Genomic DNA, 133,893 nt, shown 5'->3' on the forward strand with positions numbered 1-133,893 from the left:
GCCGCTGCTGCTGCTGCTGCTGCTGCCACGGATGCCGCCGCTACTGCAATTGAATGATAATTGGGTATTGTTATTTTATTGTGGCTTTAGCTGTCGCGGCCACAATGGTTAATTATGATAAATTAAGCGTTAATTGTGTTGACCGAACCGAAATGACTGATGGGTCCTACGAATATATTAGCGTTTCTATTACCCCAGCAAATGTCTAAGCTGATCGAATGGCCAAAATGGTGGCGACACGCAATCGAATCTTCCAGGCACGAGCAGATTTATCAAGCTAATTGATACGACAATGATCTCTTAGTACAAAAGGCGAAAATTAAAATATGTACTCAGCTGGATACGAAAAGAAAGCAAAAAACAAGTAGAAAAACAACTGTGTATTACGTTAATTCGACAGAATATTATATTTGCCTTCGCTTAAAAAACCTACATATATCATTCGGCTTGGGCAACTCGTCGCTCAAATTGTCAATTAGCGTTTTAAATGCGCGTTTCACTTTTGTTGTTTGTCAAGTAAATATTTTTAAAAAAATACGCGCACCTCCAGTCGTGCCTAACTGAATATACATATATGTAAGTATATGGGCCCATAATCAATTGTGCCGCCCATCAAATGAGAACCAGTTTTGTTTATTTCGGTCTATTTAAAGGTGAAAAGCAAGGAAATGGGACTGTCAAATGAGCCACGCAATTGGTAATGTGACATGCGTAACGATTTGTGTTTGTTTTAACTGAAGATTTAAGTTGGAATAACATAAAACATTTGTTATGAACATACTAAGTACGAACATGACAAATTTTAATCGCTTTCTTATAAATGGCCCACATTGTTTAAACTAGAAATATTATAAAGGATCACACTTATTTTATCTTCTGTTTAAGAAAATAAAAAGGCACTCAAAGTTAGTTTTACATAGACCTTTGTATGATCAATTTGATAATTTACATAATTTATCTACCATATACCATTTAAATAAAAAATTGTTTGTTTTACAGCGAAAAGTTAACACCAACTATATTCAAACTAAATGGATCTGGTTAAGAATTACACATAAACACATTTGACCCAGTTTGATACTTTATTTAATACTTTAACCGAAACACCGTTTTAACACACTAATTTAAACGATGCTTAGTTATTAGTTATACATAATTTCAATAATAGATTTTAGGTTTTATCGCGAAAGAACTAATTTGTTTAAATTAAAATTCGAACATTCCGGATTTGCTATCGAATGACATATTACACCTTTGACCCAGTTTCGGATTTATTTTTTGAAGATTTGTGTATATTTTCTTAAAATCCCCAAGCCTGGCTTTGCCGTCGGCAAGACTTCACATGGGCACTTTGGGGCACTTACCACTGGAAGCGTGAGGGGCCAGCGATGTGATGCGTTGGGGATGGGGCTCCATTTTCCAGTGCGCGGCCGAGAGGCCAGAATTAGCGACAGTAAGCGAGCCAAGGTCACGGTTTAAAGTCGGCTCAATCAACATGTCTAAGAATCGCTCTTTCCAATTCTCTTTATTATTTATTGTTATTTTATATTTGTTTATTTTATTAATTTTATTTGGGTATAACACAATCACAGTCACAAGTGTCGCACATCCAAGGCAGAGGTATCGATTATAGCGAATGCAACCGGAAACGGAAATGGAAACGCAATGCGGTCAATTGGATTCATAGCGTGCTGCTCACTCACACACTCGCATACACACGCACACAGATACACACACAGTGACAAATGCACGACAGTCGATCCCGACAGAAACAGTTAGAAAACGCTCCTGCGTATCTCTTGCTCTTATTTTTATTATAGAATTTGTTTTTATCGAATTTCTTGCGAACACTGCGCTCCGTTGAAACGTTGTTCACGCGAAAGCTGCTCTCAGCACAATGAGCGCTTGAATTTCACCTGGTCACCCGGGTCACTCCGCTCCACTCGAACAGTTTCACTCCGCTTTTGAGTGCTTTTCGAAACGCCAACCGGTTTACGAGTACCGTACTTTCATAATGGCGCCCGTTGAGGCAAACTCTTGCTCTCTCGCTCTTCTGCGCGAGAGCGGGACAACCACATGCACACTATGCGCGCACACAAATCAAACAATTATAAACTCGTTGTTGGTAAAGTGCTGAGTATAAACAGTGGCAAGAAGAAGAAGAAGAAGCAGACGAATGAAGAGCAGTGAGTGTGAGAGAGAGCGAACGCTTTGGGGAAGTGACAAGAAGAAGAACCAGAATAAGAAGAGAAAGAGGAGTTGGGGAACCCTTTAATTTTAACTACAAATGTAGTTGGGATACCATAGCACGTTTGAAGTCAACCTTTAGGTGCATTTCTCGCCTAATGTAATATTCTAATTGATTGAATTAACCGTACAGCTTAAATTGTACCATTTAGGAACATTTAGTTCGTAATCTTTACTGTTGAGTAATGCATTCAATTTATCGTTACTTTAAGCCAGAGACCATGGCCCCAATAAGTAGGCACTTTCAAATACCAACTCTTGATTATCATATCGATCTGTGTACAAATGAGCTACATTTACAAAAGTTCATGCATATGTATAATCTCTAACAATTAAGGCTAAAGACTGAAAAGAAGTTTGGCTTTTTGCTTACACTTCTAAAATAAATAATAATAATAAAATATTTTATTTCGAAATTATTAAAATAGCTGTAATATTGTATCAATAAAATGGCAGTATGGTATGTTTGTTTTACTTTTTATTTGATTCTACTCAGGAGAAAGACAAAAAAATATATATAAATAATTGGTAAATAATACCTCAGCAAAATATAAACATTAGCATTATAATAAAACAGAAAAGCATTAAATTGCTTCCTTTTTGTGGACTTCATAACTACTATTCCGCTTTTAAACTGACCAATTGCAATTAAAACTCGATTTTTAAACATAAACTTATTAAAAGAAGATTTAAGCCTGAAAGTCCTTTTTAAACAAACTAAATCGTTTATTGCATTGAAAGATAACATAAAATGATCGCTAAATAACAATAACTAAAATGCCTGCAATTTAAAAGAGCTTAGTAGCATATAGCCATTTGAAAGGAATTTTAATCCGGTCAAATGTGCAGTGAAGTGGCCAAATTGCATCCATTGCGATCCAGAGTGAACCTTGGACACGTATAAATCGCATGCGTGGCATGGGCCGTTTGCCATTCAGGTTTGCACTGCCCGTTTTGGGTCGTTGTCTCCCGGCCTTTGGTGCGTGATGGATGATTGATGTGCTGCCTGGGCAAGGCAATCCGATGTGAATCGAAACTGCAACTAAACTACACATGGCGTGATCGGGGAGCCACACAGATCACAGCTCGCAGCTCGCAACTCTCAGAACAGAACGGGGCAGAAACGGGCTACACCAAGTGGCAGAGTGGCCTGCACAGAAGCCAAATTGCATCAAAGCCCACGGATTGAGTGGCTCCCGGCGATGCAGGATTCGAATTGGAAGCTGAAAGATGAAAGCTGAAAGCTGAGAGTCGAGTTAAAAAGCAATTACCTGAAATGATTCCCCAATGGAATGAGATGGGATGAGATCAGTTGGGATGGGATGGGATCGGGTGGAAAGAGGAGCGAGTGCAGAAATCTGGATGCGAAACGATATGGTTCAGCAGAATCACCTGGCGATAATGAGATGTCTCACTAAGCTGATCAGAACTGCCTTTGTATTTATTTGTCTGTTCGAATGCAAAGTGCACAATGCACCGAACACTCGTGCATATATGTTTCTTCGATTTGTGAAAGGCGAATCATGAATGAAACGCTGCTGACGATGACGTTCGAGTGCCCTCATGCCAGAGATCCAGAGCAAACGCAAACAATCGAACAGGAATAATTTACTAAGTAAATAATATCTGGATACCGATCGCTGCACGGTAAGAAATTGCGTAAACCGGTGACCCATATTGCTCAGCAACCAAAGAAACCTTTCAGCACTGAGATATTTTTCATTCCATTGTTTTCTGGGATAATTTAAAGTAACAGAATTATCTTCTTACAACATTTTTTTGTCTTAACTTGACAGTAAGAGTTCTTAATTAAAGTCTGAAATTTTTAAAAATATTTTTTACGATTTTTTTTTACTAGTTTACTCAAGATCTATAGCAATATTTAAAGAGTTGAATCAATGGTCTCTATGGAATAGTGTTATATATGGTATATACATATTTCGTAACCATTTGATCCCAATTTTGGCCAGTGTAATCCCCGCGAGTAGCGTGCGCCCTCGCCCCATCAAGTGGCACTTCAACAATCAAGCATTCACACAAGCAGATGGTCCGCAGCCGTTGGCGACCACCTAAATGAAATTTCATTTAGTTTTTTTTCGCCCGTCATCGCCGCCGCAATCGCAACCCGCTCCTCGAGATCTCCCCATCCATCGCAGTCCATCCAATCCATCCGTCCAGCGCAGAGTTCCAGCCCCAATCCCAATCCCAATTCCAATCCCAATACGGTCTCCTATTTGCTTATGCACACATTATCAACGTACGCCCGCCTTATGGAGTGTTTGTTTACCTAATTCGATTACCGATCGCGTCCGTTCGCGCCATAGTCCACCGGCCACTTGACCATTTGGGTGGCACGGATCCGTACTCATGGGGTCCGCTCTTCGGCCAGACGTCGTGCGTAATCGCCCCACGGCAGCTGATGCAGTGCAGCGGAATTGGGAGATGGAGATGGAGATTATGTTGCTGCTGGAGCCGGGGGCCTTAATTGAAGAACCTGCCACGGGGGTACATACATACATACTTTCATCGCTTTGCAGTCGCGGAGGTAAATTAAGTCTTAATATCCTAAGTCGAGTGTCTAAAGATTAGGAAAATAAACACTCAAGGACTTTATCGATTCGTAAAGAAAAATCAAAAGTAAACTGCAATTACATTTCAATAATAAACAACCCTATATCAAAGAGTCTTCTTTAAATTACTGCTTGTCAATTTCTTAAAATTAATAAATAAATCTATTCAATCATGTTCTAATTGATAAAAGTAAAGTGTGCCTATTCTCATAAAATTTGTATAAACATTCAGGGAGTTATTTAAATAAGGTATATTTACGTATTTATACGTATACAGTTATTGAATGTTATTTTTTTTTTTAAATGCCTCGCCAGGAGCTGTTAAACATATATATTATATTATCTAGATGTTGCACATGGTATTTGAAACACTTTTTAAATAAATCTTGGACAAACATGTAAAATTTAGTAGTTATTCTTAGTAAAAAAAAAGGGTAATGTTGTTTTATTAATTACACTTTTTAAAATTTCGAATATATTTTTAAATTTAACAGTTTTCTAGAGATGGCAAGCTTTTTTAAATAAACTTCGTTAAATATCGATAAGAATTTACCTCATAATCCATACTTTTAAAATATAACCTTCGGTCACACCAATTCATAGAGCTGGTGCGTATCGATAGTCGGCACATTCAAAATAAATAAATTCCCAAACACCATTTAATTAAGGTCAATGGACTTGATTGTGGCGTTATTTTTAAAATCCGAAAATAAATAGCAATTGAATTCAAATTTGAATAGCTTAGCACTATCGCTCACTATCGAAATTTAGCCTCGATAGCAAGTATTCGATTACAGCTACTATCGTGGGGGGTGTACCCAGCTCTAAAAATTTGTCATTTCGGAACGAATATAGTTAACATTAAATTTACGAAGTAAACAGAAACCCCAGAGCCACGATGCGCACAGTGCTGTTGAGCAAACACGACGAGCTGTACCTGGAGAAATGCGCACAGGAGAACCAGTTCTCGTACGGGATAATCGTGGGCCATGTAAGTGCCATCCGCCACGTAGATTTTGTTTGGTTCCCCCGCTCAACTGAATCTCCACTTTCTCCTGGTTTCATCCGCTTCGGTTGAAATAGCAAGCGGATCTCACCAAGAGCGTGGTGGTCCACCTGGCCAGGAACAACGAGGAGGATGCGGATCTGGAGGACCTGTCGGAGGTCCGGCTCACCATCTCGGACATCAACTCACAGGCATTGGCCTCCCAGTGGCTGAGCGCCAGCAAAATGTGTCCCGGATCTTTTGACGTCATCGGTGGGTTTGCGTGCTGCCCCTGCAGTTTTATCTGCCCTACCCAGAAATAATCATAGTCATAATGCTAAGGCATATTATTTATGGGGACCTTGTATTCCTCCCGTGGATTCGAAATTTAGCCAAACCCTTTTTTTTTGTATGTTTTGTATATGGGCTAACCCACCCAATTTGACTGTTTAATCTGTCAATTCGAAACTTTTGATCTTTCGTCATAGATAAATCTTTAAGCTATCAGTAATGGGTAGTGAAACCAGTAATGTAAACTTAGGTACTTAACTAAGATGAAAGTAAGCGAAGCTTTAGGACTTACCATCTAGAATTAATTATTAATGAATTATTTATCTTTGCAGGAATCTTTGTGTCTTCAGTAAGATCCGATGTAGTAAACGAACAGAGCGCCGAATTTAAGAATGCCAAAAAGCTGTTTTCAGATATTTACGAGTAAGTCACTAACTATATGAGTATGATATGAGTCTCCATTTGAAATGACCTCTTTTCTTACTTTTCCAGTTTGCTCCTGAAAAGCAACAGCTCGTTTGGCGTCTACACCACCGACATTGCACAGACTGATTTCGTATTCCTCTCGTATTCGCTGGCCGACAAGAAAGTGCTCTGCAAGAACTACAGCTATGGCAAGTGAGTATCGGAAACGTAATCCCTGATCACAGATACGGGTCTCAATGTGTATTCTTTCTTTCACCAAACGAATCGCTTACAATTTATAACTAGACATTGCAAAAAAACGTATTTTACGGCAAACATAAAATGCATCATATGGTAACTAAAAAGTTGAGAACTATGTACTTTCATAACTTATGTTCTATGTTCAATAATCACTTTCTTTGCTATCCTTGTCCTTGTGTTTCTTATTTCTTGGAATGCATTTTATGTGTTAGTTAACCATTAGGATTGTTCATGTTTATATGGTAGTTTGATTACATTCAGACTTTTCCTAGCCTAAATATAATATGAGTATTTCTTTTGATAGCGGCGGCACTTTCACCAATATGGAGTTCCGGTTTGTGGACAAACCCTTCGAGTGGATTCAGCTGGAGTGCAGCTACGATTTCGATGATGTGCTGCCCATACTGGACTCCTCGCGTCGCGTCAACATCGAAGACCAGTTCCAGAGTATGATAGTGTCGGTGCGCAAGAACCTGCTCGCCAGTGAAGTATTCCTCCAAAACGAAGTTGTCGAGGACACCATCGATCTGCAGGCCTATATCAAAAAGAAAAAGACGAAAGTGGACAAGCTGCAACCGACATCGACAACAGGTGGCACGGCCACTGCCTCGAGCAACACCACTGACTCCCTGCCGCGGCTTGCGTCCGAAGGAATCATCGGAGGCACTGAAACCATCCGGGCGAGCATCGTGCTCCCCATGAAATGCCAGCTGAGCAAACCGACGGACATCAAGGTGCGCGAATTTAGTGGCACGCTGCACATGAGCGGCATTATTACCTCAAAGGTATTCTGCAATCCTCGAAACAGTATAGCAGATGTTAAGCGTTTCCTACGCGACGATGTGCTCCGTTCGCTGATAACGCGTATACAAGTGTACTGCGATGGACTCACCGATCCATATGTGACCAATGAAGCTCTGTACATTAGTGAGCCGCCGAGACGTGTGTTCTTCAGCCTGCCTTCAGAGGGTCCCAGTGCGTCGGTCGGAGCAGTAGTTCAGTTTTCCGAGTACTTATTCCGTGGCGAGGCACCAACTGTTGTGGTGGCCCAGGCTAAACAGATTCTGGACGTGGATCTAGATCCAGAGACCATATCCGTGGAGGCAGAGGGACTCCCGGATGATACGCACTTCAACAATTGCAAGATGGACGCTGATTGCATAGACGATTCTGGGATTATGACCAGTTCGATGCCAAAGCCGGAACTTTCGCGCAGCCTTTACATGGTGGGAATCGCAGTGGCCCTGCTGGTCCTCCTGTCCTCCGTGGCACTTCACTTTGTCCTAGCCGAGCGGTAGGCAGCTGGGATGCTGGGATGACCGAACCAATAAACCAATTTATATGAAATGTTTTTATACAGATACATTAATTGCATGTGTGCCCACGCACTCACCTCTCTATTGTGATCGTTTGTTTTTATAATTCATTGTGTACTCGTAGTAGTAAAAAAAAAAAGAATGTGTATAGGGATCACGTTAAATAGTTTTATTGTGGAAGCAAAACTGTGCAGCATTTAACACCAATATAATAAACTAATAAGTAATATACATATCTGCGATTCTTTGGTACGCCTATAGGGGAATTTCTCCTTATCTATTTCCATTTAAGAGGATCTAAGTGTTAATTGTAGTGTATTTTAGTGGTCAAGCTACAGCAATTTAACTTTTTACAGTTCATATGGCTTTTTATTTATAATTTATTAATTATTTTACAACCTTAAATCTCAGATTCCTGTTTTAACTTATGCCTACCGTAATTATATTAACCTTAAAGAAGAAATTAATAATTTCATTAGTAATTGTTTAGCATAAAACATTAAGAGTTCAGTTATGTACATTAGGCAAGTTAGAATTGTAACTATATTAAGTGGTAAGTAATAGTACTTTCAATTAGTACGTGCCTTTAGACTTTAATTACACAATTATTTGGTTGTCTAAATTAGAATCGAATTTGTTCCTTTGCAACTTCTAGTTCAAAATGAGCACATAATAATTGTGTTGTGGTGATCATGCGAAGATTTCTCGCACGATTCGAACACTTAAAGTGTAAATTAGTTTTTCACAGCCTCTGCAACTTAGCGGACCCAAGTCCATGTCTACGAAGTAACCACCGAGATGCCACAGATGCTAGTGCATCTTGCAGTTGCCATCGCAGTTGACAACCGACCACACCCAGTCCACGTAGTTGGGCACCTTGGCATAGATGCCAAACTTATTGCGCTGGGCGCATCCATCGCCGAACGAGGTGATGCCAAATATGGTCCACGGATGGTTGGGCTTCGTGGTGTCCCGACACAGGAGTGGACCTCCTGAATCCCCAGCACACGTGTCTATGTGACCCTTCTGATGCCCGGCACAAAACATGTTCTAAAATATATAACCATAAGTTATTCCATAACTTAATCTTTAGCCACAAGTTAGTACCTTGGTGATTGTGTAATCGTAGTAAACCTTGCGGCAATTCTGCATCGGTATGATGGGCACGGTGGCCTTGTGGAGCACACTGGTGCCCGTGGCATCCCGATTGCGACGCTTGCCCCAGCCAATTATAGTGCAATCCACGTTTTTGGGCAGCGCCTGGAAGGGCTGCGGCAAACAGGAGTAACCAATCCAAGTGGTGGCATTGACCGCCTTGGGTAACCTGTAAAATAAGGTCACTTTTAATGGGATATTTAACTAAGATGTAGTTACAAACCCACCTTAACAATGCCACATCGCTATCCACGGTGCGCTTATCAAAGTTGGGATGTGTATAGCTCTTCATCACTCTCAGCTGAATCTCCGTGCCATCCTCGTAGTTGAGATTGTGTTCCCCTAAAGAAGTACAAATGATATAGCTTTCGAAATCCAATAGCCCATGGCATGGTAACCCACCTATTCGAACAAACAGCACCTTGCGCACACAATGAGCGGCGGTCAGCACCCAGCGAGGAGCGATTAGTGTGCCCCCGCAGAAGGCTTCCTTGAAGCGATTCAGGATAGCCACCTGCCATGGCCACTCGCCCTTGCGCGCCGCCCGTCCTCCGATGATCTTCAGCATATTGGACATGCTCCTCCGTCCAGTTCCACTGCGAACAATGCCGCAGCTTAGCTTTAGAGGAGTGTACTCCGGTCCGCGGTAACCCTTTCCCGTCATTATGTAGTTGAGGTCATTCATGGACACTTCCGGCTGCTCCGATTGCATCCTTCGCATCGCATTGGCCGGTGATCCCGATCCCGGTCTTGTCTCAAAGGCTGGTGTCTTCTGGAACTGCGTCTGCAGCCACTGCTGGCAGAAGCTGCCCTCCGTGTAGCAGTAGGCGATCTCCCGGAGAACCTCACGGCCACACTGATCCATGATGCGGCATTTCCTGAAGATGTACAACATTTCTTTATTGGCCTTGTTGTGTAAAAAACGATTGTAAATTTTAATTGTTTAATGGGATTTTTAAAGGCATCTCTTTGATCTATATATCTTTTTGTTTTCAATGAAAATGTATCTATATATTCGAAATATCATCTGAATTCTGAAGAATTCAAAATAACTGACTGGGAATGGGTGAAGAAAATTAACATAAATATCCTGCTTACTTGTATCTCCTCGTCGTACATTTTGGCGAACATTTGGTCCATCTACTCCACTTGGAGTAGACCTTGCGTCGCCTGAGAGCTATTCCATCCTTTGCTGGCTGCATCCAGGTGATATTACGAAATTCCCCCTCGGATTCCTGAGAATCCGCGTACATAGTGTCGGGTAAATCGAAGTCCTCGTACTGAAAAACATCACCCTCCACGCTGCTATCCTCACCCAAATGTCTGTGTCTCAGTGACTTCCGTTCGCCAAAGTCCACAAAGTCAGAGTCGTCATAGTCTTCCTCCTTGGGAGGTTTCCTGTGGGAGGGTCTTCTATGATTTTGCCTTCGCCTGTGGCGATGATGTTTGAGCACAAAAAAGTCACCCTGCTCATCGGAACTTATTAAATCCTCATCTGGTTCGGGTTCAAGTTCATCTTCCACATCCTCTTCGCTGAATATATCTTTGCCCGGATATTTTGGCAGGTGGCGCACCACTTCATCAGGATTTGTTGGAGGTGTCGGTGGTGGAGTTGGTGGATGAGTTGGCGGCGGATAAGTTGGTGGTTGGGTTGGAGGATGAGCGGCGGGGTAAGTGGGGGTATAAATAGGTGGATGTGTTGATGGATAAAGTGAAGCATAGTTTGGTGGCGGCTTGTATTCGGTGTAGCGATAATCCACAGTGGGACCACTTGACGCCGCAGCTGCCGCATTTATAATAATCGACGGAGGCGGAGGAGGTGGTGGTTGTGGTTGGGGTTGCGGAAGCGGTTGGATTCTCTCGCGGATGTGGCTATCATCCAGAATTAACGGTGGCTGCCACTTTATTGCAGGTGCAGGATGACAACTGTGTAGTATAAAAAGATACTCAAGATCTGAGGGTATTTCACACATAATTTGTTCTCAAGTATGAAAAGTAATAGGATACGCTGCTCAAATTAGAAATTTTTGGGTATAAACAAACTAAAAAATGTGGCCTAAAAAATATTCTTAATATTTTTGTGTGAACCAATGCTATAAATAGTCATACTCGTAATGCACATGTACTCTAGACTTGCTAGACTTTGTGCTAAATGGGTTTAAAAATAAGTCAATATGCTTATGAACTTTTAATTTGCACCAGACAAACTTGAAAGCACTTAAAGAAATGTAATCAAAATTCTAGAAAGCCTTAAATAAAACATGTTTTATATGATTCATACTTTTAGGTTATTAAGTATTATTATAGGTATAAAATAATGCAAAAAGAACTACTTTACTTTAATATATTAAGTATATAAAATTCGAACTTAATATTCAAACTTCTCTGGTTAAATCTCCACAATCTCCAACAACTTGCATAATGTTAAATTATAAACACTATTAGTATTTATTTTATTTTAAGGATACTCACTGGCTGCACTTGCTCTGCTCCACGTGCTTGGTGTGTCCGCACTTGCGCTTCACCTTGCAGAACCGCTCCCGCCGGCGGACGCACTCCTCGTCGCATGGTGACCACTGGGACCAGCGACTGAAGGGCTGGTGTTGATTGAGCGATCGCCGCCGCCCACTCCAGCGCTGTGGGTGTGGCATCCGGAGACGGTGCACCCGCCGCCCATCTATCCAATGCGATGATCCGTGGTGATAGTGCTGATGGTGTCGATGGCGATGGTGAGCCATCGCATCCCAAATTTCCCTCTTCGCTTCCTGCACATAGCCACTCTGATGGATGGAAACAATAGGAATTTGTGTGTGTGTAATAAAGATTGGGTTTTGGATTTCCCACTTTACTGCGGGGTCGAGTGTGAAATGCGATCTGCGCCCTACGACTTCTTTTGCTGGCCTCAAGGAGCCCACATTCGCTGCCCAGCTTCCCTGTTCTCCTGCCTCCTCATCCTCTTTCACATCCACATCCAACCACTATAAATCAGACATGTCGCCGCTTTTTATTTGAAGTGTCATTGCTCTCGACAGTCTCGTGTCTGCCAGCGCAGTGTGATCCCCGAGGAAAGTGTATGTATGGTGCGATATACCATGGTACACCACAGTCCCAGCTCCAGTTCCAAATGGGACGCCAGGCGGCGACGCGACGCCGCTCTATAAATAACACACGCTTTTCGCCGACCGATCCGGCGGATCCCTGCATCCGTCCCAGTCGAAAATAGGCTTCGACGTCTGTCGAGGACCGACATAACCGATTGCCATAACCTCTTCACCAACGCCCTGCAGTCGCCACATCCCCGGGGAACGGGACACATTCTGGTGCCTCATTGTGCTGCTGAGTACTGATCGTGTAAATGGGCCAAGTTTTACAACAGATAAGTATATTCACTTGAAGGCGATCATGATCCATTTTGAGTCACAATCAAGTTGTGAATAATATTCATAACTATACTTCTGATTTGAATGAGCTAAGACATGAACGAGTATAATAAAGTTGATGTTTTCAAGTAAAAATAATAATCTGTAATTTTTCACTCTATAAAAATTGTTACTTTTATTCGAAATTAAGCTAGTTTGAGTATGTTAGACATAATTTAATGGCGTCAGTTTTAAGATTGTCTGACCTCAAAGGGAGATTCGAAATTAATGAAGGCTTCAAAAAGTTTTATTAGTTCTATGACTGGTTCTAAAAATTCTCGGGAAAATAAGCATAACCGGTACACTCAAATGACAATATCCAGCAACAAAAGTAGTTCATTTATTCCAACCAGCTAACAAATTCTTTCACCTAATCATCTGCCTTTTTTTTTGCAAAAACAGGAAGCCATTATCGTTCCAGCGAGCAGAAGCGGGGTAATCAAGAGATTTTAGTCAATGAATTGAATAGCTAAATTATTTTAATGACCATGTTTACAGCTGAAATTAGTCGAATCAAATAAACCAGCACACACTATGTTCGCATAATGAGGTGCCAATAAATCAGACTCACTCGAAAAACGACGTAGGTCAGGGTCAAATTGGAAAACTCGAAAACTCAGAAATGGAAAACGCAAACATTCCCATCAAATCATGCGGAAATGCGAACCGCTCTGTGCACACCTCAAGCTCAAGGAGAATCAACTATATGTATATATCGTTCCGCAACCGATTCCGCCGATATAACAATATACAAAATAATTCAAAAAAAAAATAAAAAAATCGAGAGTGCGACTAATTTGGCTGCGGTAATTGACCTTGCATTCGTGAATAAATAGTTCGCAGTTCCCAAACGAATTGCTTCGGGTTGACGTAATTTACGATACTGGATTTTGATTCGAATTTCGACAAGTGGGTGGTTTGATCGACTTATACACACTCACCTGAGTTTCGATTAGCAGCTGAACCACCGTGAGGAATTCCAAAACCCAGCACACCACTTTCATGCTCAATTGCTTCTGGTCTCGTTGTCTCGAAAATCGAAAATCGATCGGTAGTTTTCAATACCGTCGTAACGAATCCGTGAATCCAAGAACCTTGACAAATGCACTGCGAATAGAAATGAAATGTGGGTAAGTGGATTGTTTCGATTGATGTGTGTATGTTATTTGGGTGTTCGTTCCAGAAGCTCAACGAATTTAAAGCCGTTTTGAACTTAACCTTGAACTCTTTGAAATACAATTGAATAGTAAGTATTATGCCCTCTCATAATCTATAAAATTAATTTGAATTTTAGACTAATAACTTGCTGATATAAAAGTTCTATATTCATTCATTTGTGATTCATTCATATTCATTCATTTGAATAATGAAGTTGTAGTGACTAATTCAGATCAAATTGATTAAGTTAATCATCCTTCAGAAGCTTTTAAATTACTTCTAAGTTAGAGATTTCTAGTTCAATCTTTTTCATTCTATTAGCATATGTAAATAGGTATTCTTTGGTATAGGAAAAATCTTAAATAGCTATGGTTTTATACAATATACATATCCTCATTTCCCTGGAATGCTCTCATTGGAAAGTTATCTCCCTACAATTATGCTGACCCCATGGGATTACTCAACATAGCAGCCATCAAAATTCCTCTTCACTGTGGGATAGCCCAATTAAATTATATAATACTATACTACAGCATAGGCGTACTTGAACCTGTACTTGTTTTATGCTTTTAAGTGCCTAATTTACCCAGACTAAGCGACTCATTTGCGTCAAAGTAGACTCATCCAAAAACATAAAGAGTGCCCCCCACGCACTGCACAATTAAACGATGCCAATGCCGCTGTTGGATCAAGTGAATATATATTGTGAATCTGGTGAATCTGTTCGTTTAACCGACTCCCTATCTCACCATTCGCCTTTTGGCCAGAAACTACAAAGCAAATATTTGAACTTGTCTGGGACCTTAGCACAAAGTGATCAAAAGAGTGGGTAAAATTATAAAAAAAAAAAATCGAGAAAAAAGTGAAATTAATTAGCTACATACCCCGTACATGTAATTACAAACAGAGAACGAAGGAAAAAATTGAAAACATATATAGCTGTGCGCCGAGTGCTTTTGATGCTATGCTCCTCTGCATAAGTGGGTTTTTCAATATGAAAGGTCTGGTCTAATACTTTTCATTTTCCAACTGCAACGCGGAATTTTAAGTAGACCCAGAAGAAACCGAACAAGTACATCGTACTTCGAACTTGCGTCAACACTGGATCTTGGCCACATCCGCAAAACTGAGATATTTAGATACTCGGATGCTCAGATACTCAGATAGTCAGATACTCAGATACTTGGATAGTCAGATAGTTGGATAATCAGATACTCGGATGCTCAGATACTCAGCTACTCAGATACTCAGATACTTGGATGCCCAAGTATCGCCCCAACTACTGGCGATCATATAAGGTCAGATGCACTGGGGCAACCTACCAGTTGAATGCATCGCACGATCCTCTCTCCCACATTCGGCATTCTGGTTATTCCAAATGACCAAATTCGATACTGCCATCCCGACCAAGTTTGCTGCAAATTGGCCATTTATATGCCGCGCTAAATTCCAATAAAAATCGGTGCAATAAAACAGCGAAATCCCAGACACTGAACCCAATTCTTCGGGTGTACGAATAACTCGATGTGATTTATTTACAATGTGAAATACATATGTACATCCAGCGCCCACTGAACAAACTGTGGATATATTGTACATACATATATTCAATTTTATAAGCATCCAATATTGAGTAACTCGCGATCCGTGAAGAATCTTTTCGCGGGATTTGATGGATACACAGATTCACAACAAACAAACCACTAGATACTATTTTAACACACCTGACGACACATGATTTATATATCGCGACGGACATTTCCCCACCAAATCTATGTGACGTCATCTGCGAGTAAACAAAATGATTTATAAACTATTTCGAAAAGCGATGTTTGGCGGGAGTTAAGTTCTTTGGGAGATCAAACCAGGAAATACTTTAGTAGCATTTGTGTAACTTACTATCAGTTGCATTTGGTTTCAAACGAAGAAAGTGAAAGTAAGGTGGTTTCTATATACGATGTGTTATAAAAAATTAAAGTCTCTATAAAAAAAAAATAGAACCCCCTTAGTATACGCTCTAAATTTAGATAGTTTTTCTTATATTAATATAAATATCTAAAGAATTATTCGATTTCATATGTTTAGCCAGTTTAATTCTAAACATATTTATTTTAAACACTCTTCTTTGTTTTTAGCTTTTTTGCACTTTGCTTGCTTTTTAATTGATTTTGTCTGGCTGTTTATTTTTTGGTCCGTCAAAAGTTTCACATTTCCCCAAACTTTGCACGTTCTGGTCGTATCTCAAGGATACTTTAACGCCAAAACGCATATTAAAACGAAAGATATTATAAGCTTGTTAGTTTTTTGCTGATTTGGCTGAAATGCTCCGTTTTGAAAACCACTAAAATGTCCACCCCAGCGTTCAAACAAACAAATTATTTATGTACATTTGTGTGTACTTCGAGCGACGCTGCTTCTTAATTTAGATCGCGATGCGTTCGCATAGCAAACAGAGCAGCAACATCCTCCACCTCCACCATCTCCGTCTCCGTCTCCGTCAACGGATTCGTACCGCTTCCATACCGCTCCCGTGTACCGCTCTTGTTTCAATACGTTCGGTGTAAACAAACCGCAGTAGTTGGCCCGCCCCCCGCAACTGCCTTTCCATGATAAAGTGCGATTAAAAGGCAAATATGACGGGGTCGAGTACGCATCTCATAAATATCATAATATTTCCCAGATGCCGTTCACTGCCGTATCCAGTGACCAGTTTATCGAATTCCTACAGGTGAGTAAGCGGTGAGTATTATGATTTGTTTACCAGTTCCGCAAACAAGGTGAATCGCCCACAAATTCGATCACCTCCCACCACCCACCGCCCACTTTGCACCACCCACTGCCTACGCCCGCTCGGCATGCGGTCCAAATAGTTTTCACTTTTTTTATTCACTCTTAAATTGCTGTGGAGTCGACTACAACGATTTTTTATGAATGAAAATGTACTAATTTGGATCTGGCCAGCCGCTTATCGAGTCTAGAGTTTTCTGCACTGGCAAAAATAGAGTATACTTTATTTAAAAGCCACTTTACATATCTAGCTCTGTTAATTTGGCTTACATGTAAACGAATCAAAGTTGTACCATTGAAGTTGTTTACTTAATTAAAAACGTGTTAAAGTGAGCATTCCCTTGAAATCATATCTATCGTTGTTTTGATAACTATGCAAAGGTTGCTTTATCTAAAAAAAAATTATTACTTTAATAAATGGAAGGTCAGGTGGTTTATGCCAACAAGAGATAGAAAGTGAATATTTTTTAATTTATTTTCATTTTTGTTTTTTCACTTTGTTTAGATCTTTTTCGCAGTGCAGCTGGCTGATTTATTTTTTGTGGCTCTTTGGCCGGCTAGCCACAATGTCTGGTATGGCCAATCAAGTGTCGTTGTGTGTGTGCAACTGCGTGTGTGTGTGTGTGTCTATGTTGCATGACCGCGGGCCCGTTTAACCAAATGCAATTTTAATGACGTGACCAGCTACTAAAAAAAAAGCCCAATCGCTGCGAGCTGGCTGTCGCTGGCTTTTGTTTTTCCTATTTATCTGCCGCCGACTAAGTGGGCAGTTCGTGGGCAGCATGGGCCATTTGAGCATTTGAGCATTTGGGCATTTGGGCATTTGGTATTGTCCACAGATTTTGGCCAGCTTTATTTGTTAGTCAGCCTTTTGTAATCGGCGGGGCATTAAGTCTGCTGTGCGACATCGGCCACATGAGTTGTATTAGCGGAAGTGTTGGAAATAAATCATGCTTCGCATCCACGCACACAAAGCGGCGCACACACAAATGCACAATTTTCATCGACATCGATGGGGCATCGCAAAGACGCCGACGAACTGCCTCCGCCCAGCACCCCACAAGCCGGCGATCCCTAGGCACCCAGCATCCGAACATCCGGGCGAGCGAATCCACATCCACGCATCCATGGATCCCCTGCCCGCCGCACCGCACCACCAGAACACCCAATTTTCCACAGATGAATTAAATGCATTTTAAACACACATGCAACAACAGATGGGGTCAAATTAATAGCAGTGTACGCCGCATATGTATCTTCAAGATTGATAAACAAACGCACTGTGTACTTTTTCGTAGATCAATCATTCGATTCATGATGTAACTGTCTTATAATTACAAAACTCTTTCTATATTCCAGTGAATACAAAACTATCTAATACATTTTAAATGCATCTTGGCTGTATTTTAAATATAACTCCAAAGTTTGTAGACAAGCTTCAAAATTATTTTAAACATTTGTTTTAGATATTCGCACCTCTGTTTTTTTTTTCAAGTTCCATAAACATTTCCGTTCCAAATTCTCATTAACATAATTTATTTTCAAGACAACCGAATGTTTCAACCACAAAAATGTCTTTTTGGTAACTAAATGTCGCAAAGATATAAATTTTGACCAAAAAACATAATTAATTAGGGGATTTTTCTATAGGCGCTACGAAACAGAAGTATTTTTTTTTTTTTTTTTGAGAATCTTGCATGATTCATGGGAAATATGCAACATAAAATCGTTCACACTATATTTTAGTTTTTGTGCGTTTTTTTAATTGCTATTATTTTGACTGCATGTGTAGAATAGCATGCGTGCAGATCCAAATACATCTGCGTTCTCATGGGTATTTGTGGCTATGCGAACGCGGATTGTTTTCATGAATGAAACATTTTTTATTCCATTTATCACTTGGCACCATGTCTCCTTCAGCTGCACTTCGATTAGCGACTTGGCAGCATTTTTGTTTCGGTTTAAGAACTATAAACCGACGCACTTTGCATATAAACACGGCTAACTGGCCCATACATTATTTGGCTTTTATGACTCGAATATTGAACTGTCAACCGTTTAGCGTTAATTTTACCCAACGATTACCTAGTTGACACCACTGGATCGCTCGAGTTTCCTTCTTTTTTTTTCGAAAATGTTTCAAAATCCGTTTTGCGCACACATATTGAAGCAGTTTTTATTTTTACATTGGAGAACCACGTCGGATGTCGGATGTCGCCTCGCAAACTCCGCGTAAACAACCCGATCCCGTCCAGGCCCAATCGTTCCGTATCCCGTATTCCGTTCCGTTTCGTTCAGATCCAATCCGATCCGATCCGATCCAACCGACGTCTTCTCGAGAACTGAGACTGAGCGAAGCAAAACGCCAACGCTCCGCGGCGAGCTGAAAAACGTCGCGTTTGCCGTTGACTTTTCCACACACATGTTGGCCGTGCACAGTGGTCTGGAACCGAGTGAAAAATGTGCGGATCGCTTTGAAAATCCCAGGGGGACGCACAAATGCTTCCACGATTTCTGCGAATTGCGAATGCAGGCAAAGGTGCTAGTACACCGAGAAAAACTCAAACGAAGTCTGTTCTACTCTAGTACAGAAAAAATATTTTTTAATTTTACATTAATCATTGATCTTCAAAATGCTAAAAATAATGTTTTAGTTTAGTTACTCGACTATCTGCTTGGATGAACTTGTTAATCCCGATCAAGGATCAAAAACAGCTTCTTTTACGTCTTTCGTTGGAATCGATTTCTCGTGCAAAAGATAAAACATAACTGATAAAAATTCAGTATGGAAATAAGTAAACATGTTCATGTAATTTGAAAATAATTACAATTTAAACAAAGCAAAAAAATAAAAGTATTTAGATATGAACATATGTATAATTACATTGTTAACTGGCGAAATTGCTAAATCGATTAGTATTTTGATAATGTCATCAAATACAATTAACATAAATAACAATAAGTTTTTAGTACCATGTTGTCAAAGCTAGTTACAAGTATTCTCTGCGTCGCAGTTGGCATTCTCGTCATTGATTTAAATGTAAAAACAAAAGAGTTGTTAAGTAGTATAAAATAGTTACATAATGTAACCTTCACAGGATGCCGTCGTCTTCAAGTTTACGAACTTCGCCTGTCTAAGTCGCAATCAATCCTGGTTTGTGTTCCACAATTGTCGTCTGAAGGCGGTCAGTCGTGAGAAGGTCTTACTCAACTTTAATGGAACGGTTCTACATCCGGCCAATAACATAATAGTTCACGTCAAGCTGTTTAAAAAGGCCAACGGTTTTAAGCCTTGGTTATTAGACGTAAAACTCGATGCTTGTCGCTTTGTGCGGACCAACTTCCATCCGTTTGTACGCATTATATTCGATCTCTTCAAAGATTTCTCCACCATAAACCACACGTGCCCATATGTGGTAAGTATTTTAAAATTAATAACTCAACATTTAATTTGGTATCACAACATTGCATTACCACAGGGCCTGCAAGTCGTAAAGGATTTCTATCTCAGGCCCGAGAAATTGAAGCTGCCATTTCCATCTGGAGACTATTTGCTATCTTTAATATGGATATTCGACAAAAGGCCACAGTTCGATACGAATGTTTCTTTTGTTTATGCAGAGGATCTCATAAACGCATAATCATCGAAACTAGAGATCGACTAACAGATACCCATTACTGAGCTTGTGAAATTTGAAATGAATAAAATCAAAATATTTGCGGGCCCGGTTAATTTGAGAAACTTTTTTTGAAATATTTTCGATGGACAATTATTGAAACTAATCCCTTTAAAAAAAAAATACCCTTCCATGCTGATTATTTGCAAAAAAACCAAATAAGGCACAATTATTTTCACTGCACAGCTATTGTACTTCCAATGGCAGTAAACCGAATGTTACACTCCATGGACGTTCAAATGAGCCAAACTTTCCCAAAGAAGCACTTCACAATTCGCAATTAAATTTAATATTTTTAACGATCGCAAAGTAAATGCATACAGCAGAAATACATATATATGCACAAGGGAATTTCTATATCATTAAACTTAGGATTTTTGCTATGTACATTCAGTTTGGCGTGTTGATTTGAGTACGGCTTAGTGGTAACAGTGCCAGGCGGCCACCCGCTGACCTGGCGGGGATTCCCGGATGAGTCGCATCTGCTCGGAGCCCGTATCCCCCGCCTGATCTCCGCCGACTATGACGGTGCCGAGCACCAGTTTCTTGCCCATCTTCTTGGTGGCCAATGTGATGCGCAGCACGATGTCCTCCAACTGATCGAGTCTCTGGAGCGGTATATCTATCGTACCCTCACCGGATCCATCGTCCCACTTGGTGGACAGCGAGGGAAAGAAAATGGGGGACTTCCAGGCGTCTATGTAGATGCCGTGCTCGAAGGCCGTGGTCTTCACATACACACCGGAGCTCGCCGTGGCCTCCAGCTCATCCTTGACCTTATTGGAGCAACGCATCCGTGTGGTGGTCACCCGGAGCAGGTATCTGCCGGAGTCGCTGTTGCCGGCATTGCTAATGCCCATTTTCCGCTTCACTTCGGCGGTCATCCGTTGCCAATTGTTGGTCGCATGGGTGGCAAGTGGAGATGGAGGATCTGGTGTAGTGGGCGTGTTCGTGGGCGTGGCAGGGGGCAGTGAAATATCCACAGGTGTCTCACATTCCAGGAGATCTCGCACCTCGAGAGCCAGTTCGACCACACCCTTGGTGGAGTTAACCAACTGAAAGATAATAATACTAATTTACTAGATATTCCCCAAGTTGAAAAGTATCTTAGAATAAACTGCACTCTTCCTATATCTCATAATTGATGCATTTATGACAAGATACTTAATCAATAATTGAATTTCATAAGCAAACTGCTGACGATATACCAACCAACTGGGCGTAAAAAGCTCGGCATTTATAGAGTTTGTCAACAAATTGAAATCGCATTGCCATGATAAGATAAAACTCGAATTGACCCACACTGAAAATTGGTTCAAAACATATAGGTTCTTCAGATATATCGCCACATTAGGTGAGGGGAAAAAAACGCAATGGGTTGGCTTTTTAATTCATTTTTTCCGGCGTAATATTGACTCAGCCTGCACATTAGTGTTTCTGTTGCAATTAAAAAATTTGCTTTCATTTAAATTTTATAGTGGCTGTGTTGTTGTGGTTTTCCCGACCAACCGGGAAGCTTTCACTTTGCACAATTAAGGCGCACACATCTCCATTACATTTGAAAAAAAAAAAAACACCCGTCGTCCGCATGTCGCATTTTGTTTTGTAACACCAATTTCGGGTGAACTTGTTTAGCAATGCTCTGGGTCAGGTACTATATACTCTATACACATGTTGTTTTCCTACTCACATTGTTGTTGCTGGGTGACGACTTGGCCACCGTCGTGGTGATATCTTTGATAGGCAGCCACAGCTCTTCCGTGGAATAGCACCCCGTGCGGCTGTTGCGCTGGAAGAGCTTCGATTCCAGGTAACAGGTGACGGAACCTGAAGCAGAAAAAGATGCAGATCGAACAGAAAGTTATAGACAAAAATATAGGACAACATTTACAGATTAATGACTATCTATCCGAATTTGAATTTTTATTTGTCTATATAAGTAAAGGGTATAATATTATGTAAAGCAATAGTATATCTACTGCATTTTTAATTAAATATATGTATTATATAGTTTATAATAAGGAAAATATACCCCTCATTTTCACAAACCAATAAAACCAATAAAATTATTGAGAAATTTAAAATTTGTCCAAAAGTATGCAGTAGAATTGGAGCTTAGTTTGCACAATTTAAGATACTTCTATAGATCTGGGTTACATTACCTATATTTCTGCGCGATTCACTGATGGTCAGCGGTGGCATCGCATCCCGAGCGGAGCTCTCCGACGACTTCTTCCTGCCCTTTCCCTGGTCACTTGGCTTTCCGCCGGCCTCAGTCTTTGCCTCACTTGGAGCACTCGCAGTTGGATCCACGAAACGCTGCACAAAGCTGGTGCTTCTATCTTTTAGCGAGCGGTATGTCTTGTTAAAGCGATTGAAGTTCTGGTAAGAAGGGTATTTAATCCACGTTAGTTAGCTTGTCATGGCCAACTTACCGTTGCCGGAAGTTCCAGTAGCGCGTAGACCGTAAAGACCAAAAATTGCCCGGAAAAGAGTTGTTCCGGCTCCTGATCCGAGCTGCTTACCTGTCCATTTGCGGGACGTCGAGCCACATGTTTCATAGAGGATCTTTACAATTTTTATAATAATATTGCTAATTTTTTTTTATATCCCACTTACTTGATATCCGGCACCAGGGGAAACTTGAAATTTTCATTGAACTTTGGCCATGTATTCGTCTGAATGCTGCTGTCCAAGCGTTTCGAACCGGGAAAAAGCTTCACCTGTGATCAAGAAGTTGAGAAATTTAAAATATTAGATATAAAAATAAATAAATTGTGGGACGTGCTGAGGGTCTTTGAAGTGAGATGAGAAAATAATACAAAACTATTGTGTACAAATGGGTATTAATTCATTTGATCTGGATTGATTGTTTATTTGGCAGCAATCTTGAATCTTGAAATCATAACAAAACTTATTTATTCAAGTGCTGACCACAACAAGTTTACGTTTAATACAATAATTTTTAAATTGTATTATTATTACGATAAGAACATTGTTAAGATTAAGGTTAATTATTCATCCGTTATCAGAAGAGCAAAAAAAATAAAATCTATACTCTGTTGAATTCACATCCTTAGGAAAAACAAGTAAATATTTACTTCCTGTCAAATGAAGTGCTTTTATCTCACAGTTTAAGTATTTATAACTTTTGTTAATATATGTCATCGTAATTCAAGGATAAAATTATCAAAAACTGTTTAAAAATCAGTATATATTGACACTATATTACTTATCAAATTGGTGGAGAATCAAAGAAATTCTCCTTTTCTGTCATTTTGAGTGTGCCTTTATCTCAGACCATTTTCGTGGCATGTCTCATATCGTGACTAATTAGCACTAATTTACCTTTATAAGATACCCCTGGACGATCTTGAAGCCGAAAAGAGAGGGCAAATGTCGCGCGGCGATGAGATGGACATTCAGTTCGGGCACCGCCGTGGAACCCTTGCTCTGATCGTTGTTTTTTGGATTGTCAATGGTGATCTGGAATCCGATCTCCGGCTCCAGAGTTACGGAGTGCCGGGATGCTCCATTGGAGCCAGAATGTTGGCCGGGCAGCAGGGCCCGTAGTTTGTTCATGATGTCCGGGTGATCCGGCTGCTACTTCAACCGGGTATGGGAATGGAATGCAATCCGCTTTTCCATTCGATTGCGCAAAGGCGAAGAAGCGATAAATTGTGTAAGTGACTTAACACCCGCCGCCGACTTTTTCTTATCTCTATGAATCGTACTTCAAACTGATAAAACCTGCCCCACTCGCTCTCGCGCTCGCTCGCATTCTCTCTTTCTCTCTCAGCAAAGTGCAGTGCTCTCAGCTTGGAGAAGGGAAAATAAACCACAAAGCTCCAGAAACAGCTGTTGATTGAAAACTTTTGCACCGCAAAGCTCACTCTCCACCACTCCCAATCCCAATAGGTAATCGTGACCGTTGGAATTAGATACGCGCGCGGGGCAATCTTATGGATGTGTGAAAAAGTATCTTAAAAGTAGTTACTGCCCAAAGATGCACTTCACGAATCCATCGCACAGATGAAGGGATCATAAAATCCGAACTAAATCACAAGAACCAACGGATTACACGGAATTGCCCAACTCGCCATTGTTGAGATGTCCACAAGTGTTTGGGGTCAGCACACAAAGCGGAGCACTTGTCGCGACAATTAGCGACTTAAATCGCGAATGAGAACGAGTATCTGTATCTGTGTCTCAGTTTGAATCGGATTCGGATGGCGATCCGATCTGGACGCTCGCGTTCTTCAGCTGTTCCAGCGCTCAACTGAAAAGTTAACTTGGAAATTACTTCGTATGCGGCCATAATAATAAGCGTACAATCATAATGCCGACACACATTCGCGCGCTCACACGTACAGCAGCGGGCAAAAATCTAGCATCTCAGAGTAAAGTTAAGATGTGACAAAAGCAAGCGGATGTTACTATCTTAAGTAGAAGTGAGGAAGTATAAGTATATATTTCTTTCTTATACCACAAACTATATGTGTAATTAGTTATTATTTAACTAGTAAATTGTATTTCGTTGACTTCACTTGTGAGCACGAGTGTCGGGCACAAACAAACGCTCACACCTAAATCCAAAGAACTTTTGTTCTCTTATTGTGCTTGTAGAATGCACTCAGATTCTCTCAACGCCATTTGTGTCATAGTTACCGCTAAAGAAAAGAACAGCAGCCATAGACAACCTATAACAAACCTCTTGGGAAAACGAAGATCGGCGGAACGACTTTTTTCGTTCGCTTAGCTGCTCACCGCGGAATTAACCACTTAGCGACTGCACTGTAATTTCAAGATTCTCGTTACGAAACAACCTCCCATTCTTACCGTTTCTACGGTAGATACATTGTTGCACATTCAGTGGGTAATAATAATAATAGGTCATCTTTTTTTTAAAAGGCAGAAATTAGTTAAATAAATAAAACGTTCCATATTAGGAATGTGTTTCACCAAATGCCTTAGCCAATACACCAACCAATGCCCTATCGAATATTTTAAAAAACACACCAACCAAACATTTTACACAACCTAATATCAATCATAAACTATAGGTGTTTCTACCAAGTATGTATCTTTGATGATATTGCCCAGTAGCGTCCTATATACGGAATAAGTAGTTCATAGTTGCGCCATAGGAACATTATTCTACGTACTGGCTTTTAGTAAATCTTAGTTACAGCCTAGGTACTTCATAGGTACCGCCTAGGTACAGATTTTGAACTGCCGAAGTACGTTCTAAGAACTAGCCATACATTTGTTGGTTGTATTATTTTTGCGATTTGGTTATGGGATTCGAAATGAAGCCTATCCTCACTGGATATACACATGTGCTCACTCTTGGTGGACATTCTAAAATATATTATTACATGCACTTAACTCGCAGCTTGAAAAGATCCCAATAAACCATAAAGTGAAGCCAGGAATTAAAATTCTCAAGAATAAGTATATACATATATTTAAATAGACATTCATTTAAGATAACGTAACGCATGGATGGAATATACAACTGTGGAAACTCAGCCACAGGCCCAGCAACTATGGGATTCTGAGGATTGGAGGACCACGACCCACTGGAGGGAGTCACAGTTCCCGCGAGACCGTAGTTATACAACTTAGTGGTGATGCTTTTAAATAGGTACGAAGTGTGCATGCCCGCGCGTCTTGTCGATTGTCTCAATGGTATCCAGACCTAGCCTAGCTTAGCCTACGGGATTAAGGGGATTGCTCCACGGCGGGCTCTAGTCCACCTCCAGTTTCCTAAAACTGCCCACGACACCGGCATCGATGTCGCCGATATCATTACCAGCAAAATTGGCCGCATCCTTGGTCACCTCGATCTGCATGTCGTCGAGTGCAAGGATTGCCGCCCGGCGTTGCTGCAACTTCTGTTTGAACTGGGCGATCATATCGGCAATGGGCACGGTGCCACCATATTCCTTGGGCAGGATGGCGGGATCGATCTTTGTCTTCAAAATGTCAACATTCTTGTGCACCTGAAGGGGAAAAAATCAATACAATCAGCACATGTATTACAATGACAATCGAAATGAGCTCACAATGATTCGCTTCTTAAGCTTATCGCTCAGCATGGACACGCCCAGCTCGATGATGCGATTGGCGTAGTGGGGTATGTTGACGAAGTGCGTCTCCTTGTGCCGCATCGGCGTCGAGTTCTGGATGCACTTGACAATGCTGCGCAGGTCGGTCAGAGACCAGAGGCTAACGAAGCCCATGTTCATGCCACTCTCGTCGTTGATGTACACATATCCAGCCACCTGAGAATCCTCATCATCCAGCAGTGCCTCGCAGACCAGACTGTGCACCCGCGCCATTTGCACCGAAGTGAACTGGAATGAACATTGGATAGCTATTAAACGTTTCTATAGATGTAAATTCCAAAAGAGATCCTGACCTTGTACGGATCGAACTTGGCGGCCACGGAGAAGATGACCTGACGTCCGGTGGAATCGCGCTGCGGCAGCGGCACCAGATAACCATTCTCGAAGATCTCATTGATGGCCGGATCGTTGATGTCCAGCTGCTTGAACCACTGCGGGAACAGCTGCCGGATGGTCAGATAGCGCTCGAGCATTTCGCAGGCGGATGGTACGGAGAACTTTTTGGTGCGCAAAAAACGCAGCAGGAAGACGGTATCGGTGCGGCACTTGCGGATATGCGGATGCTTCTCGATCCACTCGCGGAACTGGGCCAGCGCCTGCCGACGTATGTTCTCGTCCTCGTGCAGCTCCTCCTTGGCCACCAGCTTCATTGCCGGACTCAGTCCGCAGACATACGGATAGTCATAGTCGCCGCCGCTACTGGCAGCCGGTCCACTCAGCTTCGGTTGTTGCAGCACCTCGGTCTCAAGCACTGAAATCGGGCCAAAACATATACATATATGTTTTAGTTGCAAAATTCTATTGCACAGGTTGCAAGTGTATGTCTACATTCAATACCATATTACACAATTTATGTGCTCAAAATCAAGAAATCAAGTGAGCAGAACGCATAAAGTCACGGATTTCAGTGGTTTAAGTAAGCCATGTCCAATTAACACTTTCACTTTTCAGTTTAGGCCACAGCTGCCAAATATTTACTCGATTTCCCTAAAAGTTTACGATCTACCTGCTGAATTTCCCTTTGATTACACTGCTCCAAATGAAATCGGGTATTAAAATTCGAGATGCATGGATACGTGCTTAAAAACAAAGATTTTAATGTTATTTCAAACCTTGTAATTAAAAAGTTGAACTTTAAGTTTAATTTATTTAACAGCACGTTATTAAGATTGTTACTTAAAGAAAAAAAAACCCAAATATACATTTATTCTGAATATCCAGTTCTATGTTTTGAACTCAATTATTAAGGTAACTATTTGCAATAATTGCCTTTTTAAAATATTTGTTAAAAAGCTAGGGCTTACTTCCCTGTTATTTATTATACATAATTACAATTATTATAAGTATACCTTAGCTGAGTAAGCTGAACATTACAAAGTAAAATTAAGTTATTTCCCTGATTTTAATTACCGATTTAAACTTGAACTCAGTGAACGAATATGAATGTAAATGAAAGTAAAATAAAGTCATAGTTATCTTAAATTGGGATCGCTTGAATGCATTTAAGCTATTTATAGATTCAATATATCTGTTAATCGAACTGCATTTTTTGGCTGTCCGTGAGCGAAATAATGGGCTAAAATGGCCAAGTGGCTAAGTGATCGCTGCCAGTTAGCCAGATTTCTTCACGGCTGACACCAGCGACTCTAATTGGCCGGTTGCCCTTGGGGTCGTTGGCGATTGTGCAATCCGAAATGTTAAAATTCATCGAACTCTCAAGGGTCAGCGCAGTTTACTGGACCACCACCTCCGCCATGTCACTCCAACAAACAAACATACATACATACATATGTATGTATATTTATGCATACCAATTAATCCCACTTGACTCTTGGCTGCACAATGTCAGGCAAATGGACTGGGGAACTGGATATAGCGATGGCTACCAGCGACCAGGGTGCAATGCCTTGCGTGGGTTACTTCGCCAGTTGGAAGCAGCTGCCCACAGTCGCATGCCGCGCGATCGATTGGCTAATCCAAATCCCGTCCAGAGATGCTGGCATTTCCGCGTATTTTTTTTTTTTTTCGCCTAACCACACTTTATTGGTCTTACACAGGTCCATTGACCGTGACCCAAAATCCGCCGGCTGACAGACCGACTGTTTTGCATACGAATCGAATGTGTTTGGTGTTGTCATTTCGTAGCCCATTTAAATTTCTAGTCGTTTAAAAACGCAGACGAAGGTCGAGAGAAAGATGCGCAAGGCTGCGGAGTAACCGCCCAGTAATTGCGGATCGGATGACAGCTGGCTGGCCGGATTGGTTGGCCGGATTGGATGGTCCAACTATTTTTTGGTCAACAAACTGTTTATGACCAGTTTGTTCACTTTCATGGCCTTCACACAGTTTCCAACGCAATCGATCCGCTGCGATGGACGCTGATGTAAAATAAATTGAACGTATGGAATTGCCCTGCTTTGAATACGTTCAATATGGGAATGGGTATGGCTATGGGTATGGCTATGGGTATTGTTTATATGGTATGAAAGTTTCGGGCATTGGTAACTCGATCATTTATGGGCCATGCGATGCCATGACGTGCTGAAGATGTCCGCTGTCCACCGTCCACTCCGTCCACTCATCCATTGGGGAGCAGTGAAACATGCGATTTGTAATTTCGTTATCGTTTCTGTTGCGTCCGTTTTCCGCTCCGCCAATTAGCCCGCTGGTTACATCATATCATATCGCAGCATAAAAGCTGGCAAACCGAAGTACCAACGTCTTACCATGTCGCCAACTTTTGGTAAGAGTAAGGAGTGCAGGCGGCGAGAAATGCTCAAAACTGGTTTTACCATCCCACCACTCGAACCGATCCACTCCCATTACACGGTGAGAAATGACTGGCATCCCCACATCCGGTCAATTGAGATATTCAGCAATTGAGTGCTACATTCACTCAAATAACTCAGAATATAATCGATAAGATTTTAATACTATTCCTACACGATGATCTAGTTAACTTACTAACTTATTATAATTAAACTTTATAATCTTAGTTGAATCTCACTATAAAATACATTTTGTTTGGCACAACAGTTAACACTTAATCATCAAATGACTTGTGTTTTTCATTATCTACTACCTAAGTCAGATTCAAGAGCAAGGCTTTTTCGCGCAAGTAACCCCCTAATTTCTCACCGTGCACTTGCCCAATCCCACCCCATGACCGTGCACATTGCCAATATGTGTTTGCTTTGACTCAATTTCGTATTTCGAATGGGCAAACAGTTGAGTTTACGATTTGGCGGCGATTTGCATCTGCCTTTCCGGATTATCATGCAGATTGCATTTTGCCACAATTACGACAATAGTTCGCTAATGTTCCCCGGATGAGTAGCGCTTTATATTCATGTGTGTCAGAATCTAATGGCACTGATTACAGGGCGGAATTCATTAGCCAGGCTAACCACGTTCGCCACCCAAGGCTTTTGTGGCCCATTCCAGTCGGTTGGTCAAGGTAGCGTTATGGAGTTAAAACTCCATTCCACTGCACTTGTAACTGGAAAACTGGCCATCCAACTCACTAGACATATGGCACCCAGAATTACCGACGAGGTCGTGGCTGTTGGTCAAAGGAAACCGTCACGTCGATGGCTTTGTCCCTGGCAATTGCACAATAGCCACTTGCCATGAATATTTATATGCGAACCGCACAAATTGCATTGCATTGAGTACGTTTTCCAACCAAACAACATAACCGACCAACTTGGCTTTTACGGTATTGGCCAACTTCGGCTGTCGGCCGAGAAGACCTTGTGCGCCCGGGCCTCTTGTGGTCTGGCTGGGCAATTAAGCCAGCAAACAGAATTACAAAACTCTCGAAGAGCTGCTAACTATTGGCCTTTAAATAATTGACTAGAGCGAAGCACTTGCAGTGGGTCAATAAAGCACAATTAAAAGGCTCTAAACAAAAAACTATACGATTTTAGTTTGGCTACACCCACGCACCTAGTTTAGAGCAATCAACAAAGGTGTGCAAGTGCTACACTGGGAGAAATTCAAGGAGCTAGCGAAATATAACTAAAAATATTATTATTATTTACATTTTAAATTGAAATATTATTGCGCAAAGATTTTAGAAAACATTTTAATAGCTTACTATGAAAAGAGCCTATGAAAAAATCCTTTAAAAATAGCTCATATATCATATCTATAATTTTATATATTTACCAACTATAGTATCATTCTAAGAATCTATCTTTTCTGGCTCAAAAAGTACAAATGTATCTTATTTGGGAACCTGATTTATTCAAGTCGATAGTGTGGCTGGTTTATCCCCGGCAAACAGTAGCAATCTGCGAATGTATCTGCGCATGCGCAGCAGCTGCAGCCAGCTGTACTTGGGTGAAAGCGAAAGTTTTTCCCCGCCACCTCGCTTTTCTCGGGCCTTTACATAATGCACGATTCGATCCTTTTTGGTTTTGCAACCAAATAGATGGTATATGTGGGGGGGGGGGGGGGGGTTGTAATTCTCAGCTCAACTCACTTTTGGTCTTACGCACTGGCACTGCGTGGATTTCACAAGTTGTTAAACTTATATAACAATATTTGGACGCGTCGCAGGGGAGGGATGTGGCTGAATTCCGGGGCTCTAATTGATCGCCGGAATATATGTGTATATATATCCGTGTATGAGTTCCGCAACTGAACTGGCGACGATGTGAACGTGGGCACGCTTGGAGCGAAACTGCCAATTTTTTGACTGAAAATTTATTTAAACCTCACGCTCTCGGCCGCAATTCACTCACTCAAACGCTTGAGTGGAATTTTGGTTGGAGTGGAGAGGCTAAGAGGCTCAGTGGAGCACTTAGTGAGCATCCGATCCCAGCTAGGAGATACCCATCTGCAGCATGGAAAGTGGTTTTGGTGGGTTATGTTATTCTTGGCCTGGGTCAAGGTGGCGCATGCCACAGATTCTCCTCTAATCGACTCGTGGAGCAGCACGTAAGTCCAAGTCCGGTCCGCTATTTAATTCACTCATCCATGCACTATTTTGGGGCAGCTCAAAGGCTAGACGACCCCAATTTCATTCAGCCCGTGCTCATCTTGGCTGGCTCTGACGTCACCCCACAGGCCGAGGTGCTATTTACAAAGGTCTACGGCGGCGCGATTAACCCAAAATGTACCCAACAATCCAAAGATAATTAGCCTGTCGGGCGTAATAGGTACATCAACTAATAGCCATAATACTTTCATGCTTCATTTCTGCGGTTGGCGCAACTAATAGCTTCCGCGTGATATTTTTTGGCCATACATCAGAATAGAAGATCCATTGATAAGAGAATGTTGGCAAACAAAAAATGCGTCCTTAAAATTGATGTAGCAATTTAGGCTAACAGCTGGCAATCAGCACAAGTTCTTCTAAAAGAACGTTTTTTAAATCACATATCCATCTTAAATCCATATGCTTTTTTACGTCTTATTTACTTACTAAACTTTTTTCTATTTTCTATATCTAAAGTTACTGTAGAAAAGCTTGAAGCACCTTCTAAAAATATCACTAGTTCATTAATCAATGTCTAAGCTGAACAACTATTGAAATGATTGAAATAATGCAGGTATACAGTTTTTTCCACATGTAACTTAAATTTGAATCTCCATTGGTGATCTCCAAGTTTGAGCACTTCGCATTACCATTGGTCGTAAAAGCTTAATACTTAATATTTCGGTCTTATTCAAACATTTTCACCTTTTAGCTTGGATGTCAAACGTGCCGTGCCAAAGATCGATGCTTCCATTTGCTCCTCATTTCTGGGAATAAGTTCCACGGTGGGGTGCGGATCGGATCGTTGGCAACTGGACGGATTTCATGGAGAACATCAAGGCACTAAGAGCTTTGTGTTGGATTTGGGTTTGGAATAAGTATGCAGATACATTCGTGCATTCAATTTGTTGTCATAGAGATTGATGTAATGACAAATTTATTACATTATATTCGTGATACAGCAACAAGGCGCTCATCTGGTTTAAAACTCAATTGAAAAGGGGTAGTACTTGTGGTTGAGGCCCTTAATCAAATTTAATGGCACCACCCGTTCGCCAGTGTGATAACCATCGAGAACGGCCATTTCCTCGGCTGTCAGCTCAAAATCGAAGATATCGAAGTTCTCAGAAATTCGGTTAGTATTCGATGACTTTGGAATGGGAATGACACCCAGACCAACCTGCGAAAAGAGAGATTTTAATTAGATGCTGTCGCTGAGGTCAGGTTGATGCCTCAATTACCAGGTAACGCAGCACAATCTGCGGTGTAGTCTTGCCATATTTTTTGGCAATAACAGCCACCTCCGGCGAATAGATAAAGTCCGGCTTCTGAATATCCGGCTTGGGCTTTCCCAAAGGCGTGTAGCCCGTCAAGGTGACGTCGTTCTTCTTGCAGAAGGCTGTCAAAGCCTTCTGGTTGAGCGCAGGCGAGCACTCCACCTGGTTAGTGACGGGTTTGATCTCGCAGTTGGCCAAAACTCGTGCCAGCTGCTCGCTGTTGAAGTTGGATACTCCGATGCTGCGCACCAGGCCCAGTTTTACCAGCTTTTCCATGGCTTTGTACGTATCCAGATAGTCGACATCGCTCAGTTGGAGCACATCGTCCTCATTTTTGGGCAGCAGGGTGTTGTCATCTACATATTTGTAGCCCACTGGCATATGCATCAGATACAGATCGATATAGTCCAAGCCAAAATTGCTTAACTGCTTGCGGCAAATGCCCTCAACGCGCTCTGGATCGTGGAAAATGTTCCAAAGCTGCGCAAAAATATAATCTTATTGATAGATCTAGAACATATCATCATGGCATTTACCTTAGTGACCAAAAATATATCCTCTCGCTTGACCACACCTTCTGCGATCTTGTCCCGAATCGCCTTGCCCACTTCGGCCTCGTTTTGGTAGAAATAGGCCGTATCTATATGACGATAGCCCACATCAATCGCATGTTTCACAGCGGCTTCGCCTTCGTTGTCCTTCGACTGCAAATAGAGAATATCAAATTCATCATTAACCTTTCTCCTTTCTGACAGAATCAAATATGTGTTTTATAATGCGACTCTTGAGATCAGTATATTGTTATTTTCGACCACAGCAACACGTTCGTTTCGGCCAGGAAATTGTGAGCATATCGGAGAGCCGCGAATTGACAAATCGAAACAATATCCGAAATTATACAACTGATCAACGTCGCAAGGCACACGAAAGATTCGATAAACTTTGATAGAGACATTTAGAGAGATACAAATAATTATTTCCCCAGGTGAGCACTTAAAATGTTAATAGGATCATATCTAGCACAAAATATAGTATATTTATATATGATAACGATTGATATGATGACATTTTATAACATTGTAATATTGTACTAAAAAAAAACTAACGTAAAAACTAAACTATCTAACGAGATTCTATCTTATACATTTACATAGTTACACTTTTTTTCCGAACACTAAATATCTCTTGCTAGTACGGATAGTACTGATGATTCTTCGCTTTATCGAATTTCCAGATTCTGCGCCCTGTATTAAAGGTCTTCATTTGGAGCAACTCCTCCGGCGTTAGGTGGAAATCAAATATATCCAGATTCTCTACGAGATGGGCTCGCTGGGCAGCTTTTGGAATAGGTACCGTGCCAATATCGATCTGTAGATTTTTAGCCAATAAATATCTTTATCACTTTACAATTCTAAGGTCGTTTATACCAAGTATCTTAGGATGATTTGAGCTGGTGTCTTGCCGTATTTCGCTGCCAACGCCAGTAGCTTGGAATCAGTGTAGTAATCGGGCAGCGGATTGCAGGCTTTGGGACGCCCCAGTGGCGAATAGGCAACCACGGTGATATTGTGAAATTTACAGAGCTCAATTAATGGGACTTGCACCAATTCCGGATGACATTCTATTTGTAGGTTTGCCGGCTTGATTTGGCAGTTTTCCAGTAATCTCTTCAGCTGATTGGCATTAAAGTTGGACAATCCCAAGCTGCGCACCAGCCCCAGATGCACCAGTTGCTCCATACTTCTGTAGGTGTCCACATAGTCCACATCGCTATAAGTTCCAAAGATCAGTTTCTTTAAGCTTCTTGAATCTAAACTATGTATGTTTAGTTGTATCCCAAACTCACTTGGTCCTCAGCTGGCCATTCTCGTGGGGCATCAGATCTTCATCAGAGATGTAGTCCACGCCCACCGGCGAATGCATCAGATATAGATCTATATAGTCCACGCCCAGTAGCTTTAATTGCATATCACAGGCGTATTTCACCATCTTGGGTTCGTGGTATATGTCCCACAGCTAATTGGATATTGATTTTCGATCTATTTACATGTGCTGGTAACTATATATAACCCATCTGTACTATATCCTACCTTTGTGACCAGAAACACCTGTTCGCGTTTCAGTTTCTGGTCGCCAATAAGTTTAGCTAAAACCTTGCCTATAATGCCTTCATTCCTGTACAGATATGCGGTGTCTATATGCCGATAGCCCATTTCGAGGGCGTGGCACACGGCAGCCTCACAGCGAGACTTCTTTAACTACAGATAACATAATTAACTTTCAATTTCACAATTGCACTTAATTGGAATTGAATGGTAGAAATTTCCATAAACAATTTCTGCCTGCTGATTTATTAGCATCGCCGATGATAAGGACTTACATTGTAGGTTCCTAGGCCCAGAATTGGCATCTCGTAGCCATTGTTTAGCTTAACAGTCGGAGCGAGCTTCATTTTGCACGTTTAAATCAAGAATAAATAAGGAAATTCAATCGCTTAATAAAAAAAAAGCCGGTGAGCATAGTGTGACCAAAACGGCTTTGCGTAAAAATACCCAATGCCATTCTGCTAAGCTTTATTATTTAAATATTTTTAAGTGTTTAAATAGCTAAAGAAACTTTGATTTATATTAAATAGGAACAAATGTTGTCATAAAACAGTGTTAATTTTATGTTAAAAAGTAAAATGTTCAAATTTAATTACGGCAGTGCTTTTGCATTTTGGCAGCTTGCAGCACTGGTTTATAACTAGTACTTAAACAGCTGTTACGAAAATATCTTTTTTTTTAAGAAATCTAAACAAAAGAACTTTTAAAATAGATGGAAACATGAGATCCATTTGAAAACGTAAATAAAAATAGAAAAAACTAAAACTGCCAGCAAACGCACACAAAGCAGAGTTCAAGTTGTCGCAAAGAAACCTTGAGACCTTGAAAAGCAAGTAAACAAATCAATTTTTGTGTTCTCCCTTATTATAAACAAATAAATTCTAGGCTACAATGAGCCACTTGGGCCTTGCGGATGTGCACCAGTCCGAGGATGCCACTCCTGACCTGGAATCCTTCACTGGCTTCGGCAACTCCGCCGCCGAGGCCTTCATTCAAAGTCTCGCAGGAATGGTGAATCAGGGCGATGTGGAGACCATGATACGGGCTCAAAAGCAAATGTAAGCCATTTCATTTAACCAGAGATTATAATAAACATCCAAAATATATCCCACAGGCTGCAACGCTTTGAGAAAACCAACGAGATGCTGCTCAACTGCAATGCCTTATCGCAGAGTCGTTTGAAAAGTGCCAGCGAGGATTTCAAAAGACACGTGAAATGCCTGAGCGAAATGAAGAAGGATCTGGATTACATATTCCGCAAGATACGGATCATCAAGCAGAAGCTACAGTCGCAGTTTCCCGCCATTTACGCCGAAGTTCAGCCGCAGCGTAGCAGTTTGGCTGAGGAAGCCGAGGATGATACGGAAGCCCAGGCTAAAAAGACTGCAGAAACACCTGCTCCTGCTGCCGCAAAACCTGTCCTATCCACCAAGAAAAGTGCCGCCACCATAGAGTACGTGCAGATGGAGGAGGCAGTGGACAATGGCACTGTGGAGATCGAAAACGAGCTGATCAAGCGAGTTTGTTCCGTGGAAACTGCCAATCCCAATGATTCCTCCGACTGCACATCCGAGGATACAGGTTAAGCCTAATTAGCTTTAGTCCCTCGATATATTTATCTTCATATAATAACTTATTGGTTTAATATTTGTATAACCTGCTACTACATACAAGGACACAATTCGTTTAGTTAGATTTAAATGAAATATGCGTAATAATTTAAGAAACTAATGGCTTAAAATATAATCTGGTACTTGTACTGCTTGGGCACCTTTGAGATTATGACGCGACCATCGTAGCTGAGCGAAGCAAAGATCCACGGATCCACATTGCTCCACTCCGCGCAGTAAACGGAGTCCTCGTGCTGATCGAAGGTCTGCAGCAGACCATCTGGCAAGAGTTTGTGCCTCTCCTCGGCATCGGCACCACTGAAGTTGGACTCATCTAGTCCAGCCTGAACCTGCGTCTCCGAACTAACCGATCCCGCACACGTGAGCAGCACCTTGCAGTCACTGGAGCTGGAGAGGATCAGTTGGTCGTGGAATGTGTTGAAGCGAACGCACCAGACCCAATGCGAATGATCGGAGCGCTCGAAAACGGGAGCCTTGGGCATGCGACAGTCCCAGATCCTCAAGTAGCCATCGTCACCGCCGGTGACCAAATGGCACTGCTTGTTGGGATTGCAGTCCAGGTCACGGACCATTTGACCATGCGCATCGTTGATGCTCCAGGCACAATGCTGTGTATCCCGCACATCGTAGGCACTTAGATTGCCATCCTGGAGGGTGAGAAACTGGTGGCCCTGATGATGATGCGACCACTTGCCGCTGGTGAAATGCTGTGTGTGCTTTGCAGATCCACTGGATGAACCACTGGCCGGCACCTCGGCCACCACGCGAGTAGAGGACTCGGCCCGCTGCATCACAGCCACCTTGTTGTCCACCACACAGGCGAGTGTGTCCTGGTTGGGATGGAATTCGATGGTCTTCACACGTTCGCCCAGTGCTTCGGTATCCAGGACCTCAACCTGCTCCCACGGCAGGTACTCTGACTTCAGCTGCTCCGGATCGGGATTGAGATTCTCGGGCAGCGTAAACAGAGCCGCTTTGGTCAGCACTTGTGCTCCCTTTTGTACATTGTAGACGGAGGCCAGCAGGCGAGGATTACGCGGACAACTATTTAGTTTCCAAACTTCACCCAGGGCGTGCTCAAAGACCTGTTCAAAGTTGTATGTTTAGCTCATACTTTGATCATCCCAGATATTCACCTTTGATTGCACGGATCCCTGCTCCTCCTCGTACTGGATTAAGTGAACCTGATTGGTGGGCTTCAAGGAGTTGGTGGCTATGAAGAAGCACACATCGTTGCTCTCTCCGTACTGAGGTGTTAAAGCCCGCGCCTGCAGTTCGAGTCCGTAGATTAAGCTATTTTCATCCATTTTCCACGATTTACTCAATGTTTTGATTTCGCTGGATATCTAGGTACGCAACTTACGTACACTAAACGGCGTACCTAAAAGTGTTGGTAAGCATTTATCACAAGGTGGCAGCCCTCGATCATATTACAAAACAATATATAATTTATTTTAATAAAATTAAAATATTTACATATATAAAGAGGCTTAAATATATGTGATTTAATATATTAAGCTCAAAATATAAAATAAATAATATTGGTATTCAAAATCCATTGATATAATTTGGTTACACTTAACGTTATGCCTTTTAAACGTGTAATAATTATACATACTTGGAATAGTAAGCTAATTATAGTATTAAGCTTAATACGTTTATAATCTTTACTTACCTTTGAAACATTTTCCGTTATCTCTCGGCCAGTGTGACCGTTCGACCACGCCAAGAGAGCGTATCGACTCCCCCCAAAAATAAATGAAATACAACCCTGTGCCCAAACACAGTTTCTTCTCGTTCTCCTTCCATTTTGTTTTCACACAAAAGTGAAAAAAAAAATATCTGAAAAAGCAACAGACGCGTATTCCGACCGATCAAACTAAATTTCCACTATACAGTACATATAATCACAATTGAGAATCGAAAACCCGACCGCCACGAAGCGCGCTAAATTACACGCACATACTGAAAGCCAAACAGCGGATAGCACTAGCATCCTACATATATAGACGTAGATATATAGTCATGGCGCAGAATATCAGCCCCGAGCAAAGTGGTGGAGCAGGCGGCGGCGGCAGCAAGCACAGCGATGACTCCATGCCCGTGAAAGACAATCACGCCGTGAGCAAAAGGTGAGTAGCACATGGTGCAGCCTAGATAATCCGCCAATATACACACACACTCACACTCACCCACAGACTGCACAAGGAACTGATGAACCTGATGATGGCCAACGAGAGGGGCATCTCAGCGTTTCCGGACGGCGAGAACATCTTCAAGTGGGTGGGCACCATAGCGGGTCCACGGAACACGGTGTATTCGGGGCAAACGTATCGTTTGTCACTGGATTTTCCCAATTCCTATCCGTATGCAGCACCCGTGGTGAAGTTCCTGACGTCCTGCTTCCATCCCAATGTTGATCTGCAGGGCGCCATCTGTTTGGACATACTGAAGGACAAATGGTCGGCCCTGTACGATGTGCGCACCATTCTGCTGTCCATACAATCCCTGCTGGGCGAACCGAACAACGAGAGTCCACTGAATGCGCAGGCCGCGATGATGTGGAATGACCAAAAGGAGTACAAAAAATATCTAGACGCCTTCTACGAGAAGCACAAGGACACCTAGAGTTTGGCAATTCGTTGTCATATATCCTATGCTCATATTGCGGCGTATTTATTTACATATAGTGCAAGCAACTCCACTCATCCGAAGACCTACTGCCAACCAACAAACCAATCATCAATCACCACCGTAACACAGTACCATCAGTTAAGTGGATCACCAGATCAATTTCAACAACGTTCAATGCTGATAGTTCATTTGGCAAAAGACCCCGTGCGTTTCTTATGTAATTGTCGATCGATTGACGGATAATCTGGTTTTTATTCTCATTTCTTTCCTCCTCCCTACAAATTAATGATAAATGAATGTATTGGTAATGTAATTTTAAAACTGTCATCCGTTCTTTAAGCTTAAGGATAAATTTTAGTTAATTGTTTTATATACGCATGATTACTTTTTTGAGAACTACTGCGAGTGCGCGCCATCGCCATCGCCATTTTTTTGTACTGATGATTTTTAAGCGACTATGCTGCTGCGCCGGCCATTATGTGAATGTTAGCTAATTTTAGGGCAGCCTCATCGATTCGTCAACCATTCGCGTCGTCTTAGTATCTCCAATTATGCGGCATTCTCCCACAATACTGGCATAACAAAATTCCAAGTAATTCGAATCATTGTAACAGTTGTGTTAGCTTGATGTTATTGAAACCACAAATAAAACGAATTATTGAACTACATCCATCGCTTTGTGTTTCCTCCCGTGAGCGTTGAGCTCCACGCTGTTCTGGAAAATGCGTCCGCATTTTCTGCATCTGAGCAGCAGATTCTTATTGCCGTGCTTGCGCAGCAGATGATCCACCATGTTCTCCTTGGTGTAGAATCTGCGATCGCAGCATTCGCAGCAGTATCTCCGACCCTCAACGCTACCATGGACCATCTTGTGGCGCGTTAGATGTGCCTTTCGCGCAAAGCACTTGCCACACTCCTCACAAATGTGCCGCGCATCCGGGGACTCTGACTCGTGATACCTTTCGTGCGTCCTTCTCATGTGATATTTGAGACTTCGGTTCGCTGTGTACACCTTGTTGCAGCTCGGACAGGCATAGATGATCCGCGCAGCGTCGGCATTGTTATGCATCTGCCGCAGGTGCGACTCCAGCAGATTGGCCCGGGCATAGCTCTTGGCACAATGGACGCAGGTATACGGTCTCAGACCCTCATGCTGCTGCATATGGGCCTCCAGCAGCGACGGTTTGTAGAAGCCACGGTGGCAAATTCGGCACTCGAGGGTGTGTCGCACTCCTCGTCGTTTTCTGGCACCCAGCAACTTGCTAGAAATGGATAGCTTCTCCTGGCCCAGATCCTGTTTGGCTGACTCGTCCTCTATTACGTAGACTTCCTCCTGGAAAATTTAGGGTATTATATATTTAATTACCATAGCAAACTGAATGGTGGTGGTTTTTTTTTTTTTTTGTGGGAATTCTGTACATATCTATTATGAAGGAATTTTTTATGTAAAAAGGGTCTAAGCATATAAAAACAAACTGCTTTTGGTTGAGTTAAGTAATTTGTAGTAAGGGTAGGAATTACATTATGTTTACTCATTACTTTAAAGTGGAAATTTTTCCTTAATTTGCTATTAAGATTATCTTATCGCTCGACTTAGAAGATGATAAAATGAAAGTAATATTTTGTGAACCGAACTTTTGGCGGTCACTTATCTGTTTAGTTTAGTTTTTTAATGCTAAAAATATTAAAGGCGCTATAAATAATATCTAAAATGAGTGAAAGTTAGGGAACACATTTATCTATTCTAGATAAAACTGGCCTTTAAAATCGACTTTCTTATTTGGAGGAGCCATAAATCGAGGCGTGTTGCCATCTTCCCAATTTTATTAGTGGAAAATTTAAAAATACCCAATAGATTGGGACGTGCCTCCTTTTCGAGTGCTATCACCCACCAAACAAAAATAGTACAACACAAACAAACGCTGTCGAAATGTTTTTGTTTATGGCGGGGAATGGGGAGCAGTATTGTCTTTGCTTGGCTGCTAGGCAACACACCTCGAGCGAAGCACCCAATGTGATTCTAGATAAGATTACGGCCAGAGGCAGGCACACTTGTGGCCAGATAAAACTCACAATCTCCTGCGTCGCTGCGATGCAGGGTGCGTGCGACTGGGCTTCCGGATTAGTGGACTCGTTGCTCTCCGAGGGGGTGTCCAAGTCGTGCCAAGTGTGGTCCTCCAGTTTGTGGCATCCGATGTCGATGTCCTGCAGCAGCTTCTCAAAATTGCGCAAGGACTCTGCGCACATGCGTTGAAAGTCGTGGAACTTTTGCACCAACTGATAGCAGCACTCGCAGATGCTTTTCAGCACCAACTGGGGTGGCAAATCCCTAACGGCATCCTCTCCAGTACAGCCGTAGTACTTGCTGGCCAGATCCTGTTCGCTGTCCAGATTGTGACACGCATCCTGCGGACCCAGTAGCACAAGACAAGCGCGGCATATCATCGTCTTGGCACCATCGCATCCATCCATGCCGGAGGTAGTGGTGGTGGTGGAATCGGCGACAATGCGACCCGCGCACAAACTCAGCTGGGAATCAAACATCGTTGCTGGCATCGTCGGGAGATTCAACGGGCCACTCAAATGGCGTGGAGCCAATTGAAATCAATTAACACAATCTGCGACGGCGGCAGTGCAGCAGTCCGGCGTCCAGCGGCCAAGCCAACGATGGCAGTAATGCCAGCGGAGAGCACGATTCCATTTCCGGGGCTTTCGAATTGCGGGACATTGAAAGCTGCTGCCGAAAAGCTGCGTGGGATCAGCCCCAAAAGCTTGGCGTCGACTCCATGCCCCCAACTATTCTATTCGAAAAGCTATCCTGCATAGTAAAATTGATTTAAAATATTATGCGACTTCTTTAATTAATTAAAAAATATTTCCTTTAATATGCTTCGATATTTTAGTGATCAAAATAAATATATTAATTTAATATGAATTACCTTTTTTATCAAAATCTCAAGTTTTATTTGTGTATACAGCACAAAGTATTTAAAGAGTAAATTAAGTAATTTTTAAAAGATTCTGCCATGTGATTTTAGGCAATCGTTACACATGAAAAAGATTGTGAAAAAACATATGTTCTGACAAGTTAAAATAATAATAATCCAAATGTATAGCATATCCTAACCCTAGATATAACTACAACTACTCAGTTTGTAGTATTTTGCTTTGTCCATTCGTTTAGTTAATATATATCCTTCATCTATATGCTATTTCCGGTGACAGTCGAGCCCAAAGTCACAGAAGTGGCCACTGAAGACAGCGTTTCCATGGAGATATTGAACTTCTGCTTGAATGCCTGCATCGTGTCCAGATGGTAGATCTTCTGTGTTCCATTGCAGGGCCTCTGATCGATGGCCACGGCATAGAGATTGACATCTCCGCTGTTGGCCAGCAGCGTGGACATGTAGTGGGGCAAGTAGACGCGCTGCAGTTCCGGGGATTCCGAATTCTCCGATGCGTTATCCCCGCTGGCCATTTCCTTGCTGAACGACCGATGCAAACGGACTATCTGCACGCTTTGATAGTGCGATATGAATAGGAATGGATCGCGGTAAACAAATCCAGTGGGTGCATAGACCCAGTTCAAATCGTACGGCCTGGATCTGCAGCCAAACTCGTCCACAAAGACGCCATATTCGGCAAAGCAGAGCAGATACTCTTGTCGTGAGATGCGCACCGCAGTTAGGGGCTGGCACTTGGCAGTGCTCTCCATTGACTTATCGGACAGATCCACAAACTCCTCAGCCGCATAGTTGTCCAAATCGATCTCGTAGAACTTATCCGAGCTAACAATGGCCGAGTGACGCGTAAAGAATATGGATGTGACCGGCGTGGCCGTGTCCAAGGCTCGAACTGGCTTAAACATGTGCAGCTTAAGGTCGTACTTCAAGATGACAATCCTAGTGGACGTGGCCGCAATAGCCACCGAATCCAATGCGTTCTCCGCCTCATCGGAGATCAGCACTAGTTTCCATTTCTCCGATGGCGTGCGATTGGCAAATGGCAGCTCAATGGCCGACGTTTCCAGCACAGGCTTGTGACACGAACTGGAGCTCTGACAGCGTGACTCCAGCTGGCGGTAGTCACATTGATATAGCTTCTCGCCAACTGTGCCCACCATTATAGCCTTAGCCAGGCGCTTGCAAATGGACATGCAGCTCACCGATTCGAGACCAGAAATGTGCACCAATCGCTGCGAGTCCAAGTGATACGCATACAGTCCCGTGTTACAGCCCAATAGGAGTATTTGCTGCTCGGCCACTTCAAAGGCGCAGTTCACTTCGATCTCCTTCCGTGCCTGATCTTCTGCACCATCCGAACTGTAGACCAGCGATCCAATGTACTCGCCACCGCTGGTTGTACCACCCGCAACATCTACGCTATCCAAAGTCAAGCTGGAGACAGATTGAATACTGCTAAGATCATCGGCTGACGGTGCAGTCGGCTTGGTGGATCCGCAATGGCTCTGAACATTGGAGCGACACTTGCGATGCGTAACATCTTTGCACTCCTTGCATTTCCAGAACGGCGAACCGGCAACGACGGCCTTTTCGCAAACTACACAGTTGACGGCATCCACCTTGGACTCCTGCAGGGCCAGTTCGAAACGGTGATGAGCCTGGTTCTCAATGGTTACTTTAGTCGGTTTCTCCGCCGTCGTCTTCAGCTCCACCTGGCTGGTGGTGCGCTTCAGGGGCTGCTGCTGCTTCTGTGGAGAACGTGGCAAGGCAGCAATGCTTACGGGTCTCTGTTTGGGTGCATCGGAGTCGCCATTAACAGCTGCAGATTTGCGTGGAGAGCGCAAGGTTGCAGTTCCTAAAGGAAATATACAATTAGATACAAACATCAAGCGAAATCTAAAGAAATCCCACCATTCAACTGAGCCAACTGCTCCTTCAGCAAGCTGTTCATCTTTTGTTCTCGCTTCAGTTCCTCCTTTAGAGCGCGATACAGAATGGAAGATTCCACGTCATTGGGTGACACGTTCTCCTTGTTTGTGTGGCTAGAACCGAAAAGTTTGTCCGCCAATGTCTTTTTCTTCTTGGCGGATAGGTCCTCAACTTTGAGCTAAAATATAAATACAAAAATGTTTTTAATCTCATTAACTATTCTCTTAAAAAGAATATATATAAACTAGCTATACCTGAAGGTAGTCAATCAGCTTTTTGTGCTGCGCAAGTGTGGCATTCGATTTAATGTCCCGCTGCACGTAGAACTGCTCCTTCTCGGCCAAAGTGTCCTGAAGGGAATCGATCTCTGCGTGCAAGTTGGCTTGCGCAGACTCCAAGCCCCTTATCTCCGCCTGAAGATTGCCAACCTCCTCCTTCTTGTGGAACAGCTCGCTGAGAATTCTAGCATTTTCCTCCTTCAAACTAACCATTTCGCGATTCGAATCCGCAGTTTGGGCTTCGTAATTGGCATTTTGCCCATCCAAAAGTTCAGCTCTCTCTTGGGTGGCAAACAGTGCGTTAGTCTGCTCCACCAACTGATCCTGCTGCGCCACCAGCTTCTTCTGCTGCTCCTTGAGATTGAGACGAAGTTCATCGATTTCCGATGCCAACACTTGAGCACGCTGCTCCGCCAGACGCTTTTCCGATTCCACCGTAGTTAGTTGCTTTCGTAGATCAGTTAATTGATCGTTGCGCTCTCTGAGTTTCTCATGAAGGGTATCAAGTTGAGATTTCTGGGATTTATTTCGTTCCTGCTCCGATTTTAGCATGGTCTCCACCTCAGTTAGCTGGCTGTCGGTAATGCTACAAGCGTACTTCAACCTCTGGAAGTTATCGGTGAGTTGTTTCAGCTCCTTCTGTAAGACCAAACAAGAGTCATTCGCTTTCCTGCTCTTTTCTCGCTCCTCCTGCAGTTCTCGAATGGTATTCTTCTGTTCCAAAGTTACACCATCAAATCGCGATTGGATTTGCCTGAGTTTCTGGCGCAATTCCGTCTCCTGTTGTTCTAATCTGTGCACATTGGCCAAGTGCTCGATTATCTCCGACTTGCACTTCATGCGCTCCTGCTCGGCCTTTTCCCATTGGCGGTGCTCCTTGAGGACATCCCTTTTGGCGGCCGCCAGTTCCTGCTTCAGCTCCTCGATGCGAGACTCCCGCTGGCGAGTTTCCTCCTGTGACGTCTTGAGCATTCTCTGCGCTTCATCGCTTGCGTTCTGCACCTTTTTAATCCGATCCTCTGTGAGTTCCATGCGACGCGCCAGTAACTTCTTCTCGGACAAAGCTTCCTCGAGCTGTTTCTCCACCTTCCAGAGCGATAGATTCGCTGTACGCGCTGCCTGACGTTCCACAATCATCTGCTCTCGCACTGCTGCCAATTTATCCTCCAGCTTCTCGTTTTGCCGCTCGAGCATATCACCAACGGTTTCACCTTCTTGCTTACGCGATGAGTGCGATTTCGTGGGTGAAAGACTCTGCTCGTTGAAGCGCTCCAGCATTTGCTCCAGTTTGGTAACCAGCGTCTGCAGTTGATCGGCGCGTCCCTTCTGATGGTTTTCACTCTCTTTGGCGGCTAACAAGTCGGCGCGAAGTTGATCCTCAATGGCATTCAGTTCGGTCAAAGATCCAGGCGCAGTTTCGTAGGGGGAAACCTGGGTGGCTAGTGAGGATTCAGCCAGCTGACAGCGACATTCGGCAAGCTAGTTTAAATTAATTCATAAAGTATATTTACAAATTACATATCTTTAGGTTTCTATATTCATCGATTCAATCGAAAGCTATATGCTTCATTAAAAATCATTAAGACTTTAAGTTTGACACAAAATAAAAACACAAACATTCACAGCCTGCTAAGATTTCTTTTTATATAATTTTTTTTTACTCAATATTGCAGTGATTGAATTAACCAATGCAGATGAATAACCACCTACCTGCAATTCCCTCTCAAGTCGATGACATTCGGCTCTAACTTCTTGAGTTTCATTTTCCTTCAGCTGCAGCTTCGTCTCCAGTTTGACCTTTTCCGCATGAAGCTCATTATTGGAGGCGATCTCCTCGTTCAGACGCCGCAGAATTTCTTCGATATTCCGCTCGGTAGCGTTCTTCGCTTCTTGGGTGGACTTGCTGGAGGATATGGACTCGTCCAGCTCGGTGCGTATTTCCTTTATCTCCATTGTCATGCGGCGGTTTGTATCCTGCGAGTCGCGAACCTTTTTCCGGAGATCTGTTAGCTTTTGCTCATACAATTCGGCCATTTGGCGCCTCTGCTCCTCATGGTTTGTCTCGGACTTGAGATTCTGCTCCTTGATCTGCTGCAGCATATCCTTGTAGTTTTGCAACTTCATGGACAAATGCTTGCACTCTTCGAACTTGGCATTGAACTCCAACTCACGGGCATCTAACTTTTGCAGCGTGGATGCCAGCTCTTGCTTTTTGTCCGCCAATTGTTTCTCATATCGTTGCTCCGAAGCGATCTTGGCTTCTTCGTACTTTTGTCGATTAAGGCGAAGGAGATCGGTGATAGTGGCTTCCTTCTTGGACCACATTTCCTCGTCTATTTTGGCCGAACTTTGGAGTGTCTTAATTTGCGTCTTGCAAGTGGTAAGCTCCATTGTTTTCTCCTTGATAATCTGTTGCAGCTTCTTAATTTCCATTTTAGCATCGGCTACCACCTGAGATTTGTTATCGGTCTTCCTCAGCGATTGCTGAGCCCGCAGAAGATCTTGTTTCAGCATGGAAATCTCGTTCTCTCTAGTCTTCAGTTTCTGCAGCAGTTCCTTTAGCTTCTCCTGAAGCTTTTCATCGGTGGTAGCGGAAATTGCCGACTTTTCCATGTGCACAAAACTGTACCCAATGAATGGCAGATCCTTGCCACTGAAATCATTCGATTTCATGTTAGTCGTAAGGGACTTTTTAGCAACTCCCTGTTCTCTGCGAGTCTTATGACGAATTCCGTCCTCGAAATTGGAGGTATCATCGTCAGACCTAACAGTTGGTATAATCGGTGGAACCTGCGAGCGAATGGAACCCCACGGAATTTCGCTAAAGAAGGGGTGATTCTTAATGCGCTCATAGGACAATCGCTTCGAAGGATTTGTGACCAGTGACTCAATAAGATTTCTATAGTTAACAGACACCTTCAAGTCGGCGGGAAAGCTGATGAGCTCTTTAAGGTGACTCTCCTCGCAATGGGAGAGAATCTTGGAGTATGTCTCGTGTACATTGTCCTCGTGAAAAGGTGTTGTCTCGCATATTAACTCATATCCTATAATGCCCATGGACCAATAATCGCAGCTGACCTACAAAATGAGTTCTTGTTTTAGCTATGAACTTTCCAAACCAAACTCTGCGATCGTACAATTCTACTCACATCGTGCATCGACTTGGACAGCTTGTAGGTGGATATGGTTTGCAGCAGCTCTGGAGCTATGTAATCCGGTGTTCCCACCGGCGACAAACTCAGCACATGGCCATCGCGATCCAAGGCAGCGGCATTACCGAAATCAGCCAGTTTAATATGGCCAAAACGATCAATCAGTATATTTTCAGGCTTTATATCCCGATGCACATAGCCCATCTCGTGCAATGTGTGCAGGGCCACTGTGAGCTCGGCCAGATAGAAACGAGCCAAGTCCTCATCGAAAGGGCCGTGGCGTGACATCAAGCTGAGAAGGTCTCCGCCGGGCATGTACTCCATGACCAGGTACAGATTGTCGTTATCCTAAGTGATAAGTTAATTCAAGTACTGAAATATGCGAAAATGTGGAAATAACAAACCTGAAAGGCATACTGCAGATTGATTAGCCATTCAGAGTTGCGAATGGACATGATATCGCGCTCCTCCTTGACTTGTGACGTCGTCACCACCGACTTTTTGATCTTCTTCATGGCGTATATGTCGTTGGTTTGCCGCTCCACCACCAGGTGAACGTTGCCAAAGTATCCTTGGCCAATAAGCGTCTTGATGAGGAAGTCATCTGCGTTGACCCTGAGTTTGCGGGTCTCCTCTATGATGGGACGAACTGGAGTAGGAAATTAGATAGTAATATAATGGGTAACTAGGCATGAGCTCTATTTTCAAGGAGGGAAACCGGAACATACAGGTAAATCTATAAGAGATTCTACTCCCAATAATTTTGTGGGCTTTAATAATGGAATATGATTAGCAAAAGTAGATTCTCTGACCCGAGGAAGTAAAAATGTGGCTTCTGAGTTCCATTTCTATAGAATGGTAGATACTCCATCCGAAAACCCTGCTGACCAATGCAGTTGACTCACATTTGTTGACAAACTCGGCGATGTTGCGATCGCGCTTCTTCAGCGTATCCTTGTCGCACTCGTTGTACAGCAGACAGAAGGCGTCCAGGAGTCCCTCGCGGCAGATGGCCTCGGCCACGGCGGCGCTAGTGGTGCTCACGGGTACAATGCTTCTCCTGGTGGAGGCGGGAATACCTGATCCGGAGGCGCTTCCAGCGGGCTTCGCACAGACGCCAGCTCCTTTGCCCAGAATCAGGTTGTTCAGACGCGCGGTGCGCACGCTAATCGGCTCCATCTTGGGTGGCATGATGGACTCACTTTTATTTGCAATTTTCTCACATAAATAATACAATTAGAAATCCGTAAAATGCCAGAGCATTTTTCTGCCGTTTCGCTTTGAAAAAAATGCGCCGAGGGAAGCCGAAGAGCCAGGGATGCGTGCTCACTTTCCAGAGTTGTATTTAGGGTTGCAAGTAGGGCTGCCCTGTGAAAGAGGATAAAATTTGAATTTTAATGCAAACAGAGAACGGATAAATAATGAAATAGTCTTATTTACTTTTGGCAACCTTTTGAAGCGTCCCCTTTTATATTTTGCACAGTTTTGCACATAAACAGTTATTATTATTATTTCGCTGCCGCCGCCGCTGCTATACAACCGCGCTTTCCAACACCGTCGAGGCTCTCGCTCGTATGCATCGTTCATTTTCGACGGGTAGGTTTTCGCAGACGGACGGAGCAAAGATTTGTGCATCGAAAATTGCAATTTTCACATTTGGAGCCGTGTGTGCAGCATCACAGACATTGGAAAAGCGCTTGTCGCACTTGTGCAAAAACACAGCTTGATAAAGCAAACGCGGCTAGAAGGCGATTGGCCGCAAATTCGCCCTGGAACTGGAACGCAATTGCGTGTGAAAAAAAGACGGAAAAAAAGTAAAAGAGCAGAGACTGAAACCGTCGAGAAATCGTTGTCGTCGCGCTCGCTATAATTGTTTGCTTTTGACAGAGAAATTCGTGTGCCTGTTGGCAGAAACATTTAATAATAGTTTGTATTTTCGGCGTGAGTGCGCAGTGAAGCATCGAAGTAGTTCAAGATGAGCGGGGGATTACCGGAGTTGGGCTCCAAAATCAGCCTCATTTCCAAGGCGGACATTCGATACGAGGGCCGCCTGTACACGGTGGATCCGCAGGAGTGCACCATTGCGCTCTCGAGTGGTAAGTATTTAATACGAAAATCGCCCACGTCGCCCATATATGTACATATACGGGATATACATATGTGGGTGCCGTAATCTGCGCCAAAAAAAAAGAAAAAAAAAATCGTGTAAAAAAACGGTTCATCGCAAAAGAAAATGGATTCTGTCCATTTCTCTTGTGTTGGTGGCTCTACTCTTTCTTTCCTTTTGGTTCGTTTCTTTTTGTTAGTTTTTACAGTAATTTCATACTCGTGGAGACGGTGAGTGCAATTGCCGCCACCGCTCTCTCCATTACCCATTTCGACAGCCGTCTCTCGCTCTCCCACTTATGCTTTTTGTTTGTCATGTTGGCTTTGGCCTGTTTTTGTCTTTGGTTGTTGTTGTACAGTGTTGCTTTTGCAATTTACTTGGCACACATACACCCGCGCACAAAGTAACGAGCACCAGCAAGGCCCCAATGCAATTTGTTTATTTGCAAATACAATTTCGATTTGGCGCCAGATAACGGGATCCAAGGGCTCCCGTTACGGATGTCAGTGCCCTGGAAGTCGAAAAGGAGGAACGGAGAGCGGAGAAATACCGGCAAAACATGCGTTCCCCAGTTGAGGTTAAATTGGAAGCGCGGCCTAACCTTAATGGGTTTACAAGTTTGCCGCAATCCAAGTAATTCGTCTTTTGAACAATTGCATTATATAATGCGGTGCATTCATTTTAAAACAATTGGAATATAAACTTGAAAGATGTGGGCTCGGAAAGTTCCACTTATTAGATGGAGCACTTTTAAAAACCGACTTAGAATACCGGTTAAGCAAAAAAGGTAGCTTATTTGCAATGGAAAAATTTAAAAATTTAAAAGTTTAGTTTTGTGAAAGATCTTTCTTAAAGCAATGGAATAAAAATGGCGGCTGGGATAAGAAAACTTTACGGAAAAAATGTTCACTATTGTACTCTTTATACGATTTAATATTATAACTCAATTCATTTTAACCCTCTTTTCTTTTTCAGTGCGATCCTTCGGTACAGAAGATCGGGACACCCAGTTCCAGATAGCGCCGCAATCGCAGATCTACGACTACATCCTATTCCGTGGCTCGGACATCAAGGACATTCGCGTTGTCAACAACCACACGCTGCCGCACCACAATGACCCGGCGATCATGCAGGCGCAGCTCCAGAACGGACCGCCCCAGATGCCGCAGCACTTCCCCATGCCCAGCGGGATGAGCGGTCCGCCGCAGCAGCAACAGGTGCCGTCGCAGCAACCGCCCCAAATGCCAAGCGGTGGAGGCAGTGGTGGTGCTGGTGGAGCAGGAGCTCCTGGCGGCGGCGGACCCGGCTACGGCAATGGCAATCCGTTCGGCAACCTCGGCGGTCCCAATCTGGCCAACATGGTGGGCAATGCGGGCGGATCGCTTGCACCCGGTTCCGGTGCTCCGGGCAGCGGACCCTTCATGCACATCGGTGGCAATCAGCAGCAACCGAAGCCCCAGCAGCAGAAACAGCCAAGTGAGTTGGTGTAGACCACACATTACTAAAATTACATTGCACACAAGTAGAACTTCTCATTTGTGATCTTAAATCAAAATTCGTTTCCTGCTAAAAAGCGATTGCTATTTTCAAAAACGCAAATTCCGGGAATAGTTTAAGATATGGTTCATTTTGTGGCTTTATCCGATAAGCGAGCATGTCGATTTAAATGCTTAAAAATTACGCTCTTTTACTCAGCCCTTTAAAATAGTTAATGTCACCTTTTGATACAAAGTATTTGACACAAGTATTTGTTTGGACTAATGTTTTTGGTGCCCACACGCATTACTCTCTCCTTTACTTTCGTCCTCGTTGCGTCCTCTATATGTGTACAGTTTCCGTTCTAGACATGCTGGCCGGTGCCTCGCGATCGACGACGCCCATTAGCCTGATTGTGAGTCCCACGGCGGAGCTGACTCAGCAGCAGCAGCTGCACCAGCAACAGAACGCTGGCCAGGGTGGCAACGGACGCGATGCAGGACATAAGCGCCAGAACCACCAGCAGCAACAGAATCAGCAGCATCAGCAACGTGGCGGACCCAGCCACAACAATATGCAGCAGCAGCAGCAACGAGGCGGCGGCAGTGGAACGGACTTCTATAACCAGCAGCGGGATCGTCGGGACTCCGGACGTCAAATGGACAACAACTATAGCAACAACTACAACAACAATAATAATAATCAGCGCAATCGCGGCGGCGGCAACGGAATGCAACAGCAGCAGCGAGGAGGAAACGGCGGCAGCGGCGGCGGCGGTGGAAACGGAGGTGGAAACAACCCGGCCTGGAACATGCATCGCGGCAACCAGAACTCGAACAACATGATGAACATGCGCAACCGCGGCATGGGATCCCGCGGCCCCATGCGACCCAATCAGGTACACCTGCTGGTGACTCACACTGCTATAGATGGTTTATTAAACCCTGGCTTTCACATTTTGCAGGGCTATCGTCCGCAGTCGGCCAATAATCAGAACAAGCCGCGGAACAAGATCAAGTTCGAGGGCGACTTCGATTTCGAGCAGGCAAACAACAAGTTCGAGGAACTGCGCTCCCAACTGGCCAAGCTCAAGGTGGCCGAGGATGGTGCACCCAAGCCAGCCACCAATGCAACGGCCGCCACTGCAACTGCAACCAATGAGCAGGTGGGTGAGAAGGTTGAAGGCGTTCACACAGTAAGTCCACATACACTTTTTATTTTTATACACTACAAATTAGTTCTAAATGAATAAGAGCAGTTTATTAACAAATAAGGTAAATCTTCTTCTTTATTTATTGCTTGTTTAAGTTCAGTTTAAGTAACATTTTCTATACGATCGTTTTAAGAGTTACTCACTATTTGCATCATCTGCTTGCAGCTGAATGGCGAGACCGACAAGAAGGATGATTCTGGCAACGAGACCGGCGCTGGAGAGCACGAGCCTGAGGAGGATGATGTTGCTGTGTGCTACGACAAGACCAAATCGTTCTTCGACAACATCTCGTGCGAGGCTGCCCAGGATCGCAGCAAGAACAAGAAGAACGATTGGCGCCAGGAGCGCAAGTTGAACACGGAGACCTTCGGAGTGTCCTCCACACGACGTGGCAGGTAAGTCCAATCGAAGCAATCAAGCAAATGCAGTGTGGCTCATCAACTGAATGTATTCCAAGCAGTTACCGCGGACGCAACCAATACTACAACAATAATGGCAACGGCGGCATTAACTCGGGATATGGAGGAGCGCCAGGCTACAACAGGAACAATTATCGCATGGGTGGCGGCGGCGGAAACTTCCGAAACAGGAGCAACAATCGCAACAACGGCGGCGGTCGTGGCGGAAACGGAATGCCAAACATCACCAATGGCAACACGGCTGCTGCGCTGAAGGCGGCCAACAATGCTGCTGGCCACGGATCCAATGCCACGGACTCCAGTGCACCAAATGCCACAACCGCGACGACAAAGTCGACGTCCCTCTTGCCAGAGCAGACGCAACAGGTGGCGGCAGTTTGTGAGTAGCAATTACATCTAAGCACTTCATTTGCAACATGTTTGTTTACATGTGTGTCTGTTTACTTTTGCAGCACAATAGTGCCGCCCGGCCAGTGGAAAGCCACTTTAAATATACACCAACCACAACCAACAAACCACAAATTGATAGATGCGAATTGAGAAGAGCGTAAAGTAAATATCCTATTCATTGCAAAGCTAATTATTCGAAGCAAACCAATCAAGTGACCCGAACGATCGACGACACACAGGCTCTTATTATCAGGAATTTCGAGTTATGGATCCAGCGGCATAATATATTTGTATAATTAAATTAGTGTTACAATTCTCACGACGTCCTGGGGCGCACTCCGCTGCTGCCCGCCCACCACCACCGTGTGCTTGGCGATGATAAGCGCTCTACGATTCGATTAATGATTAGCGACTAGCGCGAATGTGAATGTGAATGTGAACCGAACCGAACCGAACCGAACCGGCCATGTGTTAGGCTTTGTGTAAATGGCTGGTTCCAACGCCTTGCGCTGAGCAAAAAGCACGGCATTGATAAGAAGGAGCAGATAATGGCACGCCAGCATACATACATATATTTAGTAAGAACATAGTTAAGCATAAGTATGAAAAGCTACAAAAAACAAAACAAAACGAAAGCAACCATTTAGCAAGGAGAGGAGCAAGGAGATTTGGCGGAGGAGCCGATAACAACAATAATGAAATTAATGGAGTAAACCAATTAAATCCATGGAATTCCCAAATCTAAAATAAAAGCTAACTTAATACGTTTTTATTTGAATGAAAGAGTAACAAATCGATTGTAATATTGTATTTCTTGTGGGCGTAAAACATCGACAAACGCTCGACCCGTTTTACTAGCATTTAAAACAACTATTATTTAAGAGCATTTTAAACATGAAAAAAAGAAAATAAAATCGGCAGCTACGCGCTTCTATCAAAAGCACAATTGTAAAAAGTCAATCCAGCTCAGCTGCAATGAATGAATGAAGTCTCCCGAATGAAAATGTTAAACGAAAAAACCCCAACAAAAAAAAAAAAAGAAAACAACCAATCATTAGCAAATTTGTCCAAAAAGAAAAGCCCAAATTTTCGGTTTTCGTACAGTTTATTTTCTCTGATCTCGGTTGGGCAAGGGAAATTATACTTACGATTCGAATCGATTTGAAAAGATACGATACCTATGGTGATGATGTTCTCAATGTAAATGTTAAGATTGATTGTGTGATTCACTGGCTGCTGCGCTTGAAATCGAGGCCTTCAAAAGCGAGTAAAGTACGCGTATCTCCAGCTGAATCCCTTTAGATATTTGTTTGTTATCCTTGTATCCAGATATATATTTGTATTCAGCACAAGCCCAGTCCAGTTTGGCCAGTTAACACGCTGGCAGAGAGAAGAGGGATGAGGATGAGGATGAGCTGGCGGAGTCACCACAAACATTTCAATATTATGTAATCATAAATTATGTATCTAATTGTATGTAATATGTATATCTCCATATATGCTCACTCTGATTAGCTCCACATATGTATGTTTGTATATAAATACGCAATTATCGAGTTGAACACTGAAAAGAAAGCACGTTTCGCAAGTAATGGCTAAATTGTAAAGACTACCACGTATGGAAATTAAAAACTAAATATACCATGTAATAAAGGATAATTGAATTCAAGCAGTAAGCAACTACGGTTAACATTTTCATTGTACCATCGGCATATCCACGATATCCTTTGCCATTTCCGGTGCAGCCTTGGAAAGGATGAAACGCAGATGTGGAGCCACGTATTTATGTATGCATGAGCCTTTGTACAATGTCCTAGAGATTCGATTAAACTCCCGCCCCTAAGATATAATTTTATAACTGAAATTATTTACTAAACCAAAATAAAAACAAATGAGAAGAACTCTAACTTTAAAAGCATGCGAAACAATGAATGTAGGAAATCAAAAGTGAAATAAAGAGTTAAGACAAAAACGTAGTGGTTACACATCATTTGACCAGCATTGGTTTTGTCCACTGGATGAAGGGAGAGTGGGTGGATTCGTGGTTAATGAGTAGGCGATAGATCTGATTTATTCTTCCCAAAGACACAACGCGTCTGTGAACAAGACGGACACACTGAGCTTAACCTAAGTATCTATAACGACAAACTAACTATATGGGTTTTTCTTTAGCTGGGGAGAATTCTAAAAATAAATAGAATTAATATAATAATTTAGTTCGATTAAATGTTCGGCCTTATGCAGGGCTCCTCGGAATCACTGCATCATTTGTCCCACAGCCCCAGCTCGCGCATCTTGGTCTGGAAGTAGCGCTCCAGGGAGTTGGCACACCGATAATACTCGGTGTCGGGCGAATTGTAGAACCGACAGTTGGAGAAAATGCGCGCCATGTCCGCCATGAACAGGCGGCGCGTTTGGTAGTAACCCTTCTTCAGGCGCTCGCCCATGGTCTTCAGGTCCATGGGATATTTAATGTGATCGTAGTAGTCCGGAACTTCGGCCGCGGTCACCGGGCGCAGGAAGGGCCAGGCGGTGGTGTGCTGGCGCACGGATTGCAGCACGGATGCAAAGGACGTGGCCAGCTTCTCCGGATCGGTGGATTCCTCGAGGGGTCGCGATGAGCGCGCCGGACGATTTTGCGGCTTCCAACCGATCTCCCGCAGACCAGGAATCGATTCCACGGGAATCACGGGCAGGCCCTCCTTGAAGCAAGTCAAGCCGGGTCTTACTTTCTGCACCTCGTTGTGGCGCTGTGCGATCAGCTCCTTCAGAATCTCGCTCTGACTGCGAATTACTGAAAGGAAGAATTGGAGTGTAAAATGGGACCATGGATTCCTTGTCCATTCTTTGACTAACCAGCTATGAACTGCGTGTTCACAATGCTTGGATGCAGCTCGCAGTGCATGAGAGTAGCACTATCGTACTCCTTGATGTAGCCCGCATAAACTGGTCGCGCCAATTTGATGTCCTTGGAGAAACCCTGCTTCTTGAAGTACCCGATGGCATCGCAATCGGCGAATGTGAGCAGATGCTTGATACCCCTCTGTATGCTGTAGTCCTTCAAGTGGTTCATCAAGTGCGTGCCATAGCCCTTAACTTGTTCCGACATGGTGACCGCGCAGAAAACGATCTCGGTGAAGCCTTGCGACGGAAACGGGCGGAAACAGATGCCGCCGATGGGTTGGTTTTCCTTGATGAGCGCCAGTGTTTTGTGCTTGGTGTCGAAAACCAACTGGCTGATGTACTCGCGCGGCATCTCGGGTAGCTGATAGGCAAATACGAGCTGCAGGCCCAGTAGCCACAAAACAGTCTGCTTGTCCACCGGTTTGGTCAGCGAATTGCCCACCACATGGAACTCAATGGCTCGCTTCTGCTCCTCCGCCTTGACGTTCTCATCCCGCGACACATTAACCGGAAAGAGAATTTCCGCTTTGTTGGTGGTCTTCGACTCGGACACCGATTTCATGGCGCGCATTACTACATCCGCAGGCAGGTCATCCAAATTCTCACTGCGGCAGGACGATTAGTAAATGTATTGAAAGAAGAAAAAACTGATTACCAACCTGCTTGGACGATCGGTGGGCTCCTTTTTGATTCGCTTGTGGAGCGGTTCACCCACACTGGTCCTCTTGTTTCCACCAATGCTTGCTGCACTGGGACCAATGGGTACATTTGCCACCTCCTGGTTACGCTTTCTCTGCTGGATGACAAAGGAATTTGACGGGCGGTAGCTGGTATCCCAGATGGGCGAATCATCCTTGAGCAATTCGGCGCGAAGCGTTTCCAAAAACTTCGGCATCAGCGTGATGATCGAACGCTTGTCCTCGGGAAAGCGATCCCGCTCGGAGATGCACTTCTTTTTCAGCTGCTGCGACATGCACTGGAAAACGGTGCGCAGGAGCGTTCGTCCAAACACTAGGGACGTTTCACATTGGCGCAGGGAGTTACAGAAGGCGGGCACGTGGCAGAACACCAACCACCTGGTGTAGTTGATTTTGTAGTTAGAGGCATCCTCGTGGGTGAGATCTCCTCTCCTGGTCGACGGCGATTCAAAGTTGTAGTGGTTCAGAAAGTTCAAGAACGTCTTGGCCACCTCGGTCATGGTTTGGAGTTCAGGCGTGCTCAGGTGATTGTACTTGTAGAAGACCAACGAGAGCACAGCCTTGGTGATGCACGGCGTCTCGAATGGTGGATCGCCGAGAGGACCCCGGATGACCGCCTGCTGGCGCGTGAGGACGCACTGGCGCAGCAAACGGAAGAGGTACTGGTACACCTTCTTGGTGTCCTCGTCCTCGACGCGCTGCATGGACATGAATAGGTTCTCCATGTCTATAATGGCGCCCAGTAGCTCGTTCATGCTGGAACTGGATATATTGTCCAGATGGGCTATGTGCGATCTCAGCGAATGGCGACAGCTGGTGTTGCGGCACTCCTCGTTGAACTCCGGACAGTAGGAGGACTCGACGTCACGGTGGCGATTTTCCTGCGGTGTCTTCCAGCCGGTGCAACGGCATCCCTCAGACTGGCAGGCGGAATACATCGACAATTTGGCCAGTTTCTGTGGCACGGGCAGATTGAAGACCTTTTGCTTTCGCTGCTGAATGCGCTGTAGGCTGTTCTGGCGCGTTCCCTCTGCCGGCACACTGCCAGCGCCGGACGCAGCTCCTCCGTGTCCTGGATTCTGGGCGCTGCCAGCGGCTCCAGATGCACCAGCGGTTGCTGCGCCATTCGCTGCCTGCTGCTGCTGTTGCGCCGCAGCGTTGCCCGTGTTGTTACCATCGATTGGTTGGCTTTTTATCGTTATGGATGGACCACCAGACATTCCAAGATCGGCAGATATTGCGATTCTCTTCGTTAGTTTTGAACAAAGTGTACTTTTCCTTAAATTTCACAAGCGATACAACGAGTTTGCCCACTTGCTGTGCGCAATGATGGTGCTGCCAACCTGGCGTTTTGTGCAAATGAATTTCTCTCGGTGGTGAAATAATGGTTGAATATATATATTCTATTAACGATTTTACGTTTGTCCATATAGTGTATACTCGTATTATCTGGTGACAATGTTTTTAGACTTTGAATTTAATAAGTAAAAATTAGCAGGGGCGTAGTCAAAACAACTGAAAATTTGTAAGGGGGTTAAAAAGAAAATATTGCGCGGTTCTGCAAATTAATGTGACCCTGGTTTTAACTTATAATACAATTGTGTGAAAATTGCTCACAAAATTAATTTTAATTAATATTATTTGTAAGAAAATACGAAGTCTACGCCCATGCTCACAACTGTTTTTTTTTTTGGCGCTAATGCAAAATGCACTGCAATAAAGAAATCCCCTTTGAAATCGCAGACTAAGCAAATAGAATGGATTTTAATCAGAGTTTCGAGGACATAGAAAGCCAGCTGGATAACTTCGTGATACGCAAGAATCAACAGAGTGAAAAGTCCACGGGCAAATGTGGTCCGGAGGTCCACGACAACGTGCCGCTGACCATATCCCAGATTGAGCGCGCAACTCAGGATCCGGAGAACGAGAATGTGTTCATCACAGACGACGTGCATCCGATTCACTTCTGCACCTGCATCATCTACGCCTTTGTAACTGGCAATGGAACGCACAACGAGTCGTTCATGAAGTTCATGATCGATGATGGCACCGGCTCCCTGGAGGCCAGCATCACCAAAAAACCCTTCAATGGACGCGTGATCAGCAGCCTGTACAGTGAAGCCAGTTCGCTGGCCTCGTCCGAGGCCTACAAGAGCATTGCCGTGAGCATGATGCGGCTGCTGCAGGTCTCCATGGAGTACATTGATCCCACGCGCATCTCGAGGGGCCACAGCCTATTCCTGCGCGGTCGTCCGAATAGGTTCCGCGGCAAGATGGGTCTGGACGCTTTTCAGTTCTTCATAGACAGCGGCCGATCGCGGAATATGGAAATTGGCTTCGTAGACTACCTAACCGACTGGCAACGAAGGCATAAAACAATGCAGAATACAACAAATAAATAGTATCGTTGGTTTTTTGTATTGAAATTTTACTGGTAATAAAAATTCAAAAAGTTTTAAATAAGGAGAATTTAGGTTGTTTTTGCTCGTATGGCGGCACGTTTGCCGGTGACAGCCTGGAAACCTGACTTAATGCTGGCCACCGAGCAGCGGGAGCCACAGGATTCGCACTGCAGGAAGAAGAGACGCGTGTCCTTCTGCAATATCGTTTCCGGGGAGCGGCAGGTGTGACAGGTGACGTACTCCTTGATGTAGCGACGCAGCACATTCTCGATCTGTTTGGGCTGGAAACGGCCCTTGATGATCAGCTGCTGGTTGCCGTCCATGGAGCCACTGGTACCCAACTCGGCCAGCAGGAAATCGAGCAGATGCTTGGGCAGGCGATGCAGCGTTTTCGCAATGTCCATGAAGTTGGCAAAGGAGGTCTTCTTGGTTCCCACGCGCAGCACCTGCGGCGGTCGCATCACGAACTTTGGCTTTCGGCCGGCGGCCATGTCCGGATTCTTGTCGAGAATGATTTCGAAGACCCGCTTCAGCAACTCGTCGTATGTGTAATCGCGGTCGGAGCCAAACCAGGTTGAGCTGTTGTCCTCGTCTGTAAACGGATGAAAACGTTATTTAAAAGGGTATGGTATAAGCTTATTTGCTAAGTGAGAGCTTTGAAATCTGGAGTCTATTTAAAGTTGGAACAGCTACATGCTAACTCACTGGCTAAGCATTTCTAGTTCACTTCATACACTGAGTTTTAATGCTTCGGAAAAGGCGAAAGCCAAGTTATACACTTTAAGAATCGTATAGCTTTGCCTTTGTCAAGTGACAACAAGCTTATATGGCTGCCAATCTTGGTTGGGATGATTCTATAACCCTAAGCTTCCCTGGCTGCTCTGCAATTCGTCACCGTACCGTTCTCTTTGTCTTCGCTCTTGTCGTCGTCCGCTTGGTCCGCAAACAGCTCGTCCAGTTCCTTCTTCTTGCTCTTCTTCTTCTTTTTGGCCATCGAGAAGTCCATGTCCAGATTGATCTCCTCCTCCTCGGGCTCCTCGCTGGCGGCCACATCATCGCCGCCAAAGCTGGGTATGGCCGCTTCGATTTCGTCCATGTTGAAGGGCTTCTTCTTCTTTTTCTTCTTCTTGCCGAAACTCTCCAGATCTAGATTATCCTCCTCGGCGGCGGCACCTCCTTCCGCCGATGCCTCATCCTGGGGATCCTCCTTCTTGGTGTCATCCTCCAGACCCAATGCCGCGTCCAGATCGAACGTGGTCTTCTTCTTCTTCTTCTTTTTCAGCAAAGTGGGATCAAAACCCTGCGAAAATCATTGGAATTTCAATATGGTTTAAATCCGGATCAAGCAAACATAACCTCAATGTTCGCCCAGTTCTCATACACAAATGTGTAAATACACACATACACATACGCAAACAAGGGCGCACATGTACGATAATATGCGAATTTTCCACGCAAGTTTTCCGCGTATGAAACGCACTAGCCGGTGTTCCGGGAACTTACGTCTTCCGCGTCCATTGTGTCTGGGCTGTTTGAATACTAGTTGACTGGAAACTAATTTTGTTTTAACTAAAAAAACTGCAATTGCATCAGCCAAAGTGACAGCACGGCAATCAGACGGTGTGACCGGCTGAGTTTTAGACGAGTAAACCATCCGGCATGCGAAAATATACTTTTAATACCATTTGCATAGATATACCGAGTATTAATAATATTCAAGTAAAACTTTTTTATAAACAATTGCTAAATTAGTTAGCTAAATTAGATAACTTTCGAACTACGAACAGTTAACATTCAATAACTCAACTCGACTTTTGAACGTATGCTTTAATTAACACAAGTATAACAGTTTTGAAGTATTTGCTTACATTGTAACAGTTAACAGTAGTCCTTATCAATTACTGTCCTACATGTCTCCGCTACTGACCGCCAGATGGCGCGTTTCAATTCTGCCAGCTCCATTAACATTTATTAAAATGTTAAGTTTAAAAATAAAAGTTGGCAAAATTTTAATTTATTTGCCGGGACAGTGATTTAAATTTGCCATAAATTGTGCGTACAGCATAGTAAATTCCAAATGAAGTGAAAACTGATTTATATTCGACCTAAAGTAAAAGGATCTTTAGATTGTTTAAAAAATACTTTTATAGAAAATAGCAATACAAACTTGATTAGGTTCATTAATCTCTACTATCAATTCTTTTATAATTTCAATAGTTACCGCTAGCAGCTCAACAAAAAAATCAACGTAGCGGTTGCATTTTCATTAAATTCTTCAATTACAAAATAGCGAAGGACATAAAATTGCAACTTTCACAATGTACATATGTATAAATAAACTTGAAAAGAACTTTATAAATAATGGCAAAAAATATGTCATCTTTAGAACACAAAAGACAGTGAACATTTGCAGAATAAATGCGTTTGAGAGTTAAGTTGTTTTTTTTTTAAGTTATTGAGCACCTTAGAGTAAAGAGATTTATTGCTCCATCCAGGATCTGTGTCAATTGTCGATTCCCGTGAGAGGTTAGTTCGTCATTCCGCTCTACAGGTGGGCACTGCTGTTGGGCTTCGTCAATGGGGGGCCAACTCCGCCGGCCAGTTTCTGGACCAGCAGACCCACTTCGTAGGCAAGATTATCGGTGTCCTGTCGTAAAAAAAAGATAGTAAGTAGAGTGTTTTGATCTAGTGCTAAGAGTTAACTTATAAGCCTTACCTCTTTGGTGGCTGCTTCGGCATAGACGCGCACCACATCCTCGGTGCCCGAGGGGCGAACGAAGGAGCGTCCCCGCTTGTATTTCGCCACCACCTGGTTGATTTCCGTCTGCAGACCTTCGGGCTTTACGCACACGCGTTCCGCATCCGTCGTCTCGATGACATTGCGATCCTGCACCTTCACCTTTAGCTGTCGGTTGGGCAGATCGTTGTACGACGAGATCCAATCCTGGACATCCCAGCCCTTGTGATTTAGGATTGTTTCCACCAGCAGCATGTCGGATATGGCATCGCCCACGGTCTCGTTGATAAGATCGATGAGCAGCAGCAACGTCTTGGCACTCTCCTTAGTTTGGGCCACCTGGGCAATCGTCGCCTTAGCATTGTCACTGAACACAATCGTTCCGTGGCCATTCGCCTCGAAGTAAACACCAATGTCGTACTCCAAGGCCTTGTGGTGCAGGTGCTTCACGCCCGTGGGTACGCACGAAACGGGAAACTTCAGCTGGTCCACTATGTAGTCCGTGGATGCACCATTGGCGTAGGCAGTTTGCACCAGGCCCAGCCGTAGGCTAATCTCGGATTGTGTGACCAGTTCCATGAGATAGCCGGCGATTAGGGTGGCTATGCGATCGCCATCGAGCAGATGGAACTCACCCTTGTCGTCGGTAAAGAAGTACACCACCCGATCGGCATCGCCATCCACGCTGACGCATCTCGTGTACGGCTTCACATCCTCGGGCATGGATTTCGGCGGACTTTGCTGCACCTTCACGTAGTCGGCGCCGCAGTCCTCGTTGATCTTGCCGACACCGATGCCCTGATTAATGACCGTCACGTTGAGGGTGCCCTTCATGCGCTTGATGAACTGCAGCATCTTGCGCGCACCCACACCGTTGGCACCATCGTAGATGATGCTATTGCGATAGTTGCCGTTCTCCAGGCGCCCGTTGCGCAGCAGTTCGAATGCCTTGATCAGCTTGTCGTAGTAACCCTCCTCGGTGGGCTTGCCGTATGCCTCCTTGGTATTCGCCGCCACCACGAAGTAGTGCAGCATGGGTGTGGTCACAATGCCGTACTCCTTGACGTTACCCTTTAGCGCTATCACGCCATCGGCCACCGCTTTCAGCAGCCGCGGACTGTGGTATCTGTTGTCCATGCCCACAAACACCTGGGAACTGGTCGTCACATCGATATTGTTGTCCTTTATGATCTTGGCCACCTGCTGCTCCAGCTCCTGGTCGCTGACGTTGACCAGATCGGTGGCTATCGCCTCCCAGCTGGCCTCCAGCATCTCGCCCTTGGGATCGACCAGCTTCACTCCGTTGTCCGGCTCCGGATTGTGCGATGCCGTGATCATCACACCGATGACGGAGCCTCCGCGATACCGGGAACGCAGGGTGGCCAGAACGCCCATGCGGAACATCACGCTGTCCAGGAACTCAGCCCTAAAAAAAAAATGCGGAGTTATTACATCAGGATTTTGTTTAGATACAAAAGTATCTTTTAGCTTGTATTTTGGAGTTGGAAAATGTTTTGTACCTAATGTTGTTTGTTTATATGTGTGTTATCACTTTAGCTATCTATTTTATCTTCGCTGGATTGATAAGCCTATAGAAGCACTGTGTATTGCTCATTTTAGGCGTTGCAATTGCTTTTATCAGTAGGTGTGTCATGGAAACTTTGTTATCTGGCTGTAAAGTGGTTAGAAAATAAGGGCGCGGAAACCACAAACTATGTAATCAAATACTTAGTTGGTTCATTTTTCACAAATAACAAGTTATTAATCATTGAGATTTGAAAATATTGCAACTTGCACATGTGGCACTAGTTCGCTGCCCGCGACTGTGCGTCAGTATGTATGCACATATGCACATGCACGCACACTTACGCACATACAGGCAGACATAACGGCGAAAGAAGGGCATGTCCATTGATAAAAGGTGAACAATATCTAAAAATAAACGCCAAATTCCAACATCACAGCCCTGCAACCGCCCATTTATCAAAAAAAAAAAAAAACCACCAACAATCGCCGTGTGCTAATCAAATGCGCCAACGTGTGCATCGTGTGGGTGTGTTAGCATAATGATTATGATGATTATTAAGATCGTTAATGGAGGCAACTACTCACTTGCCGCGAAAGCCAGCTGTTCCATATTGGATGGTCTCCTTGGAGGTCTTTGGGTACATCTCGCGGGCGAAGGCGTAGACGGTGCGCAGGTTAATAGACATCTTGCGATACTCGAGGGCGGTGCCACTGGTCCAGAGCGAGGTGAAAGGTTCCGTCCGGTTTTTCCGGACTTTCGAAATTTAACAATTCCACAGATGTGTGCAGGCGGGTGTGACCGTCGTTTCGCGGCACTGTTCCACCCTTGCTTATGCGGCCAAGCGGTCACACTGCGCTGAAACTTGTAACTACGCTATTTTCTTTAATTTCAAACATTTTACTGGCTTTATAAACAATACAGAGTGTTTTAAGGTTAAATGCAATATTTACCAGCGTAAATTTCAATAACATCTATGTTTCAAAGCGATGTTAGCGCACATATTCAATTTGAATTTGGCGGCTACAATTGCGGTCAAGATATTAGGATTCTTCAAATGATACTAATTCAAAATAAGCAAAATAACTCCTTTATCTAGTTATTTTATTTGTATACTTACATAAGCGGTTGTAAAAGATTCGGCTTACATCTCCTAGGTACATTTTTTGGACGGTCTTAGTTGGTATGTACACAAACAAATACTATAATAAGGCACAGGACTTTATAAATTATAAACTATAGCCTTCAACAGATATTTTTCGGCTAGTTAGAGTTTCATTTTCGGACGGAAGGGATTTCACATTTAACTTAATCATATTTGGAATGTAAAAATGTTGATATGTTTTCTCTTTGTGCTAGAGATGCTTGTAGAATTCTGAAATCTAAGTGAGTCTAGTGGCTTAGAGCATTGCAACCAGCGAACCCACGAGGAGCAGGCCCACGGATAATGCCAACTGGGAGGCACCAGCATAGCAGTCGGTGATGCGGCGTGCTCGCATAAAATCGCTGCCCAAATAGGCATCATACCTGCGCTTATTGGGCGGAATTACTTGCAGCTGCCGCGTGGCGTCCTGGAAGATCAGATCATAGTGCCCGATCGGCGAGGAGAACATGCTGAAACTGAAGGCGTCCACTTCCTTGCGACCGTACAGTTGTTGGGCATAGGTCAGCAGATTGATGTAGGCATTCATCTGGGTCTCGTTGTAGTTGACTCCGCCGCGGGTGACCACAGCATTGGCCTTAACCTTGCCCAGATTGCAGCGCTTGTAGTCCTGGATCTCGGCACGAGTACCATCCGTGCAGAGCAGCTCAAAGTCATCGTTTAGGGCATTCCTGGCCCACCATTCCTTGCGTTTGCCGCCCGTGCTTTCCATCACCGTGGTGTGCTTCATGAAGGCCACGTGACCGCCGCCCTCGACGAGGCAACGGAATGCACCCGTGTGCCCGTAGTATTCCTCGGAGGCATCGCGACGACAATAGCGATAGCTAGTTCCATGACACAGATCGCACATGCTGTCGTAGGGCACACCGGTGTTGTACTCATTGCTAATGGCACCCGGCACGCACGACTTGGTGAAGTACTCCGCGGCAGCTCGAACCGAATCGCATCCGTAGGGACGAATCCAGCCGTTCGAGATGAAAAGCGCCATCGGATATGTCCAGCCAGCGGCGGTGTTAATGCCCGTATGGCAGGTATTCTTACCCTTCAGGTAAGTTAGCTCCGTATCGGGATCATCCTCCTTGGCCACGGCAACCACATAATACTCGGGCTCGCCCAGATTGTACACCTCCGACATGAAGGGCACCAGGTCGTAGTTGAGGCCACCAGTGTAGACATCGCCGGCATCGAAAACGGAGATGTCTGCTTTGCCCGCTTCGATGAACTGCATGCAGTTGATGTGGGAGTGCATTTTCTTGCAGATGAGTTCTGGTTTCAGGAGGTGAGCTTTCAAGGCAGTCTAAAAGTGTTTTTGTAAAGGATCATCAACTCATCTTGCTATCCATATATTCACTCTTCAACTCACCCTCATCTTGATGCATTTATCAAGCTCATTCTCCGAAGTCACGCAAAGCGTCATCGCTGGAACTGGACACTCACGGATGCCGTAGATAAAGTTAATGGCAGGGCCTAGGTACTTGGTAAATGACTGATCATCTTCGGGAATCACGGTTAGAGCGCGACTAGAATCCTGTCACAAAACAATTGAATGTTAAGTATGTATTTCGGATCACGGAAAATATGATCCACTTACCTGGAACAGCAAATTTGGCTTGCCATAGCGCTTCGACTCGAAGATGCGGAACTTCTCATAGAGTATGGAAGTGTTCGTGCCGTCCTGCTGGTTTCTTTCCTCTGCAAAACTGCTGTCCAATCGTTCGCTGCGATACTGATCGTATTGATTCTGCGTTCTGTACGGATCATTATTATCGAACTGGCCATAGGCATTCTGATCGTTGATGTTGTTGCGGCTGTTGAAGCTTTGTCCTCCCTGCCTGCTCTGATCATCACGTGTGCCATCGGAGTACAGCTCGGCAATGCGCTTCAAAAACTGCTGATACTGCTTGCGATCGCTGAAGCTGCGAGCCGAAGATGTGACAATGGCATCGGCGGGCACTTGGCCCCAATTACACTGGCGATAATCGTTGATGGAGGCACGACGACCATCACGACACAGCAGCTCAAAAGTGTCGGGTGCTATGTTCTCTAAAAAACGCAGCTTAGATCAGTAATGGGTTTTCAGAAGTTTCCCTTTGGTAACTCACTGAATTCGGTGGTTTGCAGCATTTCATTCACAGTCGAATGGCGCAAGAAGGCAACATCTCCTTTTTCAAGCAGACATTTGAAGGCGCCTTCGTAGCCGAAGTAGGGATCTGCAGATGAGCAGCGTCCTCCGGGTATCTTTCCAGTGCAAAGCGTACAAAGTCTGGTTTGAAAATTGATTTGTTGTTAGTTAATGTGTGTAAAATTGTGGCTTTTATGCGTCATTACTTATCGGAGTTGTCGCCAATTGGATTGTGTTTGTCGGAAAGCGAGTACACAGCACACGAATTATTGAAATAGCTGGCGGCCGTCTTCACCTGGTTGTTGCAGTCCACCACTTCCATGCCGCCCTCCCTTTGGAGCTGCAAAACGATAAAATTTGTTTGTTAGTTGCCTAATGAAACAAATAAACAATCAACTTAAAAGAGGAGTTCTACTCACCGTGTGAATGGGCACAATCCAACCGGCCAAGCTGCCCACCCAGGGGAAGCACACCCTCTTGTTGCGCATGTCGCGCAGATTGTTCAAGTCTGGTAGAGATCCCTTCTTGATCACGGCTACGGATTGATAGTCCGCAAAGCCGCCCTCCAGTTTCTCCTGCATAATGGGTATGAGGGAGTTGTACCGTCCAGCAGTGAAGACATCGCCCGCATCCAGCGTGGTGATGTGTGCCTTCTCGCGATCAATGTGATGGATGCACTCATCCGCACTGTAGGCCATGAAGCAGGTGAGATTGAGGAACACCTCGTCGAATAGTGCCCGATCCCGCTCGATGGCCACCGTAAGGTTCTGGCATTTGTACTGCTCCGCCTGGCTCTTGGTGCACCACACCATCCGTGTGGTCTTGTGCTCATCGTAGTGATGTTGTGCTGCAAAATCGTGGTTTTAACTCATGCCAACGCCCTAGAAATGGGCGACTTTCGTATTCCAGCCGCAACTTACCGTTAGCGAGCGTAAAACATAAGGCGCCGACTAGAGCCACAAAAACGAGGCTGCTAGCCATATTCGGGATATAAGAATATTAATAAGTGTATTAACTAAAAAGATCTATCTGCAAAAACAATTACTCAAACAAAACACCACACCCAAGCCCAGCTCAAGGAAGCCAGTGTAACCAGAGCGGGCAGAAATAGACATGATTTCAAAAAATACCAACAGGTACACACAGTGGAGAATGCTTAAGTGAGATATGAATCAAGAAACATATTTAGCATTCAGGATATTTCTAGTTTAATCTATACCTATATCTATTTTTATTATATATACAGTAATCTTGTTTATTTATATTTTACTTTCTATCAGGTTATCTCTTCTGTAGTATTTACTGCACTTCACCGGTGACCACAGTAGTGTGACCACACACTTGGCGTTTTCTAGCATCTTACGGTCAACCAGGTGTTTTGTGTTTTATAATAACAAACCGAAAAGTCAGCTAAAATATTCCATATTTTAGCTAAATGGCAGTCCTGCGTGGTTGGAGATTCGTTGGATTCGTGTCCTGCATCGTGGGCGCCGTGGGCCTCACCCTATACCCCGTCATTGTGGACCCCATGGTTAACACTGAGAAATACAAAACCCTGCAGGAATACAGCAAAATCAAGAGAGATGAACTGCAGCACATTAAAAGGCAGTAGAACCCCCTGTTATGCTACACTTAAGAACCCAAATATGTGTATTCTAGTTTGCCTGATAAAGAACTGCAATGTACAAATTGCTATTAAAATAGAAACTATTTGTACCCTGACAGCATGAACTCCATGAATTAAACTGTTACCTATACATGCAGGAAAATCCAAATGATTGTGCTTGAATGTTTATACTCTCATTGTTTTAAATAGTAAACCTAACGTAAAAGGCAATTCAAAACATTAATTTTGATTGCACTTGGATTCCGGAACTGGTTCCCCTTGCCGGTGCATCGAAAGCTTTAGGGGATTTCTCACCACTGCGTTGCCGCTTGTAAAATTCTTTATCTCGAATCATACGTGGACATAAATATCTGGATATTAAACACCTGCTGATTTACCACAAAATTTAAATGCAAAATGACCACCGCCGCATTGAAGCGTGATGAAATCCTGCTGCTCTTCGACGTGGACGGCACGTTAACGATGCCCAGATCCGTGGTCACTCCGGAGTTCGAGGAGTTCTTCTACTCGCGGGTTAAGCCGAGGGCGACCATCGGAATCGTCGGAGGCTCGGATCTGGAGAAGATGTTCGAGCAGCTGAATGGCAGGAAGATACTCAACGAGTTCGACTTCATATTCCCGGAAAATGGGCTGGTGCAGATTGAGGGCGGAAAGGAGGTGGGAAAGCAGAATATCATCATGCATTTGGGCGAGGAGACGGTGAAGCGTTTCATCAACTTTGTGCTGCGCTATCTGTCCGAACTGGATGTGCCCATCAAGAGGGGCACCTTTATCGAATTCCGGAATGGCATGATGAACGTTTGTCCCATTGGCAGGCAGTGCACTCGGGAGGAGCGCAACATGTTCGCCGAGTACGACATTGAGCACAAGGTGCGCGAGAAAATGATCAAGGACCTGAAGCAGGAGTTTGCCGATGTGGATCTCACGTACTCGATTGGTGGTCAGATCAGCTTCGATGTCTTCCCGCATGGTTGGGACAAGACCTACTGCCTGCGACACATCGAAGCGCACTACAAGTTCAAGGAAATCCACTTCTTTGGCGATAAAACGGAGCCGGGCGGCAATGACTATGAGATCTATAGCGATCCTCGAACCATCAGCCATAGGGTATATACTCCCAAGGATACGCAACGCATTCTCACCGAGATTCTGGAGCTGTGAGAATTTCGAGCTTACTCAGCAGTTGAAAATATTCCATTTTTATACATGTGTACAATTGTTAACCAAATTTAATATATAGTCACTGGAAATTCTTAATCCGTGTCCATGTCCGAGCTGCTGCTGGAGATATCCTCCTCGCTGCCACTGCACTCCTCGTCGGAGCTGCTGCTGTCGCTATCCTCCCATTCGTGGCCCTTCAAGCTATTGGGGATTAGCACCTTCCATTCCAGTTTGTGCAAGTCCAGGGCGTAGAAATCGTTGTAGGTCAACTGCTTGTCGTCCTCTTCGAAGATGCCACCGAAAATATACAGCGTTCCCTTGCACACGCACATGCCGGGATTCATGCGCGGAGATGGCACATTCGTCGGCTTGGGTTTGGCGAATAGGCTGGGTATTTTGGACACGAATGGCGTGGTACTGGTACTGGGACCGCCAACGGTGACCGTGAAAATGCCATCCGTGGTGGTGGTCACTGGCTTATCAACAGCCGACATCTCCACATCTTTGCTCTCCTCCGAATCCTTTTTCTCAGCGCTGCTGCTTTTAGTTTGGATCTCCTGCAATCTCCATGTTTGGGAGGTCAAATCGAAGGCCAGGAGATCATCGCCGAACTGTCCGTGCACATCTTCGTCGTCCTCATCGACGTCCATAACGCCACCGAAGGTATAGGCCTTGCCATTCGCAGCCACAGTGCAGCCGACGCTGCTACGCGGCTTGGGCTTATATCCACCTGGTTTCACGGGTGCCCACTTGTACTTGTTGTCTGCATCGCCGGCGTTTTCTGAACGGAAACAGGAGATATTAATATAAGTAATATAAATCAGAGATTCTAAATCTTACTATCTTGACTCAAGACAAACATATCCGTGTGTGTTACTCCTCTGTCCGCCTCCTTCTTCATGGCGGCCCTCGAGTAACCGCCCCACACGTAGATCTTTCCCTCCGGAGAAGCTGCAATACAGCAACCGGAACGTGGAGATGGCACAATTGCACCTCCTATCTCCGCTTTAAGCCACTGATAGGATTCCAAAGAGAAGATGTGAACATCATTGAAGTAATGATACGACTGATTGTTGTCGTGAAAGCCACCGAAGATGAACAGGCGTTTCTTGGAGACGGTCATTCGATGTCCGCTCCGAGGACTTGGTCCATTGGGCGCAGCTATCCTCTCCCATTTGCGGGATTTCAGTGCGAACTTCCAGAGATCCTTGTAGTGATGGAACTGCAGCTGTGAGGGACTGGCATGCTCGCCACCAAACATCTGTAGAGTGCATATGGTAATTAACTTTTCACGGAGATCTCTTTAGCTGATAACTTACCCAGAGTTCTCCTCCATTGCTGGCCACAGCCACCATTTGGTGTCCACTTCTGGGCGTGGGTCCCGATGGCGATTTCAGCTGCCTCCACTCGACGGTTTTGGTGTTGTAAAAGAACAAATCGTTATACACTGTGGTTTTTGTGCCAGTGTACAGTTCGCCGCCAAACATGATGAGCTCCTCCTTTTCCGGATGGCAAACTAAGGTGAAATTGGATCGTGGAGTTGGTGGCGGGCAAACGGATTCACTGATGGCTTCAATCTTGCCCTCCTTGGCCTCCAGCAATTGGATGATATCAGCTATATTTGCCTGTGAAGTTTATTATTCGTTTAGTAAACATAATGTTATGGTTATTGCATTTTTTTGTTCGTACTTCTCCCAGTTTTTCCAGCATTTTCTTCTGCCGCGCCGCCTGCTTTTTGTCCGTTTTCATGGCCGTTTTCTCGGCCCCTTTGCCCTTCTTCTTGTTTTTGTCCTTTTTGCCCATGTCAAGTGTTTTATTTCAGCTCAAAAATTTAAATCAACAAACTTTTTTTGCCGCACGTGTAGCGTTTATAAATAAGAGAAGAGGAAGAGCTGTCTTCTAGTTTACCATATTTTCAGTATTTTCGACGGTATTATGAGAAATGTCTTAACGGTTATTTTTGAAAAGTGCGCGCGCAACGAAAAAATTTAAATTCTGAATTTTTTGCTCAAAATATTGAGATTTGGATATTTAAAAATAAATTCGGGTAAATTTGTATTATGAGTAATAACAAATAAAATATCAATACAATTAATTCATAAATGCATTAAAAAGCATACAAGCTTTATTTTCGATTAAAAAATACACATATTAAATGAAACATTATATTGGATGTCCCTAGAAAAGGGCACAAAATAGGAAATAACAAATGTTGGATACTTTTAAGATACAAACTTTTAGATACAAACACAAGAAAATGTAACGTCTAAATAATGGTCAATGCTTAAAGTATATATATTAGTTAATTGAAAAACAAATACTTTCACGATTCCATGGTCAATGTTAAAAGTTGTATGGTGGTATGTAGACTGTGCTAACAACAATATTCAGGTAATTAGGATTGCGAAGGATTGCTGCTCGAGGAACCGCGACAATTGACCGACCAGGTTGAGTCGAATCCGCAGGCGGAGTCCGAGTCGGAGTCCACGGCGAAGGATGCGGCGATCCCCTTGGGAGCACGCAACTGATTCGGGGTCGTAGGCATGCTGCTATAGCCACCATTCAGATTCGAGCTGGAGTTCGAGGAGCAGATGGAATCACGCGGCGAATCGGTGGTATTCGATGCATAGGACGAACGCTTCGAGGACTTATTCCGCTTGCTGATATACTCCACCGCCTTGGGCGGCGGCATTAGGTCCTCCGATCGATGCGGTATATTGTCCGCCGATCCCCACGACTTGTGCACCCCATCGTAGATGTTCCGGCTATTGGGCACACTCGCCCTCGACGGAAGGCCGCCGTTCGTGGCATAGGGTGTGCTCATCGCTGCCCTCTGATTCGGATGGCGACTCCGTGTCGTACCAACGTGGTGATGATGACGCTGATGAGGGGCTCGGTGAGATCGAGGGTGATGGCGATTTGCTGCTACCGCCGACCCGCCATTGCCATAGCCCGTCGGCGCCACCCCACTGCCATTGCCCACTCCCAAGAAGTTGCTGAACGCCTCGGTGGTCTTCTTTACCCGGACATTCAGAGAACCAATCCGTAGGAAGCCCAAATCTTTTTCGACTGCAATGGAAAAATATTATACTTAGTCATAAAATTTCATTTGCATTTAAGAGTGACTTACTTGCATGCTTTTTGCGAGCCTTGATTTCTGCAAAGTGGACAAAACAAAGAAATTTCATTAATATTTATTCATTTTTTTATATTAATCAATATTCAAATGAACGTGCATAAACTGAAAAATATTGCCTTTGGTTAGCGGACTTTTTGGAAACAATTATAAAATAATGCGAGCGATGAGCATAAACATTGAAAATAATACAAAGAAAACTTACCAAATTGGCAACGCAAACGGGAAATGCAACTCAAATGCTAGCAAAATATAACTAAAATACAAGTTTTAAAGCTACCAAAGTACAAAAAGCAAATAATATATATATATATATACAGGCTAAATATATAAAAGCTAATGTGGCTAATTCAACGTAAAGCTAGCAAAATAAATTGAACATCGCACAAAATCAACACTAAGGGTTTTGAAATACTCAAGATCGTTAGATCTCAACCTGCCTCCACGTTCCGTTGAGTCCGCCGCTGAATCGCATCGCTTGTATCTCTACATGCAGCAAAATCGAAAATAGATAGATAGATAGATAGATTGGATCCCATTTACTGACATTAATTACTGAGTCGATTTGGGGTTTGTATGCTCTACATTTCAGTAAGTTTGATGGATGTTTGCAAACGAGGGTAAATTATTATTATCTCCCAAAGCGCATTCTCTTTGTAAACTTAGTTAATTTTTTTTAGGATTATAGTACTTATTTATAAATTAATGCTTTTGTTTTTAAGGGGCCAGTAGTTTATTGTGTTTTTCCTTGCGATACACATGCGATTATTTATAAATATTTATGTACACAAAAGTGTGATTGCTTACATTAAGTTAATACACCTTGGTAAAAAAATATATACTATATTAAGGCCATGCTTTGGTACTTAAAAGCTAGTAAAGTTTAGTGATTATACAAAATTTCATAGATATGTAGATACCGATACCGGATCAGTTACAGTTTAAAAGTATATAGAATGTATAATATAGTACAGCCCCAACCAATTGTTGTAACATTGTTTTGACATACATATAAGTAGTATACATTAGCGCAATGTTTAGGATAGATTTTAGGATAGCAATTAACCGTGCTCCGGTGGGTTAGTAAATACATCTTTGGCCAACGGCCGACGGCTGCCACCTGCGGTGGCTCGAAAGGTCTTGCGCAGGAAGCTCTCCTTGCGACGCGTGCTGGCGCCACGGAATGGCACCGGCTGCCCCTCCATTTCGCATGGCAACAGATCACCGTCCTCGGTGGCGGGCTTAAAGATCCCCGAGATCGGCTGACCCGGCTGCTTCTTGGGCCGCCGACTGACCGTCATCGATTGGGAGCGGGAAACGGCACCACCGACGCCGCCAAGCGAACCACCGCTGATGGTGGCAAACCGATTCTGGGCCCGCTTCTTGCCCCGTGTTAGTGCACTGCCCAGTGTACCGCCGGTGATCTGACTACTCTCAATGAAGCCCAGCGTGCGGAAGCTGTTGCCCACATCCGCACCGAAGAAATACTTTGCATACTCACTGCTGCACGTCGATGCCGAGACGCTCGACCGCTGGCGACTGTAGTCCAGTGGCTTGTTGCCGCTCCAGTCCATGATGTCCCGATTGGCCTCTGCAGGATGGACAACAACAAATAATTCAGTTCATTTTGCAACTCTTAAGTAAATGAAAGCAGTAAAGTTTATAAATAGCACATGAGCAAGTCAATTTAAAAGTTCAAAGTATTTATAAGTTTCAAAGGATTTCGAGCAATATAATAAGCATTTAAAATTATGAATAAATATTTATTAATTTTTATGACCTTTTGCTTGCTTAAATGTGGTATTTTGGTTGTAGTAATAATATTAGTACTCACTGTAGACATTCCAGAGTAATTCAAAGATATTATCCCTACCAAACTGGGTAGCCAAATGGAGAGGAGTGTATCCCTGAATAAAAGTAATAATAATAATAGTAGTAAATCAAAAAATGCAAGTAAATAGTTTATAAAATTCTTAAAAATATTCTAGTAACCTAGACTTTTGTAGGAATCACAAATCAAGCTATTTATAGAGTTAAATCGCTCTAAATTTCAATGTAAATTATAAAATCCCAAACTAAATAGTTCATAAAATACTTTAAAATATTCTAGTAACTATTCATTTTGTAGGAATTAAAATTCAAGCTGCTGAAAGAGTTAAATTCTCTAAATTCCCATGTGAATTATCAAATGCGTGTTTTGCCATTTTGGGATTTGTGTTTTTTTCTTGGGGCAAGAGGCGCATCGAATCCTGCGGATTGTGATTGACAATTCACTTTGTTTTTGAAATGTGGCTGTGACATTTGAATACAATTGAGTGAGTTTAATTTCGCCGGAACAAAGCGACGTTCAATTTAAAATTTTGTAAACTCGAAAGGATTGCGTTGCCCGGGAGGAAGGTGACATGCTGGTGAGGCCCAATTGGATATGCTCGTCATGATTTGTCACAGCCTGCTCTATCCGAAATGCAGAATTCCTGCGGGAAAGGGTTATGTTTCGAGTCGCGATTCGGTGACATATGACGCCGATTCACGCGCGACTGGGACAAGCCAATAAGTTGGCTCTCGTATATATTATTAAAATGGCCAAAATAGATGTACACATCACATGACACACACACATACTCACCCCGTTCTGTAGCGAAGTCAACAGTTGGCGCAGGCGATCACATGGAAATAATGGGGCATTTTAATATCATGAAGTTTACACGTCTGCATCTTAGATAATCGCTTACCGTTCTCGCATTCACATCCGCCTTGTAGGTGCCGGCAATTAGTTTAACCACATCCTCGTTTCCGTGCTTCGCTGCCCAGTGTAGAGCGGTCTGAAAATGGAATTAGTAGGGGATTAGTATGTCTGTCTAGGGGAATTTTTCAAATTTCATGATAATGATGCGCAGGCAGCAGACCAAATTCAAAGCAACCACTAAACTAAATCTAAAACTAAGTAATGTGACATTATTAACATATTTTAGTTATTTAAAGCATATAGAAGTGTATTATTCTATTTTAAATATTTATATATGGATATTCGGCAGTAGAGTATGCATATAATAATGTAAATTACATAATAAATCGTTTGAAATTGAATTACATTGGAATTATAGTGTCCTACTTATTTAACTTATCACATAATATAGAGTATCGCTGACTCAAGGTAGCATTTTGTTTTAAGCCATTTAAATCCATCTTACTTATTGCTAGTTACATTTAGCTGATTGCTAGCTGCCCTTTTTTTTTGAGTTTTCACAGATATTTGTTGAGGGATTAATTGTGAACACGCCATCTGAACGGTAGTCGGCGTCCCAATCGCGACGCAGATGCCCCACTTCTGGAACTATTTGTACCGCCATCAATTGGTCCCTGGACCGCCGAACTCGGCATCGTACCCGCGGACAGGGACACGGACGAGGTTGAGGTTGAGGACTCGACCCAGCTGCCGTATCCGAGATTCAGCGATATAAATAAATTGGCCAGCCACCGCCGAATGCCTGTTGCCTCAATTATTTTCATGTTAACATAATAATTTAGTATGGCAAAACGATTCGCTCGGCAGCGATAAGCCATTTGCTGGCTGACTGGCTGGCTGGCTGGCTGGGACGGAACTGTAGCCGAAGCTGGAGCATCTTGGCCGCGCAGATCTTGGCCAGATCCCGCCAGCACCAGTGCATCTCCATCTCGGCGCGCGGCGGTGCATGTCTGATTTTCTATAGAATTGTTTGCCGCCGCACTGCAGCCCACGTACATGTATGTATACATACATATATCCACCATGTGTTGACAATGAAGACGGTCACTTTCCTGACTTTCTGGACTTACTGGACAAACGCGACAAACGCGAGGATCGAAAGATCGGAAGATCGCAAACGGGAACGGCCCAAGAACAAATAGAGTTTCAGATCTTCAGTCAATTCCCATAGTCTGGCCGATGCTGGCGATCGGTATGTAATTCTTTTCAAGGGAAATTTGTTTCGTGTCTCCCGTTTAAGAAGCTCCACATCCACATCCAGCTCCATCTCCATCTTCCAGCTCCCAGCTCCCGCCGCTGACGTAGTTATTGCTGTCGATGCATCTTAATCTGCCCAGGCTGGCATTTAATCTCGTCCATTGTCTTTCGACCACAACCAATGATCACGGCCAGGAGCTGCAAGCTGGGAATCGCGAACTGGGCATCTGGTAATCTCAGCGAGAAGCTGGCAGATGGGGCAGCGGGAGCAGCGTTGGAATGTGTATATAATTTGGTTACAGTGCTACTCTGCCGACTCTCCTCTCTATTCAATTAGCGCATTTTTTTAGCGCATTAGATAAGGCGAATTAAATTCTCAAACGATGCGACAATGGTGGCAAAAAATGAATTGAGTTTGCTCAGCGAAAACAATAAAGCAATCAGCATTTGCTGCTATCTCGATTGATTTCTATTGGATTAGCCTTGGCATATCTTTCGATTCGATGTGAAAAGGGTTTCTAAGTTATTTTCTAACTCATAAAATGTGATGAAATATTTCATTAATATTTATTACACTTTATACTATTAATTTATGAAAAAAATGCCTTTACTTTCTGGCAACGTAAATGAAATCCTAAATAAATGAAGAATTGACAAGATAGTTTATGATACTATTTACTAGCTAATCGATAGATATTTCCTTTAGATAATTAATTGATGTTGGTATTTGCAGTTGCAGTTGCTATTCCCGCAATTATTAGAAAATAGAATTTATAACCAAGCTGTCTTCATCTTTCCCCGCCTGCGTTTAATTATAAAAGGGCCGAGATTCGCATCGAAGTTGGCATTGTCCGTGGATTATCGCCTTGTTAGCCAACTGGATGGCAGATGCTGAAAGGTTTTTTGCAGCGACCGGTTTGGGCCGGGCTTACAAATCGTCTCACGCGCACTTCGCCGGGCTGCGGAGCGATTTTAGCCATTTCGGAAAGTTGCCGCTACAGTGTCTGAGTTTGAGTTTCAGTTTCTTGAGCCTTTGCCTTTTTACATATGGCACGTTGTCCGTCTGCACGTTTAAATTTATTGTCCATTCCATTAATGGTGGCAAGGGACAGGAATTTTGTGTCTTTGAAAGTGAAATGCCATAAATTCTTGTGTCTCGTTCAGCTTTGGCATTGTATTGGCACACCGCAAGCAAACAGAGCGATTTGCCTCGCCGCCGGATCCTCCACACCGCCAACCAACGAACCACTGCATCGTCGTGGATTTAGATTCGCATTCGGATGCGGAATCCTTCCTGCCCTCGCATCCCATCGCATCGCATACCCAAAGTGGCCAGAAATTCCAGCTGCGAAGATTCCAATACCTAGGTCGTGCGACATTTAACCGTGTTTGCCCTGATCCGTTATTGCTTCATGATCATAAAAGGATGTTTGCGAATATCTCACACGGTTAGCAGTTTGAAAAGCCTTCTTAAGGACTATCTCAAGGTGGCTAAGAACAGCATTTTCCAAGGGTGATGTTGCTTTATCTCACGACTGGTTTATTCGAAATATTTTAGAGGATCGCTTAAACTTAAGTTTATATAGCTAAATCTCTAACATTCCAATCTGTTCCAATTCTTACTTGCCCAAAAGTACTTATGATTTCGAAAGGCACTTTAAAACTAGATATGAAATATTTGTAGATTTATGTAGGAAGAGCTTTTATTCTTAGGCTAATTCATAGTTATGATAGTATACTGGTATTTAGATATATAATTTGCAAGTTGATCGATTAAATTGTTATGTATAATTATATTGCAAAAACATAGTAATACTTACATACTGCATTCCGCAACATTCATTGGGCATATGAAATATAAAAAAAAAAGCATAATTAATAAAATTAGAGCCAAAATAGGGCGCACAAAACCATTCAGAAAAACAGACACAAATTTAACTTCCTCACACAACAAAAAAAAAAGAGAGCAAGAAAATGAAGAGGACACAGGGATCCTCTGGGCAGGATTTGGATAAGGCCGACAAGTGGCCATTATATGTGCCATTTTCGCTTAACAAGTTAATAACACATCCAGGAGGCAGCTTCAACGGCAATTACAGCCCCTCATTTCATTTTTCTGGCAGATGGATATCGCGAATATCCCGAGGACGAAATTGCAGCTAGTCAGTCATACCAGCCGATGTCCTTGCTCCTGTGCAAAAGGATCCTGTGCACCAAAGCCAAAGCCAAGAAGCCCTAATGGTGCCAACTATGTATGATAATGAGGGTCGGTCATCGGAACTGGAATTCCAATGCGGGCTGCAGGATGAAGTGCAGATGAAGTGAAGTGGCATGGTGGCATAGATGTGGCTCCGATGTGCGGATGTTCGTTTAGCGCCAAAAGTCGAGCGCCTGGTTTTTCAACGTTCCGTCGCCGGGAGGCGTTTTTGATCGAAATTCGATATAGCGCTGATAACACGGGAATGGCTATGAAAATGGGTCTGGGAATTCGAATGGGTATGGGGTATGGGTATCGCTTGACGGACCCCGCAAAACGTTGACCGCTGTAACCCAGAAGCTGTCATTTTGATGAATCGCCAGGACACGAGAACTGTCATGTTCAACATGGCCAGCTCTGGTTATAATTAAGAGTCGCTGGTTCGGTTCCTTGGCGTAATTGCACCTCGGATCACAGAGTCAGCAGCGATCGGTGGTCAGCGCACTGCTCTGGAGATTACTCGCAAATTAATTTATCATTAATGTTGCACTCGCACCATTTTCGACTGTCAAGAGCTCGACAATCTTGAAATAATGAGCAACAAAGTCATGTTTTTCTAGCCTGGCAACCGGCACATTAATGCGAGTTTAATTTGTGTTTGTTTTTCCGAGCTAGTTACATATCGGAGTGGTCATGTTCATACTTACGCCCTGTTTTTTATTTTTTGGAATTTCCGATCGGGGAGATGTTTGTACATGGTTGTAAGTGACCGAAAAAGAAAGCATTAGAATGGAAATGGTAATTAAAAATAATATGTTAAGTGTAGATATTAATAAAGCAAACACTTAACGCAATTAGGCTTAAAAACTTAAATATTACTTGAGAATGAGATAAATATTTTGATGAAATCCTATAAGCTTTTCTTTTTAAGTTCGTCAGATGAAAAGCATTCTATACTTAACTATACCGTACTATACTTTAAATCTTATTAATTTAGATTAAGCTAAACAACAATTTCCCTCAAATTTCTGAGCCAGCATTATTATAAATCACAATATTGGTATTAATTGGCCTATTGAAAGATTTAAATCAGTAGCTACAATAATGTGACCCCCAATCACACTGCATACTATACTATCTATAGTTATATATACTAGACAATCTAGTTACTAGACTATCTAGCATAGGATATCATATTCGAAAGGTGTGCTCGTTCCCAGAGTGCTTAAAACCAATCCAGTCCACTCTTTTGGGACATAATTGTGAAATAGAAACAATTATTTTCTATTTAATGCCACAGGAGAGTCATAAATGCACGATAATCAATACGAAAAAAAGGCGAGCTGACCAAATCGACAACTAGGTCTAATTGCCATGCCATATTCGGGCCAAATAGAATAGCCAACAATCCTTACAACCAAACAACAATAATCACCCGGTACGCGATAAAAAATAATAATACAAAAAAAAAAAAAAAATAAAAACAAGAGCTATAATGACAGCCAAAGTCTTCACAGCGCTTTTTATCTGCGGCAAACAATCTAAATGATATATTAAGCGCAAAGCAAATAACGCTCTTTTTGTCGTCACCATGTCCTTTCTCTTTCGCTCGCCGCTTAAGTTCTCCAATTATGCGGATTATTAATTTAGCTGGGTTTCCCCTTGTCCAGGTTACCCACCCCCCTCCCCTCCCTCGCTGTTCCGTAGTCCATCCAGCTCAATTTGGCCACTGGTCACTGGTCCGTGGGCCGATCGCTGGCCACTTGTCGTTTCACAAGTTGTCAAAACTTGTCATTTAACCGACAATGAGCCTTGTTTGCTTTAATCGTGGTTATTATGCGTGCGGCTGACTTAGTCGCTCCCTTGGAATTATTAATGATGCGTCCGCCGCACTGGCAGCTGCTCTTTCCTGGCCAATGGACACTGCCTACTGGACACTCTCCACTGGCCACCACCACCACTGTCGCCGCGTGGACTGCTTATTGGCATCTCCGAGAGTGTCTCTAATTAGTGCACTCAGCGAAAAAGGCAGCACTGCGAGAAATCGGCTATCTAGTTGCTATAAAAATGGTTATTTTAAAATTTAAGGAGCTCTTTATTTTACTTTATTCTAACTATATTGGGTTGGTAAATGAAAAAAATGCAGAAAGAAAATGTTTCATTACATCTTTTGTAAAAAAAATTAATAGTATTTTGAGCTCGGCCTTAATCTTTGTCCTTTTGACCTTAGGATATGCCTATAATATAATTTTTTAAGAAGGAATCATATATAAGAAAATATCAAATAAAAATTGGATTGAGTTTTAAATTGAATATAAAAAACTTTCAAAATAAAAATCATAAATAAAGTACGAATATTAGTTGAGAACGTTTTTTTCTAGCTAGTTTCTAGTTTTCTAGCTGGTTTCTAGTATGAAATGTGTTTGCCAAAATTGTTATAACTATTAAGATTAGTTTTTCCTTATAATTCATTTACACAATGCTACAAATTGCGTAGTGGTTTTTAATTATTTTGTTGCTATTTAATCGAACCTAAATCAATTTCTCTCAGTGTTTTTATAATTCTGGCGCATTTAGAGCACTGCAAACGCACTTTCGTTCGCTAAACCAATTTAATTCGAGGTCGGATAATCCTGTTATGGCCATGATTTATATATCACACCGAGTGTCCGGTGGACCGAGTGTCCAATTAATTCTCACCAGACCTAATTTATTCGTAATATCCCAGTGAGCCCAGTAAGCTGGCCATGCAAACGGACCCTTCGTTTAATTGGTTTTATAACAGCAGGGTGGCTCATTTGTCAATGTGGCAATCAATAAATTCGCGAACAGGTGGAAACTCATAACTGCGACCGCGGCTTAGGTTCCTTATACTTTTTTATTGTTTTTTTTTTGTATTTATACATTTTTTTTGTTTTGTTTTTGGTTCACCATCCAGTTGCACAGTAGTCGCGGCGGCGATGAGGGTTCACTGCTGTCCAAAAGTCCAAAAGGAATGACGATCCTCGTCTCCTGGCCAACGAACAGGTGATCGGCGGCAGCACAACAGTGCTCTTTTGTTATTAAGTTGTTAAGCTAAATTATTGTTTTTCCCGTTTTTTTTTATGTATGTATTTATTGTGCCATTGGCGACATTTAACAGCTCGTGCATTTATACCTATTAACAAGATATTCAAGCACGCGTGTGCAATAATATCTAAATGTTAACACAAATGGCTACATTGTAGTTGCTAATTCAATATATGTTTTTCAGTTTAAACGGTGTAAAAATATTCGCTTTTAAGCAGGCAGAATGTGGTGGAATTTTTAATAATTATTTTAAAAAATATACAATTTAGTTAAGCCAAAGTTTCGATAGTTTGTAACTTTGAGGAAATATCTATCTATTTAATTATTGTTCATTTTACTTTCAAGCATGCACTAAAGTATTAGTTAACCCATAAATTAAATTTATGCATATTTGGTGTAAAAAACTTGGCAAGATAACCATGTTGCATTTACGCGAAAAATGAAAGATAATTGCAAAATTTATCCCCCATATTAAGTGGCAATGAGAGCGCACCCTTGTGGTTAAAATGCAATTTTTTCTGCAGATAATGCATTTCGATTAAAACAAGTTTGTTTCTGAGCAAACGAAAAGTCCTTGACGATCACGAAAAATAATGGTTGAAAACGTAACGTGTCAATGGTTTTGTTTTATAACGTGAAAACTGTGTGTTGTATGCATTAAATTGGTAGATGGAATTATTGCAACATAAATGTTGGTAATAAAAGCTGTCACAAACTTACCGTTGCAGGGCACTGAAATTAAAAAGAGTAAAAAGTAAATTAATATTACATATAAACATATTTATTTATCCAATAAATAGATATTCATAAGAAAGTTTCAATTGGATTTAAAGCCTTTCCTTATTAGTAAAATCAATTAAGATGTGATGTCAGCAGGGAAGTCAATTGAGCAAAAAAACTCCGTGAAATGGAGTACATAATTGAATACGTAATGTCCGAGGTATGGAATCAGTTCAAGTTCGGATCGATAGCTGATTTAATTGTTTGACTAATTGAGAGATTTTTTACTGCCCCAACGGCGAACCCCCAAGATGCAGCATTATTTGCTCCATTTGGCACTCGGTTAACTTAATGACTTGATTTGCCAGACTGATGAGGTGCGGCTGATTAGCAAGCACTGGGGGACACAACGAAGTTCGATATGGAGCTGAAGTTGGAACTGAAGCTGGGAAGCTCAGAGATCCACAGACAGGCGAGTACGTGCAGCAACGTGGCCAACATCCTGACCAACATCCACATCGACTGATCGGCGACAATGACTCGCCATATATGCACCGTGCACTGAGTAGCCGCAACAAAAAAAAAAAAAACCTTAAATTTCATGCAGAATTAATTAACCGCGGTGGCTACTAAAACTACTGCAATCCACTCATTTCGTGCCGCCGCCGCCCAAGTAGCGTAGTACTTTTTTGTGGCGTCTCCAGCTCCGTTTCCCCTTTCTCTTGACTCCTGGCTGCCTACACCCGATTCCCGACTCCCAGTCCGATGTTTGATGACCGGGCAGACAAGGTTGGAACACACAGAAACGCTCGACCAGAGCGGTCTGGAATTTCATTCAGAAACGTGCCCTGTACGCTGAGGCTCCGACTGAACGGAGGTCGTGTCCCCGCCGCTTTGTCATGACCATCTTCACTTGCCAATGCACTGATAAAAACAATTACAGACTTAAGCTTTCTTTTTTAAAGAGAAAGAAAGTATTAAGACATATCTACCAAATCATGACGGAATGATAAAGTGTGTTCAGATTTCAGTTAACAGTAAATATTAGAAATCTCTGTTCGGGGATACTAACTATACTGACTAAAAGGATATCACTTAACACTAAAACAAAGCTTAAATATTGATTACTGGTCTCAGTAACTAAGCCAACAAAATATTTTCCACAAAAAAGAACCCAAGCACCCCAAGCAATATTCTTACTTATAAAATCTAACTAGCTTGCCTTTTATGAGCTATTAAAATGTTATAAAATCCTAATATTCTATTGCACTATTTTTTTTTTTGAAGTGCACGTCTGTATGCATATGCCGGCTGCTCGTTTGCCAGCGAATCTATGTTGTGGCGCCATTAGCTGCCCCGTGTCGCAATTTAATTACAAGCTCCGTCCATCCGGAGGACATCGGTGAGATTTATGCAAAGAATATGGACTAAGCATACGCATCGGGAATGTATCCTCGGGAGCAGGAGGATACAAAGGGCCAGCAGCTGGAGCAGGAACTGGAGCAGGAGTGGCCGCCAGGAGTTGGACCCAAAGCTGACATCACGATGCAGTTGCATTTGGCCCCCAGGGATCCGTCGCTTTTTTGATGCACAACTCAATTTGGCCAGCCGATCGACGGAGTTGATGACGCGCGCATTTAGGCCTTAATGCTTGGTTGGCCAAAAGGGCTGCAAAAGCTGAAGCTCCCAAGCTGGAGTGGCCTATTCAAAGATATTAAGACGAAAGCACTTGTTGCCCATCAGTGCAGGCAGCTTCTTTAAAATCGAATCACGTCTGCCCAATTTTTGACTCAACTCAAAAACCAAACGCAGTGCAAAACTGGGCAAAGCGACGAAAGCGAAAAACGGAGAGCGAGACGAGGGATTGTGGAAAATTTTAACTCCCTTGTAGGCGATTAAGTTAAATGCCACTAAACTAATTTAATAGCGATTCAGAGTGCATTCGACTTGCCCCCTCCCCGATACATACGTACATACATATGTATGTACCAGCGTATAACCCTTTTTCCGACTCTCGGTAGAAACTTGCACCACATTTTCGCTGTTAAACATCTTGTAGTCGTCGTGGTCCTTCGAGTCCGATACCCCTTCTTGTCACGTACGCGATCTTTGGTAAAATAAATACACTCGACGCCGGGCAGATTGCTTTTCTATATGGAATTTAATTTGCGCTGACCCAAACATGTAATAACAATGCAATTTCAAGCGCAATTTTCCATCGCCCCGGTCGCAAGTAAATCAAAGTGAGTATTTAATAAAGCGCTGGCCATTTTCCCGGTGGCATTCCCCTCCCCCCCCGCCCCTTTCTGTGTGCATGTATGTACAATACATTTCAAAACGGCGACGACAGATGGATGCAGATGTATGGTTGCAGATACAAGCCAAAGATATAGATGCAGATACAGATACACAAATACTTGCCAACCGGACATGCACGTCGCGTTCGTTATGCAAAATGATGCCCGGCTATCCGGGGCAGTTAAGCAGTTAAGTTAGCGTTTATGGTTTATGGTGCCTATGATCGAAATGGATGGCGCTTAGCGGGGGCAACCTGTTGCGACTGTTGTGGCGCCCCATGGTTCGGGGCATATCGTAAAGCCGGGACACACATTCAGCATGATTAATTTAAGCACTTTTACGAGGGCGCTCTTCACATGGCGCTCCTGATTTATTGACGGCCAGTGGGACGGCGCTGCTTTACGATTGGCCTCAAATCGCTTCGAATAAAATCGCAGTACGCTAAATACTCCCATTCAATGGAGATATACATACATATGTACAATATGTATGTAGTTACCATTCTCTGCCAATTGGATGAGTTGTTTGCTAGTGAAACTTCTAATTTCGATTACGATTCCGATCGCGATGGCTGCACTCGAACATGGCGCAATGAGAAGGAGGAGCTGGTTGGTTTGGGCTGAGATTTCGTGTCTGGCAGCTGGCGCATGTTGCCCATCAGACGCATTTACTATTTTGCATAAATCATAATGTAATCTGCATCTGGAAATGAAAACAAACCGATGCGATGCGAGGCGAACTCAAGCGAAAATGTCCAAGCGTTTATAATTAACTGCACGGCCACAAACCGAAGACATTTGCAGGCGACATGCCGGGCCCAGTTGTCCGGTTGCCCAGTTGCCCAGTTGCAGGACGCTTCTCGGTTCTCCAGATCCCAGATCCCAGCCACCAACCACCAACCAGCATAAGCCCGAGCCAAATCGCGAGTTCCTCAATGAAGCCTGCAGCTCCGCAGCATCTGTCCAGAATTCGACAACGCCGGCAACAACCGCAGATACTCCTACAGCCAAATCAGCAATGTGCGTGCACTGCGAGAAAAAGGGAGGGGCCATGGAGTGGATGTGAAATCCAAAGAACTGTCAAGCAAATAATTTAACTACAAAATATTTGCCTTATATATTTGCATTTAATAGTTTATCATTTCTGCCTGATTATTTTCAGTGCATATGTTTCGGCGCAGGCGGTCAGCGATTCGCACCGAAGAAGAGCAGACCTCGAAGAGATGGGGGCAAGAATGGAGTTGGAGTGGATGAGCTGGGGGAGCTGAGGAGCTGAGGAGCTGGAGTCGCCATACGCAGGCAAATGAATAACCCTCACCTCATGCGCAATCGCAAAATCGCGAAATCTACGCAGCGCGCGGTCATCGGGCGCCTGCCAAAACTACGGAAAATAATTTATGCCCCAGTCGACGGACCGCGGCAACACATTGGCGCAACATGCTCCATGCCTCATGCCACATGCCCCATGCACCATGCTCCAGTCAAAGTGGCAGGGGCACAAGCATATATAGCATATAGCATATATCGCAAACTGGCAACTGGCAAGCGAGATCAGCGGGTCGGATGTTAGCCGCAGCCAGGCAACGGCCAAAATTATAAATTAATGAAATTTATGCACAATAAAATTGCAAGCGAAATTATTGATGCAGTCGTTCACGCTTTAAATGCTCCCTAAATCAAAAAACGAGCCTCAAAAATTATTAATATGACCGCTGAACATGCATGCAGCCATACACATATGTACATTCATACAAACAATCATCAGATGGCGCTAGGCAGCCGCAAAAAACAGCAAACTAAAACAGCAAAAAAAATAAAGGTATAAAAACATTAAACATTAAACAGCGCTGAATGTTTGTGGCTATGTACAATCGCACAGGCAGAAATGTACACAGGTATAAGCGCCGGATATGTTAATCGGTAAAACATGCTGCTCCTCGTCCACTTCAATCCTCCTGCTCCTGATGCTCCTACTCCCGATCCTCCTGCTCCTCCTACTCCTGCCACCATTATCCATTATACACATCGTTTAGCCGATTTGTGGTGGGGTCTATCTTGTACTTTCCCTAGAACTTTTAATTCGAAGTGGAAGTGCTTTAAAGATTGCATATGATAGTTTGAGCTAGATAAAGTGCACTAAAAAGGATATGGATGATATGGATGATTAGATATTATTTATAATACTCATAAACATATATTCTGCAATATTAAACTGTTAAGCTGTTGCTAACCAAGGTATTAATGTCAAATAATAAGATGTATATAGGTATTTATGTTCATAAGCTTACAGCACAGCTTTTCAGAAAGATGACACAATTATAAAAATTAAAGTCTAATATCCCACGAACCTTCGCGGAAATCTTCAGCAGATAAATGCGCATTACAAACATAATGTTTTCATTTTGTGCCCAAAATGTAAATTAGTTCCTGCTACTAGCGACTGCATCATAAAATAAATTGTCAAATTACAAACAACAGATAGATTTCACGCCGCATTTTAAATTTCTACCCATGGATTCACAGGTAAAATTTTGTTTAAGCGAAAACAGCTTTATCTTATCGCAAGTTTTTGGTTTTGGGTTTCCTTTGTTTTTTTTTTTTCTTTTTGGGCGACTAAATGGAAATACTTATTATTCCACGAACTATGGGTATGTAAATTTTGCTTCTCACATGCGTCTCCATCAGCAGGCGACTGTCCCCCCATCATACCACCAAAAACCCAAAACCCCAAAGCCCGAACCCTATCCCAAAAAAAAAAAAAACGATCTCAAGGGTTCCCAGCGCGCAGAGGCACAGTGAACCCTCGGTTTCGTAACTTACGCAGAAATCTCGAGGTTCGAGGTTCGTGTTCAAGACAGGTAGCGCTCTATTGGGCCTATATCAGCGGGCTAAAAAATTAGTTCCTCAACGATGACAAATTAGACGTCATTAAGAGTGAGCGGGCCCAACAGTGACCTCATCTCATCCTTTCTGGGAAATCAACAAAAAAATTTTAAGATACTGCCTGTGGAACGTGCAACAAATGGGCATGGCTGGCCATCCTAGGCATTCACAGCGCGTGGAACTGTTACTCCACATTATTTATGATAATCTCGATTCTGTGGCAGGCCCAGACCTCCGACTCCAGATCTGAGATTCCAGGGCTGTTTTGGCCACCAGTTCGGTTCGAGGTGAGCCAGTCAGTCAGTCAGTTAGTCCGTCAGTTAGTCAGGTCATTTTTGGAGCCACTGGCGTTGCGCATGCGCATGCGAACATCACATCAAAACTAAGAGCACTGCGTGTGGCCCCCACAGACTGGATTCGTTGGATTCGTTGGACTCGACTCCACTGGCTCCTCTGGTTCTCAGACGCCGGCGGCCTTTACCTGTTGCCAGATTGCCAGCACAGGCCTTACGGCTCCAGATTAATGCGAAGTGACATGTTTAAGTAAAAGATCCAGAAGCTTATCCGATAATGGCCACCATATTTATTAAATGGCGTATTTAATTTGAGCCACTGAACATGGCATGCACAGTAAAAAAAAGTGGACGAATTTTGAGGAAACCACTTTAGCTAACCGTAATGAATAAAACATTGATATTTCTGATACTAACATTTAGTAAGTATCTAGCATTATATAAAGTATCTAGATTGCCATTAGTTTTGAAAGTAAATCAGTAAGTTACGTAAAACATAAGTTGGTGGTACAGGACCACAGGTGTAGATACATACCTCTAAAAGGTTCTTACTTTCCTATATATTATTTATGTTAAATAGTTTAATAAAAAATATCGCATACTTCTGCCTTCCGTTTCCCCCTTTTGTTGTGTATACAATCTCGAATCTAGTTTGCAATCAACCTTTTTTTTCGCTCAGTGTGCGACTGTCTAGGCTGCAGGCATAATTAACCCAAAAACGTGGCACCGTCCTTAATTATTCTAGGCATAAAGTAAAGTCATAGCAGCACATTGGTGGGTTAATCGCGGGGCAAATGGGACAACCGGAGCACCTCAAAGGACCCAACACAGGCTCACGAGGCACCTGGAAGTTGGGAGCTGGGAGTTTGGGCTCCTGCTCAGACGACACGATTACCCTTAAATAGGCCCCACAATAATCATTTGTTTCGGGCCCTAAACAATGCGGCATCGATAGCGGGGCAACGCAGGAGCCACCAGAGTGGACCAACCCAAACCGAACCGCCAAGCTCATGACCAAGTCGCGGCGGCCACCACCGTCGATGGCCTGGTCTTCTTCTACCTCTGGCCTTGTCGTTTCCGCTGCCGATTTTTAAAGGTTGCTGCTGCTGAGGTTGCTGCAACTTGTGCTGCCAACTTCTGGTTGCCAGTTGCCAGCTTTTTTTTTTTAATTTTTTTTCTTTTGAGACAACACGAAGATTAGCATGCGTGACTAACAGAATTTTGTTATTCGCGGCCAAGAGCTCCGCTCCTTTGCTCCCTTTTTGCGAATCGTGCTGGCAGCGGGCAACGTCCACGACTCCTTCATCGTAATCGTTTGTTAATTTTGCTAATTAATTATTGAATTCTCGATAAGCGACCATTGAGTAATTGGCGAATGCTTAATGAAGCAGCCGCGATTAACGCCAGCAGCTGCAGTGATTAGCTGAAGCTCAATGAGAAGATACTTTATTAATGTTAAATTAAAGTTAAGCTATATAAATATCTGTTAATATTAAATGTTTTCAGTGGCTACAAATTCAAAGATCCATAGATCTTATGTAATATATTTGTATGGAACCACAACTTAATGTGACATTTAATGTTCCACAAGGTTGATTCTTTTTATAATCGTTATCGGAATTTCTTCTTTGAAGTGACAGCGAAAATAATCTCCATAATATAGCAAAAATTACTGCTATCATATATTCTAGTTAATTGATTTCCACTGATTTTCGGCGACCATTTTCCAGCGCAAGTTCTTTGCATAGCCGGTCAAGAGTTTTGCCTTTTTCGATTTTTTTTTTATATATTTTGGCTTTTTGGGCAGCGTAACCTTTTTCTGTTTGACAAGCAATTGCACTCAGCCCAAAAATGTAGCACCACGGCTTTTATTTCTCCAGCCCAAGGTTTATTCCTGGAGGAGATGGCTTCTCAGCCTGTGCGATCGCGACCCGCTGCATGTCTTTCTTATTTTTTTATTTTTTTATTTGTAAGACCCCCAACTCCATGGCTGGAGTCGCAAAGTCCAGGCTCCAGTCGTCCTCATCATCAGCTCCATCTGCATTCGTCCCGTTCGCACAAAGTTTAGTTTCGTAATTTATGATGTCGCTATCGCAGCATCAGTCCAAGGATTTTAGGTAACGTGCGAAACCCCAAGAACTCCCATATGAGCAGGAGGATGGTGATGGTGACGATATGAGGATGAGGATGAGGTAGCCCCTGGAAGCGCAATGCCACAGGGCGCAGGCAAAACTATTATCAAAAGTTTTATGTAAATTTTTAAGCATGTTGCCTGCTGCTCAGCCAGTCTAGCATCGGAAATCTTTGGGTCGGCAGCAGCAACTGCCACAAGTTGCGAAATGTAATCTTTTGTCATCATGTTTGACAGCCAGCAACGGTTGTCGTCCTACGCATCCAGCAGCACACCTGCCTGGGTTCCCTCATTAATTATGCACAAGTCCCTGTGCCATTCAGCACCCTTTTTCCCCTCCGCCAGGAGTCCACGCACCAATACCATTTCATTTGTTTCAAACTATTATATAATTGTGGAGAATTGTGAAGTCGAGGTTGAGGGTTGTGGTGACTCTCTAAATGGGTGCGACTTTCTATAGCTTTAAAGCGCAAAAATCAAACAGAAACAGATATGAAAAGATTTAGGCGGTTTTTCTTTATGAATTTGTTATCAATTTTTTGCACTGTTTTAGAATAACTCCATTATCTATATCAAATGAAATAGAAAAATTTCTACACACTTAAACAGAACTTTAGTACTTTCGCAAGTTCGCAATTAATTTACGTCCCAGTTTTAGTGCCTGCTAATAAGTTTCAGCTCATTACGACGTGAGAAATATAACTTCATTTAACGATCCCCACCATAATTACCAATCATTTGTAGTTTTTCAATTCATTTGACGCGTTCCAGCCCAGCGAATTAATTACTTTTTGGCCACAGTCGTGGAATAGGCCCAGTCAATCCTTCGGCAGAAAAAATAGGGGGGCCGTCAAAAGGATAGGGGCTATAAATAATTGTTTATTTTTTTTTTTTTATCTCCACGAGTAGTAAGTAAAACCAAAAATAAAGGAGTAAATAAACAAACGGGCAAAACCAATATGGGCGTACCGATGGGCGGTCAGCGATTTCTGTACTGGGTTTACACTACATGGCGAACGGCGAGTGCGGAGTCAATTTGAAAAATCGATTAAATTCGAATAAATGTTGGCGAATGGGCTTAGTCGGATTTTAAAACTCATAACAACCAGGCAACACCTCCTTTTGTCCAAGGTGTATACGGAACAATGTGTGGGGTAACCAGCTCATCCTCCAGCCCGCTGGCGATTTTCCTTCTTTTTTTTTTCGTTATTTTGTTGGGTTATTTTGTTTGCTTCTCAATGCAGTATTATTCATATTCATTTTGCACAATTTATGACCCGGTTGAGCCCACTGCATTCGCAGTATTGACAAATTTGCAGGGCCCCACTGCCAGCTGCTGACAGGCATCCGGATTGCGAATGGGATTGGGAATGGGAATGGCAATGGGAATGGGCCAGGCTAAGTATCTGCGCTTGGGGATCGCCATTCACCTTTGGCCACCATTGGTAGCCAGGGAATTGGGGGGAAACGAAGTGTTGGGGAATCGGAAATCGGTAGCTGGCGCTAGTACATGGAACGGTGGCACTGGCTGCGACAGGAACACGGATTCTCCCAAGGCGAAAGCTAATCAATATACATACGTTCGCCTGGCTGGGATCGGCGTTGATTGCTTTGCCCCAGCTGCTCACACACTTTGCGCGATATGAATGCACTGGTCAAAAGTGAATACGAAATACTCAGACACAGGCATACAAAAGAATCAAGATTTTTCACTGAAAGGAACTTGGGATAATTAACATGCTTATTATTCCTTGGATTTAGGCAATACTACTAATTAAAGATGGATTAGCATACCAAAATACAAGTTGGTGTTGAGTAAATGAATCATTTTTTCTGTATTTATATTCATTCTATTCATGTTCGACAAGCAATTAAGTGTGAATACCAAGCTTGTTACTTTTTTCCCCCGCTGCACTGTTAAATGATATAATCCCTGCGATATAGCTGATGTATTTTCCCCAGTGTAGAGATAAGCGCACACACGCTATTCCGCCGCTTCATGCCATTAAACGTGACAAGTTGCATGTCCAAATAAAGCAGCAATGACCTCCATCAAACCGATATCGCAGATCGACTGACCGACCGGCTATGGGAGCATCAAAAAAACAAAACAAATAAACTGAAAAAGAACGGGGCGTAATAATCAAAAGGATCGTGTTTAATAAAATGCAAAGCGTTCGGCGATCGACTTCTACTGCTGCCTTCCTGGGCGATTGTAATCAGTTCAGATGGCTTGGCCAAAACAATGGTCATTCGGCAGCCAGTCAATCAGGAATCAGGAATGAAGAATCAGGCATCAGAAATCGGGAATCTGGAGAATCAAGAATGAGGAGTCAGGAATCCATCTTCGTCAGCCAGGCGAGGCGATTGTCTGCCGGACTTCTTGGTGGTTAACATGGCGCCTGAGTTTGTCGTTTTGGGAATTGTCAGCGGATCATCAGTCGGGATGATCGTCAATGACTTTGACGCGCTCTCCACTCCTTTGTCTGCCACATCCATTGTTCCTTCTCCTCTTTTTTTTATATTTTATTTTATTTTACTTCCTTTTTTTTTGTACCTGGCGACGGCGGCAAATGGATGTCCATGGCGGGCTCATGAAATGTCAATCAAGTCATAGAAATCGCATTGCTGATTGACTATGCGAAAGTAGGTGCTCCTCGTGGAGCGACGAGGATCCACTCCACCAGGTTGGGTCCACTCCAAAACAATTCAATTGAGCCAGCAAATAAATCACGTAGAACGAACTCAATGATCGTGGACCAGAGCTTTGTTTTTTTTTTTTGATTTTATTTTATTTTACTTTTTTTTTGGTTTTTCAGAGCTGTGACAGATCTCTGGTGGGTTCTGTGGCAGCAGGAGGAAAAAAATGCACACGGCTACAGGCTCCTGAGATTCTGTTTTGTTTTTTTTTAGCCTTTTGGATTTTTTTAGAAGTTCCCTCTGTGGCTTTCGGATTCGGGTCTTTCGTAGTAGTTATCTGGGAAGTTTTTCGAATGTCGCTAATTTGACGACTGCACGATTGCATCAAGAAGATGCTCGCCGGTCGAGCAGAGGACGTCCTCAGTCTGGACGAACTCCCGCCGATGCATTTACAGATAAGCTCAATTTCGTTTTTGCTGACACTTTACCGGCGGCCCCGAGGATCGCTGAACGGAGCATTGCCGGGATTCACGTTTTCGAGACATGTCGCCGATTTCCTCGCTTGCCACAAAAATAAGAAATTCCAGTCCCAGTCGCAGTCGCAGTCACGGAGCTAAACACGCTAAAAGACTTCTTCCATGGGCACTGGAAACTCCTTAATGGTCATAACCGTTCACTCGATGCCTTTGAATTCAACATCGCATTGGTCATAAACGAGTGTATATCCTTTATGGCCAAATGAAAGTTCGATTCACTCAGTTGCGACTGACTGTTATGACATAGGGTATCAACAATTCGACTTGGCTTAAATGCCAAATTACCAACGCAGCCTGCAGTAATTGTGAATGACAATAATTGTGGAGACAATCGGCAGTTCGGAACCGTGTTGAGGTGATTTTGGCCACATTCTGCCCAGGAGACATCCGTTGGAACGTGCAAGATGTTGGCGCCAACAGCGCCACCCAATAATGCCAGTGAGATAATAATAAAGACGAATTCCACTGGCGGCGAATGCAATCCGGATGCAATCGCCACTTGGCCATGGAATGACAGTTAAGGCGCGCCTTTCCAGTGGACAGCTACACATGTGCTGCGTGGCACCAATGGGTTTTAAGTCCTTCATCCTAGTTCTTATAGAGTTTCTATAGTTAGTTGAATTATTACTCGCAATGCAATCACATCCATCTAATCCAAACCCACACAAGGAGCCAAACCAAGTGAAAGCTCATGACCCAAATCTGGCAGCGACTTCAGGCGACTATCTACAATGACAATTAAATGGGTTTTATGTCCGGAGTACATCACCTCCAGCAGTGCGGAGTGATGGCCGGATGACACGACCGACACTGCCATTGGAACTGCTCTTTCCCAGAAGGGAAATCCTTTCGCATGTCAACTGCCCATATTTCCAGCACTTCGTCGGCGACATTGGGTGAACTCTTCAACTGCAGTGTAACTAAATATATAAAGCCACCGTTCAGGGAAATATTTTGATGACATTTATGCGTTATCCACGTCCAACGGCGGCACAGAGCTCTAATTAAATTTAATAGCCGCACAGCGACATAAAATTGAGCCACCAACGTGGCAGACGTCGTAAACACATTTGATTTGATTTCTGGAAAGGCTTCACTCGGGTCCTCGCTCATTTGACATTTTCGCCGGCGGATTGTTGATTGAATTGTCACCTCGATTTAATGACACCCATGGAAGAAAGTATCTTTCACACAAGTCGCCGCCGATGCCGCTGTCGTTTGGTTTGATGTCTTCCCACCCGGAATAGGGATTCGGGTATGGGACGTAATCATATGCCACTTGGCCAAAGGCGCCACCAATGCCGCTGACACACATAGACACAACTATTATGGTTTCAAAGTAGGGGATGCAGCAGACTCAGTGTGCCGCAGGGACTGTCAAAGGTGTCAGACGTTTTATTGCCATGCGGACGACCTGTTGAAAAGTTCATGGTCACGATGTGAGGAGTTTCCGCAGTGGCAGGCGGACTTTGAAGATTCTCCTTAGATCTTAGACACTTAATGGCACTTCATGCGTTTTGCACCGGTATTATTCAATTAAAAAATTACATCAAAATGGTAATAAAAATATTAAAATGTGCATTACTGCTATTTATAGCAGAGCTCCTATCTTTAGCACAAAAAAGGTTCTAAGTTATGAATAGTTGTACCAATATAACAAAATATATCTTAATAAAAGGAGGTACCAATTGTTTTCCCATTTTATTACACAAAATACCAGTACGTATTTGAACGCCCAACACACATTATGGCGGAGCACAGCGATTGCGATTGCCTCAAATGTAGTCGTACTCAAATATGGGCTTGTCCAGCCGCTTCAGGTTGTTTGTATCCCAAGTTTAATTAAATTTCTGGCATACGACATCAGCAATCAAGCACTGGCAACATGGCATCGGCATTGGACTCCACCATAGTCACCATGGCTTAGATGCACAGTCATGGACATGACTCTGTGTAAACGGACATGCACATTTGAATTCGGTTAAATAGTCCACCTGGGCATGCCATCCACATCCACAAGTCCACAATTCCACGTCCATGGCTGAGCCAATCCAGAGTGCCTAATGTTTGTCGGATCGGAATTGGCATGGGCTGATGGAATGCCCTTGTCCGGGCATAGAAGCCACATGGCTGAATGTATCAGTATGTATATATGCATATTCAAAACGCCAGTCGCTGCTAATATGTAGTAGCGGCTTATAAAATGTTACAAGTTTTGTATTAATTAAAAACTTTGGCTCGTGTGTGTACTTTTACCAAGTTGTGTATGTATGTATATTCTTTTTTTTACCCTGCTCCTGTGCCACTCAGGTGTTCGCCTGTATAAATACACAAATGAGGGCTGGACTTGCGCCCGCTTGGAGCTCGGGTTCGGGTCCATTGTTTGCAGTCCAACCGATTTTGGTGGGGCGATGGGACCGCCCCAAAATAGACAAGCATGCACCGTTTTGCAATTTAAGCTTGTCCACGTTGCTGGTGGTGGTGCCGTGATGTTGCCGCTGTACTGTTGGGTTTCGCCACCACCCCGAAGGCATCCCCTCTCCAGTTGGCCATGCATCCATGCCGTAAGCTTGTCCATCCGTCCATCCGTCCGTTCGCCCGTCGGTTTGTCCGTTTGTCCGTCCATCCATCAACGTGTTTGACCTAGCCGGCAATTCGGTTTGACATGCGGGTAAATTGAATTTTCCTTGTTTCGCATTTGTTTCGAGTTGTTTCTTTTTTGATTTTGCCCCGTTGTACGAATTACTTATTCAAATTAAAAATATTTTTTCTTTCTTTCTTTTTTTTATTTCGTATTTTTACACCCTGCCGCCGATGACTGGGGAATTTTTATTTGAAGTTTCTCCACAAAATTCTCGAACATTTATTTACATACGCGTACATATGTAAATGGTCAGCGGCATGTGAGTCCGGACTTTGTACATAATCCTGTTAGCATACAAGTGTAACTGAATCCATCTGCATAACTTTCGGTCACCCGACTGATTTCACTTAGAATTTATTTCAGTAGGTTTGAGCAATACAATTTCGAAAATAATTTCTTCTTTTTTTTTTAAATTTTAATTGCTTTAAATACCACTGTAAGTTTATCAATGGTTCAAACAGCTTTAGAGTGGTATGTTTTCTTTTTAATCTCCTATTGCTTTTATAGCACAGTAGTAACGAAACGCACCACAGGAGTGTAGAAAAGTGGTCTAATCGTAACGAGCGATACAGCAAAATGCTGCAAAATACTAATTTATCACAAACTTTAACTATTAGGTGATTTATTCTTTTTATAGTGCTCATTAGAAAATATCTCTACTTAATAGTGCAGCGATTATTCGCATGTGAACATTTAAAAATCCGCAAGATACAACCGTTTTTTCGGCCATTCACATCCATATTCAGCAGCAGATGAGCAAAATGAGCAGCCCGAAGGAACTCGAGGCATTAGGTTAAGTGGCAATCGCGGTCTGATTTATGGCTATTTCCGTCTCGTTGCGATTTCAGTGATTCAAGGAATTGGAAGCGCCGCAAATGAGCTGCCAGTTGGCAGTTGCTCATCCAAAGGCCTCCGGGGTGCTGGTTCGTTCGCTCATTAATTGATTGCACTTATGGCCCTCAAGATTCAAGATTTGCATGTACATATGCGAATGCGTATGCAGAGTGCGGAATTCATTATTTCCGGGAACAGTGCATTTGTACGGCAATTAGTCCGCTCGCGAACATAATCTACCACGCCTTCTCCTACTCCTGCACCACCGCAGATACCCGTAAAAACCCAAGGGGCCCATGTTCCTCTGCGGACGGCATAAATCATCTTGCAACGGGGCCGGGCGTCGGCCCAGTATCATCATCAGCAGCAGCATTGGGTATATACTATATGGCTATATGTGGGACATAAATACCCGGGGTACGTACAAAACTCCGAAAAACGCTGTCTAATTGAGAGGCACCACCAGAAGGGGGGCAGCAAATCTGGCATATCCCATATTGAGTTCTCACACTGAATCTTCGAATCCTCATGCCCATTCCCATTCCAGTTCCAATTCGGAAACGAATCTCGAGATGTCGCGAGCGTAGCCATATTTCCATGTCTCATTTGTGGCGACCCCTCGAGAATTGGAGCTCGCTCTTTCCCCTATATATTTTTTTTTTGAGTGGGGTCACACGCACGTCATAAATAAGCGTAAAAAACTTGGTCTAGGGGTGATGGACCAGGGAATACCCGGTAATGAAAACCAGATATTAAAACCATTAAGTGAAAGTGTTTCCCAGGAAACCTAATTATTTAAATGCACATATAATGATACAATATAATGCTAATTACTTAAAAGAGATAGCATAGAAAGGGCTAGCCATATAGATAAGTTCATAAATATTATAGCTAATATGCATTTGTAATTTTCTAGTCCAGATTTAATATTCCCCACACAGTCACTAAAAATAGTCGAGTAACCAGAAATGTAGCCCTTGTTTTTTATTATTTATGTTACTTTAAAACAAAGTTTCTCCAGGGCAATAAGTTAGGGAAAAACGCATTCAGACATGGTGTCAAAACATTTTTGATTACCAACAATTAACAATTTCTAAAAGAAGCACAGGTAATAATTTATAAATTCCTCTTTAGGAGAAAACCAAATAAATACGAATAAATCAAAAGCTATCGTAGAAATGTAGAACTATGTTACTATGTTTTGAGTTATGAAATTGTAGAAGCTACATATAAACATGAAAGGTAAAATATGATGCATTTAATCATTTATTACTTAGTTATTCGCAGTTTGAATAAATAATATGATAATTGAAAATACGATAAGATAAATTTTTAAATCCTTTCTTTGCCTTTTAACGTTGAATATAGATCCTTGCAACAAATGCTGTAAGATTTAAGTTATATGTCCTTGTAGGTAGTTATATGCAATTATCCCTTTGCTGACAATTAGTCATTGCAAATCTTTTGTGGGAAAACAGGAGTGCGAAGAAATGCGATTGTGTCTGTCGCTTGGAAACCTTCTAGCCCGCTTCTCATCCGCAATCTGTGCGAGAAGATCACTCGTCAGTGGTTGCCCAATGCCAGACCATATATCTACGTCTATATGTATATGTCTATATCTATGTCTATATCTATGGCCGATCCGTAAGGCCTACGTTGTTCGGAGTCGCGCTCACGCCCACTTCTTAACATGCGTTACAAGTGCTAAAAATGCTGAAAACATATTTCACAATTAATTGTCGCCTCGACTGGCGTTGTTGTTGTTGTTGCTTATTTAATTTATTTTTTTTTTCAGCTTGCTATGCGACAAACGCCAAATCCCCCCTCCCCCCACGGCTGCCACGCCCCCTCTGGCTGGCCGGTCCCTCAGTTGTCGTTATTATATTTTTCCTCGCATTTTTAAGTGTTGTTCGACATGGCAAAAACAGCGCGTTGCTGCTTAATTTGTCGTAATTAATGCTTATGAATAGTTTGTACTTGTCGCATTTGTTAGAGCATCGTGGGTGGAAAAAGTGGCTAAAAGGTGGCTTAAAAGTGGCTATAAGGTGTCTTAAAAGTGGCTAAAAGGAGGCTTTAAACTGGCTAAAAGGTTGCTCAAAATGTGACTAAAAGATGGCTCAAAAGTGGCTAAGAAATGCGGAATCTGTGAGACTTACCTGCAGCTTAACCAGTTCCGGATACTCACTGGCCATCTTGGCCAGCTCCTGGTAATTAGCCTTCGCCATCGAGACTATCCACTCCTTTGCCTTGGGATGCGCCAGCGTAACCTCCGGTGAATCCTTCTCCTCGATTAATTGCTGCAAAAGGAATGGAGAAGAGGAGCGGGAGGTGCGCCCAGAGGGGCATAAATTAATTATGCATGTTTCTGCCACTTTGTCTACGACTTGAAGGGGGTGAGGGGCGGGGATGGGGGGGGGGGGGGCGTTGGCGGAGGCGTTGTACCACTGCTAACAAAATAAAACAAAAAATCGAAAAAAACCAAAACGAAAAACATCGGCACGAAGCGGGAATAAAACATAGAAAGCCCATTGAGAGCATTAACGCCAACACAGTCGTCGCCTCCCGGAATATACGATTCTAATTTACCCACTCGCACACACGGCCAACATTGCCCCACAATCCCAGTGTGTGTGTGTGTGGCATCCACATGGGATATGGGATATGGAACGGGTGCTTTTCGAGCAGGAGGTGCACTTTCAAAAATATCTAGTTTTTCCTAATTAGATCGAGCACGAATGCGCGCACAAATTGAAACCAGAAGGAAAACGCTGTTGGTCGTTTGAAATTTAACAAGAATAATGCTATATCCATTCTAATGATAGAACTTACTATAGTTTATTAATGAATAACCAGCAAATCGATATAAAATGTCGATAATCACTAATGTATATGTTTAAAGATTGCGAAGGATTCCAATCTCTAGTAGTTTAATCAAACATCAGAATCCCTGATTTGAAACTACAACTTAGAATTGAAGTCACAACATTCCACACAGGATTTCCACATCTACATCTCAGCCCATTTTTCCGAGTGTCAAGATGGGATGCCCACGAGTTTGGGGGATGGGGATGTGGATGGGATTGGGATTGGGATATGTGTTGTTCCAAGGGTGCAGACACGGGCGTAAAAGCTGGATGGTAATTATGCTCACGCATTCGACGGCGCCATCGCCATGTTCCTCCACTAATTATGAAGGTAATAATTTTTATTTATTAGACGCGTGCTTAAGGCAGAAAGTGCGCTGCGTTCTTCTCAAACAGCAGCTCCCTTTCGAAAAGAAAGTAGTAGATGTTTTTTGGTTCGGTGATTTACACAGTTTTTTACACACTTACACACACACACACACACCCGCAAAAGTCGGCTGCTGCTGATAATGAGCCCTCTAATGATTTCCGCGGGTGAGGGTTGGAGCTGGGGCTGGGGTTTCCTCGGATGCAGGAGAAGATGAGTGTGTTGACTACTTCCCAAACAAACACACATGTGCCAGCGACAATAAGAATGGAGAAGCCCCCGACATGTGTGCCTCATATTTACGAGCGCACAACACATTTTCGGCAACTAATTATCCATTCGCGTTATGTTCGCGGGCCTAACAAGCTGTGCAATCCCCGGAATACCCGGAATACCCGGGTAAACCCATTCCCAACTTTCACCTGAACAACAACATCACCCACTCTACGGGGCCTTTTATTATCCCGGGCCCATCGTAACATAGCTAATAAATACGACGACATTTGAATGCCGCATTTTGGCCGCAGGATGCGCAGAACGCGTGCCAGGACCTTCGTTCAATTTCATTCCATTCCATCCCCTCCATTCTATTTACACGCCACTTGACTCCTGGAGAGCTCACGTTTTTCCAATTACGGACGGGTGTTTTACTCCGTCCGGTTGCACAGGTAAGCGAAGGGCAGTCGCCATTTGCAAAGGGCATTCTGGATGGAACTCGCATCCAGATATGGATTCAGATACGGATTCGGGCATTTGAGCGAGCGAGCGAGCGAGGCGACAGGCGTAACAGGAACAGGAACAGAAACAGCAGCCGAACATCATAAAACAGTACAAACATTGAGACGCAGGCCCTCTGGCCAAGTGGCCATGTCAATGCTAAACAAAAGAGCTCGGACCCCGGAACAGAACTCCATTCAATGGAAAGCCAGACCCAACCGAACTGAAACGCCCACCACACTCGGGAAAAACAATATGATAGCCAATTAGAGTAGTTAGTTACGTTATCAACGTAATGCTATTGTAAAAGAAGTTAAATAACATTACTATTGGTAGGGTGTTTTTAATTCAACGATTTCATTGCGAACTCTATTATCATAGAAAGATATTAAAGAGGTATTTAAATGATATGAAGAACAGAGAATTCAGTTTATGTAAGTATATAGTATCTAATAGTAATAGTGATTAGCAGAAATGCCATTAATTTTGCAGAGTTCCTACATATTTCATTTATCTTTTTTATAATAAACCAAAAGTAAACCCTTTAAAACTAACTAACTAATGATGTACATTTTTCCGACTGCAAGCAGCCACCCCGAAGGATTCCCCATTTTAATGGTATGTTGCTTTTTTATGGCTTTGGGAGGGGGAGAAGACAACACAACAAAAAAAGAGGAGTATAGAAAAAGGCAAAACCCGGAGCAACTCGGACTGGAACTCTGACTCGAACTCCAACTTTGAATGCGGAACTTGGGGACTCCGGGAGGGATTGAGCACCGGTTTTGCCCTTGTCTATCGCACTGGCTGGCCACCCACTCATTCTGCTCCCCAATCGCTTGTTTGTTGGCCAGTTTTCTTGTGTGCCGTGTCCCTTTATGCCCGATATTATATCACACAGCTGGCCGTTGTCCTTTTGCCAGGATGTGGCCATGGCCCTGCGCCCAGGACTACCGACAACTGCACACTGGGATGCAGAGGAAAAGAGAGAGTGGATACGATATGGAACTCGTGGTCTGGGCCATGTCCCTTCAGTGTTTACGTTGGCCCGGCGAGTCTTACCTTTCGACCGATGCCACAAAATGGTCGTGTTTCCATTTCCAGGATACAGGCTACAGGCCACGGGGATTCAACTCCGTTCGCTTTTTTGTCCAGTACGAGTAGGACTAGTGGGAGTGGCTGGAACTTCGGCGGTGAACGGGTGGATATTGTTGCTGTTGTAAATTTAACCGCTTCGGGACACAGTCCGTTGTTGTTTAACAGCAATAACAACTTTTGGTTTGTTTCCTTACATTTTTAATTGGGTCCTTTGTGGCTGGCATGACCGTGATGAGAATAGCTTTGCCTAACTAATTTCTATTGCTGCTTATTGGCTATGTTAACATGTTTCACCAACTTGTTTTATGCAAAAGGGTTCGTTTCGCCACCGACCCAGCCACGCCCCCCATTTCGATGTGGGTCGCCTGACAGTTTTATATGCACTGTGGGACTACGAAGGTGGCCTCCTATTTTTAATAAGAATATATATGCGGTCTGTTTGATGCTGCATGCGGACTTTTGGGCAGGAACTTTGCTTTGGGGCCATATTTGCGCTGCCAGGGGTTTTAAATTAGATTCACAAAACAACGGACTGAGTTTTCATTAGTTTTTGTTTGATAGTTGAAAGCTTTAGCATCTTAATTACTATTTTATGAAAGATACTTTCCCTTAGGTGATTGTTTGATTTGTTAAAAATTGTAATATTCGCTTTTTTCAACTCTTGCCAGACAAACCGAGGCAATCTTAAGTTAAAAATATATTTTGGCAATTCTTTGAATTTCCAACATCGCTACTTCAGTTAACATCGTGTTGTTAACTTTTACTTTTAGATATGAAGGTTTAGCTGGAATTCATGATAACTTTGCTCTTGAACCGAAAAATTTATGTAGTTTCCCGTTAACCTTCGAAAATTTCATCAATCAAAAAGAAAAAAAAAAATCCCAAGCTATGATACTTCTATCAATATTAGTTATTTAACGAAAAAAAAATCCCATTTTAAATCAGCTTGTTATTTTGGGGCGTAAATTAATCAACTCACAACGGTGCTGAGTGAGCGTACAAAATGCAAAATCATCGGGCTAATTAAAAACGATCGAAACGAATTTAATTGATCAGCTAGCTGGGGATGGATACAGATTCCATAGTTACGGTTGCAACGCCAAAAATTTCACGGTACACCATGATGAATCCACTTCACTTGCTCCCCAGTTTTTTTTTCGATCCCATGAATCCCATGAACTAGAATGCCGCCTTCGAAACTCCTTGTGAAGATGATGAGCCACTTTCTTTTCGTCTAGCGATGATTAGTTATTTTCTCTGATGAATAACAGGAAAAAAAAGGGGCATCCATCAAAACCTATCTCAATATTGTTTACAACTGAATTTTAATAATTGCGTGAAGACGGTTGGCGCCATCAAAAATGACGGTGTGTCTTGTTAGCGAATCAATTTGTTAACAAGATGTAAGCGCTTATAACGCCACAGATACTTTCTTTATTCTCAGTGCATCAAATGGGAGCTATCAACCCGATCTGTACGATATGATAGTGAATGATAGCCCTTCGTTTTAAACTCTACTCATGTTGCAGACAAATTAGTAATGACTGGCGAAAAGATGAGCGAAATTCAAGTGAATTCATTCATTCAAATGAATGAATATAATTTCGATGATAAGTAATAGTAAATTCATTCAACGAAATTTAGACAACGCTGGTTATTTTAATGTTTAAGCCTTGTTAGCGAGAATTTCCCCATAGCCTCCATTTAATTTCGACTTTATATTGATATTTTTAATTTGTCTGCGTAAATCCGGAAACATGAAATACGTGAGAAATTCAAAGTTGCGGCAGTGATGCTTTGAAACAGATTTCCGATATAAGGACTAGTTTGATTCTACCATGTCCGAGTGTCTGTACAAATAGGCACTTAAGTTCGCTTCCCGATGTTTTAGTGGGATTTTATAGCATCTGACGTGCCGTTGACAATCCCACTTTGATGTACATCCACTGCTGCGGAGCATCTTGCTCTAAACATGATACAATAGATTGGAATGGAATGGGATACGGATGCGGATGGGACCATCCGTCTCGCAGACAGACTCCGATGATTTATGCACTGGGGATATTCGTTTTCAACTCTAAATTGCGTGATTGACGGGCCTAAGTGGATGACAGTTGTTTGACAACTCGGCCCAATTGCACTACTATAGCTTGTAACATTAACTAAGGAACGATTTTTCCGTAACGCTTGACAAATTCCACTGCCACATGCTCACCCCGAGATTGATATTTTTTCTAAATTAGAATCTCGAAATGGACACGCTACAAATTATATGTATGTATGTGTATTTCGAGTTGATTTTGTTGAAGTGCTAAAGGTTTCCATTTCCAATTTACATCAATTATAGTCATAGGATGTGGAAATGGTTCGGTTTTTATGAGAAACAGCTAAATTCCTCAGTTTTCAAGTTTCAATTTCAATTTAACTACTTAGATGTACTATCAAAAATTTCATCTGATTCCAGATTTTTCTGAGTGTTTGCATACCATTTGCTGGCCGCAAAATTTCTCACGTAACTCATACTTGGCATGTCCTACGATGTGCTTGTACACATAATAGGCTTTTGGGGCATCAAGAAAATAAAGAAATGAAAATGCGAGGGGTGTGAAGGGAGGGGGGTGGGTTTGCTGAACAGCTTGCAAAGTGTCGTCATGGCCAGTTGATGGAACAAAGTTACTAAACACATCGCACTCGGGCGGGAATCGAATTCGGAATCGGAGTACATGTGTCCGCACATGTACGTACACATGTCGGGCATCAGCTCGCCAGTTCTCCAGCTCACCAGCTCACCAGTTCGCCAGTTCTCCAGCTCACCAGCTCTTGAATGCGCGGCGGCGACAAAGCCGGGACAGAAAAAGTGGACAGGAAGGCGAACGGAACGATGCAGGCGCATGTATGTAGTTTTATGAGACTTACATTTATATTGTCCACTAATAAAATTAATGGATTTATTCAATTCGGCCTGTGCTGGTGGCAATTCGTGACATGGCTCTGGGAACTGACAGACAGTTGGGTGACCGACCAACCGACCGGCTTAGTTTGAGCCAGCCACTCTGCCACTCTGACATTCTGGCCATCTAGCATTCCGCCAGCAGTTCCACTTGAGGTGGCCCAAAGCCTGGGACAGCCACTGATGCATTGACAATAATTGCTCGGGGTTTCCAGGGCCAGCAGATCTAATCTGACCCTGATTTGTAGCGGAATATCAGCCTGTTTCTTTGTCATATACAGTGATGGGAAAGCAAATATTTTTTTTTTAATCCCATTATACAGTGTATATACGCTAAGAACTACTTTAAGTTGCCAGATATATATGAAATTATGAAGGTCATCCTTATCACTAAACGAAGAATTCGATGTAAATAATAGAAATCGTTCCTCTTTAGTTTAAACAAAGGCGTGAGTGAGATTATAGAACATTAACAAATATGATTCAACAAAGTTGATTACAGTGTGTAGTCTATGATGGATTGAAAAAAGCAGCTGGTTAAGTGGAACAACGTCTTCAGATATTTTTGCCACAGTGGACAGCTCATATAAAAACCTTCATAGCTCTGTGATAATTAATCACAACTAAGCCGTGCAAAAAACGTCGCATATTTGAATTGTCTTGTAGCGAATCTTCCCACTGACGCACAGGAAATGGAACGCATTGGAACAAAGCTGGGAGGGAAGGGCCCGAAAGACACCCGCACCCGAGCCGAGCCCGCATGATGGCTAATGCCCTGGCTTAACCGGTTCTGTGGCACTCACCTTCTCTGGCTTCTTCTTAGCTGGCGGCGATATGATTTTAGCCTCTTCTTCAGACGCCATCCGATTAAATTTGCGCGTGGCCTCCTTCACGCTGATGGGATTCTCGGCCACATCGCCTACGGCGGCGGGAGCTGTGGGATCAGCCATCTCCGGCTTTTCAATGGAAGTGCTGGACGCCGAGGAGGCCTCCGAGGAGAAGGAGAAACGTGGTATGTTCTCCTTGTTGTCGATCACATCGATGGAATTCGATCGAGACGTTTTCTCCGGCTTCTCCTGCTGATCCAGATCCTCGGACTTGACCGACGTTCGCCTCTCCAAGCGTGCTGGCTCAATGCGCTTTATGGCAGCCGTGAATTCGTCCACGCACTCCTGGTAATTCTCCTGGTGCTCCTTGGCAATGGAAACGGCTGGCGGAGAGGTGACCATGGGCGGCGGTTTATATGGCGGTGGCTGCCTCATGGGCGAGTCAAAGTTAAGAGATGCGCCGCCGGGACTTGAGGGCTCCGGAATACCAGATGCGGCGGCCACCGCGCGCTCCACAACCTCATCCGTGGGGCATTCGTTTACGTATTTCTTGCGCAATATCAAAAACTTCTGATTGTTCTCGTTCTTGATGGTGGACAGCAGTGTGACATAGGTCTTGAATCGCTTGCGAGCCTCATCTGCAATTAATCATTGGGAACATCCATGTGAAAACCAAGTCAATATGGGTTTTCTTGGCCATTCAACAGGTCCCAAATCCCAAATTCGAAAGACAAACACAAATGACTCACTTTGCGACTGCGGGTGAGTTAGGAATTTCTTGAAGTGCTTCACCAAGGCGTGATTTGTCACCTTGCACTCGTTTGCCAACATGTAATTACGGATCTCCGCAACGGATAACTCCTTCGGTAGCTCCATTGCACTTTAAATCTCACTTTAAAACACTTTTAAACGCGAAATAAGTAAAAAATAAACACAACAAACAAAAACATTTGACCAGGGCACTGTGCACACTGCGAATGTTGCAGCCCTCATGCTTCGCGGAAAAAAGCTCGCTGATTTCGCTAGCTGACAGAAGGCTGGTTGGCGTGTAACTCATAACATGGAATGATTTTTCGAGTTTTAATAATTTTAAAAACAATACATTAAAGCAAGGAAACAAATATATACTTTTCGCACTTCAAATTACATAATAAAAACTATTGATTAAACACTTTTACTTGATTTAGGTAAATAACAATTACTTTCGATACCGTTCAGCATGCAAATCTCATTTAATCTCACCATATATGAAGTGATTCATATAAATATATATGATAAAATAAAAATGATAAAAATAAAAAAGTTAAAAAAAGAAATTGGGACAATTTATGCCCGCGAAATACTTTTTTATTTCTTCTAAAACATTTTCAAGCCGTAGCCGTAGGTGAGTTAAAAAACACTTTTTCGAAATGAGTAATATAATTTAAACCAATGAGTTTGCTTTGGTGTGCCAAATATTATGATAAATGTTTTTAAACCAAGTACGAAAAGGTAAACGAAAGGCTCGTAATCAATGTTGAATTCCCTTCGGCATGCGAACTTGTAAATCAGACAGTGGTAGTTAATTTGCATAAAATTTAACTTCAGTTGAATCCATCTGGCTCGAAGTATCTTCCGCATGCAAAGAATTATTAAAACAGTTCCGAATTAATTCCTGAGACACAGCCAAATGTAAATTCAGGGGCGGATCGAGCGGAGTAGGTAGCCCCAATCCCCCATCGAAATCGGGGAGTTAACTATGCAGTACGTGTATGTGGGGCACAAAACGAGTTGATTTCCATCTCAATTGGCCAAAATGGTTTGGCTGGGAGGCTGGGTTCGGGTTTTGGGCCATGTATGTGTGGGCCAATTTGTTGAATCGACGTCATTTATCATCCGCAGAGCAGAGTTCTAGCCGAAAGGAAGCCACAGCCGATGACAGTGACAATGGCGCATCTGGATACACAGATTGGGATTGTATCTTTCACTTGCATTTCAAGATGCAAATGTCAAGACGTGTTGTACTCTGGATATCCTTTCCTTCCCTTTCCGAAACCCGCCCCCTCCCACCACCGTCACAGGATTCAATTCCAGAATGCCTCGATGGCGCAGATGCGCACTAATTTGTATGCCCGCACTCTTTGGATTCGTTATCCGTTGGTTAAATGGCTAAATGTATCTTTGGCAGCCTGCTCGCCTCATAAATGTGCCCAAATAAATTACCCTTATTTATCATTTTATTTGGGGTTCCATATTAAGTCGAGTTTCGCCACGAGCGAGAGTATATAACTCATGTTTGTTTAAGGTATTTGCTTGCTAATTTGCTAAAACACAATAAATGCTACTAAAAAATATTTATGCAAATAAATAAAGATTGAGGTAAAAGGGAATTCAGTTCGGAATTTATTAAAAGATTATGTATTTCTTTACTATCATTCAAATTTCGATGGATTTTTATACAATGCGAATCGAGTTCATATGAATTTATGTTAATAACGCATATTATTTAGTTAAATCATATTATCATATTATCTACAATGTTTCATATTACTCGTATTACTTTTTATTTGTATATATCTATGTTTTGTATCCATATTCAAAACTAAGATAGTAGTAATGATTTCACATAAACTATAATTAGTCCATGCTTGAAAACCCGACATTTCAATGCGATGAAGTTGCGAGTGCTCCTTGGAGGACATTAATTAACTAAAAGCTTTTCCTACTACCAGCAACTCCCAACTCAAAACTCCCAACTAAAGACATTCCAATTGGCGAACACAGGCGAGAAGTGACTACTCAATGCGATTAGAGCAATGTTCGGCATTTGCAGCCGGATTATGCAATTGTCACCGATTGCGTGGCAAAGTGGCGCCTGATAAGCGTTGCAAATGGAATTATGTGCCATATGAAGTGCGAGTAAGTATCTGTATCTGTATCTTCATCCGGAGGCACTCTTTTTCCCATCGAATGCCATTTGGGCACGACCAGAGAACGTCTCTGATCAGGATGCTAGGCAGTTTGGCATTGGTGCGGGCGAGGATTGGCAGCAGCCATCTTGTAGCTGCGCATACTGACTGGTGTATCCCTCAGATACTTTTCATCACCCCCCTCAATATCCACTTCTTGGCTTTTTTTTTTCTACTTTTTTGTACACCGGTTGGCGTCAGTGTTGAATGCAGACAGCGATCGACGGCGAACGATCCTCGATAGTTGCAACTTGCAACTTGCAGCGTTTGTCTTGTCTGGCGGATGGGGCAACTATAGGATGGAATGGTATGGGATGGCTATAAGATGGAATGGGCTGCTGCTGCGGCATAATTGGCAATTGGGAAATGGCAACGGGAGTGGGAATGGGAATGGCTGTGGATTGGAAATAGGATTGGGATTGGGGAATGGGCATAAGAATGGCACTGGGCTCGCTCGACTTTATGACTTTTTTTTTACCAACCGGCAGATACACTCGAAGGATTTAGTTTAAGTCACTGAAATTAATAGGTAAAGAAAATAGAAGCACAAATATTTTTTTAATTTCTTAAAAACTGTTAAGAGTCTAAAGAAAACGAGGTGAACTGAAATCATCCCTTCATTGACTTAGTTTTATGTGATTTTACGAGTACCTCCGTTTTTTTTTCGAGTGTGCCCACTAATGCCGACTGTCTATCTGGCCCCGTCACATCGAAGTCGTGGTCGGATTGAGTTTGTTTCTGTGTTCGTTTTAGCCAAGATTCGCTCATTTCTAACCTGCGATTGGATTGTATTTACTACCCCTGCCCGCCAGTTGAGTTGCTCCTGACCCCTGGAGAGTGGCGCCTAAAATTACACGAGGCCTCATTGGAAGCGGGGCAGCTGTCATCGCGGATTGCCCATGGATCGGAGATTTATTGGGACCGGGGAATAATCATTCGAATTGGGATTGCCACGGCTTGTTGGCTAAGTCAAATGCCGAGCAGATGTCGGCGTTTCCACGCAATCCTGGGCAGCCTTTTAAGCAGTCTGACAGTCATTATTGTGCCATTACCAAATGAGCAGTGCGCATTATAAATGAGCACATAAAACATAAACGTTGTCGCCCAGCCCAAGAGCCGATTACTGCAATTTAACACCCCCACTTGGTCATAGCCCCTCATACCCTGATGCTCTACTCTGCTGAATTTTCCGGCAACTTGCCGTGGTATCACGTCAACTTCAGATCTCGTCATATGTTGCTATTTCCGTCGGCGGGCCAGGGAATGCGCTCATATGCCATATATACCATATAGAGTGGGTTCCATTCTGATGGATGGAGGATGGCGGACTGAGGACTGTGGTCAAATGCTTTAGCTCGCACCGGGATTTTGGATGGTTTCGCTCGGCTTAGCCCGACTCCCAAGTGGGATTATGTCACTTCCCCGGTGACATTTGCATTTTGATTGACAAACTCATTTAGCGCCTGCAGTTCAGCCCGCGTCCTTCGCCCTTCGTCCTTCGTCCTTGCCCCTGCCTCACTTTACCCCCTCCCCGCTGAAGTGTTCGACCAACTTTGAGTGGATATATTTGGCAGGCGCTTAAGAGATTTTCGATTACACTTATTTCAGCAACAATGAATCGGTATTTAAGTGCTTTGATTCAAAATATTTACACTTCGGGGGTGAAGAGTTCATCAAACTTAAGCTGATAATAATAATTAGGTCTCCGATAAAGAGCGGTGGTTAATGGGTTATAGCAAAATTTAAACATTTATTTAATTATTGATTTTAATACTTAACAGTTCTTAATTGTTGTTATATACTAAACAAATATACACTTTTTAAGTTAATCGCTTTTCAAATGTTTATATACATTAATCAAGATTATTTCCACTTTTTTTTTATTTATTTCTTGAAACCAAGAAGATATAGTAATAAAATATTATTATATGGCTTGTTGATTGATTATTAGATTTGTTGAATAAAAGTGTAAAGTGCTTTATATTACTATTTAGTATTGTTACTATTTATTGCAATTTTTATTAATATTTCTTGTACTGGCTTTAAGTACACATGTATTTTGTGTAGTTAACTATTTTTAATATCAACTAACAATTTTTTTGAACTCCAATCATCGATTTTATTACTGACAGTTATTGTAAAATTTAAGAGGCTTTCATATTTCACCAGGGATTATAGCTTGTCCAACTTTCTAAAAACCTGCGGCACATGATTATAAAATGATTTCCCATTTGGAATATATATTTTACTACGCAAATATATTTACAAACAATCGCCGTTTAATCTCCCCTACAATGCGAATTCAATTGTTTGTTTAATTAAATCATTATTCTTGTGCACATTTTTAGCCTGAAATCGGTGAACATTCGAAAGTGAATGGGTGGGTACATGTGCATGTACTTCGATTTCTATCAGCCAAATACATATATTGCATAATGAGTAGAACTCAATTATGTGCGTTGCGTTATATTCATGTGACAATTTTTAATGTTTTCTGACAACCATTAAAGTCGAGCCCGCTGAAAATGACAACAATAAAAGTGGCGGCATCGGGCAAATAAAGCAAAAAAAAAAAAAGGGAAAGGTTGCCGCATAGAGTAGAGTGTGTGTGTGTGTGTGTGGTGCGTATCGCATCCTGACCCTTCTTTCACACCCGATCCGGATCCCTCATCCCTTCCCACGAAGATCCCCGCCAAACCGAACCAAACCGAAACTCGACAGGCGTCAACGGCGAGTGTGTGTTGTGACAGTTTTTGCCGGCGAATATAATAAAAATAAAAATATATATTTCATTTTCCACGGCGTTTGGGTTTGAGTTTTGGGTTCTGGTGTGGAATGGAATGGATTCATTGCCGTTGCCATTTGCCGGCTATTTTGAAATTGATATATGCATAAACCGCAGTGACAGATGTTGCAATTAAAACGGCATAAAACGGTGGAGGAAATGCCACCACCAAAACTGCTATATCCTTGATCGAAATATATATATATTTGTGTATATACATATGTATGTTTTATCGAGTGGCGTGAAAAGTGCGCGCTGTCAGTTTGACTGGCGGACAGCTCAATTGTCAAAATAGGTTTTAAGTGCCGTCGACTGATTTGTAAGTGAAGTGCACTTCTTGCCACCGAAAGTGGCAACTGCCAATTGTGCGATTTCAGTCCGCAGTCTCGGATCGACGAGGACTTTTTCGAGAATTCTTGCCACTCGATTCTCGAACTCAGAGGGTGGTCAGTGTGTGGCTGCCGCAAATGGAAACGCCCCATGTGGTTGCCACTCGTCGTCGTCTGGTGTGTACCATCATGCTGACCCATTGATTGATTGCATTTGGCCCGTCGCTGCCACGCCCCCCGCCGCCACTCCGCCCACAGACCCCCGGCCACCCCCTCTTGCGTCCTTCCCTTTTCGTCCGGCGATTGCAAAAGCGCCACTCGTAAAACGCGCAACACAGCAAATATTGTACTTAACACCCGGAGGGGCACTTGGAACGGACTCTACGCTCTTGTTGCCGCCGCTGCACTCGAAAAAAATACGTGCTCCCATTTAGAATAAATATTTTTAAAAGGCCTTTTGCTAAGAAAACTACCTTAGAAATATTAGGAATAGGCTCAATTTTTAATACTTATATTACGAACTTTTAGAAGCACACTTTATATAGCTTAATTATTTTATGGCATAATTAAATAATATGTACATTGAAAAATATGCATTATATATTTATAAATTATGTATGAAATTTATAAACAACCTTTAGTTTTTCATATTTAATCTATTATTTTTCCAATTTTAAAAGCAAACTTACTAATGTTTACCAATAAATTCTATACACCTTTATCGAGGTTCCTGTAAGTGATCCCCGATTTTGGCCAAGTGTGCGACTGCCGCTGGGTTTTGCCTTTGGCCTCGTCATGACTTGGCTTCCCTTGGAATTAATTCACATTTGGGTTTTGGTGGGGGCAACAGCTTTGGTCATTTGTTGCTTTCAGCTAACACGCTGCTCTCATTTTCCGGCGCTGCTGGGCCGCGGTGGGTGGGGTGCCACCACCCCCAGTACCACCCATATCCACTCACCATAGCCACTCCATACTGCTCTATTCTACCCACACTTCCAGCCACACCACGTGGATCGTTTCATCCACACACATATATCTTATGCGGAGCGAGGTGAGGACACGCCCAGACCTTATGGCGCAATTCCGTCGTGTAAGTCGCACTTTTTCGGTTTTATAGGTTAATTTGCTTTTATTACATTATCATAAAAATAAACAAACGACAAAAAAAAGAAGAAGAGAAGAACAGGAGAACAAACAAAAACACGCTGCAAACAAGCTTGCCAACATCCGCGGCACCCGCAAAAACATTTGAGGTTTACCTCATCTCCCCCATCACATCGCATCACATCCACGGCGGACTCTCCATTTCCGGAATGCGTGTCCTCGACCGGAGAATTCATCCTGCCGGAGAATCGTAATCGTAAAAAATAGATCGTAAAGCGGATGTCCAAATATGTTAGTGCGCATTAATAGCAAAAACTTTTTTCCAAATCCAGCATTTTCACGGGCTCATGTGCAATATGCGGGTACCTTTTACACACTAAACTTATGGAATTTTATAAATATAGTTAAAAGTTCATAATAAATATGGTGTAAGTGAAAAAGTGGGCCATTCCTTGCCCTAAATTTGACAGTATAATATATATTTTTTATGATTTCTTAAAAGACCGAACTTTCTGCAAAACACACGAGGTTTAAGTTATCTCTAAAAATATCTTAGAAAAATCAATTTTTTTTTTCAATTAATGTATCATAGTGCAGAAACATACGTTGCATGCAATTTATCAAAAAGAAAATTAGGTCAGGCTTTTCTTGTTTTTCGGATACACGTCAAGTGCTATTTAATTGCAATTAAAATTGCTTATGTTCTAGAAGATATTTTAAGTGGCGAAATTAAATTGGCTAGCATATTTAAGTAGCATAACAATTAGTTTAGTTAGATAATTAAAGTATTTTAATTGCCATAAATATTGTTCGCCAAAGTATCGCAAATGTTGAAAATACTTAAATGATCTGTGTCTGTTAAAAAGCAATTGCAGTAAAAAAATGCAATACACATTTTATAAAAAATTTAAAATGTCTCAAAGTTAATATATGTTATGATTACTAATAACATAACCTAAGCTAAGTAAAAATCTGGTTGATATTTAAAAATCCCAAGAATTAATGGTATGATTGCCTGTTTGAGTAAGGATATTAATTCCTTCCATAAAAAGTTAAAATCTTGTTGATAATTTAAGTAACTGGTATCCAAGTGGAATGATATTTAAACAAAGATCGCTGGAAATGTTTCATTTAAACCCGAATTAGGAGAGATTAATTAGTGAGGATCGATAATGGGAGTTAACTAAAGTGCAATGCAGCGATAAAGATAATGACAGACGATAAATACAGTGCGAGTGTCTTGGAATTTGCTGATCTTATTAACGCTTTTGTGTCGCCACTTTTGGCCATCGCAGCACTTTGTTGCCACTTCCAGCTGGCGATCGCTGGTGGCGCACTTCCAGTCGATGGGCGCGCAATTGTGAAAAGTAAACAAACAAATGACTAGCCAAACAAAACAAATGGGCGTTGCCCGGGAATTGTGGGTAAAACAAGAGACCATCGACAGTTGTGAAAATGCGTCCCGCTCCCTACCCACTTCCTCTCCCTTCACCATCCGCTCATTTCATTTGTATTTTCTTTTCTTTGCTTTCTTTCGCCTGGCGACCTCGCACCTGTCCATTAAATCAGCCAGCCGAAGCTCATGCAGCCCTACGATTGGTGGTTGCGCTGGCCTCACTTCCAGTGAGCCGCGAATACGAGTCACTGGCGGGGAATCGGATTGGAATTGCGGAGAGAGCGACCGGCCAAATGCCACCACCAACACCAGACAAAACCGGAGAACGGTGGGCGTTGCTCTAGAGTGCTTACACTTCCAGTCTGCCGACTCCGTTATTCTTGTTGCTCGCTCCAAGGCGAGCGGCATTCCGTTTCTCTTTCGATGGGGGGAGGCAGCATATTGTTGTCCCGCTTCCGCGCCAACTGCAGCGGAATGCGCCCCAACAGCGCAGCAACAACAACAGCAACAGCAGCAGCAACACGGCCAACAGCAACGGCATTCGCAACCAGTTCGTGTTCGAACGTTATAAGGTGCACATCTGAAAGGGAGCGTGTGCTGAAGCGCCGCGTTTTTGCCGTCGATATTTCGTCGATTTTTCGTTGCCGCCGCGTTTTGCGAGTGCTGTTAGCCAGAAAAAAAAATAAAATATATATAAACAAAAATCCACCACAAGTGACAGCTGCAACTGCAAATACCAAACAAATCCACGAGATACTTTCGGTTGGCCCAATGTCGTTATGGTCGTTATCGCCAGTGCCCACTGTGAACAGACCCAATCGAAACTGAGCTGTTAAACCCCCGATAAGCACATCATTTGATGTAGCAGCTTCACCGTATATCCTTCAGCAGACTGCCCACGAGCGAGAGAGAGAGAGAGAGAGAGAGAGAGAGTATCTTAAGACTAGGTCTTATATAGTCGTATAGTCATATAGCGAAATGGCTGCCTACACACAATTCGGATACGGAGGCTTTCCGTCGGCCTCGCAGGTGGGTCCTCTAATTAACTAAATTTGATCTAGATGTATATACTATATGATGGCTATTCATATTCATTAAGTAGCAAGAGATCTCAAGATAACTAGAGGAATGAAAATGTTTATTAACTGCAGATATGGGAACCTATTTAGATACAATATTATTCATACGACTGATATAATCAACTGATTATTGTAATTATGATTGCCTTAAAGATTCATAATTTTTATGTTTGGAGGTATTAAAAACAGAGGTCACAAGCAAAAAGCGTTGTAAAATCATATTTTTTCATATACATATTTAATTTTTCTATTTATAATCACAACTATCTTTTCTGGAGTGCGTTCCATCATTAAAACTGAACCCGTTATCTGAATATTTTTTCTAAAATTTTTTTCCTAAAAAAGCTTGGTTGGGTTTAAATTCTATTTGTGTGTTTTTTAAGCAATCCTTACCACCAACTTTCATCTGAGTACTTCCACCGACTCCAGTCAAAGTTATCCGATTATTTGATCTTGAGGACCCACTATAGGGCAAAACCGCTAAAAGTCTTTGATTGTAGCGCTTTTGGACTTTTCACTAAGCAGCAAAAACAGCTGCTTGAGGCAAACTTTTTCCATGTTTATGACAGTAAATTGGTGGCAGGCCAGCAAAAAACCATAATAAATCAGATGGCTGATAAATGGCCTGAGAAAAAGCCACTCCGAGGAATCAGGCGTTTTTGTCAACCTTCAAAATTCACACAAAAAACGATTCGGCGTTTTAAAGATGTTGCACAAAATTGCGCGGCTTGCAGGTGCAACTAAAATATTTGTAAAATATTGTGATAAATTACAAAAGTTGTAGAAGCTTTCGAAAGGCCTAGAGTAAATTAAATTTCCTATTGATTGCGTTTGCCTGGGCTAAACTTTAATTTCCCAGGCCATAATACTTGGTTACCAATTGCCTGGTTCTTCCTCCAAAGAACTCTGGCGTCTTTCCCATTTCGGACCACACGAGCCCAATTAACTAAAGTCGAAAACGAAAGCAAAAAAAAAAAAAAAAAACTAAAGAAAAAGGAAAAGAAAAAAGGGAAAAGCCTTGGCAATCAGAAGGCCAAGACGATGGGAGGTGCCGATTGAGGCACGCTCAGGTGAAACTGTTGAAAAGTCAATAAAATTCAATTGCGGCGATCGTAAATCATAAAATTCATAACCGTAAAGTGACAGCTGAGGGCAGGCTCTGGGAATGCCCTCCTGGCTACGTGAGGAGCATCCATTGAATCTGGAGATGGCAGATAGGATAGCATCCGAATCCCAACGAACACGATCGATGGACCAATGACTTGGCTCCACTCTGATCTACTTTACATTGGCTTCGTTTTGGGGAGTGAGGAGAATGAGCGGAGTGCGGCTCCAAGTGGCGCTTATAGTCCGGTGCTATCAACTTGGTCATCTGGAGGAGATTGTCGGGGGAGGCACTCGGATGCAGAATCGCGGTAGCCTGGCCGCTTTGGTGGACCCACGAGATACAAGCTGCGATTAGATCGCTGCGTTTGCGATTCACAGAAATTTCCAAAGCCAGTGCAACTCAGAAGTTGGGTATCTGGCATTGGGCATTGGGTACTGGTTACTGGTTACTGGTTACTGCTCACTGGGCACACACATGGCCAGCAGATCTTATCTGCGCACTGTCGCCTGCCAGTCGTCGTCGTCGTCTGCATCCTCCAACTGCGAACAACGAAAGTTCCACGTTCCATCCGCAGACGTGGCCAATTCACATGGCCCACTGGACCACTGGCGCTTCCTCCGAGAGCGGAAAGGTACTGCTGGAATGGAGTCCTCTACCTCATGAATAATGCATTCGCTCAAGGAGCTGAGGAATCTGGCAGGCGCATAGAGCTCCCTATATGGTGTCGCCTATCAGATTAGTTGTCATAATTCTCATATTGTTGCGTTTGCCGAGAAACTCTGGGAACGCGTTGCCTCCTTTCGATCGCTGAACATTCCCATACAGAATCGAGCGAAATGTATTTGCTTTTTACTAATTAAAATCACGCGGCACGGTGGAATACAAAAAAAAAAGTCAAAAAAGTAAAACAACTGAATCATTCATTTGTAAAATTTTGATAAATGGCTGTGAGTTTTCACATTTTTTTTTTCGATGTCCCTATATATAGTCAGCGGTCTTGGCCTCGAAATTCTATTATTTGTGCGTTTCAGCACGACTCAAAAAAAAATATGTTTTTCCTTTATTAATTATGATCGGACTTGAGCGACCTTCTAGTAGATCACTCACCTGCTGAATTTCGAGGGGATCAATCTCGAATCGAATCGATCGCATCTGATAATTATAAAATAATATGCATGTGCTGCGATTTTCGGGCGAAGAAGATGGTTCTATTGTCAGATTATGTTAATGACGCGGAATAATTATGCATTCTGCTGGCTGCATTTAAGTTTTGACCGCGAATTCGGCCACAGAAGCCGTGTTAGCCGGGCTAAAATTGTTGCTGCCCAGATATTATGACCTTTTGCTGGGCACTTCGATCAATTTGTAGCTGTCCAACGGGCGGAGCACTCAACTTAATTATGGGTTCGGTGCGTCGATATTTTCGCCCAGAAGACTAAAGTCTTCAGATTCCAGACCTTAAGACTTCCAGACTTCAAACTTCAAGACTTCCAGACTTCAAACTTCCAGACTTCAGTTTGCAGATTGCAGACTGTGGGGAAATTGAAGCAGTCCGCTCGTTTTGCAGATTGCCCGCGGTAATTTTCAGAAGCCTTCGCCAGCATGTTGCCCGACTCCATCTCCATCTGCATCAATTCCATGCATCCCATATCCACATCGATCTTGTGGATGGGTCCGAAAAAGTCGGTCTGGTCTGGTGCTGGGACCTATAGGCGTCGGCTGCCACACCCTCATTGATTTCTGGCATTTTTTAAAATGCCCCCAAGAGAACTGGCTTCGTGGGCTTGGCACATTTTGCATATTAATTGCCAAGTGAGTGGCGCATGCCATAGGCGAGGTTCCACTGTGTAAAAGATGGAGGACATCACATCAGGCTGCCCCCGTTGCCGATCCGTCGCACTTGGAATCGATTTGCTGGGTAATTGATCTGGCCGCCATTGCAGCGAAGTTCGCGAATCCCGAACTGCACTCCCATCCGATCCAATCCACTCCATTGATTAAGGGAACTTAATCGCCGCGGGATTATGAATCCCGTCCAGCTTCTGCGCTTTCCTGCCAGTGGCATTGATTGTGTGTTAACACCATATTCGCTTACATGTTATCGATGCATCTTGTAATGGGTGCCTACTGTCGATTTTTCGAATTAAATTCGCAATTACCCAGCGATTCAGGCGGATTTTGTGTCTTCAGTAGGAGGATGGCCTGCAAAATGGTACATTGATCTGGGGGATGGGTAAACAACATTGCCGGACATCAATATTTATGAAGTTTCCAGTACGGCAGTTAGCATGACTTACTCGGCATTATGATGCAGAAAATTAGCCATTATACATGGACGTGCGTTTCCTGTGCCGCGTCGATTGGAGGCGAGTCATCCCATTCCCGGGCAGGTTTCCATCCTCGCAGCTAGTTGACATCTAGTTTATGGCGCTGTTCAAGGATAGTTTAGATAATTATTAAATTACTTCTCAATTTTCTAAGTAATACGGACAAAGTGTTGGTACTTAAGAGAATCTGTTTATAAAGTCTTCACTTTTCTTTGGTTTTTTTTTTTACTTTTCAATAATCGGAGCTTTATATATATTTAAAAATTGAAAAAAAAAACAGTAGTATTCAAGTGTTTAAATCTCGTAATATAAAAGCACGAAATAAGTTACCAAAATCATTTGCTTGGAACATTCTTTAGATCCATCAATGAAAACTATCTTATCATTTGAGCAGCGCAATAAACTAATTCATTGGCGAAATGTTTTGAGATAAACACTGTCAGCTTTAGGGTCTGCGTTTTGTGTTCGAAATGAAATATTTTCTTCAATGATTGGGGGGGTTTCTCGGAAGCCCCACCTCTGCGAGTGTGTGTGAGTTGTGGGGTTTTATCAGCGGTTCGTATCTCTATAAGGTGTTCAAAATGACCCTTTTGCCGGCGAGGGAAAATATTTCTCGATCATCGGACCTTTGGTGTTTGAAATAAAAATTAAAATGGCCCCTTGATTAACATGCATTAGTTATGTAAACCAGTGGCGATGTGTGTTTATATATCACTTAAGGCTATCATCAGTCGACTGCCTTTCGAGTTTTGAAGTACCTGTGCACAGGGGTAAAATATAATGCGATTTCGATAATGTCAACTCGATTTTAGACATCATTAGTTTAGCAGCTGGTTAAATTATTATCAATTAAGTATTTCACATCTGAATTATTTTATAACCCTATATAAATCAATGAAAGTCAATTATCTGCTGGAATAAAAACTCAAATAGAAACTTGTTTAAATTATAAATTATTTAAATCATCAAAGGAATTACCTTTATTTTTTCCCTGTGCATTCAACTTAATATACCCATAAGATAAGCGGCTAAAACCCCGAATTTGTGTTTCAATTTGCGATGAACTTGCACTGAAGAGCCTCTTCCCATCCGATCTCTTGCAGCTCCTGCCACCGAGTGTCCAGACGACGGAGGACGCTTCCGCGAACGTGAATGTGAATGTGAACGAGGCGCTGGTGATGACAAACGCCCCGGCGATGAGCCCCACGGGAGGTCAGGATTGTCAGGGTAGCCAGCCGTCGGGCGGCGCTGGCGGAGATGCCTCCTCGGGGGCGCTGAGTCCCAATGCGCTTTCGCAGAACTCGAATGCGGCGACGGTGGTTGGAGCAGGTGGTGGATCCTCGGCGGGCGGAGGAGGGCCAGCGGATCTGGCCACCGGTGGCTCCCTGGACGGCAACGGCGTGGGCACGACGCCCACTGCTGGTGGTGCTGGTGGTGGTGGATCATGCTGTGAGAACGGGCGGCCCATAATGACCGACCCGGTGTCGGGTCAGACGGTCTGCTCCTGCCAGTACGATTCCGCCCGCCTCGCCCTCTCCAGCTACTCCCGTCTACCGGCGGCCAGCGTTGGCGTCTATGGAACGCCGTACCCCTCAACGGACCAGAATCCCTACCAGAGCATCGGAGTGGACAGCTCCGCCTTCTATTCGCCGCTGGTGAGTGCACTTGAACAACAAAAGGGGGGAAGAAAACAAAAGGTTTAGGATTTTATACAGACAAAATTATTATTCAAAACTTGAAAAAATGTAAAAAAAATGTTAGGAAAAATATTGAAAAATCAAGGTATAATTATGCATTGTTTTATAATTTTTTTTTTTTTTTTAATAATTATTGTGGTAAATTTATTATTGACCTTTGGCATAAAGTGAGTTCGTGTAATGATATTTTAGTCATTCATTTAATGTTAATTTAACATAAAATGGGTGTATTTATTTTGCCAAGTGTGTTGGCCAAGAGCCATGGGCCAGAGGGCTAAATGGATTATCTCAACGTATGACTTTAATTGTGTAGTCAGTGGCTTTTGTCCGCAGCTTAGGAGGGAGACAAAAACAAAAACAACGACAACGACAACGCCAACGACAACAACAAAGCTACAAAGCAGCAACATCGATGGCTTGTCAATGCAGTCGACTAAATCGAATTATCATTATGGCTGACTGAAGCTCAGTCAAACCTCATTTGGCTCCGTATCGGGGGTTTAGTTTCCCTGCGGCTCAATTCCATACCCAAACCCATACCCATAGCCATTCCGAGCTCCATTCCCCCCCCCCTCCTAACCAATGGCCAATCCTTTTCTATCGCCGTCTATCCATCTACCTAATTTATAAGCCCGTTTACTCCGCCGGTTCCCTGCAAACTGACAACTGCCGACTTCCATTGCGATATTCGATACTTTGCATAAAGAAAGGCAAAATCATTGGTAACAAAACATATTGCCCCATGGCCTCAATTACACTCCACTCTCTTCGTGTATGTGTATGTGTGGGCTAATCGAGCTTATGTCGCTGTGTGTGTGTGAGTGTGTGTGAGCGCCCACACAGTGGGGGGTAGAAATAGTAATAGCAGTACTTTGCCTGCAAAAGCTATTTATTATAATAGCAAAGCAGTTTCAGGATATCCTGAACAACAATTTAAAAATTTCAACAGCTTAGTAATTTATAAAATAAGATAATACTTCTAGTCGGCATATAACCAGCTTAAAGATAAATGTATGGGCTTGAAAGTTAAATGAAAGCATTAATTTTTATAACGTTTAATGGCCCATCATAAAAAAACAAAGATTTGCTTAAAAGGTAATTTTATTTAATAATAATAAAAAATAATATTTGAAAGCTTTTAAAATAGTTAAACTGTTACGACATAAATGAAGAAATTAAGAAAAGTATTATCTGTTATCTTTCATTTTAAGAACTTGTTTTGTTTTGCTGATATGTAATGATTTCTTAATAATTTTTTTAAATAATTTTTTAACCCTATTATTTTGCCCCCAACTGTGCTCGTATACTCTCTAAGTGACCGCTGAAATGTACACGAGCGAGCACAGCATGACTGTGCTTGCTGCTGCTTTGCTTTTGCTTTGCTTTTCGGGCTGCTGCTGGCCTGAATGAAAGGCCAACGCAAACAAACAAACACACAAAATTGGCAACAATATGTATAACAACAATGTGGACAGTATTTAACCTTGGCAAATAACTAACTGCCCGAGATGGATAGGCTTAGCTAGAAGTGTCCAAATAACCGAGCAAGTGTTTTATAAGGACATCATGTTGCCGCCATCGCACACCAGATAAATATTTTCAACGACGTGGTCTGTGTGCACGATTTTGGTATCTTGACTATTTGTCGAAAATGTGTTGGCAATTTTTAATCGAACCTCTTAATTTGTAAACTTAGCTAGATGTGACTTCAATTTCAAAAGCATTATAGAGCATATCGAACATTTGCATAAAGTTTTGTCAGAAGTTGTACTTTTCTTGTCATTTGAAATACTCATTTCCAGTTGATAAGTTCATTAGCCACCTTTTTGTAAATAAAAATTTCATAAATACCTAGGTACGCTCTTAGCCACAATAACTCTACCCCCAGTTTAAACAATCACGTTTCATAAATTGCTCCCAATTTCGAGAAATCCTCAGACACTTGTCTCGACTTTGTCAACAGTATTTCCCCGATGTTTACGAGTGCTGTAATAAGCACATTAGTTTGAACGATCTAATTAATATGGACGAACACGGGGTCTAATCAACTTGGGCGGCTCGCGACGAGTACTTCAAAGAAAACCTCCTTCGAGAAAAGGGAAAACCCCGGCAAAAGGAGAGAGGAAAAGCGGAGGAAATGGGGCGGGAACGGCAGCGGCAGCCACCAAAGTGTCATGTTAAATTGTTATTTACAACAACAGGAAATTCATTCGTTCTTTATTTTTCTTCTCTCGTTTTTTTTTTTTTTTGTATTTTGGTTTGTTTTTTCTTTATTTTTGTTTTTCTGGCAAGCACCTGAGCGAGTGTCTTTTTTATCGGTCGTCAGAGAAGCATTCTTTTAATTAAGAAAATATCTCGGAGTTGCCACGATAAGATGTCGCCGGAATTTCGAATTTCGGAGGTGTTAATAACCGAGTTCATTTCCTTTTTTTTTTATTTTTTGGGTGGGTAGAGATCTAGCAAAATCTCACTTCTGACATTTCCCCACGATTCCATTCGATTCGATTGGGCAAATAAATCCAATACCTGTTCGTATATATATATATATATGTATATGTTTTTACGACATTTTGATAAATATATTTGTCACTCGGTGGCGGCGGCGGCGGCGGCGGTTTTCTGGCCATAAAGACAGAAAGAAAGGGGTGGGGTGAAAAATTAATAAACAACGGCATACATGATGTTAAGCAATTAAAAATGTTAATACCGTTTCATAAATCAAGAGCTCACACAAAAGCCCGGCTCGACAGGGCCAACCAGATTGGACGGCGATCTGGCCAATAGTTGTCGCTCATAAATCCGGCTGTCATTTTCCGAGGGCATAAATCGCAGCGTGCCACAAACAGAAATCGAGCCAAATTAAAATTCAAAGTGTCCGGGCTTTTGTACGGACTTAAGCGCTTTCAAATCTAATAACAATAATCGGCGCTACGACTTAGATAATACCCGAATTTTGTCTGCCTTAAATTATGTATTTTTCTGTATCGTTCCGTGTATCTTTGGCTCTAAAATATGGCCAACATCTGGGCATTTGCTTGTTCGACCGGCCAAAATATGTTGCCAAATTATAGATTTCATGTTAACAAAATTGTCAACTTCGAAAACTGTGGGAAAATGCCGTGTTCGCTAATAACTCAATTCCATGCTCCAACTGAATCAACCAATTCCACCATCGTTTTGCAGAGCAATCCGTACGGACTTAAGGATACGGGCGCGGGTCCGGAAATGGGAGCTTGGACCTCGGCTGGACTTCAGCCCACTACGGGCTACTACTCCTACGATCCCATGTCGGCCTACGGGTAAGCATTACTAAATTACATTTAATTTCATTTAATTCAATTTAATTTAATTAGTTTACGAAATTAAAAACGTGGCAGCAATTGTGTGGCGCTGTGCCACAAAATTCGTCTGAGCCATAATTAATTGCGTCTAATAGCAAATAGATAGAAAGCCTTTTAGACCAATTTAAATAGATGGGGTCGTGCGAAATCAAATGCAATTTGGGGCGCCCATAATTAATTACAAAATATTTGCGAGTACTTGAAATTGATTTGAATTTAATTGCCTGCGGCGGCTGCGTTGCCCTTGTGCTGCTCACTTTTCCTGCGTTTTCCTACGATTTTCCCCCCTCGCTTTACCCCCCCCCCCCCCCCCCTCCCATCCAATGAAATGGCGCAATTGTCGCAGGGACGGGCGATAATAAAATTTGAATTGTTCGAAACTGTATGAGAGCGCGAAATTATTTATTTATGATTGCTGCAAAAATAATAGCAGTTAATTGCACGCCAGTGCGCACAACGCACAACACACAGTGGGCTTCAAAAGTATGTGTACATATGTGTGATTTGCACTGAAAGAAAGTTCATAACTTTTTAAAATTTTTTAAAAATCTTCAAGATTTGGAAAATTAAAAAAGAACACTTTTTATAAAGGTTTTACATTAATATTATAAGAAATGAATTCAAGCATTTAGTTTGTATGCAATTTTGGATAGTTTTTTTAAAAAGTTAGAAAACTTTAAAAAGAAGTTAATGAATTGAGCAGAATTCACTCCACTTTACTGCGCCGTGTAAGTGCGTGATTTTCTGGAATGTGCCGTATAATTAGCACCTATTAAATAAATATTTTGAGCATATAAAAAACATGGAGCATTTGTTGTTGTGTATGCACATACATTAAGCCCTAAGTATGTACACACGTGGGTGCACACACAAGTGCGTACGCACATATACATGTGTGTACATACATACATATGCAGAGTACAGGAGTGATTCGATGGACAGGAGGCATGAGTCCACCCAGTCCCCGCTCATTCCGTACCCAAATCGGGGGAAGAGCCGACTGAAAAGGCTGAAAGCCTGAAAGACTGAGTGGCATGCAACGGCTGCGGCTTCCCGTTGGACCGTCGGTTTGGACGGTTTTGGTTTGGTTTGGACGACTCTGGACGGTCGGATGGTATTGGATCGGTGCGGTGCGGGGATTTTGGTGGGGGGGTTCGCTTTCGTTTGGGCCCGGCTTGCGTGCGGAAAGCCCATGAAATCGAGCTGCAGCTAAGTGAATGAATGAGTGAGTGAGTTGTAAGCGATGCATGTTGATTGGAGGGGGTGCACCGGTGAGGTGGGATGGCAGTGGAAGGAAGGGGCAGGTGGCAGGGCGGTCGGTCGGTTGGAGGAGGGGCCGAGGGACGGGTAGGTGTGAGCCGCAAATGAACGCCATGTTGGCCGCCATATTGAGCGGCAGTACATACGCACTTACTTGCCAATCTACCGGTGTTTGTATGTACTAAGACCTGTATGTGCAGTACACTAAGCGAAAAAGCTTAAGCTAAGGTTGAGTGTGATAAGAATTATTGCAAGAAAAATTGATGTTGTATCAACAAATCATCTCCTTAAAATGTCAAGCAATTGCAAAGCTGTTAAGTACAGTTCGAGCTTGGAAATCCATTTGGTCTGAATTTAAAAGTTATGTTGAGCAGTGTTACTTAATATGGATTTAATTTAATATTGTTGTGGAGGATATATTAATTTTTTTTTGTAAAGCCAACAATTGACTTGAAAAATGTTAAGAAATGTACAAAAAAACTACCTCTTCACTTCTAATCTTGAAGTACTATCTTTCGAACTAATTTAGTTATAAGTATATAGCATTATTGCTGTATTTTGTTAATTAATTAAGAAAACATTTTTTTTCTGTGCGTAGGCGTGTACACATTCACGGGTTGACAAACATTTAAGAGAGCAACGTTTGCGCTTTGTTTTGCTCATTGTCACAAATTGGCAATGGAATGGGAAACTGCGGAGCGGGAAACTCGATGGAAAGGTGGAAAATCTGACTGACTGAATGCCTGACTGACTGACTGACTGACTGACTGACAGTCAGCCGGTCTATCTGTCTGGCAGATGGCAATTGCATGGGCCAGCAGTGGTGGGGCAAAACCGACAGGGGCAGGAGGTGCTGGCTGTAAATAGCTTGAGCAGAGGAGGTGGCGAGTGGGTGGGTGGTTTTTGGTGGAATGACAGGCAACGTAATTACCCCGTGACAGGCATGAAACGTGTCTGCTCACGGGAGCCAATGTCATTTGTGTCGGCAGCCAGCGTTATTTGTTCGAAAATGCGAAATGCGAGCCAGTGAAAATCGCAACTCAGAGATAATGGCCGCCGTAATTGTTGGCTCCCAACCAAATTGCATGTGGCTGGTCGTACAAAAGCTGAAATGTAAATGGGTGTAAGCCGGTCTAAAACTAATAAGCGGCCCATTCGGCCGACCGCTATATGTGGCTCTATATGTGGCCATATAGCCGTGTCCGTGTGTTTGTGTGAACAAGAATGTGATTTGTTAACAAGATTATGGCCCGCCAGCAACAGCAGCCAAATCATTTTAATTTTTTTACTCTCGTTGTTGTTGTTGTTGTGGTTGCATTTTTTATTTTATTTACGAGTTATGCCAAAAGAACGCAGACACACATGTACACATGCACATCGGCGGGCACTGCAATTATATGGCGAATACAAAAATAGGATGCGTGCCAATTACGGACAAATTGATGTTTGTTAGGTTGTAAAACATAACAGCACAAAAAGCCCACAAAGCGTATCACTCGCATCAGATCCGTCGAATCCGACGAATCCGTCTACCGAACTACGCGATAATCATATAGCCCGGCTATATATGTATGTATATATACATATATGTAGCTCCGCCTTTTGGCCGATGTAGCCGGGTTACGTGCCGAAAATTATGGGCTTCACAACCTCTGGTCACGGTTATTGGACAAATCTTGCTACACGAGGGGTACAGTGAAGGATCACTTTAGCGGACGCAATATAACTAACTAGGTTGTTATTAGGTAGGGAACTATTATTCTGAATAGTTTATCTTTGTATAGTTTATCTTTAAATAGTTACTCTCCATATAATTTAATAGACTCTAATCAACACATATTCCTTTACTTCTTTTGTGCTGCTCCACAATACTAGAATTTCAAGTCTTTTCTGATTCCTCATATTAAATTAGATACCTTCTACTTAGTTTCCTTTCAAAATAGTTTTTCTTGAATATAGAATTCCTATGACACATATATGACATTTTTCATAAAACGTTTTTCTATCTTTTTCTACCAATCTGCTTATTGAAGTAGTCCTTTCTGAACCCAAAAACACGCAGATTGTATGGAGAACATACACCGTACTTAGTTGCCCGAATGGAAATTCACGAGTCCTCCTCCAAACTCTTGTGCTAATCACTACGAACATCCTGCACACTGCACGCAATCGAGATACAAAAAAAAAAGATTAAAAAAAAGTTGGGGAAAAAAGCAGAAGGACCTAGGAGGAAGGACGTCGAATTTACATTCGACGGGCAGCGAGGCCGAGATTCGTTCTTTATCTTGTTGTAAAATTCACCGCACACAAACTGTTGATTGTGGCTCCATAAAAATCCCATGAAAAAGGACCAAACGCAAAATAATGGAGGAGGATTGGGGGATTGGGAGGATTTGGGGGAAAACCCGAAAGTGAAAAGCGGATGAGCCGGATGTGCAGCGGAGTTCGCCTGGTTTGGGGGCTTAATTTAGCTAGGAACTTCTGGAAGGGGGTTCGGGGGTGCAGGAGCAAGCCAACCCACCAAGCCAAAAGGACCATTATTGCAGAGGACGAATGGCGGATGATGGAGATGCCCGCACAGCCTCTGGTGGGTTGAAAAAATGTGCGATAAGTGCACTGGCGAAGTGAACCGGCGGCAACTGGTGGAGTGGTGGATACAACTGGATCACCCGGTTGCACCCACTTGTCCTCCTCGTTATTGCCGGAGACGCTGTTCCCGGTCGAATGTTGTTGCTTTTTGTGGCCATGCCCTGTTTCACAACTATGTTTTACAATATTTTGACGTTGTACTACACTGGCAGGACGAGAACGCGCAGCTCCTGGGGTGGTTAACAGTGATAGGTTGTAGGAAAACATCAATTTGAGTTTTCCGCATTTTTAATGAATTTCCATGTTTCGCTGCTGCCACGATTTTTTGGGTTCTCGCAATTAGAACGATAATACTACTGCAATTTTATCAAAGAGAACAAAACAACCTTTTAAATATTGAGTTTTCTGGGTAGAAGATACATAGATACATTTAAGAGACTTAAATTTTACTTAATTTTCAAGCTTTAGCAATAAATATACTATTTGTTAAGATATGTTTAGTTGAATATTTTGAAAATATAGCATTTACTCCTTTAAAACTTAGTAACGCGCATTATTATACATATTTCTTATTAATATACAAAATAAAACACCATTGAATTTATGAATACGATAATATGGCATCTGTTCTCTAAACAGAGGATTGCTTGTTTCTAATTCCAGCTATGGAGCCAGTTACGACCTGGCTGCTCGTCGCAAAAATGCCACGCGGGAATCCACGGCCACATTGAAGGCCTGGCTAAATGAGCACAAGAAGAATCCGTATCCCACAAAGGGTGAGAAGATCATGCTGGCCATCATCACCAAGATGACCCTCACCCAGGTGTCCACTTGGTTCGCCAATGCGCGTCGGCGACTGAAGAAGGAGAACAAGATGACGTGGGAGCCCAAGAATCGCACAGATGACGATGATGACGCCTTGGTGTCGGACGATGAGAAGGACAAGGAGGATCTGGAGCCGAGTAAGGGCAGCCAGGGCAGTGTCAGTTTGGCCAAAGGTATAGGATGTAAGGGGGTTTCCAAGGCTAACATACTTACAGCTGCTGTTTCTTTCAACCAGATGAGACCAAAGAGGAGGAGGATGCCATAGATGAGGACCAAAAGTGCCTCGGTCAGGCGAACATACTGCGCGCCGGCTTTGGTTATCCCTCAGCCGGAAGTGGTAGTGGTGGTTACCCCGGCGGAGGTGGCTCCTCCAGTGGCCACCCCGGTGGCTACCATCCGTATCATCATCAGCATCCCGCTTACTATCAGGCTGGCCAGCAGGGCGGTATGTTGCCATTTCATGGGGAGAACTCCAAACTGCAGACGGATCTTGGGGATCCAAAAAACCAGCTAGGCCGGGACTGTGGCGTGCCGATTCCAGCTACCAAGCCGAAGATCTGGAGTCTGGCCGACACAGTTGGCTGCAAGACACCGCCGCCGGCTTACATGGGTCACCAATCGATGCCTCTGCAGCAGCAGCAGCAGCAGCAACAGCAGCAGCAGCAGGCGCAGCACCAGTATCCTCCATCGGAGGCAGGACGAGATCAACAGCTGTTCAATGGGGCCGCAGCTCCATACCTGAGGCCGCACACCACGGCCTACGGGGGTTTTCTAGGGGCTACGACCCAGCAACTGCATACTACGAACAACAGTATCCCCTACAGCAATATGCCCCCGCAGCAGCAGCAGCCGCAGCAGCAGCAGCAGCAGTTGCAGCAGGGCGGTACCATCCATACTACGGGAAGTTCGAGCGGACCAATAATACCGCTGCAGTTCCACAATCGGCATCCGCAGCAGCAGCAGCAACTGCAGCAGCAATCTCAATCCACAGCGAGTCAGCGGGCGATGGGGTTTCTCGAAGCCCAACCAGATACTCCACCCCAAACTCCGCCGAATATGAAGGTGCTGAGCGGAGCTTTGAGTCTCCTGCCTACCGCTACTCAAGTCCCTATGACCGCTACCTGTCGCAGTAGTAACGCCTTTGGCTTCCCCGCCAGCGGTTACCCGATGAATTTCTCGGCCAGATTGGGGGAGTATTCGCCGCGTGATGATTACAGCAGCGGGAACAGCAGCAGCAGCAGCTCCTCATCGCCGCAGCTGCAAAGGAATGAGGCCATGTTCAAGCCGCTCTTCAAGAAGTTCACCAACTAATCGGATATAGTACCATATATATAGCCACATTATGGGATCGTGCAAGAATCGGACGGATTTGTGTAATATTAAATGTAGCCGTTTAGCGCGTTAAGTAACTTCAAGTTTCATTCAAGTTATGCATATATGTATCTAAGAGTATATAGAGTACCAGATCAAATGTTTCTCCTCTGACAACTGCAATGTAAGCTTAGGCTAAAAAAAAACTTAAAAATACTAAACTTAATTAGCGCAATAAGATTGTAAACTGTGATACGTTTTTCATTGTCTAACAGACTTCACACTAAACACTTCGTCTATATGAAACACATAATCTAAATAATTTTAAATCGTTTAATAAAATTCTTTATAATCATGAAATATCTGAAGTGCTTTTAATATGGTTTCGGGTTATATTCGTGATGACAACATCTTAAGTAAGTATTTGGTTTAAATCATTTCATTTATTATGCCTTAAAGAAGTAGTTTTTTTTTCCATTTCCATCTTTTAATTTAATGCCATTTTGGACAATTAGCAAGATGTACAAACATTTTCGCAATAAGAAAAAAACTTTGTTGCTCGGTGGTTATTGCCATTTTTGTGCACACATTTCAGCACATTCCTCTCGTTATTGATTTTTTAATTATTTTCGTGTCGCGTTTTTTCACGAATTATTGCTAATTACATTTATACTCATTTGCATTGTATTACATCAATTTATAGTTCGAACACTTGTTATAGTTCAGCGACAACTACAACGGGCTTTCAAAATAAATATGACAGTAAACAAGCGCATTTATATGTAACAAACACTTCTGGTCATAATTATTTAGCTTATGGCTTAAACTTATTGCAAAAGACAAACTTGTTAAAAAATAATAGCATTCTGAAGTCTTGAAGTAAACTACGACCAATTTGAGATTTTCTTTATATTAATTTCCATAGTGCTACTACAATAACCATAAAATATATTTTATATATAGTGAGGTTTTAAGATTTTAAGGAATATTTAACTTTTTAATAAATACCTCAGATTATTCAATAAGTAAGCAGATACATATGAAGTTCAGTTATTTGAAATGATTTGAATGATTTTCTTGTCTGAATCAGTCTAATTTTTTGGCGAGTGTAGATTTCTGCCGAATTGACGCTGAAATTGTCAAATGCCGGGGACATGGAAAATGCTGCTGTCCCCGCATGCGAGACAAAACCAACCCATACCAATCCCAACCAAACCAAGCCAGACCATAGCAAACCATTGCAAACCAAAAAGCCGGCATCTTTGGGATTGTGTTCGTGGGCTTCTACCTGGAAACGCGTTGCAATTGTGTGTGTATGGGGAAGTTGGCTTTTATGGGGATAACAATTTGTAACGACTATCGCCGTTTGATAAATTAACATTTAGCAGTGGCTCGATTATGCAACAAATTGCCAATTCAATTGAAATTGACAGCCAACGAAGGCGCAAGTCATTCAGCCGCGATGATTCAGTCGAATTAGCCGCAATGATGGCCAATACGAGTATTTGTTGTAAGTGCAAGTGATTAATTTGGTTTCGTTTGACACAGTTTACACGATGTAACACAAACGAGTACATACATACATACATACATAAGTGGACAACGGACAGGTACTTGGATATTTAAGAGCCACATGCCGAGCGCCACTCACTCACATGTGCGGCAACAAATTTCTTAAACGTTTTAGCTCACTAATTCTATGTGGCCATCAGCGGGATATTAGTACCGATCGAAAAAAGCCAAACTGTTCCATTCAGTTCCCAGAGCCACGCTTTATGGCCTGTTTTACAATGCTAAATGACCGGCGCTGGGCATAAAATTTACCCATTACACAGGGGGCCAATCAGTAAGCCGCGTAAATTAATCGCATCCAAGGGGTATGATACCATAACATACCAAACCATACCATGCCATACCATACCATGCCATATCATGGTATAGCTTACCATATAGAAGATCCTTCGATCTCGTTTATGGGTCATAAACCATGGGATCGCGCCGGTTGCAGCCACTCGACATTCCCGGTATTGTTTTGGGGATCGAATCGGATCGGGGATCGGTTTGGGATTTGGTCACCAGCGGCGAGGATATACGACAGTTAACTTATCTTGCATCCACTTAACGTCTTGCGGCCATAAATCAATCCAATGGCCGAATGCTCGTTGGCAGTCAGCCAGCAGGCGAATTAATCACTTTGAAAATTGTTACCCATTTGGAAACTTGTCGCATTTGCTTTCCAGTTTCAGTCTTCGATTCAGATTCAGATTCAGCCGATCTTGAGCCGCGTTTCCAAGTATAAGTAGATATGGCAATGGAGTGTCGTGTGTGGGCAATCCTTCAACACCATGTGAAAATCATGGTAATTTATTATTGACAGTCGCAGTAGTAGGTACCAGTCGTATTTGTGATTAGTTGCCTTCTCCTATGCCTAAGAGAAATCTTGACGGGAATTGGGATTGTGATTTGGGATTTGGGACTGGGAAATGGTCAAGTGGCATCAAGGGGAATCTCTTCTAATGTCATGGGATCCAAGTGAATGGTACATCAATTTTCTTTTTGTTCGATGTGTCGAAAACGGTAAGCGGTTGAGTTGATTTAAGAGAACCGCATCTACAGCCTCGTATCTAATCCCATTAGGTACACAAAAAAACATTAAATTTGATCAATTTCAGTATATGACACTAATTTGTTATTTATTGCTGGCATATATTAATAATTAACAAACATTTCATGTGCTCTTTACCAATAGGCACCATTAAAGTAGGAATAATTATTGCAATATATATTTATATATATTTAAAAAAAATTTAATAATACTTTAAATATAATCAATAAATATGTCGACCTACAAACTAGGATTAAATGCACTTTTTTTAATGATTATAGAGATTATAGTTAATCCGTAATGGAATATTCAACCTACATTCGAACACAACAAATACTATTATTCTAGTGCAAGCCGAAATGCATTAAGCCTTTATGCTAAAAGAAAAAACAAATTGTGTGCTCTCATGAAATATATTTATTTGATAAATCAGCGTAGCGTAGCTGTGAGCAAATATGTTGTATAAATTTGCAATGCTAACTAACCATTTTCGGTTCGCCTTTAATTCGCAAATATTTAAGCCAAACAAACACAATGTTCGTGCGTCTTGGGCATAAACAATAGAAATGGCTTAGCTTAGACTAAGCCGCTTTCTCTTATCTAAAGTCGGCTTAAATACTTGATGCTGGTCAAGCAATTAGTTGCATTCAACGTTATTGAGCCGGAAATCGTGTACGATATTTTATTAAATTTTCACAAATTTTCATATTAATCGCAAGTATTCACACTCAATTATAAAATACCAAGAACACAAATTTACCCCGGCATAATGAAGGGAAAATTCCTGCGAAGATGCCGACATTCTACTGGAATAGACAAGGCATTTTCATCGAGGAAAATGTTTAGGAATGGGCTCATTTTCGGTGGTGGCTGTGCGTTTCAAGATGCTACAAGAATGCAAAGTGTCATTTAAGTGAAACAAGACGAGAACAAATACACAGCATCCAAGCCGTCTTCGGAGTCGATGGTAGTGTGGGCTGTGGATGGGTAACAAGCTCCAAGCTCCAAGGACTAAGGAGCAACCCTTTCCCCGTGGCTGCTGCATCCTTGCCAGCCACGCAGCTTACTTACGCAGCGTCTATAAATTATAGCTGCCGCTTGTCATGTACGGAAATCCTTGTGTCAGTGCAGTGCCGAGATGGCAGGACTCTCTGCATCCTGAATCCTGGCTCCGGCCTCCGCCACTTTCTGATTTTGACAGAGCCTGGCTGCCTGGTTGGCTGGTTGGCTGGTTTGCTGGCTGGGCGATGCGATGCGATGCGTTTGTTTTCAACAGGATTAGAAATTCGTTGCAACGCACAAAGGCCTCAGGAACAATTCAAGCAGACACATCTCGCAACTATAACAATTAATATCCTGAAATTGCATCGTGACATGAGTGTGTAGTCTGTCTATTCCGGCTGCTGCCAAAGGAACAGCGCACACGAGGGCGTATACTTGATGGCGTATGCTAATTTCCCTAATGCCATCCTTCGAGATTCCGCATCCTTGCGAATTGTGTGCGTGAGTTATGGACTTAACTCAATGAGCAGCGCCTGGTTTATGGCCACAGATCTTGGGCGGAGTGTTTGGCTTAAAGGAAGTTAACTTGAGGAAATCCCAATTAAATCATTTAATTAAGTAAATTTCATAAGCTGCTATCTTGATTACTGATAGAAGGTATCCAACATTAGTTACATATGTACTCAAAATATTGTGTTAATTAGTTATGGTTCTTAAGATTATTGTAAAGTTAAGGTAAAAAAAAG

At 43.0% G+C, this 133,893-nt stretch overlaps 24 protein-coding genes, 3 long non-coding RNA genes and 2 other non-coding genes across 59 annotated transcripts in view; 13 read left to right on the forward strand and 16 right to left on the reverse strand.

Moving 5' to 3' along the window:
- The window catches only part of eyg (eyegone), a 5,485-nt gene extending 3,585 nt beyond the window's left edge, over positions 1–1,900 (reverse strand). For 2 of the 3 annotated variants that reach the window (NM_001300118.1, NM_079318.3), the window contains exons 1-2: positions 1,365–1,900; positions 1–43 (exon numbers count right to left, since the gene is read on the reverse strand). The exon at positions 1–43 is cut by the window's left edge and continues 278 nt beyond it. In NM_001300118.1, coding sequence (NP_001287047.1) covers positions 1–43; positions 1,365–1,497 — 176 coding nt within the window. In that variant the 5' untranslated portion in view covers positions 1,498–1,900. The remainder of the gene's footprint in view (positions 44–1,364) is intronic. The other variant, NM_001014582.2, reaches the window with a different exon arrangement.
- A 1,050-nt stretch (positions 1,901–2,950) lies between these two features.
- Positions 2,951–3,663, reverse strand: CG32102 (uncharacterized protein). Its single transcript, NM_168500.2, has 2 exons — positions 3,640–3,663; positions 2,951–3,470 (listed from the first exon to the last, which is right to left on the reverse strand). The coding sequence occupies exon 2, from the start codon at positions 3,300–3,302 to the stop codon at positions 3,036–3,038; it is 267 nt and encodes an 88-aa protein (NP_729804.1). The 5' UTR covers positions 3,303–3,470; positions 3,640–3,663; the 3' UTR covers positions 2,951–3,035.
- A 1,943-nt stretch (positions 3,664–5,606) lies between these two features.
- CG10616 (uncharacterized protein) lies at positions 5,607–8,307 on the forward strand. 3 transcript variants are annotated; one of them, NM_001259805.2, is made up of 6 exons: positions 5,607–5,808; positions 5,901–6,075; positions 6,426–6,516; positions 6,586–6,711; positions 6,805–6,852; positions 7,064–8,158. In NM_001259805.2, exons 1-6 carry the CDS (start codon positions 5,716–5,718, stop codon positions 8,055–8,057), a joined length of 1,527 nt encoding a protein of 508 aa, NP_001246734.1. In that variant the 5' UTR covers positions 5,607–5,715; the 3' UTR covers positions 8,058–8,158. The 3 variants fall into 3 exon arrangements, with proteins under 3 accessions (NP_001246734.1, NP_001287048.1, NP_648576.1); NM_001300119.1 differs by lacking the exon at positions 6,805–6,852 and having other exon boundaries at positions 7,064–8,307; NM_140319.3 differs by lacking the exon at positions 6,805–6,852.
- CG10663 (uncharacterized protein) lies at positions 8,297–18,914 on the reverse strand. Of its 2 annotated transcripts, none has more exons than NM_001104123.2 (8): positions 18,680–18,914; positions 13,591–13,756; positions 11,703–12,010; positions 10,329–11,156; positions 9,633–10,108; positions 9,458–9,572; positions 9,183–9,399; positions 8,297–9,125 (listed from the first exon to the last, which is right to left on the reverse strand). In NM_001104123.2, exons 2-8 carry the CDS (start codon positions 13,651–13,653, stop codon positions 8,886–8,888), a joined length of 2,247 nt encoding a protein of 748 aa, NP_001097593.2. In that variant the 5' UTR covers positions 13,654–13,756; positions 18,680–18,914; the 3' UTR covers positions 8,297–8,885. The 2 variants fall into 2 exon arrangements, with proteins under 2 accessions (NP_001097593.2, NP_001097592.1); NM_001104122.3 differs by having other exon boundaries at positions 8,574–9,125.
- CG33725 (uncharacterized protein) lies at positions 16,488–20,325 on the forward strand (the record flags this gene model as incomplete). Of its 2 annotated transcripts, none has more annotated exons than NM_001300120.1 (3): positions 16,488–16,535; positions 19,693–20,010; positions 20,074–20,325. In NM_001300120.1, 3 exons carry the CDS (start codon positions 16,488–16,490, stop codon positions 20,233–20,235), a joined length of 528 nt encoding a protein of 175 aa, NP_001287049.1. In that variant the 3' UTR covers positions 20,236–20,325. The 2 variants fall into 2 exon arrangements, with proteins under 2 accessions (NP_001287049.1, NP_001027125.1); NM_001031954.2 differs by lacking the exon at positions 16,488–16,535 and adding an exon at positions 19,569–19,634.
- Positions 20,326–20,546: 221 nt separating this feature from the next.
- Positions 20,547–24,555, reverse strand: CG10660 (uncharacterized protein). 4 transcript variants are annotated; one of them, NM_001274836.2, is made up of 6 exons: positions 23,620–24,555; positions 22,891–22,994; positions 22,707–22,839; positions 22,434–22,632; positions 21,962–22,098; positions 20,547–21,326 (listed from the first exon to the last, which is right to left on the reverse strand). In NM_001274836.2, exons 1-6 carry the CDS (start codon positions 23,851–23,853, stop codon positions 20,691–20,693), a joined length of 1,443 nt encoding a protein of 480 aa, NP_001261765.1. In that variant the 5' UTR covers positions 23,854–24,555; the 3' UTR covers positions 20,547–20,690. The 4 variants fall into 4 exon arrangements, with proteins under 4 accessions (NP_001261765.1, NP_001261764.1, NP_001261763.1 ...); NM_001274835.2 differs by having other exon boundaries at positions 22,434–22,653; NM_001274834.2 differs by having other exon boundaries at positions 23,620–23,954.
- On the forward strand, positions 24,173–25,075 carry lncRNA:CR45681 (long non-coding RNA:CR45681). Its single transcript, NR_124904.1, has one exon. It is a non-coding gene; the product is annotated as a long non-coding RNA:CR45681 (long non-coding RNA).
- A 633-nt stretch (positions 25,076–25,708) lies between these two features.
- CG10657 (uncharacterized protein) lies at positions 25,709–31,095 on the reverse strand. The gene is made up of 4 exons (NM_140322.3): positions 30,889–31,095; positions 26,696–27,153; positions 26,340–26,630; positions 25,709–26,276 (listed from the first exon to the last, which is right to left on the reverse strand). Coding segments are annotated over exons 1-4 (1,005 nt in total). The 5' UTR covers positions 30,890–31,095; the 3' UTR covers positions 25,709–26,021.
- asRNA:CR45682 (antisense RNA:CR45682) lies at positions 25,719–27,484 on the forward strand. The gene has a single exon (NR_124905.1).
- An 889-nt stretch (positions 31,096–31,984) lies between the features above and the next one.
- Positions 31,985–35,190, reverse strand: CG10638 (uncharacterized protein). Of its 3 annotated transcripts, NM_206346.3 has the most exons (5): positions 35,044–35,190; positions 34,754–34,921; positions 34,510–34,679; positions 34,091–34,433; positions 33,680–34,031 (listed from the first exon to the last, which is right to left on the reverse strand). In NM_206346.3, the coding sequence occupies exons 1-5, from the start codon at positions 35,113–35,115 to the stop codon at positions 33,852–33,854; spliced, it is 933 nt and encodes a 310-aa protein (NP_996068.1). In that variant the 5' UTR covers positions 35,116–35,190; the 3' UTR covers positions 33,680–33,851. The 3 variants fall into 3 exon arrangements, with proteins under 3 accessions (NP_001287050.1, NP_729808.1, NP_996068.1); NM_001300121.1 differs by lacking the exons at positions 33,680–34,031; positions 34,091–34,433; positions 34,510–34,679; positions 34,754–34,921 and adding exons at positions 31,985–32,566; positions 32,628–33,143; positions 33,200–33,367; NM_168501.2 differs by lacking the exons at positions 33,680–34,031; positions 34,091–34,433; positions 34,510–34,679; positions 34,754–34,921 and adding exons at positions 32,283–32,566; positions 32,628–33,143; positions 33,200–33,367.
- On the forward strand, positions 32,366–34,186 carry asRNA:CR43868 (antisense RNA:CR43868). Of its 2 annotated transcripts, NR_073926.1 has the most exons (4): positions 32,366–32,521; positions 33,481–33,648; positions 33,898–34,012; positions 34,080–34,186. The 2 variants fall into 2 exon arrangements; NR_073927.1 differs by lacking the exon at positions 33,481–33,648.
- A 201-nt stretch (positions 35,191–35,391) lies between the features above and the next one.
- On the forward strand, positions 35,392–36,526 carry CG10681 (uncharacterized protein). 2 transcript variants are annotated; one of them, NM_001274837.1, is made up of 3 exons: positions 35,392–35,601; positions 35,654–35,826; positions 35,883–36,526. In NM_001274837.1, exons 2-3 carry the CDS (start codon positions 35,660–35,662, stop codon positions 36,352–36,354), a joined length of 639 nt encoding a protein of 212 aa, NP_001261766.1. In that variant the 5' UTR covers positions 35,392–35,601; positions 35,654–35,659; the 3' UTR covers positions 36,355–36,526. The 2 variants fall into 2 exon arrangements, with proteins under 2 accessions (NP_001261766.1, NP_648580.1); NM_140323.2 differs by having other exon boundaries at positions 35,392–35,597.
- On the reverse strand, positions 36,346–37,773 carry CG10646 (uncharacterized protein). The gene is made up of 2 exons (NM_140324.3): positions 37,536–37,773; positions 36,346–37,484 (listed from the first exon to the last, which is right to left on the reverse strand). The coding sequence occupies exons 1-2, from the start codon at positions 37,704–37,706 to the stop codon at positions 36,504–36,506; spliced, it is 1,152 nt and encodes a 383-aa protein (NP_648581.1). The 5' UTR covers positions 37,707–37,773; the 3' UTR covers positions 36,346–36,503.
- Positions 37,774–38,170: 397 nt separating this feature from the next.
- On the forward strand, positions 38,171–39,700 carry vih (vihar). Its single transcript, NM_140325.3, has 2 exons — positions 38,171–38,531; positions 38,598–39,700. The coding sequence occupies exons 1-2, from the start codon at positions 38,425–38,427 to the stop codon at positions 39,025–39,027; spliced, it is 537 nt and encodes a 178-aa protein (NP_648582.1). The 5' UTR covers positions 38,171–38,424; the 3' UTR covers positions 39,028–39,700.
- CG10654 (uncharacterized protein) lies at positions 39,253–41,719 on the reverse strand. 2 transcript variants are annotated; one of them, NM_001274838.1, is made up of 2 exons: positions 41,029–41,719; positions 39,253–40,366 (listed from the first exon to the last, which is right to left on the reverse strand). In NM_001274838.1, the coding sequence occupies exons 1-2, from the start codon at positions 41,587–41,589 to the stop codon at positions 39,689–39,691; spliced, it is 1,239 nt and encodes a 412-aa protein (NP_001261767.1). In that variant the 5' UTR covers positions 41,590–41,719; the 3' UTR covers positions 39,253–39,688. The 2 variants fall into 2 exon arrangements, with proteins under 2 accessions (NP_001261767.1, NP_648583.2); NM_140326.2 differs by having other exon boundaries at positions 39,643–40,366; positions 41,107–41,719.
- A 157-nt stretch (positions 41,720–41,876) lies between these two features.
- Positions 41,877–48,694, reverse strand: sti (sticky). 2 transcript variants are annotated; one of them, NM_140327.2, is made up of 7 exons: positions 48,261–48,694; positions 47,760–48,004; positions 47,353–47,703; positions 45,914–47,281; positions 44,180–45,682; positions 43,908–44,103; positions 41,877–43,851 (listed from the first exon to the last, which is right to left on the reverse strand). In NM_140327.2, the coding sequence occupies exons 1-7, from the start codon at positions 48,544–48,546 to the stop codon at positions 42,236–42,238; spliced, it is 5,565 nt and encodes a 1,854-aa protein (NP_648584.1). In that variant the 5' UTR covers positions 48,547–48,694; the 3' UTR covers positions 41,877–42,235. The 2 variants fall into 2 exon arrangements, with proteins under 2 accessions (NP_648584.1, NP_001261768.1); NM_001274839.1 differs by having other exon boundaries at positions 47,341–47,703.
- lncRNA:CR45168 (long non-coding RNA:CR45168) lies at positions 48,484–48,888 on the reverse strand. Its single transcript, NR_124906.1, has 2 exons — positions 48,796–48,888; positions 48,484–48,723 (listed from the first exon to the last, which is right to left on the reverse strand). It is a non-coding gene; the product is annotated as a long non-coding RNA:CR45168 (long non-coding RNA).
- Positions 48,889–48,937: 49 nt separating this feature from the next.
- tral (trailer hitch) lies at positions 48,938–54,833 on the forward strand. 9 transcript variants are annotated; one of them, NM_001274842.1, is made up of 7 exons: positions 48,938–49,451; positions 50,438–50,938; positions 51,295–51,836; positions 51,903–52,103; positions 52,317–52,546; positions 52,612–52,949; positions 53,023–54,833. In NM_001274842.1, exons 1-7 carry the CDS (start codon positions 49,331–49,333, stop codon positions 53,028–53,030), a joined length of 1,941 nt encoding a protein of 646 aa, NP_001261771.1. In that variant the 5' UTR covers positions 48,938–49,330; the 3' UTR covers positions 53,031–54,833. The 9 variants fall into 9 exon arrangements, with proteins under 9 accessions (NP_001261771.1, NP_001261769.1, NP_001261775.1 ...); NM_001274840.1 differs by having other exon boundaries at positions 51,307–51,836; positions 51,903–52,133; NM_001274846.1 differs by having other exon boundaries at positions 51,903–52,133; positions 52,609–52,949; positions 53,023–53,574.
- A 174-nt stretch (positions 54,834–55,007) lies between these two features.
- Positions 55,008–57,893, reverse strand: Gcn5 (Gcn5 acetyltransferase). Its single transcript, NM_140329.3, has 3 exons — positions 56,524–57,893; positions 55,817–56,469; positions 55,008–55,754 (listed from the first exon to the last, which is right to left on the reverse strand). Exons 1-3 carry the CDS (start codon positions 57,780–57,782, stop codon positions 55,225–55,227), a joined length of 2,442 nt encoding a protein of 813 aa, NP_648586.2. The 5' UTR covers positions 57,783–57,893; the 3' UTR covers positions 55,008–55,224.
- On the forward strand, positions 57,866–59,029 carry ver (verrocchio). Of its 2 annotated transcripts, NM_140330.2 has the most exons (2): positions 57,866–57,949; positions 58,306–59,029. In NM_140330.2, exon 2 carries the CDS (start codon positions 58,320–58,322, stop codon positions 58,962–58,964), a length of 645 nt encoding a protein of 214 aa, NP_648587.1. In that variant the 5' UTR covers positions 57,866–57,949; positions 58,306–58,319; the 3' UTR covers positions 58,965–59,029. The 2 variants fall into 2 exon arrangements, with proteins under 2 accessions (NP_648587.1, NP_001261777.1); NM_001274848.1 differs by lacking the exon at positions 57,866–57,949.
- eIF2beta (eukaryotic translation initiation factor 2 subunit beta) lies at positions 58,972–60,610 on the reverse strand. The gene is made up of 3 exons (NM_079319.4): positions 60,468–60,610; positions 59,865–60,264; positions 58,972–59,556 (listed from the first exon to the last, which is right to left on the reverse strand). Exons 1-3 carry the CDS (start codon positions 60,480–60,482, stop codon positions 59,033–59,035), a joined length of 939 nt encoding a protein of 312 aa, NP_524043.1. The 5' UTR covers positions 60,483–60,610; the 3' UTR covers positions 58,972–59,032.
- Positions 60,611–61,093: 483 nt separating this feature from the next.
- Positions 61,094–64,050, reverse strand: nst (nesthocker). Its single transcript, NM_140331.3, has 3 exons — positions 63,814–64,050; positions 61,681–63,127; positions 61,094–61,611 (listed from the first exon to the last, which is right to left on the reverse strand). Exons 1-3 carry the CDS (start codon positions 63,912–63,914, stop codon positions 61,510–61,512), a joined length of 1,650 nt encoding a protein of 549 aa, NP_648588.1. The 5' UTR covers positions 63,915–64,050; the 3' UTR covers positions 61,094–61,509.
- Positions 64,051–64,314: 264 nt separating this feature from the next.
- On the reverse strand, positions 64,315–67,603 carry Tsf2 (Transferrin 2). The gene is made up of 7 exons (NM_079320.3): positions 67,431–67,603; positions 66,930–67,357; positions 66,717–66,850; positions 66,491–66,651; positions 65,980–66,431; positions 65,752–65,916; positions 64,315–65,685 (listed from the first exon to the last, which is right to left on the reverse strand). Exons 1-7 carry the CDS (start codon positions 67,489–67,491, stop codon positions 64,627–64,629), a joined length of 2,460 nt encoding a protein of 819 aa, NP_524044.1. The 5' UTR covers positions 67,492–67,603; the 3' UTR covers positions 64,315–64,626.
- Positions 67,604–67,874: 271 nt separating this feature from the next.
- Positions 67,875–68,282, forward strand: CG34242 (uncharacterized protein). 2 transcript variants are annotated; one of them, NM_001144468.1, is made up of 2 exons: positions 67,875–67,883; positions 67,942–68,275. In NM_001144468.1, exon 2 carries the CDS (start codon positions 67,946–67,948, stop codon positions 68,120–68,122), a length of 177 nt encoding a protein of 58 aa, NP_001137940.1. In that variant the 5' UTR covers positions 67,875–67,883; positions 67,942–67,945; the 3' UTR covers positions 68,123–68,275. The 2 variants fall into 2 exon arrangements, with proteins under 2 accessions (NP_001137940.1, NP_001097595.1); NM_001104125.1 differs by lacking the exon at positions 67,875–67,883 and having other exon boundaries at positions 67,917–68,282.
- A 186-nt stretch (positions 68,283–68,468) lies between these two features.
- On the forward strand, positions 68,469–69,392 carry Pmm2 (Phosphomannomutase type 2). The gene has a single exon (NM_140332.2). It carries the CDS (start codon positions 68,534–68,536, stop codon positions 69,296–69,298), a length of 765 nt encoding a protein of 254 aa, NP_648589.1. The 5' UTR covers positions 68,469–68,533; the 3' UTR covers positions 69,299–69,392.
- Positions 69,305–71,194, reverse strand: CG4069 (uncharacterized protein). The gene is made up of 4 exons (NM_140333.3): positions 70,988–71,194; positions 70,618–70,923; positions 70,139–70,559; positions 69,305–70,079 (listed from the first exon to the last, which is right to left on the reverse strand). The coding sequence occupies exons 1-4, from the start codon at positions 71,099–71,101 to the stop codon at positions 69,391–69,393; spliced, it is 1,530 nt and encodes a 509-aa protein (NP_648590.1). The 5' UTR covers positions 71,102–71,194; the 3' UTR covers positions 69,305–69,390.
- Positions 71,195–71,391: 197 nt separating this feature from the next.
- sowah (sosondowah) lies at positions 71,392–106,421 on the reverse strand. 4 transcript variants are annotated; one of them, NM_001144469.3, is made up of 13 exons: positions 106,191–106,421; positions 105,418–106,079; positions 98,778–98,918; positions 82,364–82,375; positions 79,282–79,284; positions 78,198–78,200; positions 75,167–75,256; positions 75,061–75,066; positions 74,269–74,341; positions 73,936–74,025; positions 72,875–72,920; positions 72,429–72,455; positions 71,392–72,367 (listed from the first exon to the last, which is right to left on the reverse strand). In NM_001144469.3, exons 1-13 carry the CDS (start codon positions 106,315–106,317, stop codon positions 72,064–72,066), a joined length of 1,584 nt encoding a protein of 527 aa, NP_001137941.2. In that variant the 5' UTR covers positions 106,318–106,421; the 3' UTR covers positions 71,392–72,063. The 4 variants fall into 4 exon arrangements, with proteins under 4 accessions (NP_001137941.2, NP_729816.4, NP_001137943.2 ...); NM_168503.5 differs by lacking the exon at positions 72,875–72,920; NM_001144471.3 differs by lacking the exon at positions 72,875–72,920 and having other exon boundaries at positions 73,501–74,025.
- Positions 75,589–76,832, forward strand: lncRNA:CR43612 (long non-coding RNA:CR43612). 2 transcript variants are annotated; one of them, NR_048270.1, is made up of 2 exons: positions 75,589–76,372; positions 76,442–76,832. It is a non-coding gene; the product is annotated as a long non-coding RNA:CR43612 (long non-coding RNA). The 2 variants fall into 2 exon arrangements; NR_048271.1 differs by having other exon boundaries at positions 76,026–76,372; positions 76,461–76,832.
- Positions 106,422–114,550: 8,129 nt separating the features above from the next.
- ara (araucan) lies at positions 114,551–129,897 on the forward strand. Of its 2 annotated transcripts, none has more exons than NM_079321.3 (5): positions 114,551–115,032; positions 119,621–120,172; positions 123,398–123,513; positions 128,044–128,402; positions 128,465–129,897. In NM_079321.3, exons 1-5 carry the CDS (start codon positions 114,982–114,984, stop codon positions 129,538–129,540), a joined length of 2,154 nt encoding a protein of 717 aa, NP_524045.2. In that variant the 5' UTR covers positions 114,551–114,981; the 3' UTR covers positions 129,541–129,897. The 2 variants fall into 2 exon arrangements, with proteins under 2 accessions (NP_524045.2, NP_001163432.1); NM_001169961.2 differs by having other exon boundaries at positions 128,068–128,402.
- Positions 129,898–133,893: the final 3,996 nt, after the last annotated feature.

The sequence above is a fragment of the Drosophila melanogaster genome, chromosome 3L (assembly GCF_000001215.4).
Source record: "Drosophila melanogaster chromosome 3L".
NCBI classification, from domain to species: domain Eukaryota; kingdom Metazoa; phylum Arthropoda; class Insecta; order Diptera; family Drosophilidae; genus Drosophila; species Drosophila melanogaster.

Coding starts and splice junctions, on each gene's coding strand:
- CG10681 (NM_001274837.1), top strand. CDS start 35,660: ATGAGCCACTTGGGCCTTGCGGATGTGCACCAGTCCGAGGATGCCACT. Junction 35,827..35,882: donor ATACGGGCTCAAAAGCAAAT/GTAAGCCATTTC, acceptor TATATCCCACAG/GCTGCAACGCTTTGAGAAAA.
- CG10654 (NM_001274838.1), bottom strand. CDS start 41,589: ATGCCAGCAACGATGTTTGATTCCCAGCTGAGTTTGTGCGCGGGTCGC. Junction 40,367..41,028: donor CATTGGGTGCTTCGCTCGAG/GTGTGTTGCCTA, acceptor TAAATTTTCCAG/GAGGAAGTCTACGTAATAGA.
- CG10657 (NM_140322.3), bottom strand. Junction 26,631..26,695: donor CCAAGTTCGATCCGTACAAG/GTCAGGATCTCT, acceptor TGTTCATTCCAG/TTCACTTCGGTGCAAATGGC. Junction 26,277..26,339: donor AGCTTAAGAAGCGAATCATT/GTGAGCTCATTT, acceptor TTTCCCCTTCAG/GTGCACAAGAATGTTGACAT.
- CG34242 (NM_001144468.1), top strand. CDS start 67,946: ATGGCAGTCCTGCGTGGTTGGAGATTCGTTGGATTCGTGTCCTGCATC.
- ara (NM_079321.3), top strand. CDS start 114,982: ATGGCTGCCTACACACAATTCGGATACGGAGGCTTTCCGTCGGCCTCG. Junction 123,514..128,043: donor GATCCCATGTCGGCCTACGG/GTAAGCATTACT, acceptor TTCTCTAAACAG/AGGATTGCTTGTTTCTAATT. Junction 128,403..128,464: donor CAGTGTCAGTTTGGCCAAAG/GTATAGGATGTA, acceptor TCTTTCAACCAG/ATGAGACCAAAGAGGAGGAG.
- CG10646 (NM_140324.3), bottom strand. CDS start 37,706: ATGGATGAAAATAGCTTAATCTACGGACTCGAACTGCAGGCGCGGGCT. Junction 37,485..37,535: donor AGGGATCCGTGCAATCAAAG/GTGAATATCTGG, acceptor AACTTTGAACAG/GTCTTTGAGCACGCCCTGGG.
- sowah (NM_001144471.3), bottom strand. CDS start 106,317: ATGGAGCTACCGAAGGAGTTATCCGTTGCGGAGATCCGTAATTACATG. Junction 106,080..106,190: donor AACTCACCCGCAGTCGCAAA/GTGAGTCATTTG, acceptor GATTAATTGCAG/ATGAGGCTCGCAAGCGATTC. Junction 72,456..73,500: donor TACTAACCCACCGGAGCACG/GTTAATTGCTAT, acceptor TCCACTTTGCAG/AAATCAAGGCTCGCAAAAAG.
- nst (NM_140331.3), bottom strand. CDS start 63,914: ATGTCTATTAACCTGCGCACCGTCTACGCCTTCGCCCGCGAGATGTAC. Junction 63,128..63,813: donor ACAGCTGGCTTTCGCGGCAA/GTGAGTAGTTGC, acceptor TTTTTTTTTTAG/GGCTGAGTTCCTGGACAGCG. Junction 61,612..61,680: donor CCGAAGCAGCCACCAAAGAG/GTAAGGCTTATA, acceptor TTTTTACGACAG/GACACCGATAATCTTGCCTA.
- vih (NM_140325.3), top strand. CDS start 38,425: ATGGCGCAGAATATCAGCCCCGAGCAAAGTGGTGGAGCAGGCGGCGGC. Junction 38,532..38,597: donor AATCACGCCGTGAGCAAAAG/GTGAGTAGCACA, acceptor ACTCACCCACAG/ACTGCACAAGGAACTGATGA.
- CG10663 (NM_001104123.2), bottom strand. CDS start 13,653: ATGAAAGTGGTGTGCTGGGTTTTGGAATTCCTCACGGTGGTTCAGCTG. Junction 12,011..13,590: donor AGCTGCTAATCGAAACTCAG/GTGAGTGTGTAT, acceptor TCCATCCATCAG/AGTGGCTATGTGCAGGAAGC. Junction 11,157..11,702: donor GAGCAGAGCAAGTGCAGCCA/GTGAGTATCCTT, acceptor TATACTACACAG/TTGTCATCCTGCACCTGCAA.
- ver (NM_140330.2), top strand. CDS start 58,320: ATGGATTTTAATCAGAGTTTCGAGGACATAGAAAGCCAGCTGGATAAC.
- CG10638 (NM_001300121.1), bottom strand. CDS start 35,115: ATGAAGCTCGCTCCGACTGTTAAGCTAAACAATGGCTACGAGATGCCA. Junction 33,368..35,043: donor TGGGCCTAGGAACCTACAAT/GTAAGTCCTTAT, acceptor CTCTATTTGCAG/TCGAAGGACAACGAAGGCGA. Junction 33,144..33,199: donor ATATATTTTTGGTCACTAAG/GTAAATGCCATG, acceptor ATTTTTGCGCAG/CTTTGGAACATTTTCCACGA.
- CG4069 (NM_140333.3), bottom strand. CDS start 71,101: ATGGGCAAAAAGGACAAAAACAAGAAGAAGGGCAAAGGGGCCGAGAAA. Junction 70,924..70,987: donor TGCTGGAAAAACTGGGAGAA/GTACGAACAAAA, acceptor TAAACTTCACAG/GCAAATATAGCTGATATCAT. Junction 70,560..70,617: donor GCAATGGAGGAGAACTCTGG/GTAAGTTATCAG, acceptor TGCACTCTACAG/ATGTTTGGTGGCGAGCATGC.
- Pmm2 (NM_140332.2), top strand. CDS start 68,534: ATGACCACCGCCGCATTGAAGCGTGATGAAATCCTGCTGCTCTTCGAC.
- tral (NM_001274846.1), top strand. CDS start 49,331: ATGAGCGGGGGATTACCGGAGTTGGGCTCCAAAATCAGCCTCATTTCC. Junction 50,939..51,294: donor CCAGCAGCAGAAACAGCCAA/GTGAGTTGGTGT, acceptor ATATGTGTACAG/TTTCCGTTCTAGACATGCTG. Junction 52,547..52,608: donor TCCTCCACACGACGTGGCAG/GTAAGTCCAATC, acceptor ATGTATTCCAAG/CAGTTACCGCGGACGCAACC.
- Tsf2 (NM_079320.3), bottom strand. CDS start 67,491: ATGGCTAGCAGCCTCGTTTTTGTGGCTCTAGTCGGCGCCTTATGTTTT. Junction 66,851..66,929: donor GGATTGTGCCCATTCACACG/GTGAGTAGAACT, acceptor ATCGTTTTGCAG/CTCCAAAGGGAGGGCGGCAT. Junction 66,432..66,490: donor GCTGCAAACCACCGAATTCA/GTGAGTTACCAA, acceptor TGCGTTTTTTAG/AGAACATAGCACCCGACACT.
- eIF2beta (NM_079319.4), bottom strand. Junction 59,557..59,864: donor GAGCGAAGACAAAGAGAACG/GTACGGTGACGA, acceptor ATCCGTTTACAG/ACGAGGACAACAGCTCAACC.
- Gcn5 (NM_140329.3), bottom strand. CDS start 57,782: ATGTCTGGTGGTCCATCCATAACGATAAAAAGCCAACCAATCGATGGT. Junction 56,470..56,523: donor CCCACCGATCGTCCAAGCAG/GTTGGTAATCAG, acceptor GTCCTGCCGCAG/TGAGAATTTGGATGACCTGC. Junction 55,755..55,816: donor GAACACGCAGTTCATAGCTG/GTTAGTCAAAGA, acceptor TCTTCCTTTCAG/TAATTCGCAGTCAGAGCGAG.
- CG32102 (NM_168500.2), bottom strand. CDS start 3,302: ATGTGTAGTTTAGTTGCAGTTTCGATTCACATCGGATTGCCTTGCCCA.
- CG10660 (NM_001274835.2), bottom strand. CDS start 23,853: ATGAACAAACTACGGGCCCTGCTGCCCGGCCAACATTCTGGCTCCAAT. Junction 22,654..22,706: donor TACTGGAACTTCCGGCAACG/GTAAGTTGGCCA, acceptor CCTTCTTACCAG/AACTTCAATCGCTTTAACAA. Junction 21,327..21,961: donor CGTCACCCAGCAACAACAAT/GTGAGTAGGAAA, acceptor ATTATCTTTCAG/TTGGTTAACTCCACCAAGGG.
- CG10616 (NM_001259805.2), top strand. CDS start 5,716: ATGCGCACAGTGCTGTTGAGCAAACACGACGAGCTGTACCTGGAGAAA. Junction 5,809..5,900: donor ACGGGATAATCGTGGGCCAT/GTAAGTGCCATC, acceptor CGGTTGAAATAG/CAAGCGGATCTCACCAAGAG. Junction 6,076..6,425: donor CGGATCTTTTGACGTCATCG/GTGGGTTTGCGT, acceptor TTATCTTTGCAG/GAATCTTTGTGTCTTCAGTA.
- sti (NM_001274839.1), bottom strand. CDS start 48,546: ATGCCACCCAAGATGGAGCCGATTAGCGTGCGCACCGCGCGTCTGAAC. Junction 48,005..48,260: donor CGCCGAGTTTGTCAACAAAT/GTGAGTCAACTG, acceptor TTCCTACTCCAG/TTCGTCCCATCATAGAGGAG. Junction 43,852..43,907: donor GCAGTTGGCTCAGTTGAATG/GTGGGATTTCTT, acceptor TATTTCCTTTAG/GAACTGCAACCTTGCGCTCT.